Source organism: Pogona vitticeps, chromosome 2, assembly GCF_051106095.1.
Source record: "Pogona vitticeps strain Pit_001003342236 chromosome 2, PviZW2.1, whole genome shotgun sequence".
Lineage (NCBI taxonomy): Eukaryota > Metazoa > Chordata > Lepidosauria > Squamata > Agamidae > Pogona > Pogona vitticeps.
Window position 1 is genome coordinate 192,449,068 of NC_135784.1, and position 121,896 is coordinate 192,570,963.

The 121,896-nt window shown below is 43.3% G+C and overlaps 6 protein-coding genes and 1 long non-coding RNA gene across 8 annotated transcripts; 5 read left to right on the top strand and 2 right to left on the bottom strand.

Annotated features, from left to right (window-relative positions):
- Positions 1-3,021: 3,021 nt before the first annotated feature.
- On the top strand, positions 3,022-13,668 carry RBP5 (retinol binding protein 5). Its single transcript, XM_020804206.3, has 4 exons — positions 3,022-3,376; positions 4,515-4,693; positions 7,708-7,809; positions 13,466-13,668. The coding sequence occupies exons 1-4, from the start codon at positions 3,304-3,306 to the stop codon at positions 13,517-13,519; spliced, it is 408 nt and encodes a 135-aa protein (XP_020659865.1). The 5' UTR covers positions 3,022-3,303; the 3' UTR covers positions 13,520-13,668.
- A 9,053-nt stretch (positions 13,669-22,721) lies between these two features.
- On the top strand, positions 22,722-44,379 carry C1R (complement C1r). The gene is made up of 11 exons (XM_020804174.3): positions 22,722-22,893; positions 25,831-26,062; positions 27,024-27,216; positions 32,017-32,154; positions 32,720-32,916; positions 37,226-37,373; positions 37,461-37,582; positions 38,956-39,034; positions 41,339-41,479; positions 41,909-41,983; positions 43,391-44,379. Coding segments are annotated over exons 1-11 (2,148 nt in total). The 5' UTR covers positions 22,722-22,891; the 3' UTR covers positions 44,212-44,379.
- A 10,548-nt stretch (positions 44,380-54,927) lies between these two features.
- C1S (complement C1s) lies at positions 54,928-70,599 on the bottom strand. Its single transcript, XM_020804181.3, has 12 exons — positions 70,359-70,599; positions 69,897-70,053; positions 68,972-69,176; positions 67,726-67,903; positions 66,117-66,242; positions 64,541-64,743; positions 63,054-63,207; positions 62,125-62,240; positions 60,340-60,418; positions 59,556-59,693; positions 58,456-58,530; positions 54,928-57,635 (listed from the first exon to the last, which is right to left on the bottom strand). Exons 2-12 carry the CDS (start codon positions 69,914-69,916, stop codon positions 56,845-56,847), a joined length of 2,085 nt encoding a protein of 694 aa, XP_020659840.3. The 5' UTR covers positions 69,917-70,053; positions 70,359-70,599; the 3' UTR covers positions 54,928-56,844.
- Positions 70,600-74,369: 3,770 nt separating this feature from the next.
- Positions 74,370-75,013, top strand: LOC144586459 (uncharacterized). Its single transcript, XR_013541299.1, has 2 exons — positions 74,370-74,551; positions 74,605-75,013. It is a non-coding gene; the product is annotated as an uncharacterized LOC144586459 (long non-coding RNA).
- A 13,654-nt stretch (positions 75,014-88,667) lies between these two features.
- Positions 88,668-108,256, top strand: LPCAT3 (lysophosphatidylcholine acyltransferase 3). Its single transcript, XM_020804184.3, has 13 exons — positions 88,668-88,938; positions 96,724-96,831; positions 96,944-97,050; positions 97,204-97,297; positions 97,580-97,617; positions 99,002-99,180; positions 99,435-99,543; positions 102,306-102,392; positions 102,505-102,671; positions 106,063-106,210; positions 107,454-107,612; positions 107,714-107,840; positions 107,927-108,256. The coding sequence occupies exons 1-12, from the start codon at positions 88,776-88,778 to the stop codon at positions 107,828-107,830; spliced, it is 1,476 nt and encodes a 491-aa protein (XP_020659843.3). The 5' UTR covers positions 88,668-88,775; the 3' UTR covers positions 107,831-107,840; positions 107,927-108,256.
- A 1,112-nt stretch (positions 108,257-109,368) lies between these two features.
- EMG1 (EMG1 N1-specific pseudouridine methyltransferase) lies at positions 109,369-114,140 on the bottom strand. The gene is made up of 6 exons (XM_020804163.3): positions 113,907-114,140; positions 112,635-112,736; positions 112,148-112,289; positions 110,499-110,557; positions 110,266-110,415; positions 109,369-109,629 (listed from the first exon to the last, which is right to left on the bottom strand). Exons 1-6 carry the CDS (start codon positions 114,045-114,047, stop codon positions 109,516-109,518), a joined length of 708 nt encoding a protein of 235 aa, XP_020659822.2. The 5' UTR covers positions 114,048-114,140; the 3' UTR covers positions 109,369-109,515.
- Positions 114,141-114,370: 230 nt separating this feature from the next.
- PHB2 (prohibitin 2) lies at positions 114,371-120,958 on the top strand. 2 transcript variants are annotated; one of them, XM_072991758.2, is made up of 9 exons: positions 114,371-114,508; positions 115,379-115,529; positions 115,619-115,703; positions 116,207-116,286; positions 116,669-116,853; positions 117,166-117,295; positions 117,994-118,097; positions 119,537-119,614; positions 120,626-120,958. In XM_072991758.2, the coding sequence occupies exons 2-9, from the start codon at positions 115,403-115,405 to the stop codon at positions 120,704-120,706; spliced, it is 870 nt and encodes a 289-aa protein (XP_072847859.1). In that variant the 5' UTR covers positions 114,371-114,508; positions 115,379-115,402; the 3' UTR covers positions 120,707-120,958. The 2 variants fall into 2 exon arrangements, with proteins under 2 accessions (XP_072847859.1, XP_020659820.1); XM_020804161.3 differs by having other exon boundaries at positions 114,392-114,531.
- Positions 120,959-121,896: the final 938 nt, after the last annotated feature.

Consider the following 121,896-nt stretch of genomic DNA (forward strand, 5'->3'; position numbering starts at 1 on the left):
CTACAGATGGTACATGACACCAGATAAGTTGTCAAAAATGTATAAAAGTACAAATACATGCTGGAAATGTAAATTACAAGAGGGAACCTTGTATCATATGTGGTGGACATGTAGTGAAGCAAAAAATGATTGGATACTAATACATGAATGTGTACAGAAAATTCTGCTACGTAATATACTATTTAAACCAAAATTATTCTTAGTAAATATGTTACCAGAAAGTTTAGATAGGAGAGAGACCCATTTGGTGATACATATAATAACTGCAGCTAAAATACTATATGCATGGAAACGGAAGAAAACCAAAATAACAAATTGTGAAGAACTTGTGGAAAAGATTATGGAAGTGTCGGAGATGGGCATATAAACAGAAGCTTCGAACGACAATTCAGTCCAAGAAGCAACTGAAAAATGGGACCCTATATACTGTGACTGTATCCGTTCTATAACCTGAAAGACAAACGTGATAATTTTAATACAAAATAGTCAAATAACTCTAGTTGGAATTATACAGGCAACTAACAGACACAAAAGTCTTTAATGTCATGATATGTTTAAGTACAGAAAATATGTGATAATGTATAACATGATATATTCCCTGTTATCCTGAGTTATTTCCCTTTACCCTTGAAATATTTTTTTTAAAAAGAGAGAGAGATTAAAACCAGCACTATTGTGCCCAGAAATAGATCGGCAGCCAGTGGAACTGCTGCAACCGGGGGGGGGGGGGCGGCGGGGGTTGTACGTGATTCCTGTAACCAGTCCTGGTTAGCAATTTGGCTGCCACGTTTTGGACCCAATGAAGTTTCCAAACACTTTTCAAAGGCAGCCTCAATTAGAGTGTGTTACAGTAACCCAGCAGCGATGTAACTAAGGCATGTGTCACCATGGCCAGATCAGAATTCTCCAGCAGCAGGACCCGTTTTCATTGTGCAAATGCACTCCTGGTCACCAATTAATCCTGGGCATCCAGACTCAGAGGCAAATCCAGGATCAACCTGAAGCTGTGCACCTGAGTTTTCAGAGGAAGTGGAACCCCATCCAACACAGGCTGTATCTCTATTCCTTGATCTGCCTTTTGACGGATAAGGAACACCCCCATCTCTTCTGGATTAAGTTTCAATTTATTCACCCTCATCCCGTCCATTACTGATACCTGACATTGACAGAGCCAAAACAGCTTCCTTGGATTTAGGTGGCAAGGAGAGATAGAGTTGGGTGTCATCTGCATAGTGGTGACACTGAACCCCCAAACTCCAGAAAATCTCTCCCAGAAGTTTCATATCGATGTCAAATAACATAGGAGACAAAACAGAAACCCTTTAGGACCCTGCAGGCCAGCAGCCAGGGTGTCAAACAGGAATCCCCCCCCCCCTTGCACCACCTTCTGAGTCCTCTCCTCCAGGAAGGAACAGAGCTACTGTATAACAATGGCCTCCAAGTCCCATCCCAGAGAGATGGGCCAGAAAGATCCTATGGCTGATGGTATCGAAAGCTGCTGAGACATCCAGCAGAACCAACAGAGACACAGACCGTCTCTCCAGTTCCTGGCATAGGCCATCAAACAAGATGACCAAAGCAGTCTCCATCCCATAACCAGATCTACGGATCTAGATAATCCATCTGATCCAGGAACCCCAGACTCTGAGAACCCATAACCTGCTCCAGTACCTTGCCCATGAATGAGATACTAGAGATTGGTCTGTAATTATTCAGTATCGTGTGATCCAAGGAGAGCCTTTTCAGCAATGATTTTATTATTACCTCCTTTAAGCACGCTGCAGTCCTGCTCTGTTGCAAGGAGGCATTCACCAGTCCTCCTGCTCACTCCACCAGTCTTTTTTGAGCAGTTTTTGTAAGTCAGAAAGGGTAAGGATCCAGCAGGCACGTGGTAGCCCTCCCTAAGGGCCCCACCCACATCATCAGGCTGAAACCTCTCCCCCAACACAGGGTGAGCAGGGGCTATAGTCACATTCCCAGGACCTGTGCCAATTACAACATCCCAGTCAAAGCAGATCTGAGCAATTTTGCCAGCACATGTTGTGCAAATTCTTCACAGTGAACTACACTGTGGCCTGTATGTTCTTCTTTTGGGCCCGGATGTAATAGGTCCTGGAACTTCAAGGGCCAACTCTGTGCAGATGCCATGGTGGCAGAAAAGAATGACTTCCTTGCCATCACCAGGGCCCTGGTATAGGCCTTTCCAGGGGCCCCAGCCGCTGTACGGTCAGGTTCCTTCTGAGTTTTCCATCATCCTCGCTCAAGGCTACACCCGCTCTTCCTCACCACCAGCTGCCGGGTGAACCAGGCAGTCAATCTGGTTGTACTATTTGGGAGGAGCAATTATGTCAACGGTTTCTACCATGTCCCTTTCCAGAAATGCGTCAGGAGGTCTTCAACAGCATTACCTGCCAAGGGGACAGGAAACGACTCGATGTAACTTTGAACCCATTTTGTGTCTTGAGATATTTCTTCCAGAAACAGGACCAAATGTATTACACAACAGAACGTCTGAATAGGAGCAGAGTGGAGTTTACTCTCTCGCTCGGTCGGACCTGCCCCCACGCAGTGAGGATTAGGAGAAAGGGCCTTCAGGTAACACACACAAAAGCATTGCGCCCGCCTGGTCTCTTTTTCACATTTAAAAATATTGGGCAATCCAGCTCGCTCTCTTTCCCCGTCGACTCAGGCTAAGCCAAGCGGGTGGGGAAAGAAAGCAGCCCAGCGGGTCACCAGGGGCGCGATCCTCTTGAACTCCGCGGAGTTTCCTTCCGAGCAAACCTTGCCGGACCGTCAGCGGCCAGGTCTTGTGTTCCTCTTAAGACCGGCAGCGCCGCGAAGAAGGCAGGCCGGCTCTTCCTTTTGCTCTCTCTCTCTCTCTCTCTCTCTCTCTCTCTCTCTCTCTCCGTGTGTGTGTGTGTGTGTGTGTGTGTCGCCCAACCCGGTGCCGAGCGGGAGGCCAGAGCGCCGCGCCCCCTTTCCGCTCCCTCCGGGGGCCGGGCCGGCGCGACTCTTACGGCGGCGGGGCGCGGTGCCGCGGCGGAGCTATATAAACCCCCGAGCGAGGGGCCGTCGCGAAATCACTGTAGGCTCGGCTCTTGGGGAGCCCTCGGCAGGAGAGCTGGGAGCGGCAGGAGCGGCGCCTTTTTCTTTGAGCCGATCCTGCTTTTTTATTCTTTTTCTTTGTCAAGGGATTTACAGCGGCTCCTGGAACGGCTTTCGAGCCTCCTCCCTCCGGTCCTCGAGTCTTTCAGCTTCACGTGGCTTCTCCTCTGGTCTTCTCCCTCTTTTCTTTCTTCTGAGATGCCTCCCAACCTCACTGGCTACTACCGATTCGTCTCCCAAGACAACATGGAGAACTACCTCCGTGCCTTAGGTAAGCCCACTTTCCGGATCCCGGGAATCAGCCGCTCCCCTCTCCTCCACCCCCTCCCAGCAAGCTGCCACAAAAGGCATCGCTTAAACCCTCGGGAATGATAGTACATGGCAGCATCCGCTGTGAGGACATGTAAGGGTCGGGGTTTTAAAACAGGGATGCAGAGCATGTGCAGAGTGCTTTCCAAGATGTCAGCGAGGTAATGCAGCTGGGCCCACAGTTGCCTTTTGGGATTCAGGAGGCAAAATAATCCAGACAGAGTTAAATTCTGGCACCTTCTGGTTGTTGTGGGTTTTCCGGGCTCTTTGGCCGTGTTCCGAAGGTTGTTCGTCCAAACGTTTCGCCAGTCTCCGTGGCCGGCATCTTCAGAGGACAGCCAGAGATGCCAGCCACAGAGATTGGCGAAACATTAGGAAAAACAACCTTCAGAACACGGACAGAGAGCCCAGAAAACCCACAACAACCATTAGATCCCGGCCGTGAAAGCCTTCACGAATACATCTGGCACCGTCCTTTTCTCTTCTTTTTTTAAATTATGATACTCCCACTACGCTTTTATCTAGAACAAGCTGCTGGCCCATGTGAAAAGCCTCACAAAGTCATAACAATTTAGCCCTTATAGAACACCTCTATGCAGCAGCACTTTCAAGTGTTTGAAAGTGTACACTGAAACCCCATCATAGACTTGTCAAGCGAGCCTGTATTATTGTCCCTACTTTGTGCATATGATTACATGGTTTGCTTTTTTGAGGTAGATTCAAATGCAGAGCCCCTGATTTGTACCTCTTGTCTCTTAAGCTTAGTAGTGTTTCCTAGAGTAAATTGGTCAGGAGAGTGCATATTCAGATAACCACTTGTATTTAAGTACTGTATCTAAGGCTACTTAGAGAGAGAGAGAGAGATGGAGTTCAGAATGGTAGGAGCTGAGTGTAAATACCTGAGGCACTTGCTGAGACTTGTTTCTGTCTTCCTTGCTTATCAACACAGACTGACAAAGATGAGATAAAAATTGGGATAACTGTGAGGGATGAGTTACTTGATGTATATTGATTGCTACTGAGCCCTCTGGACTCGGATCCCTACGCTCTTCCGGCGTCCTCACCTGTCCTCTTGATGTTCTTTCCCTGTTGTGGTTTAGACATCAATGTGGCTCTGAGGAAACTGGTTTGCCTCCTGAAGCCAGACAAGGAGATTATCCACACCGGAGACCACATGACTATCCGCACATTAACTTCACTTCGAAACTACATCATGGACTTTGACCTGGGAGTTGAGTTTGAAGAGGACTTGGGGCCAGTGGATGGGCGAAAGTGCCAGGTAAGAGGCTGAGGCCCCGCTGGCTGGCCTGTGAGGAAAAAAGTTGGCTTTCTGTCGAGTGACGTCCATCTGAGGTAGAACTGAGTTTGCCTACATGGTTTCAGATGCACACATTCTTGGCCTTCGTTTGTGCTGGCTCAGCAGTTCTTAAAGGCTGACTTTCTGTCTACCTGAAGGACACAAAGGAAGCCATTTGCATGCAGTGAAAAAAAACACACACCACCATTTCATTAAGAAAGAATGAGTCCTTCAGCGCTCCTCTGTGCCACTTTGCCTTGAGTAGGGGTTTTAGAAAATACACTTGGGAGGCAGAGTGGTAGCTTTGAGATGGCTAGGGTGCAGAAATGGCTCCTCGCATGAAACCTTCCATGTTACCCTTATTTCACTTCTCACACAGTGAGATAACTGGCATGCCAACTGGGCCTTCTGCATTAAGCAAACAAGGCTCCATGTTTGGCCTGCGCAGCATGTGGCTGGTGGGTTACATAGGGTGCATTGTTAGATGCCTTGCAGTCCCCTCAGCCTTCCTTTGTGGGCCCCAGCCCAGCAGAAAACAGGTCACTTATGGATCTTCTTGGTGGGCAGCCACTGATAGATCTGGGCTGCATTCAGCTGATTGGGTCTGATGACAACAGTAACCTGATCCCAACTCTATGCCTCTCCTTTTAGGGAGTCCACGAATGCTTATGCCCAATAAGACTTGTTAATTTTTACGATACAGCAAGACTTTCCTTTGTGTGTTTTCTGCAGTAGACCAATGTAACTGTCTCGTGGATGCCCCTCCCCACCAAATTTTCAAAGTGCTTTGCATTATTATGTTAGTTCATAACTACCCTAAAGGGCAGCACCTTCATATCACTGCTTTCTGTTGCAAAATAACGATCCATTACGATTTTGGCCTTCTGGTTGAGTTGCAGCTTCCATTATCCCTTGCTATTAGCTGAACTGGCTATAGCTGATGAGTGGACCCCAAATTGTGAGTCCCTGACTTGAAGCATGGATGGGCTACCTGATGCCCTCTTTCAAATGTTTTTTTCCCTAATACAGCTCCAAAGCTTTAACTCTGCTGGCTGGGACTGAGTTATCAGTTAAAACATCTGTAAAGCGCCAGGTTTCCTATACCCTGCTTTTTAAAGGATCAAAAATTTTGCAAGCGGTGCTGTGGGCCCCACTTACATCAAGAGGGAAGGGAAAATTAAAAAGCTCACCTACCACTCATACGAGAGTTTTGAGTTGCTCTGCATTTACTATAGAGCAAGAGATGGAAAAGACGGAGCTTCTCACAAAGAAATGTCTGCTTTATCCCACAGCGAGGGGCCCATGATAGCCTGGGAGTTTCATCACTGAGTAGGTATTTGAACTTTCCTAACATCCCAGCCTGGCTTTGGCCATTGCGCAGCCCTGTTCCGACTGGACATTAGAAAAGCTGGAGAAGTGAAACAGTTGAAGTATTCAGCAACAACCGAATCCAGAGATGCCTCCATGGGAATCTTGGCTTATCAGCTATGAGCAACGTGCAGCTCAGTGCTCTTAGCAAGGGTCGCTTTGGCATGCAAAGGCAGGCTTAATTAGCTGGCCTGTTTATTTCTGTTCCAATAAATGAGAGAAACCAGCCCGGAACCAAACTGGGCATACCTCTTCTGGTCTGTTGGGAAAAGAAACAAACTAGAGGGTCAGTTTGGTCCATTTTTAGATGAAAACACAGGAAGAGTTAGGCGGTATGTACCAGGATCCTTGTTGCAAACAATATATTTGTTTGTTTTATTTCTGCCCTGCCTTTCTCCCTGCAGAGGGCCTCCATATGGCTTCCAACCCAAGGCTGCTTACAATAAGCCAGCATTTCTGCAGATCCTTGGCTTGTCCCCATTTCTCTCAGACAAAGCAGGTGGCCCTCTTTCTGAAAATGTAACTGTCCATGAAGTCAAAGACCCTAGAAACCTATATTTTCTGATTTGTACTCATTATGTGCTGCCAAATCACTACCAGTGACCCTAATGTGGGGTTTAAGGTATGTGATATAGTCAAGGATGGAGTCGTTTACTCATTGCCCCACATACCAGTGAGTTTGCCTGGCCAGAGCAGGGATTTGAACCCACGTCTCCAGAGTCCTCATCTGACACTCTATCCACAATACCACACTGGCTCTGTCTGCCATTTACACAGATATTGATCAATCATTAGAAAGAGACGGGGCATTTATGGCTTTTGTTTATCCTTCTTGTAGCCCAAATAGTTCCCAGGATGGTTGACAAACAAAAGGTAACGTCTTATCTCCACTGGATTCTCACATTTCATTTCCGCTCATAATAAAACCAAAAGCACCCTTGGGGGCACTTAGAATAGCATTTAGAATATTATTCTGAAACGATTCCAGGTCTGGCCATAAAAAACAGAGACTTCAGAGCCATGTAGAAGCCATGGGTGCAATTTTGTTTCCAAGGTATTAAAAACTTTTATTGTATCCTGTGAGATTTACACAGTCTTGGGACCACTAAAACATTTTCTCATTTTAGTCGTAGCTGATCCGAACTGCCTTTCGAGAAAGCAAAGTCCTCGGATAGCAGCAAGATTTGGTCTGAATGCAACTGTGGTTACGTTGTGTTTGGGTGTTCAAAGTCTGCCCCATACATACATGCCAAAATCCTGTAAATGTTTCAACCACCATATAGCAAAAAGTGTTATGCTCTCCCCATTGCAGAGTGAGGAAGGGGCTGGGAGAACGTGAGTAGCTTCCTTACTTCCTGAGTGCCTTGAAGAAGTGCTTCAGTTCTGTTTTGTAGCTCATGGTCTTACACTTCAACCCTCTAAGCTCAAGGCTCTCAAAAACCTCATTTTGTTCAGTGGGATTTACCTCCAGGTAAGTGGGTGCCTGTTGGTTTGCCAGCTCTGCTTTGGTGCAACCGATTTGTCGTAACACTTCGGTGACTGGAGGTTCGTTTCCCTTTAAATTAATGCTATTTTTCTTCTCTCCATTCCCAACCCCCTGCCTTCTCCCCCCCCCCACCTGCCTTCAGACAACTGTCTACTGGGATGGAGATCAGCTGGTGTGTGAACAGCGAGGAGAGAAACGGAATCGGGGCTGGAAGCACTGGCTAGAAGGGGATCAGCTGCATTTGGTGAGGACAGAGTCCCTAACCAGCTTCCCCTGACCACAGAGGAAGCAATATTCGTGAGAGAGCTTCCAGAAGCCTGGAATGTCTGCTCTTCTCTTTCCTCTTGCCTTGATAAGTCCCAGCCAGGCCCCATGAGTTATGTGTCTTGTGCCTCCTCTGAAGGCAACGGCCCCTTGACGAAAACATCCTTCCCAAGAGTTCAAAAGTTGACAGCTCTGAGCTCAGCGGGGAGCCACCCTTTGTCTTGTCTTTTCCTTGAAATATGACCACATGATTGCTCCTGGGGGCACAGAGGAAGAAAGCAAGAGATGGTTAAATCAAAAGTGGGTGGGGAGCCTCCTGGCAGATCTCCCCATTAGTATTTCAAACACTCTCCCCCTAAGTTTCTCACCCGTTTAACAACGCCAGTAAGCAGTTTCTTTGGGGTGGGGTGGGGAGATTAGTGCCATAATAGGGGAGGGGTGTTGCATTTGAGCTTTGTACTGTCAGTCCAATCCGTGTTATTTTCAACTCCAGACCCAGCGACAGCCCCTCCATTCTTTGTCAGATAGATGCAGAGCAGCTGTGTTGAAGAATAAGGCAGCCTTAACTAGCCCTGAAGGGCCAGCTGAGCTCGGACTAAGCCAGTTAAGACAGTGTCGAATCCAAATCCCTCTTAGGGTAAAGTGATGTTGGTAATCACAGAGGACTAGCCTCACCTTTACCTAACCTTGTACCTGCATAGTGGCTGTGAGGGACTGGGCCACGGAACAATTCTAGGTCAAAAGATCTCTGAGATCAGAGATTAGGGCATTTGGCCAACATTAGAGCCTTTCTCCTGGCAGAAGAGGGTTGTTTCCATTCGTAACCTCCTACATCTGGTGTATTTTTGAGTCAGGCTTGCACTATAAGTGGACTAGAATTCTGAGTGGCGAAGCTCCCTTCCAGAGAGGAAAGGAGGGATGGTCCATCTATAAAGCGGAAGGTTTGTCACAGTGGAAAACATGGCGTATTTCGCCAGCTTGTACAAAGGGTCTGGCAAGCTTATAGCACATGAATGCAATCGATGCCATCGTATAATGGGAATAAAATAAGAATCAGGCTAAAGTTTAGGTTTATTCAATGTCAGTATCCAATATCATATATTAATGTATCAAGGAAATTAACTTTGATTTTGGATTACAAAATCACACTTTTGATATCAGAAGAGTGTCGAAGTACCTTGTCCATTAATTAACTTCCAAAAAGTTCTAATAGAACTGACTATGAGCTTGTCCAGATGGGTGTTTGTATCACTTTTGGTGCATTTGGATTCAAATCAAATTGTGGTGTCCACACTTGCTTTGACTTAGAATACTCCATCCCACCCCTTTTTAGATCTGTCCCACTCCCTTCTGGCATAGACCATCTTCTTTTACTACTGCTACTTCTTCTTCTTGGCACAATTCAGCACTCTCCTAATTATCCCATTGTGTAGCCTGTGTGGATGGTTATTTTGCACCCAGAGTTGTGGGCAGTGTTATCTGAGGTGATAACCCTGTGACATATTTGGTGGCTTGTGACATTTTGATGGACAACAAGAACCCCCTTCCTTTGTTTTCATTTTCTCTGTCACAGTTTTTTTAAAATTGCCTATTGATGCAGCGCTATTCCAGATAAATGAAATACATGGCAGTATTATGTGTACCAGAATAGGTAGACACATTGCTGTTTCACTATGTCACTTTATTTACCCCCCCCCAAAAGGAAAGTCATTGTGGCCTGTTTAATGACAGCCATGGAAAAGGTGGGGAAGGGAGCTATATGGGCCTCCACAACCCAAATTCATCAATAGATGACAGCATCTCTCTCTCTTCCCCCCCCCCCAATTATTTTTGGCTTAGTGATTGCTGTGGGGGGGGAGGAAATGTGGGGAAAGTATACAAAAGCAACTGCTAGGGAAACCAGGTAGAGTGGAGACTGGCTTTCCTTGGATGCCCACATGCATTCACACATGCACAATCACACATGTGCATGCATGCACGCACGCACACACACACACACACACACACGTGTGCACACACACGCGTGCGCGCGCGCGCGCGCGCGCACACACACACACACACACACACACACACACACACACACACACACACACACACACACACACACACACACACACCCATCTGAAAAAATAAAGAATAAAGTACCTGTCTTTGGGTCACCAGCTCAAGCTTTTACAGCTTGCTAGCGGAGCTAATGTTGTGTCCTCACTGCTGCCTGACAGAAGGAGAGAGAGAAGGGGGGAGGGTGAGTGACCAACTCTATGGGCCCTGTCCCCCAAAAGGCAGCACAGCCCCACCAGAGCCTCAGCTGAGAAGAAAGGTGGGGAAAGGAAGGGCTGCCTTCCTTCCATCTCCCCAACCCTCACCCCAGTATTTCCCCCTCACTCCAGTACCACCACCACCGCAAGCTAAAACATGTTTTCCAAAATGTCCTGATTGCCAGATTGGCTTGGGCTTATTCGTCTTTCACAGCAGCATTTCATTGTAAAATATATATGAAATAAATGCAAACACAGCAAGTTGCCCATCTTCCAGGTGCAAAGGGAAGGCAGAAATTTGCCTTCACTGCTAAAATACATGGGAATCATTGGCCCATTTAGGTTCTTTTGCACTGAGATGAAATTGTTCACATCCCACCATCCAACAGAGAGCAATTATTTCAAAAATGAAGCAAGCCTGCTGTGCTATGTTTGGGGACCTTTCTGCCCACCCTGACCTTATATCCATTAATATTTCTTGTTAAAAGCCAGTGGATTTGGAGGTGCCATTAAAGGGGAAGAGGTGGATCTAAATTGGGGCAGGTTTAAACCGCTGGGAAGTTCCCAACACATGCGGCTGAAGGGAATATAAGTGGTTGGCTTTTTAGGCCCTTCAGGAATTTTCCTTCTATTTATCCAGTATTCTGGCGGACTGTCTGTCAGGCTGCAGGAGTGGATGTTGTGCCCAAAGCAACACAATAATGGCATCCAGCTGTGGTTTTACACAAGTTTCTTTCTTCCCAAAGAGGAAGCCAAGGCTCAGCAATGGATGAGCACAAGTCACTCAAAACTGTACCACCATTTGGATAACCATCTTCCACTCCAACTCCCATCCCTTTTCAGGACAGATGAGATTATTCTTTCAGGCTAAAAAACATCTAATAACCCAACAAAAGTCTGGATAGACCAGTGGTTTAGGACACTGGTTCTTAACCTTCGGTTACTCGGGAGTTTTGGACTGCAACTCCCAGAAGCCTTCACCACCAGCTGTCCTGACTGGGGTTTCTGGGAGTTGCAGTTCAAAAGCATCTGAGTAACAAAGGTTAAGAACCACCAGTTTAGGAGATTGGGACTTTGATTCCCCACTGTGTCTCTTTGACAAGGGGCTGGGGCAGAACTAGCTCTGCAGTTCTAGGATGATTATGATGATTATGATGATTAGTGAGGAACCACAAAAAAGGGCAGTAAAACAGTGGACCTCTTCCTTCTCAGAATCTGCCAGGAGCTAAAACTTTAATCACTAGGTATGCTACTTGTTGGGCCTTGATTGACCTTTTCTGTCTCCTGCAATCCCCTTAAAGTGCTTTCCAGATGTACTAATATGGGGATCTGTCTACTGTGACAAAGAGCCATGAGCTTCAAGCAGAGAAGAGATCAGCTTGAATTCACAGCTGGACCATGGGGGTGGGATCAACAATGAGGGATCAAAACTTCCTTTACTTTCCCCCCCCCCCTTTTTAGACTAGACCACTGGTTCCAAAACATTTTAGACCCGCAGCTCCCTTGACTTCCTGGCACTGGCTATAGCTCCCCAGTATCTTGTGGACTGCCATATCCACAAGATCACTGCCTGCAGTTTCACTTACTCACTACCTGAAAAAAAAATAACCCCAAGGTGTATTACTAGGACTGGCCACTAGATGGAGCCGGAGACTAAATTACAGTGATGCTTCTACTTAATTCATTCCAGAAGATGTTCGCAAATTGAAATGTTCATAAGTCGAATCAGCATTTCCCATTGAAATGCACTGAAACCCAATTAATCCGTTCCACCTGTTTTTTGTTTGTATGTAGAGGCGCTGGTTGTAAATCGAAGCATTAGTTCCCATAGGAACTAATGCAAAACCAGTTAATCCGCCCTCTACCACCACTAGGGGGAGATTTTTTTTTTAAATTTAAGATGACTTAGGTTAAAAAAAGGGCAGGAAAAGAGGGAGGGAACAATGGGGAAAAGAGGAAAGAAAGAAAGTCATCACTGGGGCACACAGAAGCCTCACACAAAGGTTTGTGCTTTGAAGCACAAAAAGAGAGAAGACACAGAGAGAAGACAATGGGTGGGGGAGAGAGTTTGGAGTCTAAAACACATTTTAAACCCACACATTTTACACCAACACATTTTACACCAAACCAAGCAACATTTTAGAGCCCATCAGCGAGCACAGACCATTGCAAAAAGATTTCTGAATTTAAAATCAAAAGACTAAACTCCATTTTAGAGCAAACCAGCCAGCACAGACCCTTATAGAAAGGGTCTGCAAGTCCCATCAGAGCACAGAAACATAACACCCCCACCTATCCCAAACCCAAGCTGCAAAAACCCTGTAGAGAAAACAAACGGAGCAGATCAGAAATGCACAGAGAACAAAGCAAAAAGCAAGGAAAACATGCAAGAATCATTGCAAAAGCACAGAAAACAAATGGAGCAGATTAGAAATGCACAGAGAGCAAAGGGACAAGGTCAAAAACACACAGAAATCAAAGGAAAAAGCAAGGGAAGCATGCAGGAACCATTGCAAAAGCACAGAAAACAGATGGAGCAGATCAGAAATGCAAAGAGAACAAATCAAAAAGCAAGGGAAGCATGCAGGGCACATTGAAAATGGGGAAAAAACCCAAAAAGCAACCAAACCCCCAAGACCCATTGAAAATGGGGAAAAACACTCCAAAAAGCAACCAACCCCCCCATCGGAAATGGGAGGTCAAACAAAATAAACAAACAACCTCCTCTCTGTCTTCTCTCTCTCTGTCTTCTCTCTTTTTGTGCTTAAAAGCACAAACCTTTGTGTGAGGTGTCTGTTTGCCCCAGTGATGACCTTCTTTCTCTCCTCTTTTCCACATTTTCCCTCCCTCCCTCCTTCCCTGCCCTTTTTTTAACCTAAGTCATCTTAGGTTAAAAAAATCTCCCCCTAGTGGTGGTAGAGGGCAGATTAACTGGTTTTGCATTAGTTCCTATGGGAACTAATACTTTGACTTACAACCGGTGCCTCTACATACAAACGAAAAACAGGCAGAACATATTAACTGGGTTTCAGTGCATTTCAATGGGAAATGCTGATTCGACTTAAGAACATTTCTACTTGCGAACATCTTCTGGGACAGGTTAAGTACGTAAATCAAAGCAGCACTGTAGTAGTGCTAGTTGTGGTGGTTATAACTGTCACCCTAATACTGATTTTAGACTTTGTTGATCAGGACGGCTGCCTCTCCCACCACGGGACAAACACAAGGAAATAAATTGAACATAATGAGTACTGGTAATAGTTTTTCTCCCATTAGTGTTGTGACATACATTAGTTTGTAAGGGGTGCTTCCCAAGCTGCAGATGGTCCCCTCTCTCACTCTTTCTTCTTCCCCTTCCTCTTATTCCTCTTTTTTTAGCGTATGACCGCAGAGGATGAAGTTTGTGTCCAGGTCTTCCAGAAAGTGAAGTGATCCCAAACACAACGCATGCCTAGTTCCAAGTACTAACTTCTGGACACAGCAGACATCATACCCTCAAACTAGGACCAGAATTAACCAGTCAATTTCTCACACTTTGTATTAATTTTTTTTCTATTAAAAGTATTACAGATGACCAACAACTCTGAATAATTGTTTTCTTGTTTTTCTCTGCCATCTTTTTGTCCTTGAGTAGCGAGATGGGTAATCCATTTACTACAGATAAGCAGTAGAGCCAGAGTGGAGGCAAATTTAAGCAGGCAGGATCATTTTTATTCACTTGATTTCAGTATCACCTTTCTAATGAAAACTGGGACTTAATTTATGGGCAGCAGCGACGGGCTGGCATAGAGAAAGAGGATGCAGAAAGAAAGGCAAATGTTCAGAAGAAGGAAAAGCCGGGCAGGGGAAAGAAGCTTCAAGTTGCCGTGAAATCCTTTCAGAATAAAAGTTCCAGCCTCTCAGGCAGGAAGGAGGGAGGAGCGATGAAGCTGTTGGTAGGCAGCGTTTGAGTAAAAGGGAATCTCTGTCATTCAACAATGAATGTTGGTGAAATGAATCGAGTGGTGTAATCCTTTCATTTTAATAAAAAGAGGCTGGCGGTAAGGGCGTGATCACAGAGTGATTCAGGGACAGGAAGCATGATGGACGCTCTGGGAACGTCTCAAAACTTCTGCTGAGGCAGAGAGAGCAGAAATCTTGGTCATAAACAATATAAGAGAAAGGGGGTTCAGTAGCTCTCATCCTGCTGAAAGTGGAAGAGCAGCGATGCAGCTTTCTTCTTTCTGGGAGAAATTTGCTGAAAATTTATGTTCTTTGGATGAATGATTCTAGCATAGCTATAGCTGTGCAAGTTGATCTTTGTAAAAACAACAACGAGAAGAACAACAACCCTGCCCTGGTGTTTAATTGGAGTAGACCGTGAACCCCACTCTTTACCCAATCTGGATGCCTTGTCCAGCTTTTCAGTGGGAAACACTGCGCAGCCACACTTCTGGTTTGGTCGAATGGTTGTTTGGAAGGAGAGGACAGAATAAAATCGTTGTCCCAAAGTTCCTCCCCTTACCACGTTAGTCTAAATATGCAAAATATGCCTTTATTTAGCAGACCCACTATATTTGTCATCACTCTCCGATCTTGTAAACACTCGCCATCATATATATCCTAATATTTTAGCATTACACACATGAGGAAAGTCAGGGATGTCCACAGACATCTCGCTATCTGTAGATGGATCACTTTATTCCCTAGCTAGAGATGGGCATGAACCAGAAAGCTGGTGGTTCATGGATCAGCACAAACCTCTGGAAAACTGGACCCGTTTGTGGTCCAGTATTCTGGTTCATGCTGGGGTGGGGGGCCTCCCTATTCCTGCAGCCTTTGCCTGATTCTCTGCCACCTTTGCCTCTGCCACCATATTCATAGAATGTGGGCTCAGCTTCCCTGCCAGTCGCTGGGCCTCTGTGCATGGCATCCACCTATCATCTGAGTCATGGGCCCATGGAGGCAGTGGGGCCGGCTCCTTGCAAGGGAGGTGGGGGAGGCGGTAGAAATGGGGATGGAAGAAACAGTGGTCGTGGGAAGGGGATGGATGAGCATCCCCTTTTGCTGGGAAAAAATGAAATTCCAACGGGGGTAGGGAAATGTTTTCTTGAAGGCTTTCATGGCCGAGATCTGATGGCTATTGTGAGTTTTCTAGGCTGTTTGGCCATGTTCTTAAGGTTTTGCTTCCTAACATTTCGCCAGTCTCTGTGGCCAGCATCTTCAGAGGAAAGGAGTCACAACTCTGTGTTCTGGTGCAGTTTTGTGGGATAGTTGAGTATTTATAGCTGTGGGATGAGCTTTTTGTCCTTTTCAGGAGATTGGGTGATCAGCGTGTTTTTTGTTGTGGGTGTATTGGTGCGATAAGGGGTATTGTTCTGATGTGGCTTGTTGTGATGTGGCCAGGAATATATTGGACACACAAAATGCAGCATTCACACCAGAATCAAGGAACATGAGAGTCACTGCAGACTAAAGCAACCGGAAAAATCGGCAGTAGCTGAACATGACCTAAAACAAGCTGGACATGAAATTCTATTTCAAAACACAGAAGTACTGGACAACATCAAAAGTCATTATGTTAGACTGCACAGGGAAGCCACTGAAATCCACAAACACCAGCAGAGCTTCAACAAAATAAGTAAAAAGTCTAAAACTGAACAAAGCCTGGCTCCCAGCAATGAAAAACACAGCCTGCAAAAGGTCAATGAATTCTACCCAGCCACAAGGACCAGTAATCACTGCACACAAAAGACCAGCTAACGACACCCATCAATCACAGTGACAGATCATCTCTCCTACTTATCACAACAATACACCCACAATAAAAAACACGCTGATAACCATAATCACCCAATCTCCTGAAAAGGACAAAAAGCTGACCCTACAGCTATAAATACTCAACTATCCCACAAAACTGCACCAGAGCACAGACAGAGTTCTGACTCCTTTTCCTCTGAAGATGCCAGCCACAGAGACTGGCAAAACGTTAGGAACAAAAACCTCAAGAACACAGCCAGACAGCCTGAAAAACATACAACAACCATTGGGGTGGGGTGGGGAGTTTGCCATTTTGTTTTGCTTCAGCAAAATGGGATCCCCAAACTGGTCACAAAACAAACCCGCCTGGTTTGTCAGGTTTTGTGGCTCAGTTTGTGCCCATTTCTACCCACAGCACTGGAAAATTCACAGAAAATCCTAATGCAAACTATTTGTACAGGAACAAAGTAAAAGGAAAAGAAATATTTAGCATGGAAGGCCAGTGTTCAGAGCAAGCTTTATTTATAATATTGCTCTCATGGATGTTTTGGAATGCTGTTGTTGCTCCTTTTAAGTACATGATATAATAATTGATCACCTTTGTGACTTTGAAATGCACCCAAAGACTTGAACAAGGCTGTGAGGGTGTGAGAATTCTGCAACAGCACAGAAAAGGGGCAGATTGGCATGGTGCAGAATTGGCCTTCACAGAGTCTCCATTTATTCGGTTTTTTCCTTTTCTTTTAAAAAGCCAGTTTTAAGGTTTAATATTTGCTCTAAAATCTTCAGCGATGCCTAATGAAATTTTAGAAACTAGGAACTGAAAGATACATATATTATCAGAATTTAGAGTGTGGGTGTGCAGATTTGTGTTTCTGGTTTAAAACTCCCAGAATTCCCCAGGAAGCCATTTTGAAAGTAGTAATACAAAACCACAAATCGGTATCGCTCTGATTCAGAGTCTGATATATTTGTTTTAAACAAATTATATTATATTTGTTTAATTGTGGAGTGTTCAGAGCTCTGATAAATATTTTATACTGCTGACAAACCTTTTATTGGAGAATTTGGTTAATTTCTTTTACAGTTAGCAGAGTGTCAGGTACAAAAATGGAAGCAGTGTGAAAGAATAGCTTCAGTGGCCCACCCCTTTTCACAGTGACTAGTACTTTAGATGTTAAAAATAACTCTGGAAGCATTTAAAGTGAAATAAGGTATCTTTACTTACAATTGCTGTCTAGAGTCACAGTCAGTAGGAAAAATGGAGTCGCCACACAAGGGAGAGATCCTTCCATGCTTACTGTATACTTGGAAGTTAGGAAAGGTGAGACAGAGAAACTAACAAACAAAGGAAGCAAAGCAAACAAACAAACAAGATGAGGGTCGGGGCGGCCTACAGAAACACACCTAGCTTTCACTCACCTGGACTAGGCTGTCCTTTTCAGGACAGAAAAGGAAGCTGCTGTCGTGCTTTCTTTCTTGTGCATTATCAACAGGAAGCAAGGCCCAAGATAGACCCTAGTCCGGGCGAGTGAAAACTTGGTGTCTGCAGCTAAAATCTGTGGGCTAGAACTCCCAGAATTCTGCCTGGGAAATTCTTAGAGAATTCTGAGAGTTGGAAAAAAACAAACAGAACAAAAGATAAATGGCATATCCCTAGCTGTCATGTGATTTAATGTAATTGAGATAAGGGGAGCCATCATTATTAACAAGGAGGACTAAACAAGTTGCAGCTTCCTGAAGAATCCTGTAGAGTGGGAGTCCAAAAAAAAACCCTAAATGGCACATGCTAATGACACCAACGAAACCACAGGCAAGCAGAGGAGGAAGGAATCTATAGTCAGGTGTATTCTCAATCCTGCATTTCCACACCACAGTCCCTTGTTAAACTACAAGAAATCCAGTGGGGAAAAGCTCCCTCTACAGTCTGCTTCTGGAAATACTGCTCTCATTTGCCATTTTGGATTAGGATTTTATTTTGCCATCTATTTGCTTTGTTTTCTGGTGATTGATGGGCATTTTCTATGGCACTGAGAAAAGTTTCTCAGCTGCCTGAGATAAATCAGTTCTGATGTTTACTTTATTGACTGCAAATCTCTCAATCTTCTTTTACAAAGGTGTGTTATTCTGCCCGTGTGTAGAACAGAAGCCTCTATGACCCGGCTTTAAATAAATTGGGGGTTGTGAAGAGGTTATTTGGGGCATTTGAATCTATCCATCTTCCATCAGTTCTGTATCAACTGTATTTATATGAAAACATGTGATTTCTCCCACCCGCATATGTTGCATCAATGTGGAAATATCCTAATCATAATCACACAACTAGATACAAGAGGAACAAATACTCTTGTGCAAACTTCAAAGTTAACACATTTATTTCACATGATTTTCCTTGGAATGTACTTCACAATCCAGGAAAAAAAATTCCAAGGAAAGGATGATAATATTTAAGGTACCATAAGAGTACACTTTCAAGAAGAGGACAGTCTTTAGTAAAATAGGCCTTATAGCCATCCTATTTCCTTCCCCCTTTGAAGGAAAGCAGATGCTTGGGTATGGTTAATAAATCTTTACAGGAAATGAGTTTACCGGCTCAGCTAACAACCTGTCCCTAGGCTCTGCTCTTGAGGCCACACACAAATGGCTTACTACCTTCACAACAGGAAATAAACATGACTCTGATGCCTAAGAAGACTTCCAGGATCCATATTGGGTAATGTCTTTGTTAGGTCAACAAAAGAAAATGGGGGTACCTTCAAACTCACTGGATCTCTTCCTTATGCAAAGTGTTACCAAAAGCAAGTCAATAGTGTATATTACATAAGGCTGATGTTGCAATCTTGCATAGTCAGAATCTTAAGGTAAAACACAAGAGGAGGGATTTGTAAACATTAACATTTTGCTCTACCAAGCAATGTGACTCTTGCACATGGGACAACCCCAGGACTGCTGGGATGAAAAAAGCAGTGCTTGATGCCACATGTCTGAACACATATAATCCATGGGCAAAATGCACAGGTTCCTTGGTAGGGAGAAGACGGCAATACAAGACAGGTTCTTTATCACTACAATGTTTGAGATATTTGCTTACTTCGGACTAAATCTATTAAAGAGAAAGTTACTTCCTCCCCATCCAATCCCAGTACAGATTGACTGGGCCAGACTAGTAAAGCCTGTGTAAATATAGGCAAGACTGTGATGTGATGCAAATCTTCTGTTCGTAGGTGCTGATGGTCAGTTGAAAAGAAAAAAAATTTCACTGCCATCCATATAAATTGATTTCACCCATGCATTTATAAATTGATTTAAATTATGCATAACTAATTTTAACTGTGGTTCTTATAGCAAGTGGGCCCACACATTGAATTAAAGCTCAAAGAATACAGAACTGCTGGTGTGCACAGTACCAAAAGGGAGGTTTGGTGCTGTGGGCTGCATATAATTGGAACAGAGAATGTGAGAAGTGTGTATCCTGGCAAGCTTGAATGTGTACAACAGAAAATGAAACATTCAATCATTATTTAAACATTGTATACATGGCACAAGAAAACAAAAGTAACCTTTGGTTATGTGCTTGGAAATGTCCTAGCCCAAAGGTAATCTGGGCTAGGACATTTCCAATCACATAACTAAAGGTGTTTGATTTTGGAAATTACAGCCTCAGAAGTAACAGCACGGCTTTAATAGAAAGGCAAGACATAGCATTTGGGAGCTATAATGTAAAGTCTGACTGAATAATATAAAATGCTATAAAAAGTGACTGGAACGCAAAAGTAAGAAATGACTTCTGATAAAGGTTAGAGACAAAAGCACCAAAGCAAGGTTACAGTTGAACATTAAGAAGGATGTGTTACTGGAGACGAAGGGCAAAATTATCCATATTATAGTATACTACAACCCTTACTTTGGAGGACCCCAGTAGGGCTGTTAACGACTGGATGTTTTAGAGGTCATTAATTCATTGTGTCATGATAAGTTCAAAATGATTTGACAACACCTAACAACAAAGTGACAAGCTTTTATGTCTAAGGATAAATCACTAAAAACAGTATGATTTTACACACTGAAGCAGATGGAGCAAGAGTTGACAAGCAGGGTAGATCCTGGAGCAAGCTACACCCAAGGGTTTGGCATTTCCAAACGACTGGGTTTTTGTTACTTTATTTGGTAAGTTCATAAATGGGAGGCAGGGTTTCACTAAAACTGGAGACAATGCATCTAGGGAAAGTTAGGATTTCATGCAGGCGGCTCTGATTTTCTTCTTAAAATTGAAGCACTGTGATTGGTATATCTGTTGAATATGCTCTATCACTATTTAATCACTATTTAATTTAAACTCATTAATCGTTTTAGCAAGGCCTGCCAAGACTTTGGATTAACAATCAGCCTGAAGAAAACACCAGTCATGGGCCAGGGCGTGGACTCACCCCCCTCTATTACCATCTCCACACAAGAATTGGAGGTTGTTCATGACTTTGTGTACCTTGGCTCAACGATCTCTGACACTCTCTCCCTAGGTGTTGAGCTGGATAAACACATTGGCAAAGCAGCTACCATGTTCTCTAGACTCACAAAAAGAGTATGGCTTAATAAGAAGCTGACGGCATATATCAAGATCCAGGTCTATAGAGCCTGTGTCCTGAGCACACTCCTGTACTGCAGTGAGTCCTGGCCCCTTTGTGCACAGCAGGAGAGGAAGCTGAACACGTTACATATGTGTTGTCTTTGACGCATTTTTGGTATCACCTGGCAGGACAAAGTTCCCAATAGAGTAGCCCTAGAACGAGCTGGAATCTTTAGCATGTATACATTACTGAAACAGCAACGTCTATGTTGGCTTGGGCATGTCGTGAGAATGGCTGATGGTCGGATTCCAAAAGATCTCCTATATGGAGAATTAGTGCAGGGAAATCGCCCCAGAGGGAGACCACAGCTGCAATACAAGGATATCTGCAAGCGGGATCTGAAGGCCTTAGGAATGGACCTCAACAGATGGGAAACCTTGACATCTGAGTGTTCAGCCTGGAGGCAGGTGGTGCGTCACGGCCTCTCGACAATTTGAAGAGACCCTTGTCCAGCAGGCCGAGGCAAAGAGGCAGTTCCGAAAGCAGCAAAATCAGGGAGCTGGGCAGAGGACAGATTGTATTTGTCTTCAGTGTGGAAGGGATTGTCACTCTCAAATTGGCCTTCTCAGCCACACTAGGTGCTGTTCCAAATCCTCTATTCAGAGCAGTTTACCATAGTCTCTCGAGACTGAAAGATGCCTAATCTAAAAAAAATCTAAATTTAATTTTACTATGTAAATATTTTCCTAAATCAATCTCACATAGCGGCAATCATTTTGATGAAAATAAAGACAAGCCTCTTTAAGAAACCTCATCTGTGGATCTGTGCAGCACATTGGCCACTGTAAGGAGGTAAGAAACAAGGTCTCTCATTATTCTTCCTTTAAAGATATCTATGATTTTTTTCTTTATTGGACCTATTAATTACTCACTAAATTTCATTAAAACAAAAATATAAAATTGACTTTCAGAGTGTGTAGTATATAAAGTGCTGTGTATTCTCAGTTCTAGTGTATAATCTGGAATCAGATTTGTAGCACAACTGTAACAAGGAGAAGCATTTGAAATGTATTGCGTGATATGAGGAATTTTTTGGACTGAGAGAGTGACCAAGGAAGAAGCACTAAAGTGAATGAGAAAAGACCAAGAAATTATTAAAAACTTGAAAGTGTAGAAAATTAAAATATTTTGGTGATATAAAGAGAAAGGGAAAGATTAAATTTGAACATTCATTTAGGGTAAAATAAATGGGACAGAAGGTACAGGATGAGGAAGAACATATAGGCAGAAAAACTCTGGAGGCTGATTTTGGTGCAATATTTATTAAATAGAGCGGCAGCATCCAAAGCCAAGAGAAATATTATATGACATCTGCTCCTCTCCTACTGGAGAGGATCAACAGCAAGAAGAAGACTTGATGAAGGAACAAGTGATTTAGCTTCTGTTTTAATCTGCAGTGAGGGAGTAGGATCAACACAAGGAACTTGAGTGTCCCTGCTCTTCTCTAAGAAGGATGTTCCACTGGAATTACCCTCCGCTCCTCCTGCTCACCTTTCAGGGGTTCCTCTGCCTTCACCACCACTGGAACTATATCCAGTCTCTTCAGCCTAAAGTGACCATTTAACTCCCGGAAGAGGATGGGCATTAACTTTAGGAGACCAAGCCACCAAGCAAGCAAGCAAGCAACAAGCAAGCAAGCAAGCAAGCAAATAAACAAACAACCCTCCACCCATGTACTGTAATCTGTCCAGTATTCGGCAACCCTGTATAAACTATAAAGGGTAACCACCAAGCCTAGGCTGTTCATAGATAAAATTATATTTGATCAGCTGCGTCTCCCCCTTTTCCACCAAGGGGTAGCAACAGACCAGGTCAATGCAGACTCATATCTCCCTTTGTGCCTCTTGTGCAGCCGGTTTAAGCCAAGGAAAGCTGTAATGATGTGAATGGCATTCGTTTTTAAGACACCGCAGAATTTCATACCCGCACAATGTACTCCTCCAGACCTCGGTTCTGATCACACTACTGTGAGACATTTGTCCAGCAGGCCGAGGCAAAGAGGCAGTCACGAAAGCAGCAACATCAGGGAGCTGGACGGGGTACAGATTGCATTTGTCTTCAGTGTGGACGGGATTGTCACTCTCGAATTGGCCTCCTCAGCCACACTAGACACTGCTCCAAGTCCTCGATACAGAGCATGATACCTTAGTCTCTCGAGACTGAAGGACGCATCTCCCGCGCCAAATATATCATACGGCCAGCAGAGGGCAGCCGGATACAAGGCAAGAGCTGCCGGCTTCGGTTGCCCAATTGACTTGGGAACCGCGGGCTCTCCCTCTCCCCTCCCCTCTTCGGAGGGGCTGCCCCCCCCCCCAAGCCTCGTTCAAGCACAGCTAACAGGGTTAAGAGTTTATTGAAATCTGGGTTTTGCCGCTCCCCACCGCAGACGGCAAGAGCTGCAGGCAGGCAGAAAGAAAGAGATTAAGTAAAGGCTGCGAACATGTAAGTGCTGTTTTGTATGGGAAGAGGGAGAGGGTGGCAGAGACACCTACTTGGCGAAGATAAGGGAAGGATTAGTTTTCCTCTGACAAAAGCTGGGATTAAATCTATATCCCATAACTACGTTACACCGCCTCTGTTATTAAACGACACTGGCTGTAGGAACAAATGCAGCTTGGGACGAAGGCTGCCTCTGAGAACGGCAACGAGGGAAGTGTGTGGATGGAAACCTGAAGGAAGCGCTGTGGGTCCTCTGAAGATGGCAGATTTTTTGTCTTGGTCTGATCCTGCACTGAAACGGGTCGGCCTCCACAGAACTGCTTGACAGAACAGCTGGATAGCTCAGTGGTTTAGAGCCAGATGCCCTTGATACAGATGGTCAGGACTGGATGATGATCCAGAAGGTCCTTTCTAAGTGCGTTGCACTAAAACCAGTAATATCTCTGTTAGGCATAACTGCAAAGTTATAATAAAGGGATGCAACTTTTATGTTCTCAAGAACACTTCATTAGATTTGACATTTTTTTTAAAAAAAAATTGAAATGCACAGAAAAGAAGCATGAAGGGGGGTCCCCTCCTGCTGGCCTGCTGCCAAAAATAAAAATAAATGACTGTTTTAAGTCGGGGGGGGGGAGAGTCTGCACTGAAATTCAGAGCCAAGACGAACAGTATGGGCTTGACGACTCAGAGAAGGTTAGGCCAGATCTCACTAAGATACCTGGAACTGAAAACACCTCTCCTTTCAGAGAGTAGTGCTGCTCCAAGACCTTTCATCACAGCCAGAGCAGCAAAGACTGGACCCTTCCCAGGGAAATTGCGATCTATAGGTTCTAATGAGCTTGGAATAGGAGGTCTGACAATCAATTAATGAAAGTTGTACATGAGAAATCAGGATATAAATTTGCTGTTATTGTCATTTAAAACAGAATGTTTAGTGCATCCATTTAACATGATTAGGATCTTAGTTTCTGTGCTCTACACAGGGGACACGGTGTTGTTGGTCCACACACTCTCTCCCTGAAAGAAACTTCACTCTAACTTCCCTCATTTCACCGTTCGGACTCTCATACCCAAGTCCCTTAGGCCTGGGCTAGGTGGCTCAATGGGAGTAGGCTGCGTTGGCTAAAGAGAGGTCCTGAAGGTCAGGGAGAAATCTGTTGTGATCCTTGCATCCAAATAAGGTATGCATTTCAAGCTACCTTATTTGACCTACCTCCGGTAAGAAAACAAAACTGAAAGCATATCTCTTTGCCTCCTCCTGTCCTCTCCTTTTTCCGGGAGCAAGCATTAAGGGGTTTTCTTTTTATTTTCTTAAAAGGTAGAGCACATCCGCATTACCTTTGAAGAAACAGGCCTTTGTTTCCTTCCTCTGCCTCTCCATGGAAGGTCCGGAGGGGATTTTTGTTGTTGTTTGTTTTCTGCTTTTTGGGTCCCCGAGTGGAGACACACCTCTCAGAACGAGCAGTGCTGGAGAAAGAGGAGGCTGGATGGGTGCTGAGATGGTCCTGGGTGCCCATGCCCAGATAGGGCACACTGGCTCAGAGGAAACATGTTTCTCTGTTCACCTGGTGAACACGGACACAGCCAAAAAGCCAGAAGTGTAAGAAGGGAAATAGGGAGCAGGGCATATGCTTGGCCCTTTTCAGAGCAAACAATTTGGGCTGCAACGAGTGTGTCATCTTGGTGCAAAAGGAGAAGTACAAGGCCTGGAGAGAGAAAAGTCCCTCAGATGAGCAGGAAGCCTTCCACAAGCTCCAGCAGCAGGACAGAGCAGGGGTGGGACATAGGCAGACTTCCAGTTGTTTGATTACAGTATCATAATCCTCCACCATCAGTGATGCTGGTTGGGGCAGAGGGCAGTTACAGTCTGGGGATATCTCTATTGTGAGTATTCACAGGGTCAGAGAGAAGGAGATAGGTAAGGCTCCTCCCGGGAGCTGATTTAAAGTGCTGCATAGGCACGTGAGCTGGTAGTCCCACAGTAAGGCAGCCAAAAATAGTTAAGTCAAACCACTGACCTTTATTAGGTAAGAATGGAACACCCTCAACCCTAATGCTAACTAGCTAGACACATTCCTCTGGAACAAGCACAGAGGAGAAAAGCAACAACATCTTAGAGAGTTTGGGTAAAGAGGGGAAAAGAGACGCATGAGAGGCAGACTCTGAAAATATCACTCTCTGTAAATTCAGGAGAAAGCAGAGGGTAGAGAGTCAAAGGGGCAGACAGGGTCCCTGGCTTCTCTATTCCCAAATGTCCCTGGGCTGGAGGATGCCAAGCCAATGGTCTGGAGGGCTGGCAGTGAGATTTCCACAGCCCGAAGTGTGTCATAGAATGTAGGCTACAAGCAAGACCGTGACAGATCTAAGTTCAATAGGAGTGGCAGCAACCTCAGCACCTGTTGGTGCTATTTTTCTAGCCGCCGAACCTCAGGAAAAAATGATATCCCCACCCTCGTGCAGTTAGGGGTTGCCATATTAATGGTTAGCTGGTTTTACTCGGATTCTGGGCTCCTTTATCCAGATTATTTCCCCCCCCTTTCCACAAACAATTGGCAAGGAGTCCCAAGTCTGCCCACCTCTGTGACATCACAAGGGTCCATTCCCTGCCCTCTGGTTTTGCCCCAGAATCTAGGGCATGAGGCTGGCCTGGCAACCCAATAAACCTACAGGGTTCAAATGTGTATTGACAATATCTACCCTAGTCTTAAAATTAGACTAGTAGACCATTAAGGTGTCCCATTATGTGATTCAAACATCACAGCCTAGCTCTTTCCCCCTTCCTACTAGGACCAGCACAAGAAAACAAAATGTTCTGGAGAGGATACCTGTTAAAAGTTGACTAATTCAGCTTTTTTTTTTTTTTTTTTTGTGGAGCAGAATGAGGATGTCTTTCTCTGGAAAAGCTTTTCGTTCTCATCTGCACATGTTGGGTCTTTGCAGGTTCCGCCCGTTCCTCTTCCTGCAGGGAGCCTTCCTCTTTGGTGCCGTTAGTTCTGTACCGACTGCAAGGAAGCTTTATGGAGAGGTCACGTCTCCCAATTACCCTAAACCGTATCCAGACAACAACATCAGCACCTGGGACATAACGGTGCCGAAGGGTTTCCGGGTGAAGCTGAACTTCTGGCAGTTTGATTTGGAGCCGTCTGAAGCCTGCCAATATGATTTTGTCAAGGTGTGTAAACAGAAGCCAGGGTGCAGGGTGGGTGAGGAGGGAGTCTCTGGAGTTCTAATACCTACCAGGTACATAGCTACCAAAGAGGGTCAAAGAAGAAGTTGATGCTTCATTTTCCAAAGCGTCATATCACGGAGCCCATTTTTCCAGCATAATGTCCTCCAGATGGTTTAGACCAGTGGTTCTTAATGTTGGACAACCCAGGTGTTCTTGGACTGCAATTCCCAGAAGCCTTCACCACCACCTCTGCTGGCCAGGATTTCTGGGAGTTGAAGTCCAGGAACAGCTGGGTTACCCAAGGTTAAGAACCACTGCTTTAGACAGCCCCCAGATTGGTTATGCCAGCTAGAGCTGGTGGAAGTTAAATTACAAAACAGCTGGAGGGTACCAGGTTAGGAAAGGGCTGGTATGGCCTCACCCAGACTCTGAACCACAAGCTTTGTAATGATCTTTGTCTCTTTTTGGAGACAGAAGCTCTGCTTTAGATGTAACTCAAACAGGTCTCCCCCCCCCCCCCCAGCCTGCAGCTGCACGCAAAAGGCACAGCTATGGAAAATACACAATTGAAAATCAATAGAGAAGAAATGGGGTGGCTGTAATATAAAAACATTGGGGTTTGTACGTATATGGATTTCCTACCGCAAACCTTTGTTTCCAACTTAGCATTTTGTGTCCCATGACATCCTTTTAAAAAAACCCTCTGCAATCAAGGTCTTGCCTAGTGAGAATGTTACTTCTTTTCCCCTCTAATCAGTAGGCCAAACGTGCTATTTCATGTATCGTTTAAAAAAAAACTACACACACCCTTTCCCCCAAGTTGCCGTGAAGCACACAGTGGCTGTAGATTGTTGCTTAAAGGAACCCTGCTGTGGGTGTGGAACTTGATTGAAATGATTTAGGTCTTGGCTGATGCCCTACGCAACGCTGAAGGTTCCTCACCCTTCTCCCTCGGCTCTGACAGATCACGGCAGACAAAAAAGACCTGGGCCGATACTGTGGCCAAATGGACTCCAGCACTGGCAACCACCCCAGGCAGAGGGAATTCTTGTCCAATGGGAACCGAATGCAGCTGTTGTTCCACTCAGACTTCTCCAACGAGGAAAATGGTGTCGTTATCTTCTACAAGGGATTCCTTGCGTATTATCAAGCTGTGGGTGAGTACAGAACCTCTGTAATCAACATGCGTGGCTGGTCACAAAGGCCAGAGGCAGAGGCCCAAGGGAGCCCGAGAACTGCCCTGAGTAGGCCGAGGCCTCTCATTGAGAACCAAGGAAAGGGTCACCTTGAGTGCCAGACACTCAGCTCGAGGGACCTGAAGGGAGGGAGCTGGGAAAATGGCAGGGAGGTGTACAAGAAGAGTTTCTCTTAGCGGTAGACTGTGTGAGCTGGCAGAGCACAGCTGGCATGGGACCTCTGGCGTGTGCAAATACACAAGCCTGATTCTCTTTAAACTCTGTAAGTCAAGCGTGGGGCTGAGGGCACAAGCTCCGCTTCTGGGGCCAGATCCCTGTTCAAAGTGCTTGTGGGCTTCTACCACTGAGCACCAGCAGCAGCAGCAGCAGCCCTGGCATCACAGGAGGGAGCAATAGCAGGCGTCTTGTCCAAACCTTGAAGACCACTAGTGCCATTTGCCTCTAACCGCAATATTAAGGTCTCCTTGCCCAGCCGGAGGAGGTTCTAGAAACAGTGAGTAAAAGGATCCTAGCAGTATTTCCCATTGAGCCGAGGCTTCATGTCAGCAAATGACAGGACTGGAGCTGAGTCACGGCAACTGGACTTCGTTCTTGTGAGGTTGAAACGTTTCGCTACTCATCCAAGCGGCTTCTTCAGTCTGAGGAGAGCTGGTAGGAGAACCCTGATATATCCTTCACGTTGGTTTCACTTCACTATTGAGACCAGGGGGAAGTGACACCAACATGGAGGATATATCAGGGGTCTCCTACCAACTCTCCTCAGACTGAAGAAATTACTTGGATGAGTAGCAAAACGTTTCAACCTAATAAGAAAGAAGTTCAGTTGCCATGACTCAGCTTTCAGATAACCTCTCCTGGATGACTGAGAATCTTCACAGATATATTGGAACTACTTTGAGAGCCAAAGGCTGAGATCAGGGATAGACCTTTTTGTGATATCACAGAAGCAAGGCAGGCAAAAATAGAATGTGCCGATTATAGACATTGGCATGAGGGCACACAGATAAATGTGCCCAGAATCTGGGGATGATGCCAGTGAACAGGAAATATGGCAATCTCGAGCCAGGTGGCCAAATACCCTCAAACTCTGCAAGGGCCGTGGTTATTTCTTCTAGGATTCTCTTCCTATGCTGTTCACCTAAAACACAAACAACATAGCCAGAGTCTTTCCAACCTGTGTGCCTGCTGTTGGGGCCGGCAGAAATCTTATTGCTGGCCATGGGGACTTTCCCCCATGGTTTCCAGTCCTTCTGCCAGTGGTTCTACAACAGGGCTCACAAGCTGTGACACCAACATTTCACTGTCTAAATATCATGATGGGCACAAGTGCACACACCAGCCAGCTCTCTCTCTCCCCAGTCCCCTCCTTTCACTCCTGGGATCTGGGTATGTCAATGTTCCAGATGTGCAGCGTGCAGAAAATCAACTCCATCATTAGCAGATAAACCCCATTTGTAAGTGTTTTGATTCAGACTCCTAGTATTGTCTTTGTTCTGTTCAGTGCCTTCACGATACTTTGCAAAACAATGTTATGGCCTGTAAATAGAAACTGACTCATAGAATAGGGCTTTTAACTTTTCTGATTAATTAGTAGTTCACAAGTCTCAGATCTAAAACTGTTCTAGAACTTACATTTCAGTCATTTAGTGACTCAGATATAGAATAGCTCTTTTGCCAATATTTCTGTATCAATATGTGCAGGCAGAGCAGAATACTGTAGTTTGCTTTTCAGCCTCAAAGACTAGTGTTATGAAACACTGGCCAGAATTTTGTGGGTTATATACACAGAGGCAAACTGCAGTAGCAAATTGCTGCTAGCTAACAAGTTGCTGCTTCCTTCCCTGGTCACACACCCATTCATGTGATTGGTGAATAATGAGAGGTAAAAACAATGACTTGTTAAGTAGCAGCAATTGGCTGATTTACGCTGTTGCACTTACATTGGCACAAATAACCAATAGGATTCTGGCCACATAGAACATTGCTTCTTCTACACATTTAACAATAAGGTTTCAATTAATGCAAACGTTTAAAAGTACCCTCTTTGTGTTATTTAATTTCTTTATTTAAGGCATTTATATGCCACCCATCACCCATTTTGTATTTCAGGAAGGTCAAAGTGAAATAAACACCACAAAATGACACTTTAAAAAGTAACAGCAAAAATAAGATATATCTTACGCAGTTAAAAGGACTGAATGTCACCGAAGGATTCTTAAGTCCTTGTAAGTTTTTGGGGCTGTTTGGCCGTGTTCTGGAGGTTTTTCTTCTTAACATTTTGCCAGTTTCTGTGGCCGGCATCTTCAGAGGACAGGAGTTAGAACTCTGTCTGTGTTCTGGTGTATCCCACACACTACACCAGGACACAGAGTTCTAATTCCTGTCCTCCCTCTGAAGATGCCAGGCACAGACACTGGTGAAACGTTAGGAAGAAAAACATCTGGAACACAATCAAACACCCCAAAAAACCTACAACAACCATCAGATCCCAGCAGTGAAAGCCCTTGAGAATACATTAATTCTTAAGTCATTCCCAAGTGTGAAATACATTGATTCACACAGCTTACCACTTCTGGCAACTATGCTATTGTTACCTTTGTAGAGTGATGATTGACATTATTCACAGCTTGATAGCCTATTTATTTACTAATGAATCATTATCATTTTGTCCCTTATCTGCAACCTCACCTAGTCATGGAGCCATGTACAAATATGACCATCATATAAACTCCCTCTAATGTCTGAGGAAGCGGACCTAATCCATGAAAACTCACATGAAGGAGTAGTTGTTGTTTAGTCGTGTCCGACTTTCGTGACCCTATGGACCAGAGCACGCCAGGCCCTCCTGTCTTCCACTGCTTCCTGAAATTCATATTGGTAACTTCAATGACACTGTCCAACCATCTTGTCCTCTGTCATCTCCATCTCCTCTTGCCTTCACACTTTTCCAACATCAGAGGCTTTTCCAGGGTGTCTTTTCATGAGATGGCCAAAGTATTAGAGCCTCAGCTTCAGGATCTGTCCTTCCAGTGAGCACTCAGGGTTGATTTCCTTCAAAATGGATAGGTTTGTTCTCTTTGCAGTCCAGGGGACTCTCAAGAGCCTCCTCCAGCACCACAGTTCAAAGGCATCAATTCTTCGGCGGTCGGCCTTCTTTATGTTCCAGCTCTCACTTCCATACATCACTATTGGAAAAACCATACCTTTGACTATGCAGACCTTTGTTGGCAAGGTGATGTCTCTGCTTTTTAAGATGCTGTCTAGGTTTGTCATCGCTTTCCTCCCAAGAAGCAGGAATCTTTTAGTTCTTTGGGTGTTGTCACCGTCTGCAGTGATCATGGAGCCCAAGAAGGTAAAATCTGTCACTGCCTCCATATCTTCCCCTTCTATTTGTCATAAGAAATAGTAGTTAGTCTTTAAGGTGCCACCACGTTTTTGTCCTTTTTGTTCTGGTTTGTTTTGTTTTTTGTTGTTGTTGCCTGATGTGCTTGCAGAGAAGGCTACTCCTTTGAAAACTATGAGTCCAAAGAGTGATTCTTAAGGAGTGACTCCTTACCTCAAGGTGGAATCTTTATCTTTTGCAAAGTATAAAGATATTGGTGGTTGTTGTAGGTTTTTCAGGCTGTCTGGCCATGGTTTTGAGGTTTTTCTTCCTAATGTTTTGGCAGTATCTGTGGCTGGCATCTTCAGAGGACAGGACTCAGAACTCTTGTGCTCTGGTGCAGTTTTCTGGGATAATTGAGTATTTATGGCTTTTTGTCCTTTTCAGGAGATTGGGTGATCATGGTAATCAGAGTGTTTTTTTAAAAATATATAAAGATATTCATAATTATCTCCTGGATCCACTCTTGACTAGGTGGAGATGCCGATAACAGACAAAATGATAATGATTTGTTAATCTCCTCTAGGCTAGAAGTAGTTAACCAAAATGAATCTGGTCAGATAAGCTGGTAGTTGGTTGAAATCGTATGTCCTAACTATCATCACACTTAAAAATATACAGTGAATAATACTGCAAAGTCTAAAAGTCTGAAATTTTGATAGCTGAGGCACATTTTTTTTCTGAATTAAAGCTGCACTTTATTCTTACGACAGTGCAGATTTCCCTTTCAGAGTGTGCACGAGGAACTTCCGCAGCTTAAAGGAGCTTTCTGTGTCTGCATGAGTCACTGAGGTCACTTTGTTGCTTTGTTAGAAGGTCTTCTGGGGCAGCACAGATTTCTGTTTTGCCTTTGTATTAACTGCACAATCAATTACCTCTAAAGGCAGGACCAGACTGAAAGTAGAACCAGACCAGAGTGATAAAACATATAAGGATGCAACTGAATGGCTTCTCTGTGAAGCCATGTTTGGGGCACACAAGAAACCTTCATACTTTAAACGGATTTCTTCAATTATGCTGGCAGCTCTTCCATAAGACACGCAAACTGCTGGTTTTATAATATGCACAAAAAATCATCAAATATTGATCCCTCATGGATCAATGAAGGTCTGAGGTCTCACCTCCAACTTTTGTAAATTTAGATACTAGCAATTAAGAGAAGATGGCACATGAACTGATAGGGTCAGCATTTCTTCTTCTGTGGAAGAAAAAGTCTGGTAATAGACCTCAGGTTACAAATTACATTGTGCTTGCCATGGCATGAGAGTAGTTGATTTCCCCCTGCTGAAGGGCGGGGCACAAATTTTCCTCATAAAATAAGGAAAGCAAAATCTTCAAGCCCAATTTGACTGTGTCATGTCCTGCATTTGGTCACCTAGATTTGGACGAGTGTGCACATAGGAATGATTTGGAAGATGGCCCTCGATGCCAGCACATCTGCCACAACTATATAGGGGGTTACTTCTGCTCCTGCCAGTCTGGCTATGTCCTCCAGAGCGATGGGCACTCCTGTCAAGGTGAGCAAGCACATTTCTAGCTAAGGAGGTAAAGAACAAAGAACTGGCGTAGCACTGCACTCCCGTGGAGGAGCCACGATCCAAGAGGCGACCACTTCCGTTCTAAAAAGTCAAGGTAACCTTATTTAACCCACAATCTTATAGCTACAGGTCTATATATCTGCAGAGATTAGACATCGAGGAGCTGATGTAAAAACTAATGTGATAGCTCATGCAAAGCAGTTTGAAGACCCCATGCTACATAAGTGCTGTATATTACTATTGCATCCCAAAAACCCATAGTGAAGATACTCAGTATAGATTTGGTAAGCCTACAGCCCCCTTTGATTTGCTTTATGCACAAACTGCAGTCAAGTGGTCATTTTTCCATGCACTTTCTCTCCATACTTAAGGGCAAAGTGGGGTTGGTCACCAAACCACGTTAGAAATATTGACTAGAGAAAGCATCAGAGGTGATGGTTGATGAGTTAATGGATGCTGTGGTTGAAGGCTTCTGAAGACAAGATGCCAACTCCACAGTGTATCCCACTGCCACTAAACCTTCCTTTGGTCCTTTGTCTTGCAGTGGATTGCAGCAACGAAGTCTTCACTGAAGCTTCGGGGTATCTGTCCAGCCCTGGATATCCTCAGCCCTACCCAGCTCAGTTGCAGTGTAACTACAGCATACGCGTGGAGCCAGGGTTGACCATCATTCTCAAGTTCCTGGAGCCCTTTGAAATTGATGATCATCCCCAAGTCCGCTGTCCTTATGACCTGCTCAAGGTATTTCAGATCTCAAGATCATTGCAGTTTTATCATTCAAGTGTTTAGCTCTCAGTGTGAAGAATAAAGAAGCTCTCACTTCCTTAAGGAAGACCTGTACATAGTACCCCGGAGGTTTTCTCCCATGCTTCTAGTCCCCTTCTCCCATCCATATATTTTGAGATGCTGTTCCACTTTCCAAATGGTGAGAAGATCAGTGGGGCAATGCTCAGCTGATCTTGGCTTCCTTTGGAAAGAAAAGTCCCCAGAGACTGACTTTGTATGTATACTGCTCCAGAATTGCACAGCCCTATTCCGGGCAGTGTGCACATAAAAACGAACAAAATTATAATCAAGCGTAGTAAAAAACCAAATGACATAATAGCATTCTTGCAGTATTTCATTTATTTAAAAGACAGCCATAAGTATTCATTTTGAAAGCTGGAGCTTTGTGCTGTACTAGTCAGTCTTGGGCGATGTCATCCAAGAGATGCACAAGCATAGAGAGAGGAGAAAGAAATGAGAAGCAGTGCCTGAATCTGAGTCTACAAGCAGTCGGGTGTTGGTTCTGTGCTGTGTTGTTTTTCCTTTTGCCCAGGGAAGAGTAGTTGGAGGTGACATAGGCACTCACAGTTGCACCCTTCCATAAGGGAATTCTTGCACCCTCTGAGTTTTGATGCTCTGGTTCAAAACCCTGGTTGCGGTGGTTATAGCTCTGACTTACAAGTAGCGCAAAGTTGGAGGCAAACCACTTCCACATTGGTGTAAGCAATGGATTCTCTGCCCCACAGGAGATCTCAAAGGTGCCTTTTGGCCTTCAGCTCATAGCTGGGCTGTCTTCATCTCTGTCTCAAATTCTACTTTCATTCTCACTGTCCTCCAAATGGCTTCATTTCCCCCTCACACAGAATGTTTTGGAGGGTGGGGGGAGTAGAGTATGTGTGAGACAGAGAGCAGGTGTGTGTGTGTGTGTGTGTGTGTGTGTGTGTGTGTGTGTGTGTGTGTGTGTGTGTGTGTGTGTGTGTGTGTGTGTGTGTGTGTGTGTGTGTGTGTGTGTATATATATATATATATATATATGGGAGTGAGGGAATGAGAAGGGGAGAGAATGAGCTTAGGTTGATGCCTCTTCCATGCACAACATTACTGAGCAATTTCCTAGCCATTTCTTCCACTATGGAGCCATCAGCTGGGCACAGCGTTGCTTTCAAACAAAGCCGCCACCATATCAACATCTTCCTGGTTGTGGAATAAACTCTTTGGCAGCTCTGAGGAAGTAAGTCACCCTAGAAGTGTTAACCTTCTGCGCAATGAACATTGATGTGTAAGACACCTGAGCTGTCATTTCAAAATCAGAAAATTAGGGTCACTAAACAGGGAAAAACTCACTGATCTTATGTATAATTAATACAAAACAGAAGAGTACACTAGTGTGAATGGGTGCTTCTCAGATGGGGAGTACAGTGTCGTCCAGCACTTGGGAAATAGCTGTTAACTCAATGAGGGAACATTTATTCAGAATGAATCTCATTTGTCCTTCCCTCCACCATCAGACTCAGTAGAATCTCAAGGGAAATCAGTTCCAGCTCTACAGCTTAGTGTCATTCAAGGTTTATAGGCCTTTCGGTTGCCCTCCCTGATATCTTTAGACATCTCTCGCAGACTCTTCCAGTGGTTCCTGGTGATGGCAGGAATATGGAAGCGACCTGGGGGAATTCTATGTACCAGCCTTAGAGTTGTGGCTGGACAACCATAAGAGGCAGTGAACCCTCTTATGGAAGGGAGGACGTGCCCTCCCTTAAGAACGACGTGAAATGGACATTCAGGCTAGCGAAACCGTTGGAGGTAATCTAGACATTGGGAATAGAGAAATGACAGCTTGAATTAACCTTGGAGAAACAGAAAAAACAAGGACTGGGCTGCTGATACTATGTGTTTCATGCCTATTTGTGCTCACACAGACACCCCTACCTATATATATACCCTTGACTTACAGACGGCTTGACTTACAGACTTTTTGAGTTACAGACTTCTCTGGCCGCAAAATTTAGGTTTGACTTGCAGACTGAGAATTGACTTACAGACCAGAAAAAAACAAAAATGGAACAAAAACGGCCTGTTACAGGATTAATCGGTTTTCAATGCACTGTAGGTCAATGGAGACTTTTTGACTTGAGAACCGCCTTCCAATAAGGATTAAGTTCTCAAGTCAAGACCCCACTGTATAGTGCATCCATTCATGGTAGTTATTACTGCTAGGCACCATGGATCCTTGGTTTGGTATGTATCCTTGGGCATCCAGTGGGAGGCACAGTGTGATTAGGTTCTTCTGAAACTAATGGCAGTCCCTCACATTTGGTGGGAAGAAGAGGCTGAGACTGAATTAAAGGATTCTCACTTTCTACTTTATTAAGGCACAGAGTATCAACTATAACGCCAACAGGGTCAAAACAAGACAAATCTGGTAAATATCCATAACTAGTCAATGCGGACCTTTCTTCCAACAATAGTCCATTCACTGTGGGGCTGGATCAAACCGTTTGCAATTGGTAATCTTGCGCAGGGGAGTACTCCTCATCACGCACACCATCCCACAGTATGGGTGACGTGCCCAATCTCCCTCCTTCGGTGGGATATTGTATACTGGATTGGGGCGTATCACCTTTCTCCCACATCCTTGCCCACGCAAAAACACTATCATGGTTCATTCCTGGGTTTCGTAGACCATTTCTCCTTCCCTTGGAACTTCTGGATTTGGAAGTAAACCCCCTACTTTCAGATTGGGGAAGTCTTTAAGTAGGTCGCGAGCTTTCTCATACTTCTGATTACCTTTCTCTGATTCTACTTCTGTCTTGCTCTCTCAACTCTCTTTCTCCACTACTCTGCTCCCGAACCTCCTTTCTCCCCCGTCTTTTATGTCCTCCTCCCAAAGAGGGAGTTTTAACTCCTCCCCTTTTCTTCCTTCTCCCTCCTCCCATAAGCAGACTTCTATGTTCTTCTTCCCTTCCCCTAATACTCCTGTCATTCCTCCTATGTCACCCTCTTTGATATCTTTTTCCTCTTTTGCTGGTTTCGCTGATGAGGATGGCGCACTTGTCTTCTGTTCTCCTTCACACGCAGGGAGATCTGTCTCATGGGACAAAGCTCATCTGGTCATATCCCAGTATGTAACTAAATGAAACAGAAATAACACAGGTATTGTGGTCCTTTAAAGACAAGACAACTTATTTCAGTGTGAGCTTTTGTAGATTACAGCCCACTTCCTGAGAGACATGGCACTTCATCATTAGGCCACAAGTTAATAAGCTCTGTGGCAACAGAGTTCACAGAGTTCATGATAACAGAGTGGACATCACCATCCTGAAATTCACTAAAATTTGTGAATATAACCCATTTCATTAGTCTGTCTCTCCCAAATCTCTGTCTGTGATTTTTTTTCTCGCTGTAATGAAATGTCTTGCAAATTGATGTATTCTGAAATGAGTTTTTGTGTGTTACTATTTATGATCCCAAATTGGTTTGCATTTATTCTTTTGCATAGAGACTATTCCATTTGCCCCAGGGAGAGTACAGAGGGGCATTGCTGGCAAAGGATGGCATAGATCCCGTTAGCAGATGTAGGAGTCCATGAGTGCCTGGTATTGTGGGTGGCAGCATCCTTTGAAGCAACTACGGACAGCAAGATATGACGTCTTTCTCAGACATAAGGAGCATTGCATTTAGGCCAAAGATTTATGTGCACAGTGTATTGATGGGGTGATCTTAATGGGTCACTTACTAGAATAAGAGCTACATTTCATAATTTATCCACACTGATACCAATTTGTAGGTAAATCCTTTGTTTAGATGCTAGCAAATATTTAGCAATAAGCGCAGCACGTGAGCTTTGTAGGAGCTCGCTGATGCCTAAGCTTCTGGAATATAGCCAAAATTCATGAGTTTCGGTTAACAAGAGAACTTTGTGTCTAAATTAGCTGAATAAGAACCATTCCAGATAGAAACTGCACAGAACTGCTAGATAGATAGATAGATAGATAGATAGATAGATAGATAGATAGATAGATAGATAGATAGATAGATAGATAGATAGATAGATAGATAGATAGATAGATAGATAGATAGATAGATAGATAGATAGATAGATAGATAGATAGATAGATAGATAGATAGATAGATAGATGGATGGATGGATGGATGGATGGATGGATGGATGGATGGATGGATGGATGGATGGATGGATGGATGGAAACAGGTAAACCTGCTAGAGAAGCCAAAGAGACCGAGGTGTGAATTCTGAATTTAACATTCCTAACCCTTCCATTACTTGCTAGATCCAAGCTGGGAGAAAAAAGATTTGGGAGTTCTGTGGCACAGCTTCTCCAGGGAGCATTGAAACCAACAGCTCTTCGGTTGACATCCTTTTCTCCACAGATGAGTCAGGATTCAGCCGTGGGTGGAAGATCCGGTACATCACAGAAAGTAATGTATCCTATCCAGCAGGCTTTCAATAAATGCTGCTTAGCCATCTGCCAGGGCTTCCTTCATTTTTGCTGTCGTTTCCAACAGGAATCCGTTGTCCACATCCTGTGCCAAAGGATGAGTTCACTGTAATAAAAAACCGACAGCCCCTGTACCGATTTCAAGACTACTTCATCGTAAACTGTAAGGTTGGATATAAGCTGATGGAGGTGAGGCATACTTTATTTCTCATCTGGATACCTTTTTCTCACTTTCTACCTTCTACCTTCAAGTGTCTTCTTGATCCTAAATGCTGAACACTCTCTTTACTTCTTCCAATCTTTTTCTTAGGAACAGTTATTTTTTTAAAATGTCAGTAACAATTTTTTCCAGAAAAATTTCCCTCCAGCTTGAGAACAAAGACACACAATACAGTGATGCCCCGCATAGCGACAATAATCTGTTCCGAAAAAATCGTCGCTATACGGATTCGTCGTTATGCATTCCTATGGGCAAAAAACTCACAGTTCTGCGAAAATCCTCCATGTGGCTGCCATTTTCACTGCCCGGTAAGTGAGGAAAGGGCGCGAAAACACTGCAGGCGGCCATTTACTTTACCTGGTGGCCATTTTGGAACCACCAATCAGCTGTTTTAAAAACATCACTATGCGAAAATCGGTAAGCGAAACGCTTACCTATCATCGCAAAGCGATGTTTTGCCATCTAAAACATCATTATGCGATCGCTTTTGCGATCACAAAAACTCAATCGCTATGCAGATTCGTCATTAAACGAATCGCTCGTTATGCGGGGCACCACTGTATTTGAGAATCTGAATAAAGGCAGAAAGAGAAGAGAATTTGTGATTACACAATTTTGGCCTGTTAGGTAAAGGCAAAGGTTCTCCTTTACATTTAGTCCAGTCATGTTCTACTCTAGGGGCTGGTGCTCATCCCCGTTTCCAAGCAATAGAGCCAGCGTTTGTCCGAAGACAATCTTCCGTGGTCACATGGCCAGTGCAACTAGACACGGAACACCATGACCTTCCCACTGTGGTGGTACCTATTTATTTACTTGCATTTAGATGCTTTCGAACTTCTAGGTTGGCAGGAGCTGGGACAAGTGATGGGAGCTCACTCCGTCATGTGGATTCGAACTGCTGGTCTTTCGACCTTGCAGCCCAGAGGCTTTGTGGTTTAACCTGCAGCGTCACCCAATTTTGGCCTGTTACTGCAAACCGAATGAAGAAATGGGTGGGCTGTGGGGAAACGAATATAACAGAATTTAAATTAGTACAGAGCTCAACCCTGGAACTTATTATATATTTTAAGGTTTGCCTGTGTTTGCATCTAATGTTAAGCACAGCGAAGTCTTATGAATATGTACAAGGTGACTTTTCCGCACTGCTGTATCTATAGCTTTAATCACAAAAAAAGTACAAAGGAAGAATGGCATGGCATTCAAGGCCAAAAGCAGTTTGAAGAAGAAAGCGGATCCATGGGAATAAAAGAAAATCTATGATGGCACAGATGCATATCTTTCTAGATATTTTAAACAGAATTTTGTTATCCAGGCTAATTCTCAGCTGCTTTCTATTGAACAGGGCAATGAAGAATTGACATCCTTCACTTCAGTTTGTCAGCATGATGGGACTTGGCACCGTCCAATGCCACGGTGTGAAAGTGAGTAACTAGCCATTCCCTATGACTGGCTACAGAGGGCCATAAGCAAGACTGATTGTTCCATTAAGCAGAATAAGAAAAGATTTTTGAGTACCAGGAAGGAGCAGAAAATTGCTGAATTACCGTATTTTTCTGTGCATAAAACACCCCCCCCCACTTTTCTAATCCAAAATTAAGAAATCTAAGTAGAGCTTAGCAAGTGTAGGGGGAAAGGGATCAAAGCGCTGCAGGATTGCTTTGATCCCTGCTTTCCCTTCCATTTGTTTTTGTTCTCAGCTTACTTCCGTGTATAAGACAACCCTCAATTTTTAGTCTAAAGATTTTAGACAAAAGTATAGTCTTATACAGGGAAATATACGGTATTTAGTTTATTTTTGTTTGGATATTTTGTTGATTTACGTACCACAGAGAGCTGCTTGGCAAAGGAACCGGTGCTTTTTCAGCTTCGGCTTCTGAAATTGCTTGCCCAAGCCTTAGCTGCCAGGTCTGGTACCATTCAATTTCACCTCCTGTTTGTGCTCAGCTGTACCTTGATATCTGCCTTGGATATTGAGTAACACACATGAGACTATATGGTGGTGAGAAGGTTCCTTGGGTTATCATGTGCTCTGTGTCCAGCCAAACAACCTATGGCCTTCAGTCTGGCAGTACTGCAAACATTCAGGCCAGACTTGGACTTTAGCTAGGCAACATGCAGTCTGTATGAATGTCTGTCTTCACATCTTCACACCTTGGTTCCAGAAAAAAAAAATGACTTTGGCTTTCCACTTGATTTTTCTCTAGAGGCTGTGCATGGCTTCCCATCTGACATGCTGCCAGGTTGCATAAAACCCTATAGGTCAGGGGTCTCAAACATGCAGCCCGGGGGCCCCTTCCTTGCCTGCCCCCCCTGAAGCACCCATGCGTCCTCTGCTGTCAAAGTAAAAAAAAAGAAGCCTCGCCTCACTTGACGGCTCTCTCCCAAGACGGTGCCTCTTGCAATCTCCATCCAGAACTGAGCCTGCCAGCCACCCCGCCTGTCTGCTGGCTGGCAGGCTGCAGTTCCAGATGGAGGGTGCAAGAGGCACTGTCTTGGGGGCGAGCCGGCGAGCGAGGTGCGCTGCCAGCCCTTTTCCCCAAGCACCTGAGCCGCCGCCGAGTGATGCCTGAGAGCGGAGCTTGCTCCCAGCCTGTCCTCAAAGAGCGCCTCCAACAGTGCCACCAACAGCAGCCGCCACCACCACCTCTTCCAAGGAAGCGGCTCTTTGGCTCTCTTAGCACCCCCAGCACCCAGCAGTGCTTCCTCCTCCTCCTCGGAGCCCCAGCTGGGCTAAGGAAACTCCTGGGTGTCTTCCTTGGGCTCTGGCTCCATCTGATGTGGAAAATCTGATGCGGCCCAGCCTCACCCAGCTTCTGCCTCCAGTGGCCCCCAGATAAATTGAGTTTGAGACCCCTGCTATAGGTGATGCACTTGAGAATGATTTAGAAGCAAACTGTGCAATTTGAAATTTGTTGCCTTGCTCCTCTTTATTTGTTCAAAATCTACCTCCTGAACTACTTGTCCCCGTGTAAGAGAGAAGACATAGGGGTACTATAAGCTTTCCCCAGTAGGGGAAAGTAAGGTGTAATTATTTTGCATAGATAACTAAGACTTCATCTGGAAGTTGTTCCTTGCTATGTTGTCACATAATTTATCTTGACTTTGGCTGACCAAGGGCCTCATGATAACCTGATTGGCAAGCCTACTAGGTGTGGGCTGAATAGAACAAGTGTCAGGTAGAGATACAGCTGGTTACAGAATCGTACTCAGAGAGTGCTTAGCAATGACTCCTTCTTAAATCGGGAAGGGGTAACAAAGAGGGTACCCCAAGGCTCAGTCCTGGGCCTGGTGCTCTTCCACATTTTTATTATTGATTTAGATAACGGAGTTCAGGAAATGCTTATCAGATTTACTGATGACACAAAATTGGGTGGAATATCTAATGCCCTGGAAGACAGAAACAAAATTCAAAAAGATTTTGATAGGCAGGAGCATTGGGATGAAAACATCAGAATGAAATTTAACAGGGATAAGTGCAAAGTTCAACTAGAGGGGAAAAAACAAACTCACAATTACAAGATGGAAGATACCTGGCTCAGTAATACTATGAGTGAGAAGGATCTTGGAATTGTTGTAGATTACAAGTTGAATATGAGCCAACAGTGTGAGGTGGCTGCAAAAAAGGCCAATGCTATTTTAGACTGCATTAACAGAAGTATAGTCTCCAAATCCTGTGAAGTACTAGTTCCTCCTGTCCCTAACCTGCAGCTTGTTTTGTCTTATAGTTGTGAATTGCGGTGAACCTAAAATTCTGACGAATGGGCACTTTGATTACGTATCTCAGGCAAGAAATAACAACTACCAATCAGTTGTCAGGTATCACTGCAATGAACCCTATTACCGCATGGTTGCTGATAGCAGGGGAGGTAAGTCCTAGCACAATAGGAATAATGCCCTTTCCATTCCCTCTAGCTCTGCCCTGTAGTTTGGTCGCCGACTTTTTCTGTGTATGTCTTCCTGGTTGAGGACCAAGAAAACACCATCCTTGGCTTCCCCCTTCTCTCTGCTCACTCCTTTCCATCTCCCTGGCCCAAACTCACCCTTTGCTGTTATTGCCTCCTTGTCTTCACCTCGCATTCCCTTCCCTGTCTTCCTTCCATTCAGCCACCTTTCTAAAAAAGGGTCTGCATGTCAGCAAAGAGCTGTAGCAACACAAACGAGACAGCTCCCCTCTCTGCACAAATCAAATGTTATGGCCAAGAAAGGATGTTCTTATGACCCATCCTACCTCCATCGCCAGGAAGCTTCCCCAGAGCTTCTGCTTCAAGATTAAAGCTTTTATTTCCTTCTTTCAGATGCCTACACCTGCACTCCGGAGGGTTCCTGGAAGGGTGAAGATGACCACGAGGAAATCCCAGTGTGCCTGCCAGGTAACTAGAGACCAAGGGCCTCACTTCCACCTCTTCTGCCCTGATACTGTTTTGGAACTGGGAGTAACCCGTTGTCTTCTGAAAACAAGCAGAAAAGAGGAACAAACTAGAATGTGAGAATGAGAGAGTGGGAAGAGAAAAGAAAGAGCAAAAGCCAGCAAGTGGGTCACATAAGTCTTATGCAGATGATGGAACATCTGTTCACATAGAAGTACCAGATTTTGCAGTGACATTATTAGCACTTGTCCCCACCATCCAAACAGTGTGAGGTTTATCTTGCTTCTTTTGATGCCCTTGTTGGTGACTTACCATGACTTTTTGTCTCTCCTAAGAGTGGGTGTTATTTTAAGTTTGTTCCAAAGGGCATTGTTTAGTGCCATGGTCCTTCTCATTTGAAGTTTTTGTGTATGGGACAGGCTCCTGGATGAAAACTTTTAATGGATACTCATGTTAATAATTTTTTTAAAAAAAATTGAAAAGGAGAGAGACATAGCGGCAAACAAATCCAGCACCGAAGCTCTAACAGGGACATTGAATTCTTTAAATTTTCTTGAAAGATTTCTTAAGATGTCTTTAAAAGAAGCATCTTCTTAGAGGAGAGGAGTGGGGCAGGAGAGGAGAAGGCAGAATGTACTGGGTTTGGATACAAAGCCTCATAAATGGTTTACTCCTCCAGCACTAAATGATAAAAAAAGCAGGAAGGGAACAAATGCTCTGCCTGGAAGAGCCCACATATGTTTTACAGATATGAGTTCCGGAATTGAAGCAATCCAGATTTTCTGCTTAGACACAATTTTCCAGCATGACAAAAGCCTTGGCCTGAGAATTTCAAGGTACTTAGTTTCAAGCCCCATTAGCTGAGCAGACTGGGGCAGAATGGACAGGATCAGAGGGTGGCACCCACAGCCTACATGATAAACCCAAACGAAAGCCACAGCTTGCAATAGAGGGGAACCATGGAGGAAGGACAGGCAAGCCAGAAAAGCAGTCAATAAGTGTGTAGGGAGGGCAGCAGATATGAGGGAGAATAGAAAACTACCAGAGGAAAGTTTCTGGTGGCCAATTATTTGCCCAGACTGAGAGATCACATGGAATTTTGGAGTTACACTGCTGACAGTGTGTCTGGGGAGGGACCTGGCTGTCCTGGATTTCCAAGCACACTAAAATTCTAGGATTCAGTGAAATGCCTCCTGGTAGTTTAATGAGTAGGTAGGCAGCCACCTCTTGACAACCCCATGTGTGGTTTGTCCTAACCTAAGAGCACCAATAGGAAAGAGAGGGAAGAATGTAACATTGTTCTGTTTAAAAAATCATAGAAAATAGTCCAAAGCAAGATTTAGCCAGGTGTTAAAGGAGAGCTTAGAGATTCGATGCAACAGCCTTTCTTATCTTTGTCTCCTTTTGCAGTATGTGGAAGTCCAGACAATCCCATCTTAGAAACCCAGCGGATTATTGGTGGCAGAAATGCTCCACCCGCCAGTTTCCCATGGCAAGCAATGACTGTCATTGGTGGACGTGCTGGCGGGGCCTTGTTGGGTGACCGCTGGATCCTGACAGCTGCTCACATTGTGTACCCGAAGGGACAAAGTGACTCCGCGGAGATTCAGAGCCTTGAACAGATAGTTGAGAAGACCGAAGTCTTTCTGGGCCACACGGAAGTAACAGAAATCTACAAGCTGGGCAATCGACCCGTCCGCAGGTTGTTTGTCCATCCAAATTATACTCAAAACGATGACAGCAACTATGATGCGGATATTGCACTGATTGAGTTGCGAGACCCAGTGACCCTTGGCCCTCACATGCTGCCTATCTGTCTTCCAGATCCAGGGAACAGTTCTTACTACCTTCCAGGGTGGATGGGTTACGCTAGTGGGTTTGGAGTGGAAAAGAATATCCTTGCTCACAGGCTGAAGTACGCACCCCTCCCAGTAGGCGACCGGGCGCACTGTCAGGAGTGGTTGAAAGCAAAGGACAAACAGGGCCTACGCTTCACGCTCAACATGTTTTGTGCAGGGTCTCCTTGGGAAGCAACAGATACCTGTCAAGGGGACAGTGGGGGAGCCTTGACTGTGCGGGATCCAGGGACTCAGCGTTGGGTGGTCACAGGCATTGTGTCGTGGGGCATCGGGTGTGGTAAAAGCTATGGTTTTTACACCAAGGTCATCAACTATCTGGACTGGATCAAGAGCATAGTTGGGCAGGATTGGGTCTCAATGCAAGCCCCATAGGGACCTCTTAAAGGAACGATGAACAAAATGATGGTTCAATAAGTGGAAGCGGCAGTTAGTTTTGGAAAGAAATGGCATCTTGAATGTGTTTTTCTTTTCTTCTTCTCATTATTGTCAGAGACAAGATATCATTCCGTACTTAATAAATAAATATGGCCTTAACGTACAGCCCCTTCCTGTTAAACTCTCTCTTGATCTAGGAATGCTTTAGCTAGTTGGTAAAGCAGATACTGTACAGTTTATCTGAACCCGTATTTATGTAATAGTTGCTAAAAGAGGGTTAGAGGGTGCAAAGGCTGTTCTGTTTTTGTGCTTTTAATAAGAGATTTTCCCACAGAAACCGGCACCCGAAGCTTCCATAGCGTTTAAAAAAATCTCATGTTAATGTCTTCATATTGAGAGGTTACTAGAAGCAAAGCAGACATCGCTATTCAAAACTTGCTCCTCTTCATTTTTTCAGAACAAATCTAGTTTGCTTGACCTGTTACATTCAAATCCCTCAAAATAAATTTCCAACATTTTTCTGCACCTTAATTGGTAGGACTTCTGAGAACTAGATAAAATGGCTTTGTGGTGGGCCACTTTTTTGCCACATTTGATACCCAATAAGTAAAGAGTGGTTCATACATACTCGTTTATCATCTTGGTTCACTGGAACATCCGGACCTGAATTACTGGATGGTGTCATCAAGGATGCAACATGACTATAGAACGTTCATATAATGATGTTTTTTTCAGTAGAGGCTGATCAGATCAATGGGATATTCACATGCTGCACTGAATGTGTGTGTTCACACTCTGTATGTCTTCTTTCTTGGGTGGTTATGAGAATCTGTCTCCATGCATTTATACCTGATTGGTACCTACATATCAGAATCCTAAGTAATCCTGGGTACATACCTTGGTTACTTTGTTTGAATGAATAGCTACAGGTTCTCCAGATAATCCACCCCTTACTCCTTAACTGGCACTTAAGGTCTCAATAACTCACAGTGACACATACGTATAAAAAATAATAAAAACATTTCATTACTCACAGTTGTCAACAGATCCACCACAAACAAAACAATTGACTCCTTCCAACAGGCTAAAAAAAAAAAAGGAAAGAAACACTCAAACAGAGGTGGGACTCTCTTTGAATTCAGAGGTGGGAGGGAATAATTGATTAATGCTGGATAGGTTGATACCCGAGCCCAGAAAAATCACTCCCAATCATCCAAACCACATGCAACATATGACACGCCCAACAAAATTCAGGGTTTGAAGTTTCTCCTCACTTCCCTCTTCTATATAAAGCCACCATCCCTACCCCAATTTTCAGCCACATTCGAGAAAAACTATATGAATTGAAAAGGTATTTTGTTTTTGGCTTATTTAATAGATTAATCTTCCATTGAACCCATCTCAATTACAATTTTTCTGTACCACTCATGAAATATTAATGCATAAGCCTGAAGAAGTGGGATTTTGTCTATGGAAGCTTGCTGTTCTTTTAGTAGTAGTAGTAGGCATCCTTCAGTCTCGAAAGACTATGGTATCGTGCTCTGTATGGAGGACTTGGAACAGCGTCTAGTGTGGCTGAGGAGGCCAATTCGAGAGTGACAATCCCTTCCACACTGGAGACAAATCCAATCTGTCCCCTGTCCAGCTCCCTGGTTTTGCTTCCTTTGTGACTTCCTCTTTGCCTCAGCCTGCTGGACAAGGGTCTCTTCAAATTGGGAGAGGCCGTGATGTACTGCCTGCCTCCAGGCTGAACGATCAGATGTCAGAATTTCCCATCTGTTGAGGTCTATTCCTAAGGCCTTCAGATCCCGCTTGCAGATGTCCTTGTATCGCAGCTGTGGTCTCCCTCTGGGGCGATTTCCCTGCACTAATTCTCCATATAGGAGATCCTTTGGAATCCGACCATCAGCCATTCTCACAACGTGCCCAAGCCAGCGTAGACGTCGCTGTTTCAGTAATGTATGCATGCTGAAAATTCCAGCTCGTTCTAGGACTACGGTATCACCTGCTCTTGCATTGATAGTGACATTTATGATACGTGCATATATTGAATTTGTTTCAGTAGATCAAGATCAGATAATAAAGTACAAAATACCATAATGATTATCCTCATTTGTTAAAACATTTAAAAACAGAAAATGCAAACCTTGACAATGAACAAAGTGGGCAGTAAAACCCGTCAGGGAGAGCCTGCATTTAAGCGATAGCCAATAACGTAAGAGTTACAACAGTCTGCCTCATACTGAAATTGTTGAATGCACAGCCATTATTCGTTCGTTCGTTCGTTCGTTTGTTTGTTCGTTCGTTCGGCTTTTAGCCCGTCTATCTATATTCTAAATGAATCTACTTTGGGCATCTTGCAGTCTAAGCAAAATAAAACCAAGAATTAAAACAGACAGTACCAGAACAAAAGAGAGATGAGCAGAGTCAAAGATGGGAGAACACAAAACTAAGTGATGGAAGGGGGAAAGGCCTGCTGAAGAACCAAGTCTTCAGCTTGTTCTTAAAAACTCCCAGCAAGGGTGCCAGGTGAATCTCAGGGGACAAGATGTTCCAGAGGTGAGGGGCCACCACCAAGAAGACCCAGTTTCTAGTTCTCTCCTTCTGGGCCTCTAGGGGTCAATCCCCTCAGCCACCTAGCCTGGCTATCAAGTGACATGAGTAGAGCTAGGTGGAAGCAGGCTCTGCTAGGTATCGGGCCCTAAACCATTTAGGGCTTTATATATAAGCATTAATACCTTGAAGTCAATGTGGAAACGAATGGGCAACCAGTGTAAGGCCACCAGAGTGGGGGAAATATGATATTTTTTCACCCTGGTTAATAGTCTGGTGGCCGTGTTTTGGACTATTTGTAGTTTCCGCATCAATCTCAAGGGCAGCCCCATGTAGAAGGCATTACAGTAGTTTAATCTCGAGACTATGAGTGCATGGACCAGAGTGGTGAGCACCTCTACATCAAGATAGGAGCGCAGCTGGGCAATCTGCCAAAGATGTAGATCAGTGGTGCAGACCACAGACGCTACCTGGGGTTCCATGATAAGTGCTGGGACAATATGGACCCCTAAGCTGTGGACCACACTCTTTGTGGTGAGAGTCACCCCCGCCAAAAGAGAAGGAGCTTCCCCAATCACTGATAGGAGGGGTGCCCCCCTCAAGACCTCCATCTTGTCCAGGTTTAGCCTCAGTCCATTCTCCTGCATCCATTGCCGTACAGCCCCCAGGCAGCACTCAAGGGAGGCAACAGCATCCACTGCTGTTGGAAAAAAGGAGATGTAGAGCTGAGTGTCATCAGCATACTGATGACATGAAGCACCACTCCCCCAGAGGACCCCTCCCAGCAGCCTCATATCAATGTTAAACAGCATTGGGGAGATGACTGAACCCTGCGGAATCCCACAATTGAGGAGCCATGGGGCTGATACATTATCTCCAAGCTGAACTCTGGGAACGGTCCTCCAAGAAGGAACGGAGCCAGGCCACTGATCCCCAACTTGGAAAGCCGTCCCAGGAGGATACCGTGGTCTATGGTATCAAACTCGGCTGAGATATCAAGGAGAACGAACAAGGACATTTTGCCCCATCAACCTCCCTCGGTAGTAATCAAGGAGGATGACCAATGATGTTTCTGTACCGTGACGCGGCCTGAAGCCCGGCTGGAACAGATCCAGGGCATTGGTTTCATCCAAAAGAGCCTGAATTTCACTGGCCACTACCCTGTCTACAACCTTGCTAAGGAAAGAAACATTGGCAACGGGCCTATAATTGTCAATATTGTCCATCGTCAAGCTTGGTTTCTTCCTAATGGGTCTAAGGAGTGTCTCCTTGAGGGCAAGGGGAACCCTGCCCTCCTGGAGAGACCCATTAATTATTGCAGTGGCCCATTCAGTTGTCACAGGCCTGGCCGCTTTGATTAGCCAGGCCGGGCAAGGGTCAAGGGAGGATTTGGTGGCACGGCAGCAATCAAGTGCCTTGTCAACCTCAAGTGACGTCACTGGCTGAAAGTAAGTAACTCTCATCGGACAAGACAGTGCACTGAATGTCTCAGCTCGATCTACTGGTTTCAAATAGGGGGCAGACGTAACCCCCTATTTGAAATTCCACTTTAGCTTTAAAAAATGCTGCAAATTGGTCCGGTGAGATACTAGGGGGAGGCCAATCACTGTGACCAATTCCGGATAGATTGCATACTATGCGGAATAATTCCGCCTGCTGGTTGGAAGCTTCGCTTATCTGGACAACGAAGTAAGCTTTCTTTCCCGCCTTTATTTTAGAAAGGTAAAGGTTGGACGCAATCCTAACAGCTTTTAGGTTATTTTCCATCGGGTTCCACTTCCAAATGCTCTCCAGTCTTCTCTTGTTCTGCTTCATAGCTCTCAGCTGCTGGTTAAACCAGAGCGCTGGTTGAGCTCTGCAATGGAGAGGATATTTAGGAGTGATCATGTCTATAGCCCTGGTGGTGACGGTGAATTAGCCATCAAGCCTCAATGGGACTGCCAGCCAGATCAATCTGAATCCCTTGCATGGAGTCCTGGAATCCTATTGGATCCAGTAGCCTGCGAGGGCAGATCATTAAATTAGGTCCCTGCTCCCCGTGGGGGCAGGGAGAGAGCCACTGTAAAGTTGCATTTTATTAAGTGGTGATCCGACCATGACAAGAGGACAGAGACAAGGTAAGTCACCATCAGACCACACTCCCTCTGCTCAGAAGAGAACACCAGGTCTAGCATATGACCACCCACGTGGGTGGAGCCGTTAACTTGTTGGGACGTGTCCAAGGAAGCCACAGTTTCCAAGAACTTAAGAGCTGGACGCATAGACGTTGAAATTACCCAAGACGAGTAGCCTCGGGGATCCCAACAGAGCTGCAGAGACAAAGTCCGCCAGCTCCGGTAAGGAAATGGCTGGGTCACGGGGAGCACGTTATGCCAGCAAGATCCCAATACCATTCCTGGCCCCAAATGACATGTGGAGGGCCTCCAGACCAGGTGTCACCACAACAGAGAGCCTAACAACCTCCAGAGTGTTTCTAGAAACAATGGCCACACACAGAGACATGACCCTCCAGTCTGCCTTGGTATTGGACAGCACAACCAGGAAGGCAGGCAAGGGACAGAGGAACGCCCCCATTGCTGCCCATTCAAGTTTCGGTTATGCAGGCCAGATCTGCATCCTCTTGCAGAATTATTACCATTTCCCCAACCTCCTGGACGATGCCTGGTTGAAGAAATTTTTCTGCACGCATCTCAAACTCTGGCCTCTTCTGCTCAGAATACTCTGATTGATACATTAATAAGATTTTGATTTTGCCTACGTTTCATGTGTGTCTGTGATTCTGAATGGTGCAATGCCCTGATACAAAGAAAGACAGACAGACAAACTGTGGGCTTCGCCCCATGTGAGTTTAAAACCTACTGCAATGTATTCATTTATGGAATTACTGAATTATTGAATGATTTGTAGAAATTCCATCCCATTTGTCAGCTCAGTCTACAACCCACAACGTCAACCTATGATATAGAACACATAAGCAATGTTTTATTCTTCTTCGTAAGCCACCCCAAGTAGACTCTGTCTAGAAGGGCAGGGTAGAAATCAAATAATAAATAAAAAAATAAAATAAAAGTTATCCCAGAATGAAACACTTTGTTTTCAAGGTAGAAATCAAGTTACAGGCTTTTGTGACCCCTCAGAAAAGCCAAAGAATAGAAGGAAGTTTGGGAGTTTGTTACACTGCATGCCTCCCTAATTCTCCTCATGACCTTCTCCTCTATTCTCATCGTCTTCTGAATCAATCTCATGGCACTCTTTATAACCCCAGTTTTTTCCTGACTCCTGGGTGAAAACATGTGGGGAAACCTTTGATTTTGCAATCAGTAGTTTTGAAATTCAGTAGACTTGATGAATTTGCTATGCTTCCTTTCAACCCAGAATATTATAATTCCAGTTGTAATCCACGGAAAACACAGCTGTAAAAATACTTGGGAGAGGGGAAGAACTTTAAAGAAAAATAACAAAAAAGGGACACAGCATAAGAAACATGTCTCTTTTTTTGTTGTAACATGACACTCAGAGGCTTCGAAATGGATAAGGAGCACTAGTTTTATAAAACTCCTGTCAGAATAGGCCTGACACAATACAAGACAACTCCCTAAAATCAGTGCTTTGAGACTGATCTGTAGCAATCCCCCAAAGACAGAAATCTGGGGATTTTGTAAACAAAATCAACTTTCCTTTTTGCCTGCAAATTGTTGTAGTTTATGTTTCAGAGAAATTGATTGAGCTCAGATGGGGAAAACCCAACGTGCTTAGTCATTCTTTCTGAGAATGCAGGCCCAGAACACAGCAACTGCTCCCTGTCTATGTTCCATAGATATATACTGTGTCATTTGGAATCCCCTTTTTGGGTGGATTTTTTGTTGTTGTTGTTGTTTAAAACAACATTTCCATCCACTTTATCATGCTACGGAGAATTACTTGGTGGCTTGATGGCAATCATTAAGTGATTCTCATATTGATAGTTCCTTGCTTTCATTCACAATTTACTATCCATCTCATTACACTTCATTCCATCCCTAAACCATTCCTCAATATTTTTCAGGTGTACGATAACCAGTGTTTTTTTTGTGATGGTCTGAGTTCTAGTCCTCATGGAACTGTTAGTCATTGGTGTCCTTGGATCAATTACTTCATTTCAACCTGACCTACCTCACAGCATGGTTGCAAGGATAAAGTCAGAGGTGGGATTCAGCAGGTTCGCACCTATTCTATAGAACCGATTCCTAAATGTACTATTGGTTCATAGAACCGTTTGCTGGCCTGAGATGAATGAAGGAGAAGGGGCCAGGTGACCAGCAACGAGCGGGGGGGAGGGGGGCACAATTAACTGCCTCCCTTCCCGCACCACACTGAGCTGTCTGAGGTGGGGTGTGGGTGAGAGAGATAAAGCCCTGGAAAGAGCAGAGGCATCACTGGGGGAAAGGGGGGGAGGATGAGTCCTTGACGTCAGTGGAGGAAAGCCCATGGCCTCGAGGCAGAGAGGGGGGGTGATTGACAAGGCATGAGGGCAGGACACAGAGGGAAAAAGTTTTGGGGTGAGACCGCTTCAGTCAAACACCCAACCGTCCTCGTTTTACTATGATTTTTTTCAAGTTAAAGATACCACATAAGACTGTTGCTCTGCCTAGAAACAGTTTTTTTTAAATCTCAGAGAATATCCAATGCATGAACTGGTGACGGTCTCACTGATCCATGCAAGCAAGGTATGCAATAGAAAAGCCACTCACACCACAAAGAGATCAAACCTCCAAGCCTCATTTAGAATAACAAAGAACTCTTCCTCCTGCCCCCAAACTGACAATTTCGGGAGACAAATGGCGCACAGATGACCCACTCTGTTAGAAGGAGGAAGACAGCTATCAGTATTTTAACACTAGTAAGATTTACTATTCTTGAAGGCCATATATCCAGGGCCAAGAAAGGAAAACACATAAACATATCAATAGATAAGGGGAATTGAAACTCTTCTCTCCAGACATTCAGGTGCATCTTGACCACAGGTCAACATGGGGTGTGTGTGGAGGGACTCCGAGGGGGAGGGACTATCATGAGAAGGCAGCATTCTCCAGAAAAGACATACATGAGAGCATTTGTTGATATTGGTTGTTGTGGGTTTTTCGGGCTCTTTGGCCGTGTTCTGAAGGTTGTTCTTCCTGACGTTTCGCCAGTCTCTGTGGTCAGCATCTTCAGAGGACTAGAGCGTTGAGACTGACTTTCAAGCTTTCATTTCTGACTTTCAAGTAAGTATGCTTCTTTTTGTTCATTGGATTTTTTAAAAATATAAGAGACATGTAATTTCCCATATGATGAAATACAGATATGTAGAATGGTACACAACCTTACCAAGGTTCTATATTGACCAAAATGAGTACAGGCCATACCATTTCTGTGGGGAAAAAAATCCCGGGTGTGAAAGGAGAAAGGAAGGCCATCCCCCGAACATCATCAGGATTGATTCCATTCTTTGCAGGAGGGGAAAAGGGACGATCCACGCATGGCTGTTTGTGTGTATGCACGTGTGAATTGAAACAGGTGTATTCTCTATGCTTAAACCATCTTGATCTCAAGGGGAATTCTCCTGTGTAAATACGGAGAGATCCGGGTTGTGCATAGATCAAATATCATTTATAGACCGGAAGATTACGGGGGGTGGGGGGGTGGAAAGAGTTTTTGGAGTGAGTCAAAGCGACTTTAACTTCCATATGATGAATCCGGAGTTCTTTCCGGGGGAACACCCCGAGTTCTATTGAAATTCTGTAAACCGCCTGGCAGGCACAGGGCAGGAGAAATAGTTATCTTCTTGACTTCCCCAGGAAAGCAGCTCCAACGGATCTTCTCCAACCCAAAGCAACACCCCCTGTTTGTTTCCTGAATTTAGCTGCAATCCTCACAGTAGCTGGTGGTGGCGAAATCCATATTTCTAACAACGACATATTGTTGCGAGTGATTCCCTCCTGTAATAATAATAATATGAAGCATTTGGAGATGGGCTGGTCTGGAATTGACAGTTAAGACCCATAAACTTGACAAAATACCTGTCCCTGGTGGAAACGAAAATTGCTAGCCCCTGTTTGTTGGCATGGTTCAATACAGCTGTGGGCACTGTGGGACTCGCTTTGGGACCCAGCTTAGGAAGATTGCCATGTTGAGTATCTGCACGTTCGGATTTACCCCTGCATCCTGGGTGTATGCTGGAGGCTGAAGTAAACCAGAGCTGCCCTCTCCAATGAATAGGAAACAGTTATTTTGATCCATACTATCTGTGCGTTTGGTGGTGGGAAGGGAGATGAACTTTTGTGCTCTTTATTAGCTCTTCCCATCCTGACCCTGTGCAAAGGCGGCCTCCAGGTAACAACAAACAGGGCTATCGGTCATTTCAGGAGCAGGAAAGGGGAGGGAAGCAATTTTTGCTGGTGAGCTATAGGGCGAAATAGGAGGTAAAGGGAAGGAGAGATGTGTCAGTTCTCTGTCAAATTTGGTCATAAGCACCTACTGTGAGGTGTGTGTGTGTCTGTGTGTATGTGTGTGTGTGTTTGGCACATGCCCACGGTGAGGGTAACAGCAGCGGTATGCCCAAACAGATACACTTATCCAGATGTCTTAATCATGTGAGAAGTACTTCTGATGATAGGCAGTAGGGAGACCACTGTGGAAGAAACCCTCATCGGATCCCACTGTCCTGGGCATTTATTTATTTATTTATTTATTTATTTATTTATTTATTTATTTATTTATTTATTTACTTACTTACTTACTTACTTACTTACTTACTTACTTACTTACTTACTTACTTACTTACTTACTTACTTACTTACTTACTTACTTATTTGTCATTAGGACATAGAACCTGTTGTTAATTTATTTGAATCCCCCCACTGGATAAAGTAAGGATGATGAAAAGGATACAGTCCAGCTTGAGCTCATGTGAAGAAACTTGGGAGGTATATATGAAGCTAATAAATAATATCTATCATGAGGGATCAAGGACTATGCTTTAAAAATATATATCAGTGGCCAGAATCCTATTGGAATTTGTGCAAGGTTCATGTAGCTTGCTGTGGCTAATTGAAGCTAATTAGGACGATTGGGTGGGGGTATCTTGATTGTACGACTCGATGCATCACCAGGCATGACACCAAGATGTGCTCCTGTGCTTTCTTAATTAGCTCCCATTAGCCATGGCAGGTTGCTCAAACATTATGCTAAAACCAATAGGATTCCAGCCAATGAAATTTTTAAATCTAAAGACTTCAGATTCCAGACTGGGCTTCAGATTTCACACCGTGCTGTGGCAAAATATCTGTGAACCAAAGGTGTAGGAACAAGCGAAAACAAATCTGTTGGGGGTTTTCCTTTTTGGTCAATGCTTGAAAAAAAAAAGAAAAGGGTAAGAAAGCGAGACTGAGGATGATGCTGGAGGAGGAAAATAAGAATTGCTTGGTCCATCACAGTCAAGTCCCTCCATTTCCAAAAATGTCCATCAGGAAGCCTCTGAAGAGCTTACAAATAGGACATGTAGATATTAATCACGCCACTTAATCACGACTCTGCATCACCAGGTATCCAGAGGTACGTTGCTCTGTACTGTACCTTGATGTATCTCTGTAGTTATCACCAATGAGCCTCATCTCCAAGCATTTGTCTAGTCCCCCACTAAAGCTACAAGTGGTTTCAAGTTTAAATGCAAGAAAAAGGGAAACCATTATTCTGGGCAGGGCCATGTAAACAGAATGAGATGGGCAGGACTGAGTGTCCTTGCCTAATTTGGACTGTGAGACTTTGGAACAAGGAATATACCTTATCAAAGAATATTGCAATCCTTTTACAGAACAAGCTTTCAGTCTAAAATAGATAAACAAGGACAAGTTACTGAGTGGGGATCAGTCCAAAGTACACCAAGTTCTGCTTTAGGAAGCAAACGGTGAGTAGATTGTAGGATCTGAAATAGGAGTAGGGCAACTAACTAGTTCGCTTGTACACCTCTAGCATGAACACCCACTTTTATTCAATTATCACTTCTGGACATGAAGTGATAGTTGCATAAAATGTCTAAAGCATACGTGGGAGTATCCTTCCTTCCCCTTTCTCAGGCGGACAAAAATATGAAATAGTAAAGGCTCCTTCGAGTCAAGTCTAACATATGAGAAGAAGAAAGCATTTAAGATTCTGCAGTTGGTGCTCTTTTTAATATAATCAAGCAGAATTATGTATTGTGGGGAATACTGGTTGATCATTTCAAGTAATTCATCTTCTACATTTCTTTACACAACCAGCACAGCTTCCAATACACAAAGAAAGCTAGGGATATTCTCTGGTGGCAACGAGGGCTTGTTCCAAGGGCATGTTATCATTACTTGTGACATTAGCTTCTTACCTTGTTTTCCACTGTTCATAATGGGTTTTTTTTCTTTCTGTTGCACTTCAGTGGTAGCAAACTGAGGTTTAAGGTTTCTGTGGCACCCATCCATACCCAAGACATCCCTCCAGAAAACCAGCAACAATACTGTCTAATGCAACAATACAGATGTGCATGTTATGTGTGCCTCTGCTGTAGAATACTTGAATTATCAGTACTGACAAGAAAATTTTCTTCCATCTTATGTGTACAATCTTTAGAATTATTTTTAATGGGTGTTAATTCTGTTTTTATTTTTGTTTTCCTCCCTTTTACCGCACGGATGTTTGTGTAGCTTTTTTAAACACACTGTGGTCAAAATCACTTCTCTTTTTGGCTTAGATCAAATGTAGTATCTTACCAGAATCCTACAGGTAGTTATACCAGCGTAAGTGTAATGACATAAATGCGGTCGCAAATTATTAGTAGTTAACGAATTTCCACTTATATCCCTCACTGTGCACCATTTATGTGATCTGATGTTTAATGAGAGATTCAATCAGCAGCTGTTAAAACTAGCGGCAATTCGCCTTTGCAGTTTATGCCCTTGCCCTTGTCTAACCTGCCAATAGTATCCTGGCTAGTTCCTTGCTACTCCTTCCTTTCCACTAGTGCTTTGCCATTTCAGAAGCCTTGTTTTATTTGTCTCCACATTTCTAAAGGTTGGCCAGTCTGTGCCATCACTGCCACAAGTTGCCCAGAATTCTGTGGCATGAAAATATCTGGAACAGGAAAGGCAAAGGTCTGTCTTCAAGTCAAGAGTAGATGCTACCACATACTTGGTCTGCGCTTGGGACCCAATCGCCAGAGTGGTGAGCCACGGCTGCCTTGCGTTCCGGCCTTCCTAGAGGGCACAGCTCCTAGAGTCTTTCCAGTTTGTAAGGGTAAACACACTGGCTGAGTGCCTCTCCCCATGACAGTACCCCTTGGTCCTTCCTTCAGATTCAGTTGCTCAGTTACTACACTATCGTTGCAAGGCCGAGGCTAATGCCACTGTCACAACAAAAAGGAAGTCATCCTCTGAATTTTAAATGAATGATATGCAGAAAGAAAGAGAGGAAAGCAGCTGAAAAAACTCAAACATTGGGTTTGAGTTAATGATTACATCATTAAACCCTATTCACAAGAATTGGATTTTGTCCCGATGGGGCAGGCAAGAGCAGTTCAATGCTTTTTAGTGTGTGAGGGAGAAGCAAAGGGCATAGCTACCCACAGTCCTCCTGCTAATTAATACAGAGCACAACTGGACAGAAAGACTTTCTGTTACAAGGACCATTGTAATGAACAACAGCTGCAGACAACAACCATCCATCATTTCAATGAGAGTGTGAGTGTGCTAGTTCTTAATCTGTGCTCTTCTGGTAACATGTCATTTGGCCAGCTTGTCCTGCCTCGTGATCCGGCAAGGTTGAAATTTATGGGATTTCTCCAACTGGTTATAATCACAGGGAGCTAGATATTTAGTATATCCAAGAATTGGCATGCCCACCAATCATACAGGTAGCAAGAAATCAGTTGGCGGCTGCTGTTTTGCTTTTCATGAAGATAGAAGAAAAGGAAGTAATGGAAAGCAGGCTGCAAGAATATGGACCTGAGCGGCAAACATCTCTTTTGTGGGTTAGGACCGATGGAACAGAATATCAAAATAGTGCTTGAGGAGACCCTGGGATAGGATGTGACTATTCTTCTGGTTCTTGAGAGTCATGCTGGCTCATGACCCCTACAATCCAATCCACGTAGTTTGCCACTTTAGTGTAAAGACCATAAGTACCACATTTGGGGCCCCAAGAAACCAGCCCAGCCACATAGTATCGTGTGTCGTTATGAGGATCAAGGATGGCATATGCCCCCCCACTGTCCCCATGACAGCTGTCTTTCCCACCACCCCCAGCACAAATCATATTGTCTGTGAAGACATAGGACGAAGAGTCTGATGGGAGATCCGGCTTCTGACTTCGACACATGTCCATGTCCTGCACGGCGACACTGGCTGCCATGAGTCTATGTGACGAGTCCCTTTTTTCTGTCTGGCCCCAGCCAGCTATGAAGCCTAGGGTTCCAGTCTTTGGCTTATATTCTGAAGATCTACCGGGCAGGCAGATCAACGAAATGTTGGGGCCCATTGTCACACGGTCCTTCAGTTTCAACAAAGCAATGTCATTATCAAAATTTGTCCGGAGTTCTGTTCCACTTCTAATCCAGTCGGGATGAATGATTGTCTTTTCCACAACTAGTGGCTTCGCTTTGCTCCGGGCGTTTGAGCCGGCAAAGAGTAACCCAGCGTAGACTGTCGGGTTTGGATTCTCATCCACCACATGAGCTGCAGTCAGTATCCAGCGGTCGGAAATAAGAGCTCCACCACCTCGTGGGTGGTGAAAATAAATCTGCCAAGGAAAATTCCCTGCCTTAGCATGCCACCCTCCGAAAATCCGCCCTGTTCCTTCGATGGGTGTATGAGGAACTCCACAGACTAGAACACACAGAAAAAAAAGAACAGCAACAAGAAGACAATTGTGAAATATGGGAAGAAAACATTCTTGCAAGATCACATAATTTGAAGAATTTAGATTTACTTAAACAGAAAACAAATGGAAATAGTGTTCTCTCAAAGGGCTTTAGGGCTGGAGATGACTTTGAACCAGTTTCCTATCAGAGGCAAGACTGTCTCTAAAGTGCAGGTGTAGTTTTTTTTTGTGTGTGTTGTTCTGTAAAATGGACTGAGTGTCGTTTTTGCATTCCTGTCCTGGGATTCTGCCTCTTTAATGCAGAAGAATAGCCCAACCCTGACCTGGTGCCCTCCAGATTTATGGGGCTTCTCATCCCAGCATGGCCAGTGCTGTAGTCCAGCATATTTGGAGGATGCGGTCTGATGGAGCAGCATTCTCTCCCTTTACCCCCTCAAGGCCTCCCTGGCCCCTTCCTGCATCCCATTGCCCCAGTCCCTCAAGATGGACTAGATCAAGATGAAAACAGCAGCCAACAAGGACCACTGAAACATGGCACCCTCATCCTCTTGGCAGTTTGGGGGCTCTGGTAAAGCCTCTCTAAAATGGTGTGGATATAAGATGGTTTAAACAAACGGGGAGGGGGGGGGCAGAGTTCTGTAAAGCAGTGGTTTCAAACTGCATGAAATTTACTGAGATACTTAAGAAGCCTTCCTGGCAGAAGAAATGCTGGCTTTAGAATACAGGTAGGCCCACCTGTTGAGAAGCCATGACAAATAATCATGACTGTATAGTATAAAGAAAACAAAACAATTACAGTTAAGAAGCAAAAGACAGGCATTATACCTGGGGTGCAAACCGGAAGCTCTGTTTTCTTTTCTTCGTTCACCCATTCTCCACTGGCTGAACACTGATAAACCCCTTTGGAAATAAAGAACATAGTAAGGAATACAAGTCTCTGTTCACTTTCATTCCATATTTGCATAAATAAGGACAGAGCTGACAGCATGGCAGATTACGGCCCCATCATGTCCCCATAATGACTATTTTCCTAAATACTCCATGTCTCTGGTCTGACCAGCAAAGGACTTCCTGTTTTCTTATGTAACATATATGTAGGCAATGCCACAGGTGTGAATGGATGCCGAGCAGGCAACTTCACCAGTGCATCTCTTGGTGTGTACATGCGCATTAATATGTGTAAATTGAATTTCCTGTCCCCATGCTCTGGGAGCTCTAGAGACTTCCAGAAATGCTTTAAAACACCAACAATGAAACTGGAATTCACTCTGGACCCATTTCTAGTTCTGAAAAAAAAATGGTAATTAAGGGTGATAAATTGTGTAGAGAATCCTTGTAGCTCCCTGCACTTATTTAACTGGTGAATCACCATCCCAGGAGCTGAAATTCATGGAAGGTTCTTTTGCACGAACTTTAGGAGAAGGGTGTAGAGGATTGCTGGGATCTGGAAGAAAAACACCATGCAGTCCCAGGGAAAATCCCTGGAGAGACATAGACACTACAACTAACTACATATGCACACATTTATATCTATACAGCACACCATGTCTGTTACTGTGTAGTATGGACAAAGTATAGATATCCAAATAGCAGGATATTCTTGTACGCATGCAAACACACAGAGAGAGACACACAGACACACACACAAAACATTCCGCAATGAATCTGCCAACCACAAAAAAAAAAAATGATGACAGTACAGTATTATTCCTATGGATGTCATGTGAGTGAAAATGAATGCATAAAGGTCACTTAAATGCACTGGGATGATATACAAATAAAGCCCTTTTAATAATAAACACAGCGCATGCATGCAGGACCTCTCCCTCACTCTGTCCTTAAAAGACACCATAATCTGAGCAGAATGGTGCCTTTTTAAGACCCTGAATCAGATGCTACTTGGAGTTGCGAAGGGTGGCACACACCGTTTCCACTGTCCTTTTCCGCGTAATAGGGCTTATGGCATTCATAGTGGATAAGAGCTTGATAGCGAGTTTCCTCAGCTCCTGACAGGTAAGTGACATTCCCATTTTCAAGGGGATCAGGCATGCCACAATCCACAGCTGCAAAGACAAAGAGAAAATGGAATTTAGCATAACCCCCTCAGCCTGCGAGTGCTACCTATTGAACTTGTATCCCACAACGACTGAACAAAGATTTCCATTTTGGCTCCCTATATGTTTCATCCCTTATCATTTTCCAGTCCATATTTTATTTTCAAGACCCTTTAGGGACCATCTGTTCAGACCTAGAACAGCATTAACCCCTCCCCTGAACTAACCCCTCCCCCATATAATCTCACAATAAGTCCCACGGATAATACTTTTTAAGCTTTATTGTAGCAAAGGGCAGCGTTCCAGCTAGCTCCATCTTTAGAGGACATCACATTTTCGTGCCTTACAGCTATCACACAAAAATAAGCATTCTTGCTCTGTCATTGCAAGCCAATAACTTGTGAGGAGTTCTAAATGCACAACTGGAAGTTTCCATTGTATCTACTTGCACTGCTAAAGAGGCCAGTTGCCTCTCAATTGACAAATGGGAGCCAAGGGGAATTTGCCTCTTCAGTGTGCCGGTGCAACTTCAAGGAACTCTCCTGCCTCTCCAGTATTAAGCTCTATTATTTTCATTGTCTTCTTAGGCCCGCCCACTTGAAAATGGGCTAGGGAACCACGATTCCCTAGCCCAACACAGGAGGTCAGCACTTACGGACGCATCTGTAGTCAGAGTTGCTCCACTTGCCATCGCTTTGACATCTTGAGTAGAACGATGTGAGACTGCCTTGGGGCTAAAGGACAAAAAATTCAGAGACACTCAAATTAATTAACTGCTTGGCAAATGAATATTGCACTAGAGCAGCACCTCCCAGCCTTGGACTACAACTCCCAGAAGCCTTCACCACTAGCTGGACTGGCCAAGAACATCTGGGTTATCCAAGGTTAAGAACCATTGCATTAGAGGGCTGTCAAATGTTATTTAACATTTGTAGGTGGTAGATGGGGAAATAAATAACTATTTATTTATTAATAAAGAATTTAAGGAACTGGAGCAATGTGCTAAGGCTCATTTCATCCCCCACCGCAAGGAACTCCCTTGTGTGGCTGCCTTTCCTCTTGCTCTCCTTGGCTTCTCTCTTGCTTGTCCCCTTGGTTTTCCCTTGCCTTCATTCACTTCCTCTACTTCACTCCTGACGAGTGGCTCCTTGCAGGCTGGAGCCCGTCATTCATGCTCCTTGACCAAGCACCATGCATAAAGCTGCCACAGACAATATACTGCTGTAGAAACTGGGAAAGCAAGCACCAGAAGAGGCAAAACAATCCTCAGGCTCTGACGAGATGGCCATCATGGGGATGTATCATCTCCAGGCTTAGAAGGAAGGTACTTCAAAACGCCAGATGCAGGGGAGGGGGTATCAGGAGACAGGTATCTGGTTGTCTCGTGTGCTCCCAGAGGCATCTGGTGGGGTCACTGTGAGATACAGGAAGCAGGACTAGATGGGCCCTTGGCCTGATCCAGCAGATGGCTCTTCTTCTTATGTTCTTATGACAACTTCAGCGGTAGAAATGTGCTGCAGAGAGTGAGGAGACACTCAGAGCAGAAGGCTCTGTGAAGTAGGTGCTAGCCAGCCTATTATCTCTGCCTATGGGACTGTTAGCCAGAGACAAGAACTAGAGATAGTCCAGGATGGGAAAACCTGATAGAGAGCATCCTATAATCCTTCCAGCTTGGGACATTGGGTTGAAACGAGAAGGTGAGTTTTGTGCTACCATAATGGATGAAGATTCTCAACCTGGATGACTTGTCACAGAGGAAGGCCTGCTAGGCCCTCACTCTGAGAAAGAAGTCCCTCACGGTCTCAAGCTAGCTGGTCAGCCAGTCTGCCTTCTGCCAGTCAGGTCCCCCACTTGTTGTCCTCCAAATGCAGAAATGTTGCTTTCTCAGTACTTAGAACAGGGGTGGGCAATTAATTTCTATAGGGGGCCATATGAAAAATCTGAACTGTGTTCGGGGGCCGAACCAACTTTACTTAGAAATAAAATGAAACAGTGATGTTATGATTGTTTTTATTTTAAACTTGTTAATCTTCACAAATACTAAAGAGGTTTTTTGCAGTATGTTAAAGATACGCAACTGATCGACTTTAGACAAAAAGCTATAAATGGTTTTGATGTTCAAAACTGTTCGCGGGACGGACAGGAGCGGCTCGCGGGCCGTATGTGGCCCTCAGGCCGCACTTTGCCCAGGTCTGACTTAGAATATCCAATGTTGCTGAGCTAAGAAGGCTGTTTAAAGTAAAGCCCTCTAGACGTTGCAGGATTGCAACTCTCGTTCGCTTTCACCAGTATAGCCAATATGAGAAACACCGGGATTTGCAGTCCAAGAACAACTGGAGGACCACATTTCAAACTCCTCTCAGCATAACATAGTGCCAAGAGGATTCCCGTAATAGTTTAAGAATGGCTTTAATTAGTGTGTGTGTAGGGGGGAACTTACCAGTACAACCTCATAGCCTTCTATACAAGTGACCGTCACAGAATCCTTAAAGACATAATGGTCTCTTGTGGGATCCAGCACAGCATTGGGAATGACGGTCCTTGGGCAGGGCATGGCTTGTAAAAAAGAGGAGGATTTCAGCAAACAATGACTTAATCCCCACAACACACACACACACACACACACACACACACACACACACACACACACACACACACACACACACACACACACACACTTACTTCCCATTTCTATCCACAGAGGTCACAATTAAGTCCAGTAATCATGTACTTACAAAATGCTTCACCCTTCTTTCTGTGAAGGTAACTGAACCCTTCTGGGGGTTCCTGCCTCCTCAGAGCTAGTAGGCCACAGTCTGCAAGATGTTCAGATAAGAGTCCTATCTCCTCTGTAACCACCTTTGACCTCCCTCCCCATCCTCTCTCTCTTTCTCTCCATCACGTATTTATATATAATGTACATGGTGGTGGACAGGGATATTGTCCCAGTCCCCAAGAGATCAGGAGGTTGCTCCACTTCTGATTAAGGATCTAGTTGCTCTCTGTTCTAGTAGGATTGGTGCCAATCAAGCAGCCAGCTGTCCATTACTCCGTCCACACCTATGATCTACTCAAAACCACTTGCCAGCCGCAGGCTTCATTTCCTAGCTCCTGACTCCACAATGGCCATTCACAATTCATCCATGTGCCCAACAGAAGTAACTGCTCTCTGTAACACTTCATGCCAGCAAGAGGTTCTGTTGACTCGACTCTGCCTCTCTGCTTGCAAGGTTCTGCTTCTGTACCTGACGTCTAACACAAGTTCCACCTTGCAAGCACATGTCAGGTTTTCTAGTGACCCACTTCCCTCCTGCAGAGTTCTCCCTTGAGTACCCTATATGCTTCCTCCTCTGTGGGACATCTACTCACGGTCCCCAAAATAGCGGAGTTTCCAGCCTCGGCCTTGTGTTACTTCATTTGTTTGGAAGAAAATGTCCACAATATTGCTTTTCGTCTTGATTTCTGGAGGACCAGAGAATATACTGCCACAGTAAGGACCTAAGTGCTGGTCTCCTGCCAAGATCTATAAGAACAACCAATAAAAGAATTAGCCAAATATAGAAAAAAAAGGGGGGGCATACAATACTCCAAAAAATGGGGAATATATTCATGACTTGGACTGGATGTGGAAGAGAACAAGCCCGGTGTGAATTTGGCAATTAAGTGGTAGAGAGATTTAAGGACACACTTAAAGGGCCAGACTATAGAATCACTGCTCAGAAAAAAGCCCCCAATACAAATACATTGTTGAAGTTATTTCAAAAGGCTATTGAAATGAAGTTTAACCATGTACTAGGTGCATGTCAATTATTTCAGACATTGGCACTTGTCAGAAAGGGCAAAGCTGTATAAAGTTGACCAGACTGACAGTTGAACACCTCACTCCTGCCCCCTCACCTATCGCAGTCATTTTTTCCTCTAATCTTACTAAGGGCTTGTCCACATTTTGGTGTTGTCCCCAGTCACTCTGGGATGTTCTGAAAATTTTTAGTTGCAGATTTGAAAAGATCACCCCATGTGGGCATCCACACAAGGGGAAGGGATTTGTTGCTGAATGTACTGGGCTGCACTGAGTGGTACATGTATGTGCTTGTCCACATAACATCTGGAATGGCTTCCCGAGGTCTCACTCTTAACACAGGTTGCCTCCCTCTTCTGCTTATCTTCTCTTCCCTCTCCCCACCTTTTTCACTTCTTCTTCCTTACCCTCTTCCTTTTATCCGCCCATCCTTCTCAAACCTTCACATTTTAATTTTAGTTTTCACTTTCATGCTATGTATGTTTTTTTTAAAAAAATAAAAAGCAGAACAGAGGGACAACTGTTATCTCTTCTGCCATGATCCCCCAAGAAAATTAAATGGCAGCAACACTAAGGGGCTGAGGGGTGAAGAATGACCAGATTAAACACACCCATAAGGAAACATCCTCAAATGGCCACACGTCCACAAAATGCACAGATCGGCACACACCAACATGGTGCTGGAGTTTACACAAACACATCCTGCGCTGGCACAAAATGGAGCAAAGCAGAACCAAAATATCCCCCCCCCCGAAAAAAAATAAGGTTTTTGTCCTGCTTTCAGTTGACTGACACTTGTTTCAGCTAAGTGCGATGTGGAGACAGGGATATAACACTGGAATTATGCCTGCAAGGAGCAGACAAGCAGGAGAATGAGGCTGATACTTCCCCCTGTGCTCCTACACTACACAGAGATGCCACAGTCATCGTTGCTGCCTGTTCTGCCTGTGGGCCTTTCAGCCAATTTATTATGGCTTATGGCTAAAATGCATTCTTAACAAGGGGGAAAGAAGAGACCCAAACTTCCAGGAGCCCTCCTGCCTCTGCAGCCCCTTACTCTCAAGGCATCCTGACAGTTTCCTTCTGAGTCCGCTGGCTCTATGTCGAAGTCCTTCTTCCCATCGATGGTCAGAACCACGCGGTACCCTGGCTCCAAGATCACACGGTAATCACAGTGTGAGTTCTCAGGGTATAGGCTGGGGTAGTTGGGGCTGCTGATCTCACCAGACAGTTCAGTAAAGACATTTCCAGAGCAGTTCACTAGAGTTCAAGGAAGAGAGAAGATCAAGAAATCCATAACAATGCTAGCAGATAATCTTCTGTCAGAGACAGTGCTTCCCACCTACCTTCATTTTTTGCCCCTTCTTTAAGGCCCTCTTCTTAGAAAGGTTTAGGTAAGTAACATTAATATTTTGAGATAACATGAAAATCAATGAAATTGTCTAGTACATTTTTACCACTGCATGGGAGTGTACATTATTGCTATTATAAGGTGTTCCTACAAAAATGTCATAGTGTTACATTCCAAATTTAAAACTTTTATTGCTACTGGGTTGAGTTTAATCCTATATTCTGAGAAGTTTAAATGACACCATCAAGTTCCTTTTCCTCTGTATTTGGTTTGTGGTGTCTAAGAATAAATTGATTTGTTGTGCTCTATGAATAATAATTTTTAGAAAAATTAAATAAGAACAGGAAAGAAATATGCAGTGTTAAGATTAAGAACACGTCTATCTGAATCATAGCTTAATTCAGCATGGCAGAATCACTACCAAAATTCCATGCCCAGATGAGCATTCTGTGTGCCTGTGACTTAATTTTGCCCCAATTTTATCATCATTTTCTTAAAATTCAAGGACTTGAATCTAAGTTCCAAATCGCCAGTGTTGTTTCCCCCAGGGCTGCATATCACATTGGGCTAATCTGGACACAACTTCTTTAGGAATGAGCAATAGTGCTTGTGGATGCTGCTTGATCGCTTCGGCTTCCTCCTGTCCCTGTGGGAGTGGCTAAACAAACCAAGAAGCCTCCATCTGTGGTTTGTTTATCATGAACTCTGAACAGAGATTTCCCACTAAGCGGGAATTATAAACCAAGATTAGAATCTGATTTATGATTCTCATCTGAGAGGATAACAAACTAGGGGTCCAAGTTTAGATATAGTGAGAGTGAAACAAAGCAGCACATATCAGCCACTCTGAGTGTCTGCAGTAACTTTCGCAAGGCAGCAGGCAAAGCTGCATGGTGCATGCCTGTACAGTACATTGCATTTGTCTATTAGAATAAATAAGAAATGTAGGATGCCAAGGAGGGCCCTCATGATTACAGGGGTAACATCTGCACACCTATGGCTACTTTCTGCAGAAAGTGAATGTTTGCTCAGATCCCCAGTCATTAATGGCTTAGCCGGTCTTCCATTCCTAATGTATAGGGTTGAATTACATTTCTTAATTGTGCAGTTTTGGTTTATTTTTCCAGATACTTGGAGGTCAAGTGTACTTTTTTCCCATTCATCTGTTTCTAGGGGTTTACACATTTGTAATGGAGACTACTGAAGGTTCTTCCCTGCTCAGCAATTTCAAGTGTAGGTGAAGATTCTTATTCCTGGGGTCACACCGGCCAGGCCCTCTTACCTCCGCATGTCCTCTGATCCTCATGCAAGAAATATTCAGAAGGGCAGGAGCAAAAATAGCCACCGATGTAGTTGTTGCAGTAATGACTGCAGACCGCTTCCACAAAATCTGTGCACTCATTCACGTCTGCAAGCAATGAAGAAAGACGTCAGTAAGGATTCCTATGGAAGACTAAGGAGAAAAAGAAAAGGACAAAATGGGGAAGGGGGGCACTCAAGTAATGAAAGAGGAGGTGCTTCATTTTTGGTAGAATCCTAGCTAGCCTTCTTTGTTGCTGCAGTCATGAAACTCTTCGGCACCTGGCTACAAGTAAGTCCAGCCACATCCTATAACCTTCTGCTTGTTTTCTTTTAGGGGGCAGAGCCTTGCACCCAGGCACTTAAAGATACCATAGTCCCTTACGAGATCCAGAACAAAGAAGTCTGTGGCCAGGACATCAGCAAGCCATCACTCAATTCCCCTTCAGCCCATCCTATGTTCAGTTCAAGACCCTGACTCCACTCCAGAGGACAAGCAAACTCCTCGTAGGCAAGGAGAGCCAAACTGTAGCACTTTTGGGTGTCTCAGAAGGAATAAATGGTATTTATGTAGGAGAGATGGGCATAGTTCCGCAATACAGCACTGATCAAATCACTACCACTGCTCATCTGCTAATGAAAACACGCTTTAAAATCAAATGTATTAAATGAAACACATGTTTCTTACACAGGAACAGATCAATGGGGTGGGAGAGGGAGAGGAAGAAGGGCAGGACCTGCACCTACAGCTAGTGTGCCCTGTGTACCAAATTGAAGGTGCATAGAAACTTCTTGGCATGTGAACCTGGGGTTTCTTTCATCAGTTTGTGATATCGATCATGCAGTACTTTATTAAGATGAAAGACATGAGGTCGCTTCCAGAATGTATGTTCTGTATAATCTGAAATATTTGGCTACTTCAACCTCCCGTGTCATTTGTTCTTTGGGAAATTTCAGTTATGATATTTCCCTCACTTGGGAGAGACTTTCCCTTCTTCCAGAGTCAAGACACACATATCAATCTATTCTCCAAGCAGAAACAGGAGAATGGCTGCATCACTCCCTTCCATGTGCTGAATTTGTGTGCAGTTGGGTCATTAGAAGAAGAAGAAGTACCGTAGTAGGAGAGGAGACAGATGAGAGTAACTCAACTCTTTGCAGCTGGAATAATATCTGAGACCCATTGAGTCAGGGATGAGGTGAGGCTCTAACATAATCAATTTGAGTAATAAGTCATGAGCTGTCTTCCCCCTGTTTTTCTGGGCAATTCCTGACTCAGTGGACTACACCAATTTTGGGAGAGAATGTGTGTGCATTTTTGGGACCAAAAGTATATGCTCATAGACTTGACCTGCGATGATGGCCTGGCTATTCAATGTATTAAAAATTAATTGTAACAATAGCTCTCTATAGACTGTCCTCATTTGCAAGTCAGTCTTAAATGTATCCAAAAGTGGAGCATACAGAGAATCTTTCCTTCTTGCTGACTAAAGTCAGATATGAAAGGGAGGGAGCGTAGCTGTCCATTTCTGAGGCACATCTGGAAGGAATCACATCTCTACAAGTACAACGTAAAGAAAAGGTGGCCTTACCCACTGCAGCGTAGTAAGCCGCAAACCCGGTGAATCTTTCTTCATTGGAAAAGTCAGACTGAAATGTGACAGTCAAAGTGTTGTATGGGACATAGAATTCCTCCACAATGTGAGATCCAGGCTTGCGGCTTTTCTTCCGTCCACAGAGCTGACCCTCAATGTTGTCACCAGAGTGGACCTGAAAGGGGCAGACACACAATACTGTAGTATGCTTGGTCCCTGTTGCTGAAATGTGTTGATTTTGAGTGCCTGACAATTTTACACCTGGATGATTCAACACAGAGACAGAGAAAATGAATTTCTTAATCGTTTATTGTTAGCTGCCCAGAGTGGTAGAATATACCAGATGGGCAGGAAATAAAGCAAATTAATTAACTAATTAATCAATCAATCTGGATCCAGCTAGCACCACTCCTGCACACTCAGGTGACATGGCCATGCCTCAATGGAGCATGCAGTAAGAACTGCCAACCTAGCAGTCCGAAAGCATGTAAATGTCAGTAGAGAAATAGGTACTACCTCGGTGGGAAGGTAATGGCGTTCTGTGTCTATTCGCGCTGGCCACGTGACCACGGAAACTGTCTACAGACAAACACTGGCTCTACTGCTTGGAAATGGGGATGAGCACCGCCCCCTAGAGTCAGACACAACTGGACTAAATGTCAAGGGGAACCTTTACCTAAGAAAGGGAACTTCATTAATAAAGAGCAGGCAGAGTCAGCTTTACTACTGTAAGGCCGTGCTAATAACTACACCTTGACACCTTTGAGGTGCTAGTGGAGTCTCAGCAGCCTGGGGCTTTCCACCCTTGGACCCTGTCTCCTACCCATTCTTGTAACTTTAAAAGGAAATCATCACCTCCTCCTCACAGCGCCAACCACAGATCCTTCCACACTTGAGGTTGCTTCTCACCCTTTACCTGGGCTTTATTTTAAACTGCTGGTTACACAGCAGCTGCAGCTCAACATCTTGACTTCCAGCCACCAGTATGACACATTGTGGGGAAATTAAGATGATGGGTACAACAAGGACAGTAATGTTAAACTCTTTTAGAGAGTCAGACATCTCTAGACTTTTGGATGCAACAAGAAGAATAGCAGTCATAACCTGCAAACACACCACTTCCCTGTTGCTTTCCTGTGCACATTGTTGTGGTGATGAAACTTTAGCCCAGCCAACTGGGCTAATGCCCAGATAACCTCCTTCTAGCCCCTGCCCTGACCCAGGGGATGTGGTGGCTTTGTACCTTCACAAAGTCATACTCGCAGCCTTGAGATGGTTCTATATCCAGGTGGGTGAAATAGAGGCGGATTCCATAGCCAGGAGGAACACTTATTTCCCAGGATTCCAGAGCATCGTTGGGATATGGCTGGGGGTAGTTGGGAGACAGGATCTCTCCGTACATGGAGGCTGCTTCAGTATAGGCCAGGAGGAAGCAAGCGATGAAGCTCCTAGAGAGGAAGGACAAATTGGAGTTGGCTGCTGGTTCCATATTCAAAAACCATTTTGCCTTTGCCGAAACGGCTAGAAGAGTTGTGTCAGCTTCCTGCCTCACCCTTAAAGAAGAGACCGTGCAGACCACCCTATGGGGACAGTTTTTGTTCATAAACAATCCATGACCGGGAAAACGTAGCATACCTCCAGTGTTCGAGCACAGCAAGTGAGGGACTTGACCGGATGCAGACCTTTGGTAGGCCCTAGCTACCCTCACATCCCTGTACTGTCAAGTCAGTTCTGACTTATGGTGACCCTTTTCCAGAGTTTTTGAGGTAGGACGTACTCAGCAGTGGTTTTACCCTTCCCTTCTTCTGGGGGCACCCTGGGACTGTGCGGCTTGCCCAAGGCCACACAGAGTTAGCTCTGCTCACAGGAGGCATCGTGGGGAATTGAACTCCCAGCCTTGGGCTCCACAGTCAAATACCTGAACCGCAGAGCTTTCCAGCCAACCACCTTCACCGTTACCCAGAGACAAAAGAGGAGCTACAAGTGAGCCAAATTACTTGGGTAAAGAGAAAGACACGGCAGCAAGCCATTGGCAGCAGAGGGGTGGTATGTGCCTTTGCCTGCCACGCGCACTTCCCTCTTGGAGTGGGACCATCCCCAGCAGAAGTGTTTAGTTGCTGAAACCCATGTTATGAGCTCCACTTTCCTCCCTGTGGCAAATAACTTACCACGTCTGCAAGAGCTTCATCTCAGCTTCTCCCTCAAAACAACAGCTCCCTCAAAACAGACAGGTGGTTTGTTTCTTCCTCTGAAGGAGGCCTGGTTTGGGTGAGCAGGACAATGGCATGAAAACCCAGCTCACAGTAGGCAAAGTAAAATCAGCCCCTGCAAGACAAGAGCATTACACTAGGTGACACAGATCTCCACATGTCCACAAAGTAGCAGAGAACTCCTTAGCGTCACAAAGATCATCAAGAAAGGAACTGAGGCAAGAAAATTTAAGCACGGTAGAATTACCTGCCACTGTCTACAAGACAAGCACCCTGCTGCCCAAAAGCAGTGTTGTGAACTCTTAGGTTGAGGGAAGTCATAAGGTTTCATGCCAGTGGAAGCAACCTTGCATCAGGAAACATTTAAACCAAAATCTGACACCCAGACAGCCCTCTTTCAGATTCTGGGAGACGTTTTACCTTTTACTGCTGGTTTCGGCAACTGCTTCTCTCTTCCTCTCTCTCTCTCTTCTGTCTCCCTCTTCATATCTTTCAAGAGTACATACACATATTGTACCTACATTTCCACAGTGAGAATACCATCTAATTAAGAACTCTGTCGCCCTCTGCTGTTTGAAAAGTTGCATCCTGTCCTCTGCTAAGCCCCTAAAAATATATCCAAAAGAGAAACTCTAATGTTCAAGTCATCTAGTAATTGTGCAATCTCAATTTTTTGGCCAGGCCCTAATTTGTAAGATGAGGAAGGATGGGCTCCTCTCAAAACTGGGTGGTGGTTTTTTTTTTCTTCAGAGAAATCAGCTGACTTCTGGGAAAAGAACTGGTGAGGGAAATTCCAAATTCCGCTTTGAAAACACGGTAACAGCGTTAGGCAATCTGAGTGGAAGACTGCCCACAAAAATCACTGACCTTCTCATTTGTTGACTATTCATTTAGGTCAGCCCATTAATACATACATGCACAGGCACAATGCTACACGCACGAACATATTCCTTTCTCAGACAACTTTCCATAGCGGAAGCAAGTAAGGGTGCCCGAAAAAAATAATTCGGAGAGGGAGAAGGGCAAAGTCTATCAATGATGTACTGCTGACCCAACTTTTTGCTTGTGTACATATAAAGAAACAACAAGCTCAGGATCGGGAAGTGAGGGAGGTGGGTGGGCAAACAAATGTACCAAAATACTAGGAAAGGTTTACTGGAGCACATGTGTTTGTCTGCTATATTGCATGATCTGTAAAAAACAAAAAACAAAAGGATCGTACAGAGTAAAGAGAAATACGTAGAAACTACAATTTTTTTCCCTTCTTTACAAAAGGAGATCAGAGGTTCAAGCATAGGGTAGCGGAAAGAGTGCCACTATAATCTTCGGGCAGAGGTGAGGAACTTCTGGCCTTGGGCCAAATGCAAGCCATCTTAGGGTCCCAATCCAGCCTCCACATGGCCACGCTCCCCTTCTACATGGCAGGACCACTTGCTGGTTTCCCAGTTCTGAAAAGCGGAAGCACCTCTTCCTAGGCTTAACTGTGAGCAGTAACTATTAGCTTTTCTTACACAATGACCTCCCACCCCACCAAGAAATCTTATTTTAAGAATGAGAGAGGGCTGATTAAAGACACTTACCCGTTGAAGTCTCTACTACATACAAAGATCTAACTTCATAAATTCAGAACATCGCAGCAGCAACAACAATAAGAGCATTGTGGCATCTTCAAGGCTTACTACATACAGTGTTTTACTGTAGCCTTCATGGATCAAGTTCACTTCCTCGGACACGAGAGTGAGATTATATGGCTGTCATATTTATGCATGCCTTCATGACCAGGTGAGGATACAAAGTGACAGCAGTTTGTTAGAAAAGAATAGGACTACAGTGGACCCTCTACTTACGGAATTAATCTGTATTGGAACGATGGCTGCAAGTCGAAAAGTCTGTAGGTCGAATCTCCATTGACCTACAATGCATTGAAAACCGATTAATCCCATAACTGGCAGTTTTTATTCTATTTTTGTTCCATTTTGGTTCTTTTCTGGTCTGTAAGTCGATTCTCCAGCTGCAAGTCAAATCTAAATTTTGCGGCCAGAGAAGTCTGCAACTCGAAAAGTCTGTAAGTCGAGCCGTCTGTAAGTCGAGGGTCCACTGTATCGACTAGAACAAATTTTGCTCCTTATTTGTATCCCCACCTCTTCATGGGATCATACATAAATATGATAGCCATATATATATTCTCAGTCATATGTCTGAGGAAGTAGACTTGATCGATGGAAGCTCATTTTAAAATATAGTCGTTAATCTATAAGGTGCCACAAATGTTTGTCTCTCGGAATGTTTTGTTTTTCTTTTTGTTTTGTCGTTGTCTCATATGGTTCCACAGACTAACATGGTTACCTCTTCAAAGCTATATTCATAAATTTATTAGTTGCAAAAACTTCACCTCAACTTTTGAGCAAGATGATTTGTGGGATTTCCAGCCCCCTCCACCACTCCGAAGTAACAGCAGCCTGATGAAGGGTTCTGTAGGACCCCATGTGTAACCTGTTTTATTGGTCAAGCGAGGGTATTACTAGATAGACGGTACATATCATGTAGCGCACTAAGTATCAGACACAGAGTCTTGGGTTCAAATCCCTGATCAGCCAGGAAAATTCACTGGGGTGGTGGTGGTAAGGTTATCACGTCACCAAAAAGGAATATGCTCACCTCCCAATGGAAGGGCAGCTCTTCAAACAGAGAACAGTCCTCCCTAAATGAGGATGTACGGCTACTCTAAAGTAGCCACCCAAAGCTTCAATGAAACTGAATTCAGCCCACTAGGCTAAAAGAACTCCTCCCACCTTTCTCTACCAAAAGTTAGACTTCTCGAGAAAATAAAACTCAGAGAATATATTTAAAAGAGCGAGTCCCAGTGGTTGGATAAAAATATTGGTAGGAGACCAATTTGTAGAAATGTGATGTTTAATTACTTCAAAACAGTTCATCACTGGTGTTTCTTACTTGGAATAAGGTATTTTGTTTCATTGTCTGATATTCAGCATAGCTGTTATGATGGTGTATTGAGAACACTTTGAATGGATCCATCCAGAATTTGTAAGGGAAAAATTTTTTAATCAATTGTTAACTGAAGTTGGTGCAGCTAAAATTTCAATAGCTGTGTTCGGGAGGGTGTGTGTGTGTCCCTCTCCAACTATTTCACTGGCTTGCTAGGATATGGAACCTAACTATCATTATGAAATTAATGTAATGCAATCAATGAAGAATTTGATGATCACTTCATGAAGAGTGAGAGTGACTGAGAGAGAGAGGTAGACAGAGAGAGAGAGAGAGAGAGAGCGCTTTGGTAATGATAAAGTTTCCGTGTACCTAAATCTGTGCACTTTAACATAGTTATTTCACTGAGTATGATACAATTATCACCACTGAATTTATATGTATTTTTATTCGTTGTGCGATGCAAAGATATTATGATAGAACTGAAGTTGAAGGAAGGAAGGAAGGAAGGAAGGAAGGAAGGAAGGAAGGAAGGAAGGAAGGAAGGAAGGAAGGAAGGAAGGAAGGAAGGAAGGAAGGAAGAAAGAAAGAAAGAAAGAAAGAAAGAAAGAAAGAAAGAAAGAAAGAAAGAAAGAAAGAAAGAAAGAAAGAAAGAAAGAAAGAAAGAAAGAAAGAAATTGCAGCCTTTTCCAGATGAAAAAAGAGGAAACTGCATTATTAAAGGAGTGGGGGGAGACAACAAAGAATATAGATTTGTGTGTATTTTTACATTCTTAGCGGCGGTGGTGTAATGTGCCATCAAGCGGCTTCTCACTTATTATTTATTTATTATTTATTTATTAGATTTATACCCCATCCATCTAGACCAATGGTCTACTCTGGGCGGCAGCAACCCTATGAATCAGTGACCCTAGTAAGCCGTGTCACCAATAGTCCTAGCCAGCTCTTGTACACTCCAGGCTGTGGCTTCCTTTACTGAGCTAATCCACCTCTCATCTGGCCCTTCTCATTTACTGCTGCATGATTAAATAAAGAGATGCAAATCTAGAAAGAATTGCCCTAAGTTAAATAAAAGTACAATGTATTTCAGCACGACAGGGAAGATCTAATCCAATGACCTTGTTACATATCCATGGGTAACTCCATGGTCTCTGGTCTCCCTTCCTTTGAAGGTTCCTTCCATTAAGCCAGACAAACTTTGGGTGAGAAGACTCCTGGAAATCAATAACTTGCCTCAGAGAGGCCTTCCCAGAGACACAGGAGGGCCCTAAAGTTCCTTGCAGATGAACACAAGATCCAACTCAAGGAGTGAAGTTTGTGTCAGCAAGAATCCAAGAAAATGTCCTTCTGATCACATCTTAAGGGATGGCAAAAGTGTGTGTGTGTGTGTGTGTGTGTGTGTGTGTGTGTGTGTGTGTGTGTGTGTGTGTGTGTGTGTGTGTGTGTGTGTGTGTGTGTGTGTGTGTGTGTGTGTGTGTGTGTGTGTGTGTGTGTGTGTGTGTGTGTGTGTGTGTGTAAGTATGAGAAATGGCATTTGAGTGATAATGTTAGGAGCCGTCAATTTGGGAGCCTTCCAGCCGAGGGTGAAAGAACTTGTGCCGTGGAATAAACGTTATGTGAATGATATTAAAGGTCAAAGGTTGGTTGTAGAACAGTGGAGATCAAAGGTAATCCTTTTTGTTATCCCTTATAAAAAATAAAAAATACAAAAAAAAAAAAGGTAATCCTGATCAGTCTTTTTTTTTTTTTTAGACACAGATGACTGTAAAAGGCACAAGCCTTGCTGTCAAGTTCTGGTAGTTCTGGTAGCATGATCTGATTAAAGGAGTGTTTCTTCCTATATTTATCCTTTACTGGAAAAACCAAAGTGGAAAAGCACCGCAGACTGCTTGAGACAGCATGATCAAAAAGTAAAAAGGTAAATGTGGGTTTAAATCCATAAATGCAAAGGCCTGGACAAGACTGTGTGTTATATTGTCATGTGCTGTCAAGTTGGAACCGTAACAGGGATTTCAAGGTAATTTAGGTACATTTAAGGAGTGGTTTTACGAGTTCAGCACTCCCAGGGAGTTTCCATGACATAAGTAGAGATTCAAACCCAGGCCTCTTGAGTCCCAGTCCATTACTCTACCTTCACTAGTCCAGACTAGTCATTGTGCACGGTATTGTTGTTGTTATGTGACATCAAGTCACCTCCAACTTATGTTGACCCTATGAATTTCCAAAATGCCCAGTCCTCAACTGTCCTGCTCAGGTCCTGCACACTCAGGCCTGTGGTGCTCAAGCCAAATCTTATATTTGGCCTTCCTCTTTTCCTGCTGCCTTCCGCCTTTCCCAGCATTATTATCTTCCAGAAAATCTTGCCTTCTCAGGATGTGCCCAAAGTAGGACAGCTTCAGTTTCAACATTTTTGCCTCTAGAGATAGTTCAGGCTTGAATTCATCTAAGACCCACTGGCCTGTCTTTCTTTGCAGTTTCTGCAAAGCATTCCTCCAGCACCACATTTCAGATGAATCAGTGTTTGTCCTCTCAGCTTTTTTACTGTCCAGCTTTCACACCCATAAATGGTGATCAGAAATACAAGAGTGTGTATGATCTTGGTCTTGGTCTCCAGTGACACATCCTTACACTTTTCTAATTCCTCCATTGCTGCCCTTCCAAGTCTCAGTCTTCTTTTGATTTCTTGGATGCAGTCTCCATTTGGCTTGGTGACTGGACTGAAGTATCCAAAAATCTCTATTTCAATGATACATTATTATTATTATTATTATTATTATTATTATTATTATTATTATTATTATTATTATTAGTAGTAGTAGTAGTAGTAGTAGTAGTAGTAGTAGTAGTAGTAGTAGTAGTAATTTTATTTATTTATTTATTTATTTATTTATTTATTTATTTATTTATTTATTTATTTATTTATTTATTTATTTATTTATTTATTTATTTTCAATATTTTTACCCTGCCTTTCTCCTTAAAAGGTACCAAGGTGGCTTACATAAGATAGTATTTAAAACTAAAAACAGTAAGTATACAAATACAGTATTTTTAAAGCATTACACAAATATTATATTAAAGATGGTAAATAAAGTCAATAGTAAAAACACATTTTAAAACAACAGAGCACAACAATCCATTTACATGTCTATTAAAAGTCAGAAGATGCATCACTACAGGCATCTAATTGAGCACTTCACAGCAGGAAAATTTTACCCACTTCTAATGATACTTTCCATACCTTCGTTGTAATCATTGTGGTCATATAGTATATATACATGTATGCATATCGCAATGTTTTTTACCATTAGCAGTTCATTTCCTTCCATTTGAATTATGGCCAGCTGCACCATGTTACCGGTTTATTTTCTCTCTTGTTTTATGGGGCACTGCAGCCCTTAACTTTAATTAATGGCACATCAATATGTCATGTAGTGTTTCCTGATGGGCAGAATTTCCTGCATTGTGCTGGCACTTCTGGAAGCAATGCGTTGCTCTCAATGGACCCAGCACCCCAACTCAGGGCTGTGTCGCTTGCCAGACAGTAGGTTGAGCGATGCAATACCTACCAATGCCTTTAAAGCCATCAACACAAGTTTACCATTGTATCAACACTCCAGCTGCAGAATTAAACAAACAGTAATGGCGCCTGCCTTCCCCGGTGAATTTGTTTCAAAAAACTATCGATAGGATTGTACACACACACTAAGGAATATCTCAAAATGCCACTGGAACAACAACAACAACAACAACAACAACAACAACAACAACAACAACAAAAACAACAACAACAACAACAACAACAACAACAACAGCAGCAGCAGCAGCAGCAGCAGCAGCAGCAGCAGCAGCAGCAGCAATGACAAAACAGAAGCCTCCCAGCGAATGGGAACTGAGTGGCAGTTACACCACTGGCCAGTAAAATGAATCACTAATGGTTGTGCGTTGTGTGGCTGCAAAAAAAAATTATGCTACAGTCTAACTTGGGCATAAGTAGGGAACAATTCCATCAGGAGATCACGCCCAAAGAATCAGAAGAAACTGTACTATTCCATTCCAGTCCTCTTCTTAGCAGCTTTTCCACAGCAAGAAAAGAGACAGAATGAGTGGTGGAAAAACAAGGAAGAATTAGGATGATATTTTCTGATGCTCGCATAAAATTCAGTGAACAGGGCCAATGATGGTGCGATAAAGGGAACCATCTGGAACCAGCCTATATACTACACCCACTGTTTGATACCGCTTCTGATGTCATGACTCCGTCCTATAAAACCCTGGGATCTGTAGCTGGAGTTAGGGGGTACTTTGAATTCTCCGCTGTCGTTCAAAGGAGGGCGCTAGAATTCTATCACAGAGAATCGTCTCAGTGAGAATGTTGTTAGAATGTCACCGAGCTCTAATAGCACAATAAAAGAGACATTTGGAAGTGGCACTGAGAGTAATAAACATGAATCTCACTTCATACATGTGTGGACAGTAGAGGGCAGCAGGATACAAGATAAAACCAAATGAAGACTGAAGAAGCTGCTTGGATGAGTAGCCAAGCGTTTCAACCTAACAAGAAAGAAGTCCAGTTGCCATGACTCAACTTCCAGATAAAACCAAATATGTTGTTGTTCCCCCCCCCGCCCGCACCAGCTCTTTCTCTCTCTCTCCTCTCATTCTCAGAAACGAGGTGAAAAGCAAGCCATGGGCAAGACGTGATGGGTTCATCTCGCCCCTTGGCTCTCTTCTGAAGCCTTCCATGTACTTCTGAGACATTCAGAAATTATCTGCTAGAGAATGAGTTCACGTCCTCCTCTGGCCTCTGTGATGGCAGGATCATTAATCGTGAGCGGAGCTGTCCTAGAGAGGTTTGCCACCTTTGGGCTATTATACATTTGGCCACATTGACTTTTTGCTGTCCAGGGCTGGCCATCTCATGACACCACTAGGGCTAAGTATAGGGAGGAGGGCCGATCTGGTCTAGCCTTGGTGACCTATGGGATAAGAGGACACACCCAAGGCACAATGGTTTTTTTTTACTCATCAGCCAAACATTTGGGGTGTCCCCCTAACACCCTGGGCTAGAAGGTAGAGGTGAAACAGGACCCCTGGAACATCAGAGCCACTCCAGGAGCTACAGGGCTAATCTACAGTTCATTCTGCAACCGTGCCTCCAGCCCTTTTCAAGTGCAGAGCATCTTGCTGGCCAGAATCCTCTTGGTGTTCACATATTATTTGTACAATTTGCCATGGCTGATTGGTAAAGTGTCCAGGGCCCCCATGAATGGAGCGATACAATTGCACAATAAAGGACTGTACACACTAAGTATTTGGCCAGCTCTCCTTGCACCCATGGTATAATTATTGTATCCTGGTGTCCACACAATGGAGTGTTGAAACTACTCAAAGTAAGACAAAAAATCCTTGCTTTGCAGGGTTTTCTGCTTTAGTTCTGTGCAGGATTTGCTTGTGTGGACGTCAGTATGATGTTGTTCCATGCTGATTCATGCACCTTGTCAATGAGTACCATTTCATGGAGTTTCCTTATGGGCATTTTTCTGTTGGTCAGTCTCCACCCTCCATGCCTCACTGATGGGTAAAACAAGGACAGAAGGGAGTAGAAAGTCAAGTAGGCAGGGAGAGGGCAGAGAAGATAGGCAACAGAGGAGGGGAATTTATTTTGCGACTGAGATATCAATGATCAATTCCATATGTGTGTATGCAGGCAGTAGCAGACTGACCCAAATGCATCGAGCAACAAATGCTTTATTTATTGAACAGTACATGCATGCACATAGTGGTACAGGAGGAAAATTAACTTGTGTATGTATCCCTTTGAAATTCATAATTATTGCCAAGCACACCTCCCCTTTTCTCAAAGAATCAAGTCCATGCTTCTTTCCAAGAAAAATAAGAAAGCTGGTGCTTATTAGGCAAATACGTTTGGGGTGGGAGTGCTAGAACCCCAGTTATATCAATTATTTTCATACCTCTGTTGTTCTGATACACTTTTTTTCATGGTATATATATTGGCAGAAGTGTTCACATTGTTTTTAACTGTATTGATTCATTTATTTCTATTTGAATCAGGCTACACTGTTCTTTTCTAAAGGAAATCAACCCTGAGTATTCACTGGAAGGACAGATCCTGAAGTTGAGGCTCCAGTACTTTGGCCATCTCATGAGAAGAGAAGACTCCCTGGAAAAGACCTGGATGTTAGGAAAGTGTAATGGCAAGAGGAGAAGGGGACGACAGAGGATGAGATGGCTGGACAGTGTCTGCGAAGCAACCAACATGAATTTGACACAACTATGGGAGGCAGTGGAAGATAGGAGGGCCTGGCATGCTCTGGTCCATGGGGTCACGAAGAGTCGGACACGACTGAACGACTAAACAACAATGACACTGTTCTTTAATTTTGTATCCGTTCATTTTCTATATTGTTTCTTGGGATAATCAACACCTCCCTTGTCTTTTTTCCCCAAATTACCAAAAGTGATATATCAACAAAGCAATACGAGACTTCTCTCCCTCCCCTTTTCCCTTCCCTCCTTGACTCACATTCCTTGCCGATCTCTCCCTCTCTGTTCTTGGCTTTTATTTTCCTTTGCCCTTTTGAACAGCATCAGGAGGAGGAAGTGGGGTGTAAAAGATCTGTAAAGTATTATGAAGAGCAAGGTTTAAAAAACCTCAACACTCCTTTCTTTACAATTCAAAGCAGGAAATCTCAAGCTCTCTTTCACCTGCAAGGGAGAGAGGAAGGCTGCCTCCTTCTGAGCAATATATTCATGCTGTTTTGTGTCAGAAGCAGTGGCAGTGGTACTGGCTACTATCGAGGTATTGATATCTCTTTTTAAAGAAAATTAAAGAGTACAAGCTCTGTGGCCATGAAGTGGCCATGGTGCCTAAAAACCTGACACCCCCTGCAAAGGAAATAAATCAACAGCAACATTCACACACACTGAAACAATAAGGAATGAAATGAAACATTATTACCTGTAGTACAATTTTAAACAAACCTCCTGTCAATGGAGAAATAAATTGATTGCTGGGGCAAATGAGTCAAAGTTGGTTGTGCCTCATGTGAACAGAAAATTATGAAACAATCTAAATAATGGCCAGATCGGTTCAACTAAGATTCTTTCGGCAGGTGTGCTCAAGCCTAAGGGGGCAACTACACTAGTAAATAATACAAGAACTGCTCTGAGATTGGCAGGGTCAGATTTGTATTATTTTCCATGAGCTACACAACATACAATTCAATGTGAATCAGCCCAGAGTCCCCCTCCCACTTCCAAATTGTTTTCTTCCATCTTTGGGGCTTTTTATTATTTATTAATTTTTTTGCAGCAGATGTATTCACCTCAGCTCAGGCAGTATGATCACTTGTGCTAATGCACACACCTTCTGATGCTTCTATGAAGGGATTTGTATTTTAGGCTATTTCACCTGGCTAAAGCAGCAGTAAGGCAGGGCAATGGGCCCATTCAAATAGAGACCTGGCTGCTATTTGAATTCTCTGTTCCCCAGACCTGGCCCCTGGATCTGCTGGTTTTCCTCTTCCCTCCTCTTCCTTTCCTTTTCCATTTTTAAAGGCTTGGTGCCACTCATGCTATGGCACTTAGAAGACCAAAAAAAAAAAAGGGGGGGGGAGAATTAGCAAAGCATGAGAAGGAAATTTGTAATCAGCACTTCTTTGCAGCTTGTTAAATCCTGCAATTTAAAAACACTCAAGGAGTTAAAGGTAGCTCTGCTGTAGCCACATCCTGGGCAAATCTAGATGGCCACAACAAAGGTACCTTAAAAGCCGCAAACAAGGCTGATTGCCAATTTACTTATCTCCTTTTCTGACTCCTGGATGGTTCTCTAAAGCAAATTCAACCGGGGAAACCCATTTTCCTGGGTTCAGCTTCACAATGGATCCATTTGCATTTTCCCTGCTGTATAGTTGCACCCTAAACTGAGTTGTGCCCAGTCACTCGTAACACTGTTTACAATCCTTCCTCCAAATATGGGAATCCTTGGCTGTGGACCATTTATGGCCCAAGGAGGTTTTACATCAGGCCCGTAGAACATAAGGGAATTTTATAAAGCCATTTAAATGTGAAAGAATTGTGTAGCTCTTACTCTCAAGGAGGTATTGCACAGGGAACAGGAGAGAGACAGGAACTCCTCAGGTTTCCTGGAATGTCCTTTATTGCTTGGGCCTGTGCTGACCTTCCTTCGATTTAGATTGCTAATCTTACAACGGCTCTTGTCCCTTCCTTCCTTCTCACGCCTCTCTCTTGTCCCTCCAAGGAGGAGACATCTTGACTTTGTTCTCTTGAGATGAAAGGAGCAACCATGATTCCTGATATGTCCAACTGAGAGGAAGGACTGGATTCCTGGGTAGGTAGGGTTGCCAGATGTCAGGCAAAAGGAGGACATGTCCTCCTTTTTAGCCTAATGTCCTCCGTCAGGCAGGCAAAGATAAAATGTCAGGCTTTTATATATTTTATGTTATAATTTTGGATGGGAGGGGGAGAGGTGGAAGGACCCCCTTCCCCCTTGTTTTCCCCACCCCCACCTGCCTGCCCACTTCCGGTATTTTGAAAAAAAGCCTCCATTGAATTTATTTTTATTTTTTAACATGACTGTTTCTTGGTCGGTTCACTAAAAGACATTTATTGGCAGCTATTGTAATAAAATTGTATTGATTGTGGGTTTAATCTGGAATGATTCAAATGAAACATTCAATATGTCCTCCTTTGTCCTCCTTTTTGTCTTTCTATGTCCTCCTTTTAGTACCCGTGTATCTGGCAACCCTATGGGTAGGGTGGCATAAAACAGAGCTGATCTTTATATGATGGGAAAACATCCAAATTGATACATCTGGTCCTCTGCACCATCATGTTACAGCCTTACCTACACTTGTCTTTTGCTCTGCCCTATGCCCTTTATTTTGAACCAGGGCTGAAGTCTGAGCCCTGTGGTCCTTCCCATGTTGGAAGGACTGATCAAAGCAAAACAAAGCAAAAAAAATATCCTGCTTTAATTTCATTTAGGCAAGGGGTACTGTATTTCTACTTGTTGTCGTGGTTATTTATAAATTTGGATTTGTGGAAATAAATTGCAGTGAACTACGACTTATTTTTGTCCTCCTTTTGGAGACGGTTTATATATAGATATAGTTTGCTCAAATGTAACAAGGGAGTGGTGAGCAAGGAAAGACACGAGAAGCAGTTGTACAGTTCAAGCACGGACTGTGCTTTCGTTATTTTTGTGGGAGACCTTCCCCAGGCGAGTTTAGGTATTTGGAGTTGTAAGGATGCCAACAATGTGCTCAGTTCAGCTGAGAGGTTGCTTTGGAAAAAATGGTCCCTTCTCTGTTGTGCAAATTGCCCCTTTCCTGTATTTCCCGTTCCCCAAGTCCTCCCTTGTGTGTACTCCATGCCATTGATAAAATGCAATGATACACACCCTGTCATCTGAGCTGGAGGTGCCTTATCAAGGAATTATATAGAGGTGTTGATGTGATGTGGCTGGATGCAAAGTACAACCATCTTGTGCATATCTTTGTGATGATCTGAGCAAGGGAATTTAGTAGTGATTTTTTCATGCCTTCCATTTAGTTCAAAACCATATGCTACCAGAGTTCCTCTCTTCTCAGCATAAAGTCTGTGCTCAGCTATTGTCTTATTTTACATAGAATGTCTGTTTTCTAAGCATGTTGTATACTCAGCTGGCTGGATAGCTCAGTGAGTTAGCTATCTGGCTGTAGAACCTGACATTGGGAGTTTGATTCCCCACTGTGCCTCCCAAGAGGCAGCCTGTGTAGCCTTGAGCAAGCTGCACAGTCCCAGGGCACCCCCAGAAGAGGGAAGGGCAAACCACTTCTATGTATTGTTTACCTAGAAGACTTTGGAAAAGGTCGCCATAACTCAGAATTGACTTGATGGTACACAGTGCTATACTATACCCCTGATCATCCATGTCTTCATGTTTCCACCTAGTTTGTTTGTTCAGGGATGTAGCTGTGCCAACGGAAAGGATGTGTCGAAATACTGTAGTTGCATCACAATATCTTCCACAATCATGATGCATCTTATGCTCCCATTCATTCTTTTGCTTCTTAGATGACACATAGCAAAGGCAGGATTGGATCCATAGACACAGAGTTGAAAAAAAAATATTGATTTTTATTACACTTTATTCTACTAAATAATTTATCATTGGTAACAAATTATTTTGTCTTAAAATAATTTAAAATAGTTGTATTAAATTATCATCTGTTTGAATAAGGACAGAAATAAATGGTTTACTAAAAATGTCTCTTGCTTCGTATTATTGTTTCCGATACTTGGCATGAAGGGTTAACCCACAGTGGGGAACGAGAACACTAAAATCTATTTGAAGATAACGGATGGAAAGAATTTATTGTACAATATGTTAGTATGGAACCAGAAAAGCAGAAATCCAAAATGCCCTGCGGCTAACCAAACCAGCAAAGCTCCTGGACTTGATTATGTTTTTGCAGAAGTATTTAATTTAATAGAGGAAGGTAATGCAGATGTTTTTGTTTTCAAAGTAGTAGCCATGTCAGTCTGTGTAAGCATAATGAGACAAAATCAAAGCAATTTTTTTTTAAAAAGCACAAGGATGTGGTAGCACTTTAAAAGCTAACTTATATTACAGTGTACACTTTTGTAGATTAATCCACTTTGTCAGACACATTAGAGTGGAGAATAACCGGCTAAGATGCTGAGGTGGTCGGAGGTACTCTGTGTGGCTCTTACTTTTCTGGTTTGTAATTCCTTGATTTGGATCTTTGCCACTTGATTTCCACTCTCCTGGGATAGGCTGGATAGGCTGCTGTTATTTCAAGGTGCAGAAAAAGCATCTTTGACAAAGTATACATACAGTTTATGTTTCCGGTACCTCCTAAATTTGGTCTTCCTCCTGAATTTTTGAAATGGATTCAGGTCTTTTACTCATTTCCAAGATACAGAATATTAACTAGTGGCTGCCCTCTTTCACCTCTTCTATTCAGTACAGTATGTGTTTGTAACCATTTGCCTGTGCCATTAGACAAAATCCTGATATTCATGGCCTTGTTCATAATTCTCATGAATTTAAAACTACTCTTTTATGCAAAAATATTTGTTTATCTCTGAAGCTCAGTCATCCATTCCAGAATTATAAAAGGAATTAATATGCTTAGAAATGTGTATCATCAGTGGTCCCCAACCTTTACTGCACCGCAGACTGGTGGGGGGGACCCCCCACCCTCACGGATGGGTAGGACACACTTGTGTGCATGGGTGGGTAGGTGGGGCACCCATGCATGTGCGTGGGCAGGGCATGCATGCGGGTGGAGTGCATGGGGGGAGTGCGTGGGGGGGCAGGAGATCTGTCTCCGCAGCCCGGTCCTGCCATGGCCATGGACTGGCACCGGGCTGTGAACCAAGGGTTTGGGACCCCTGTATTTGGTTATGCAATTAACGAGACAAAATCTAAGTTATTAGTAGTTTATTGATTTCCGCCGTATCCAGGATTTTTGCTATTAACTCAGAATGGCTATATTCAACAAGAAGGACGAATCATGAAGATTGTTGGCATAAATGTTATGACTGGCTTAGAAACAGAAAGCAAATTAATATTTGATAATTGAAAGTCTAAAATCAATTTAGAAATATATTCTGCATTATAAATTATTTACACCGGAAACATACCGTATGTATCTTTGAAATGTCATATATAAGAATTAATATTATAAAATGTTCATGTTGATTTACAACCTCTGCTCAATCCCATGTCCCCTGTCCCCTATCCCTACACCTAACCTATAAAATATTTTTTTAAAAAATCTGAGCTATTCAGAGACAACCCAGCACAGAGTGTTTTTTTTTCTGATTAGCATTTGTGGTGGCGCCCAGATGTTACGGCCTATCTTAGAATACAGATTCATTAAATCCAACTGAATTGGCTTCTTGGATTTAAATAGATGCGCATCTTTGAACTTGCAGCTTTAGAGCAGGATAAATACCCTCAAAATGAATATTATACTTCAAATTATGTATGTTCTTTGAGCAACTCCTTTTCACTTACTTGGCAGATACTTCCATAAAATTAATACTCTGTTTTAGGAATATATGTTTGCAGAAGGTGGTTTTCCTGATCTTTGTTTATATCATTGGGCATATCTGCTAAGATGTACTAATTACTGGAACTGTATTCCAGAGTCAGCTTACCTATCTTGGGCTGTTTTGGAAACCTCATATCTGGAACCTTTCTCCAAGTGGATGGTTTGGGGTTCTAAATACGCCATCGGCCTGTGGCATTTCCCACGGTTTTTGCCCCACATGCTTTTTAACATACAGTGGACCCTCGACTTACAGACAGCTCGACTTATGGACATTTCGAGTTACAGACTTCTCTGGCTGCAATATTTAGGTTCGACTTGGAGCCAGAGAATCGACCTACAGACCAGAAAAAAACCAAAATGGAACAAAAACGGAACAAAAACAGCTGGTTACGGATTAATTGGTTTTCAATGCATTGTAGGTCAATGGAGACTCGACCTACAGACTTTTCGACCTGCAGTCACCGTTCCAATACGGATTAATTCCGTAAGTAGAGGGTCCACTGTATACATTAAACTTCTGGGAGAGGTTGTGTTTTTGATTCTACTTCTTTTAATGTTGTGAGCTGCCTTGAATCCTCTCATTGGGAGAAACGTGGCCTACAAATGATACTAAATGAATGAATAAATAAATAAATACATTTATCACAACAATTCCAGTTTGACCCATTTTCACATGATAAATTAGCTTTATGTGGTAATCTGGATATAAAAACTGGAAAGAAGTCCTTTTTAGGAAGGGTGTGGATACACAGAGGAATTCTTACCTTAGACCAATTAATTGGACAGGATGATGATTTTTTGCCATTTGCCTTCTTGAAAAGTAATATGAACTGCCAGCTTCAGCCATATGATAGTACGTATCTATTACAGCATCTTGATAGCTAAATATGGTCCAGAAGCATTAAGTCCTTCAGAGTCTCCTGCACTTACTGCATTAGTTCAAGAAAAGAAACCCACACTATTTCTTTATAACTGTTCACTGTCAGTCAATAAATATGATACACAAGGGTTCAGAGATGAATGGACCATGGAAATGGATTGTGCTATTTTAACAAATGGCAGACCACGCCCGACAGTATACCGAAAATATCTATAGACTTAATGTATGCCTCGTTCAACAAAAGATAATGTTTAAAATGTGCTGGAGACTGCAATATCTGTTTTAGGAAAGGGCTAAGCAAATCATCTAAATGTTGGCACTGTGATTCTCTTGATGCATCTCTTAGTCATATGATATGGTCATGTCTAGTCATGAGCTCATTTGCTCATTTGAGAAAGGAATTATTACTCACATTAATTTTGTACTGGATAAATCTTTGGTCTTTATTCATGCTTATGTATTTTAAATTATATACCTGCTTCTTGGAAATAATCCATTGGCCAGTGTAGCTGGACCCTCCATGCCCTTACAACTGAAAAAATATTACTTTTTCAGCATTCGAAAGATAGATGCCCACCACCAGTAATCCAGAGAAGACCTTACAACATTATTGATGTATGAACATATGGTGTATAGACAGTTACTATGAGTGGATAGATATTTTTTGATCTTTGGAAAACTTCCATAGAAGCCTATGTATGCATACTCCTGTGTTTTTTCCCCCTCTGCTTCCCCCCTTTTTTCTATTTTTCATTGCTTTTGCAATATTATAATGTGCTTCTTTGTTTTAATGGGATATTTATATAGTGTTTGAAAGCTGTTGTTTTATCTCCCGTGAGTCACCTCCAATCCCCTGTGGGGAGAAATACGGCGTATAAATAATTTGAATAAAATAAAATAAAATTTGTGTTTAGACTTATTGTATCTCTATTTCAGCTACTATTTCTTAAGAAAATATTAAAGAAAAAAGACATGTTAGAGTGGAGTGAAATGAAGGTACAATGTGCATACAGGCAGGGTAAGAAGCTAAAAATTCCATTCTTGACATGAGTCATTAACTTTAGGAATACTGAGTGCATGTCCCAGATAGTTTAGCATTTGCTGAGAAGTGTGAAGGCAGCAGATCTTCCTATAGGGCCAATTCATGCAGGAGTGGTTGCTTGTTTTAGTGGCCTAAAACAATAGTAATCCTCTTATCAGACCATATTCTACTTCTTGTTTTGTGGGTTGAAGCTTGCTTTTAATGTAACTTTCGGTGCTCTTTTTGCTTTTGTGCACACCCCTTTGGCTCTAATCCTCTTGCTTCATTAGCAACCACGTTATTTATAAATATTATTTGCCTTTTCCATTATCTGGTGAAGTGTCTTCTGACCCGAGTCTCCTCTTCCAGCACATTCCCTTGTTCCATTTTGGACTGTCCCATCATAGGGTTTTCAAGGTATAAAATATCGAGAAGTAGTTTACTATTGACTTTTTCTGCGTAGTATTAAAAGGAGTTAGCCTGCCACTGCCAATGGAAGGCCCTCTGCCAGTATCACCTCCAGCTACTGCCCCATAGTTTCCTTTCAAGGATTTCTCTGCCTCCATGACTACTGACATGATCAATGCTCTTTTGCTGATGCATCCAATGGTTCCTGAAGAGGATGGGTGCATCTCAGTGCAGTGCAGTGCCTCTGCTTGGACCATTCTGATTTTGATAACTCTGCAAGGATTATCTAGCCTCCTGACAGATAACTGTGCTCTCTCGCTCTCTCCCTGACATACCAAAGCCCCTCAACATGTTTAAAAGTGGGCACAGTGTAGTCTTTATGGAGTCCTGCCTCTTTTCAGAGAGGAACAGCAAGCTTTGCATTCCTGTATTTTCAAGCATTTCATTTGGCAATATTGCAACTATTGCTAGAGAACCGTGGGAAAGAAATAATGGAAAGATATAAATATTTTGAAATAAATATTAGTTCAGAATCATCTGTATCATCTCAAAAGCCTGCACAGATTCTTAACGCATTTTTGGCTAGATAAATGATAGGCAACTCAAAATGGACGACCTTGCTTTTAATAATATATGAGTGAATACATTTATTCTCCAGTTCTTTTAAGAAAACAGCATGAAAACATTTGAATCATTAAAAGGGGCCACGAAGGGAAAAAAAGAGGACAAAGGGCTATCATATATGCCTATTTCAATGGCACACCGTTGCAATTTTAAGGAGCTGCCTGGATCACATCACGCCACTCTTTTTCCAAGTATTAATGCAGGTGGCCAGAACAGAAGGAACAATAAAAGGAGAGATTCATTCACCGAGATGGTCAAGTACCTTACGTGTACTGTATTCTGGGTGTTTAATATTCATAAAGTAGGCGTGGCCTTGATGCAATACTGACAGGTCCTACGACCTCGTCGGGGAGATCGTTGGTCCGCGGCTCCGCCAGGGCCACGCCCACTCCTTCCTTGCCTTCTGTGCCCGATAGTAACCCCAGCGACGCCTCCTACTCTCGCCCCCCTCCCTGCCTGGCTCTCTCCTGTCTTAGGAAAGCCAATGAGAAGCCGGGATACGCCTCGCGCTCTAGGCGCCTCCCTTCCTTCCCAATAGGAAGTCGCTCCCCCTTTTCTTCCACCAAGCCTGACACCGCCCCCACGTGTTTGCGTGAGTAGAGGGGGGGGAGAAGAGGGCGTGGATAACCTTTGCCTCAGTTAAGCGTCGCGGTCTTTGCTCCACCCACTGGCCACCTGCTGGCCAATGGGAGCCGGGAGCTGGGAGCTTCGGGACCAATCGGTCTGAGCCGAAAGCCGAGGAAGGCGTGGTTTCGATGTAGGGGCCGTGGCGGCGGTTGTGCTGCCGCTGCCTTTTGCCGGGTGCGAGGGGGGTGGCGGAGTGCGTCCGGTTGGGCAGCCGGCGAAGAAGATGGCAGGCACCGAAGGCGGCGTCGCCGCCTCTGCTGCTGCTGCTGCTGCTGGTGGTGGAGGCGCGGACACCACGTTCCGGATAGGCTTCAGCCTGGCGGAGATCGCGGAGTCGTTGGGCTCCTCGGAACAGGCGCTCCGCCTCATCCTGTCCATCTTTCTCGGTGGGTAGCAGCCCGTGCTGGGTGCCTGAGGACAGGACAGGACGGCGCTAAGAAGCGGGAGTGGGGGGGGGGTTTGCGGCGAAGTCTGGTCTCCTTTGGCAGCCTCTGCACGCCGTCGAAGTGGGGTGGGGTGGGGGTCGGTCAGTCTCCCACGCAGGATGCTGAAAAGGAGTGCCGCCGCCCCTGCCGCCGTGATGCCCGGTTCGAAAGAGACCGCTTCTGCCCCGGGAGCTGCTCAGCCCGTGGCACGAGATTGAAAGAGCCGCACCTGCAGAGGCATGCCTCCCTGCCTGCCCCCCTCCTCCCGGGTTGTTCATTGCAGATCAGGGACCCCCGGATTGAGGGAACGGCGCCCCCTTTTGAAACAGGCGGGGGGGTCTGGTCGTTGGTAGCTGGAGCCGAGGCTCGACCGGCCAAGGGTCAAGGCAGGGAAAGCCCGTGGGGTGACAGGTGCTGCGGAAGTGCCCTTGCTTGCACCGGGTGGGCGATGGAATGTCTCCGGCGGCGGCGTGGAATTTCCCCGGGATGATGGAGGGGGGAGGGGCGGGGGGGGAACACCCCAGGGAAGGGATCGGGCCTCGCGCCTCCTGGAAAGGGGGGGGGACCCTGGGCTACGTGGCCCTTCACTGTGGTCCAGCAACTTGGCTCTTAGGAGCGGGTCTCCTTTGCGTTGGCCCACTCCACGCCTGGGCTTTAGCAGCAGGTGTTGTGGTTAGTCAGCTCTAAAGATTTCGAGCCTCCAACTCTGGGGTTGCCTCTCTGTCTCAAAGGAAGGTGCAGGACATGGTCCTGGGCACCGCGGACGATTTTATGGGTGAGGGAAGTTGAGCAAGCCTCGTTTTACAGCTCTCCACGACCATTTGTCCCCAGGATGTTCCCACCACCACCACCACTTCTAGAGAAGTCTATAAAAAGTTGTGTCATGGTAAAGTCGTTAAGCGGGACCCTGCCACTTCCCCTTTTCATGGGCGTCCAGAGTGAAGTAGCTGAGGGCCCTCTGTTTACCACTCAAGTTTAGAGCGGAAAGTTGTACGTGACAAGCTGCAAAGGGGAGAGTAGCTGGGCTCTTGTGTCGGTCCATGATTGTGTTGAAGAGGGAAGCCGCAGGTGCAGCAGCTTTCCCAGCCCTGCCAGTTACCGCTTCTGTGCAGTTTTTAAACATGAATGGGAACCCTGTTAACTGCTTTGTGCATTACTGTTTATTCCCTAGTTACACCTGCTTATACTGGCAAAGTTCTCTGTACAGGTGGCTGTATGCAAAAGAGAACGTTAGGATTGTCCCTGGAAGCATAGGTGTGCATATTATGTGAAGGTAGTATACTTCCATGGAAGCAGGATTCATTTCTAAGGCTTAGGGCTGGAGTGTTTCCAGTTCTGTCAGCCATTAACCCAGCTTCGGCTCACAACAGGAAAAGATAAGAGTAGATGTCTTCTGTGGTTCATTTCTTATGGAAGCAAGGCTTGTGCTGTCCAAACATCAGAGTTGTGGTGCCTCTTGGGAAACCCCTCACATTGCCAGGTTACCGCACCGCAAAATGAATGGCAAATATTTGAAGTCGGCAGAAAGGTATGGCTTTCCAATGATGCTGCAAAGAAGAAAGGTTGCTTTAGTGTGGTAGCTCTAAATCCTGCCCCCTTCTTAATTTAATGTACTTTTCACACATATCGTATTTGTATGCGTGTGTTTTGTGCCATCAAGTTGGAACTGACTTACCATGACTCTAATAGGGTTTTCATGGTAAGTGAGGCATTTAAAGAGTGGTTTTGCCAGTTCCACTCTCTGGGAAGCTGTGAACTGGGGGCCTACTCCAACCTGGCATTAGATGGGAACTAGTGGCAGGCATCTTGGACTCCTAAAGTCAGCTAGCCAGGAAAGAAAGGAATATGTGGGGAAAATGTGTTCCCTGTTTCTCTGCAGCCTTGATGCCATATAGCTGCACTTCTGGTGGTGGGAGGAAAGTGTCTGTAAATACTAAAGGATCCTTTTTTCCTTTGGAACATCGCTTTCCCCAGGCATGGGAGGGATCCTGCCATTTGAGAAGCAGTGCTTCGCAGTGTTCTTTCTTTGTATCCTTAATGTGTATGCATTCTGGAAAAAAAAGTGTTGGAGTGCTTCTCCCCATGGCAGTTCAGCTAGAGATGTGACAGGGGAGGGGGCAGGGAATATAATTCTGAAATGTTGCAATTTTCAGGTGTCTGAGTGGCACAAGATGAAGAAAAATGCAAGATGATTGGCTGTATTCAGTTTTTGTGAATAATTGTCTAAATTATAAAAAAGAACATTAGGTCGAGGTATATGAAAATATTCAAGTGCTGAAAGTGATCACACTTTCACATGGAATGGCTACGGCATGGTGAGCTTCGAAAGGTGACAAAAGATTCTATGTGAGGCAGTTGTATTTGCAAGGAAAATATTTCTAAGAACGAAAACAAAGGTTTCTCTTGCTCAGCTGTACTGTTTCTTTAACAATCTATAATATTAGTATTTTTACTTCTACAAAGGGTGCTTCCAGATAGAAAGTTCCCACTCTTTACAGTTTTAAAAGCATCCTGGAGTTATGATATTTTGCTTTTTCCCTTAATGGGTTTTCTTTTTATTCTGGTAGGAAAAGGACAAAAGAAACAAAGGGCAAAAAAATTGGAAGTCTGTAAGTTGAAGACATGGAGCAGAGTCCTGTTGGTATAAGTTACATTGCGGATCTTCGAATATGTCATCAGCCATGGTCATGCCACAGCCGTTTGGGGGACTTAAAAGCTTCTCATCCCCCAGCAAGGTTTGGAGATCCCTAGGGATCCTCTTTGTGCTAGGAAACATTTGGGAGGTAGGAAGTGATTTAAAGGTGGAAAGTTGCTGCCATTGGTCCTGAGCCCCCCCACTGGAACCAGTGGAGGTAATTTCCCAGCTTTAAATCATTCCCTGTCCCATTCCATGGCTCCCAAAGGTTTCTTAGGATGAAAGAGATCCCTAGTGATCCCAAGAGCCTGGCAGTTTTTAATTTCCCCAAATGGCTGCAACATGCCTGTGGCTGGTGGCATCACCAGAGATCCATGGCAAAACTTATGCCAGCAGGATTCTGGCCATTGGCATCTGGCACAGTGAATGAATATGCATGTGCTATAGCTCTTGCCGATCCACAGCATAACTGCAAAGCAGCAAGAAGCATCAAAGTCTGATGGAAATCTGTTTTAAGGTGTGTCTGTTTCTTTAACAGAACAGTGTGGGATTGCTGGGTAATAGTTAATTACTGAATGGCATGAAGCAAGTCTGATGTTTTTGCTTGTGTCATCTGATAAGTATTATATGGATGAACTGCACTCTGGGGATTAGCAGCACATCTTACAACATTTGAACCACATAATTTCTTCATCTTCCTAGTACGGATGATCAAGATCATTATTACTGACTTCAGGGTTTTCTACTCTTCATAAGTAACAGGTGCTCAAGAACCCCTTTAATTATTAAATCTCTATTTCTACAGAAATCTATTTCTCTGAAATAGCTCCATATCACCTGCTATCCCTAAGCCACAAATCTTCGCAGTTTCTTCTCCTACAGTTTCAGTGAAGGGAATGGTCGTCTTTAGCTCTCTCACATTTCTACAAGCTTCTCCCCACATATTGCCCAACAACCTTATTTGTTTCTTTCCTGTACATTGGATTGCCAAGCTGTCCTGTGTCCTGCTGTATGTGCTTAATTTCTTGGGACTACAGCTGGATGAAAATGATTTCATTTTCCTAATATCTTGTACCATATTTAATCAGGTTTTGTATGTCTAATGCAAATGTGTGATAAAGGGGGAAAGAAGTGGAATAAATTTTCAAAGGAGAGCGTGGTTAGGCCTGTTTTAGACCCGAAGTTATCTTTTAGTCATGTCTAGTTTCTATTTTATTCATTCTGTAGTAGAAATACCATAGTGACATTTATCTTGCACAGATAAAATAGGATGACAGAATGCTTCTGAAGCACGGCTGCGTCATCCTTAAATATATGTTTTGTGCATTGAGGTGATGGTTGCCTTTTCCCTCCTTCACTTGATTGACCTCCATGGGTATTGGTTTGGGAATGTGCTATATTCACTGCATCCATATTGTCTTGGTAGCAAAGCCACACCTGATTGGCTGAAAACAGATTAACTCCTTGGAGATGACTGCTTTATTAGTGCCTTTACAATCAAGGGTTGCCCAAGACCTCCCAGATCATAGTACTTGGAACAAGTAACCAACATTGTGTCTCATCTTGATTCATATATTTTTGCAGAGTGCGTTTGTAGAGGCAAAACTTTTGAGGTTTCCTCGTCAGTTATCTAACTTAAACTATCCAGATCTTTTATGTGCCAGCTTTGAGCACTGGTATTCAAGAAGCATTTTTGGTCCATTGTCATTCACTATTTAAAGAGAAAAGTTTACATTTTGAGTACTAGCGGAAACTGGCCAATATCTTAGCAATTGTGTGTTGATCTTAGGATTCAGGCCTTGATAACTTGCCTTTTGTTCACTTGGTATTCATGTTGCTGAATTCATTGATATAGATGCATGTTGATTCTGTTTACGATGCATAACGTTTGTTTTCCCCCCCAACAATCTTCACTTGTGGCTGTGTACTTGCTCAACTGATCTCTGAGCAGGACAATTTACTCCCACATCTTACTTTGAATAATCACCCAAGCGCTATCCACTCCAATTGTCAGCCGCTCTTCAAAGTGTTGAGAAATATTTCCCAATGATAATAATATTCCTTTGCCATACCTTTTAGTGTTACATTGCATAGCTATAGCTAAAATAGGACACTAGATCTTTAGGATATTAATTGAGGACTAGGCTGCCTTCATTGTGAGACAGAACTTTTGCAGGTAGACTTCCTGATAGATTAAACTCTATGTTTGTTTGAAGTTTTTGTTTCCTTTTATTACAGAAATAACATTGAAGACAATGAAAATGTAAAACTTCTAAAAGGAATCTAAAAGAATCACAGTCTATAAAAGCAGTGCAAAATCATTATCAGGGATAAGACAGCCTTCAATTAAAAGGTTGATTACAAAAAGATATTGGATGCTGTAATGATTCCTAGATAGATAGGAGGACCATTCCCAACCACAGACTGCCCCAGCCCAGAAGGTCTTTTCATGAGCTTGTCATATCTCTGATTATGGGGGGGGGGGAATCCTCAGTGGAGAAAGATACTTTATAATCTTGTGTATGATGGGGCTGTGTGTTGGTTTTTCCACTGGTCCAGAGTATAGAATACTTGGATGAAGCCTACCTACTTTCTACACTAAGCAGATTGGTATGATCTGATATTATCAGTATTCCAAAGGCTTGGGTTTCTGATCATGGTATGCGGAGGCTGCAAATCTAGGGCTACTCCACAAGAGCAAGTTTGCCAAGAACTACATGTGCCTCCTGCAATCTGCAAAATTTGACATTATCAGGATCAGTGTTTTAATTTTGAAATTTGTTGCCTGCATGCTGTGAAGATAAGTATGGGAATGTTACAGCCTGTAACCATGCTACCACTGTAAAAGAAGAGTACTGTATCATAAAATGTAGCAAGGCATATAACAGCACCAGAACAGCTGTGTGATCTTGGCCCTTAAAATGAGCTGTCTGGTTTGAACCTAGATCAGTAGCGTCCCTTCATAGTTTGAGAGAGGAACATAAGCTGTCTGACACTGGACAGACGGATTAGTTGCCTTTCAGAAAAGTTAAAGTAATAAGACAGAAGCATTACTGCCCCCATGATGCACAGTACCGTATGTACATAGTTCTTTTGCCCTACTGTCATCTTGTCCCATTGCCTGGCAAATGGGTTTAGGTTTTTCAGCAATGCATTAAAAATTGTCCAGGGCATGAGTGGGGTCAAGAAAAATGAATGTCAATGATAGGCATCTGCTGCTGTGTCACATATTCTTCAGTTCGCTCTGTTAAAATCAAAATGTTCTCAGGATCCGCATACGGTCAGGATAATGGGCTATTGCTCAAAGTGTTCTAATATAGAAAAATACATAGGACAGAGTAACACTGATGGATTTACAAGTATTGGTTCCATCCAGAAATCAGTAAATTTGGTATACATAAAGGTTAATTGTATGGATTTGAATCTTTTTAGCTATGTTGAAATATTTAGGCTGTGAAATCAGGGACTGGTCAAGGGCATTCAGCTTTCAAATTTAACTGACTGTCTCCACGTTATAGGGTTGAGAGGATGAATAAAACTTGGAGAAACTGTTGCTTTGCTATAAATGCAATTTAAAAACCTTGGAAGTGTTATGGGAGACAGAGGCATGTAGACTCAGAAATAGACCACTTGAAGAGAGAAGAGTGTGAGATTAAATTACAATGTCACTGCTACACATATGGGCAGTCATATTTATAGTACCAGCTCTACTGATTGTGTTTGCAGAGGAATAGCTATAGTTAAAATGAGTCTTGTGCCGTGGTGTAGCTCATACCCCTTGGGAACTCTAAATGCACTGAACTAAAACCAGCCCTGAGCAGGGAAAGGTGTCAGAGAGAAGGGGGTTGAAGTACTTTTTTCAGTTTTAAGACTCACACTGCAGGTCAGAGTTTAGAAATGTATAAAAAGAGCCATGAATGAAAGAGCAGAAAATGTGTAAACAAAGCAACAGTCAAAACAGGGGATTGTATCTGGTACAGTTCAGGAAGTTGGTTGGAGTGGGCTTAGTAGTAACTTCATTGTGGGTGTTTTGGAGTGAGATGTGTGTGAAATAAAAGGATTGTTATATTGCCAGGGTTCTTTAGCATTACTGTGCCCTCTGCATACTGAGACAGGTTGGCTCCCCCTCCACCCTGCCCCCACTCCACCCCACCCCCGCATCAGCAGAGCCCAAGCTACTCAAGATCAGGGAAGAGGAGATGTTTTGATAGTTTTACAGCAATGCCGCAAGCACATCTCTGTACCTTCTTGCAAGAGTGAACTGAAAGGGTTCACTTATATTGGAAGGGGGGAAGGTTTTGGCCCATCCCAGGGGACAACAGCCAAAGCTTTCACCAGCTTTGACATCCGATGGATTTTGGCAAAGAGTTAGTGGTCATCAGAGCATGAGATGAAGTCACATTGGAGTAGCTGCAGACCCTTCTTTCTTCGTTATACCTCAACAATGTACAATGTAGGCAGAAAAACAAGCCCAGCCCACCTCCTTTTTGTAGCCTTGCCTGATAAGATCTCAAAAGCTTGTACACATATTTTACCTACCACTTCAGTTAGCCTAATAAGGTATTGCCCTAATTCAGGTTTTGGAATTTGGCTCATGGCCAATACAGCTCAATCTGTTTTTAGTGAGACTTGGTCTGATTGTTGTCAACCATTACACAAGGATATGCTGTGGATTTTATCAAGAGAGTGGTGTTGCAGATGTCTGACTATGCTATTTATCCCATGTATTAAGGACTGTAGCCCCTGGAGACAGTTCTTGTATGTTGTTCAAAACATGCCAGGAGTTATCATGTTTTAAAATTAATAAAACTGTTCCCTACATATGCTGGTTGCCCCCTTACTTTTTTGTATAATATATCGTAAACATATGTTGTAGTAGTTTAACTATTAACAATGGTACAGTATTATTTTTCTCAAGAGAAATCCTGGCACCTGAGTGAAGTATGATAGTGTTAATACCAATCCTCCGGATAAATGAGGCTGAGGCTAGGAGATAAATCCAGTGAGTTGATGACTTGCAAAAGATCTGAACAGACTGCCTGCATTCTGGCTTTATAAGAGCCTTTTGTCCAGTTCCTAGACTGATCTGCATTCCCTTTCTCTCCCTTTAGGATACCCTTTTGCCTTGTTCCAGCGTCATTTCCTTTTCCAGAAAGAGCTCTACCTCATACATCTCTACAACATATTAATGGGGCTCTTGCTAGCCTACTTCAACTTTGGTAAGGGGGCTGAGAAGATGGCTGCCCAACTAGTGAGTACCAGCGTGTGGGAGGGCGAGTGGGTGCTGCTGTTTGGGGTGGTTTCTAATCCTGCCCTTGTTTGCCTTTTCAGGGACACAGTTCTGCCACTCGCTCATATGTGTCTTGGTTCAGTTTCTCATACTGAGGCTTATGGGTCGCACCATCACTGCCGTTGCCACTACTTTCTGCTTCCAGATGGTAAGTGTGTTCTCTTCCTCTCTGGCTTTCTGTGGGATTTTGCTTTTGCTTACTTCACTTCTGTTCAGCAAGCACTATGCAGGAGCATTTGGGGCAGACAGTAGACCATAGAATCTGGATAGTAATGTATCATTATGGCTAATGGTTTTTCAGGCATATCTGATGGCTGGCTATTACTATACTGCCACAGAGAGCTATGACATCAAATGGACCATGCCACACTGTGTCTTGACTCTCAAACTGATTGGTAAGCATTTCTGTTCCACCCAATTTCTCACCCACAGATTTCCTCCTATACTCAAACTATCTCGCTACCTTGGTGTCTTACCCCAGAGAGCCTAGTGTACCTTTCTTAGTTGGTTCTCATTTACATGTCATCATCTCACTAGAGGAATCTCAGAACAGTTCACATGGGGCTCATACTCTTCTCCCAAAGAGGCAAAGATCCAGTTGTGCAAACCATCTGTCGTTTTTATTCCCCTGCTGAACTTGTTCGTTTTTACTCAGCATTTTCCTTTCCCCTCTCTAGGCCTGGTCATCGATTACTACGATGGTAGGAAGAAGGCGGTGAGTGAAATAATTATTTTCTTTCCTATTCCTCTTTACTCGGGAACTGAATAAGCAGAATACATTCTTTGCAATTGCTGGGTCACCTTAAATGTATGGATTCCCACAGAATGCTCTGTGTAGGGTAGAAACTATCCCATTTTTAAAACAAAGGTTAGGAGGTTTTCTCAGTGTGAACTCTAAATACTTGTATTTATAGAGAAGAAGAAAGCATCCCCAAAGGGGAAGGATTGCCAGAATCCTAGTAACTAGATATAACAAGATGCATTTATTAAAAGAAAACTGAAAGGCTAAAGGGATATTATTCTGTCTTTCTAAAGGTTCAGTAAGCAAGCAGCAATATTCATGCCATCCCCAGCTTGATATCCCAGTTGACAGAAATAGACTTTGTGTTTGTTTGGTTTTAAACCAGCATCTTTAATACGTATCTTGAAAACATGTTACAGTATTTTTTTACCACATAAAAGTGGGCTTCCCACAAAAGGAATGATCCCTGCTTCAATACTCCCCTAGGATTGAAAATGCATTTTTTCCATTGGCATTTTACTGGCAAATTATGCCAATGGAGATAGGAGTTTAAACTTCAAATCCATAACAGTATTAGAGTCTATGTTGGCACATTGTCCTACATTAAATCAGTTCACATACTCAGGCACATTATCTTACCCTCTGCTACTGACCTTTGAGTCCCAGCAAAGTGGTAAGGGAAGATGAAAAACTGAATTCTGAAGTAAATTTATTCTGGGTATGAGACAGAGATTGCCTGCAGGCTTATCTCCCATGATCGGGCACATACGAGACAGGATAGATCAAGGAAACATCCTGGTATACATTTTCTATCTTCTGGATGTATACTGTCTTCACAAAAATTTCAGCTGTTTCCAGGTCTTCATATAATGAGACCAGGTCTGTGTTCATATGTAGATAAGGAATCTTCTTAGCCCCTCGAGGTGTGCAGTTTCGTACATTGATAACACAACATCTGGGGGACAGTGAAAACTGAGGAAGCATGATGTTCTGTGCTACTTTGCTCTTGAGGTTGTCATGGCATCTTGTGCCAGTCCCAGGCCTGTATCTGTTGCTACAGTGCCAGGAAACAAAATGGAGGAGTTCTGTAGCTAGCAGTCACTCAAGTAACATCCAATTGCATCAGGAAAAATAGGAAGCATATATCTTCACACAGTTAGGATTGTGGATGTGCTTATACAGCATGCCAAAGGTCACAAGCTGTCTGTGTCAGGAGGGCCTTCTTTGAAGTATTCTTGCATGTGGATGTTCTTCAGGGGCTCTAGAACAAGTGAACTGGAGAGTTTAAAGACCCCAATCTTCCTGGAAAACTACAGCCATAGGCCAACTAATGTGGGTTTTTTTTATTGTAATACAGGAGGACCTCACCCCTGAACAACAAAAATACGGTGTTAAAGGAATTCCTACTTTACTAGAGGTTGCTGGGTTCTCCTATTTCTATGGTGCCTTCATGGTGGGGCCTCAGTTCTCCATGACACAGTATCAGAAGCTGGTAAAAGGCGAGTTGACGGATGTCCCAGGCCAAAGACCCAACAGGTAATCCTCCATAAGTTTCTTAAGCACTAACTCTCAAAGTACCCCTATGTGAGGATGCATCTGAGCTATTTTCAGTGTCTCCTGCTAATAAGACTTAACGCACACCGTGAGACATTTGGATATTGCAAATTCTTCATTGAGAATATTCACAGTAGTGGGCTTTGTGTCAATTTTCTATTTAAACCCATAACCCCTCCCTGAACCTGTTCTGAAACTCTCTATGATGTCTTCTTTTCCCCTGAAACTCATTTCAGTTTTGTGCCTGCTCTGAAGCGAATGATGCTAGGCTTCTTGTTCATGGTTATCTACACAATGGCAGCCCCATACCTTTCTGAGGAATACCTTGTTTCTGATGCTTATTTGGTAAGTAGTCCTAGAAAGGTGGAATCCTAACTAGAGTGGGAAGAATAACAATTAGAAATAAGGGCCTAAATCCAACTGTTAGCACCACAGAGCAAAACTGTTGTATCTGTGGGTTTTAATGTGTTGAGTTGACCAGTCAGGAATTGATTTCATGCATCTTCTTTACTTGGGAGTGACAATTGCATTTAGGTCAAGAAATGTTATAATCTGAATTGAAAATGATGATAATGGAAGGATAAAGGAATGACAAGTTTGTTTTTAATTACAAATTACTGTACTGAGGAAGGATGTCAGCTATAAGTGCACTTGACTGCACTGATGTGACATAAACTAATAGCCAGCTAACTCTGTAGCCCAAAACTTATGGATGTTAACACTGCAGTCAGGAAGATGTCATGGCAGAGCCACAGGGCCCTTTTTTTTTCTTGTATGTATTCTTTTGCTCAAGTTCTACTTAGTACTTTCTGGCTACCTTACATCTCCACACAGTCTTCTTAAGAGGCATCAGAAAAGCTTGCCTGAGAACCTATAATACAGACAGAAGCCTCTACCTTGCAGGAAAGGCTACACAAGAACACACTTTAAAAAAAAAGACACTGCTCATTTCTAAATGATTCTGGTCTGGTTCTCTTCTCAAGAAGCATCAGAAAAGCTTTCCGGAGAACCTATAATACAGACAGAAGCTTCTGCCTTGCAGGAAAGGCTACACAAGAAGCCACTTTAAAAAAAGAAAAGACACTACTCATTTCTTAATAATTCCGGTCTGGTTCACATTTATATACAGTACAGTGGTGCCTTGGCTTACAAATTTAATTGTTCCGGAACTCGAGTCGTAACTCAAAATGGTCGTAAGTTGAAGCACCATTTCCCATAGGAATGCACTGAAATGCAATTAATCCATTCTGGCCAAAGGAAAAATACCACCACAAAAACCACAGCAAGACCCATTGGAAATGCAATTAATCCGTTTGGGCCGAAGGGAAAAAAGAAAAGCAAACAAACCATGCAAGGCCCTTCAGAAATAAAAAAAAGCAAAGCAAAAACCAAGCAAACCCCACAGGACCCATCGGAAATGGGGGGGCAAAAAAGCAAACAAACCCGCAATACCCATCACAGCACAGAAACATAATACCACCACCCAGCCCCAAACCACGCTGCAAACCCCATCCAGAACAGTTTTTAAAAAGCAGAAAGCAGCACCTTATCTCACCTGGCAGTCCAAAGCCGCCTCCAGTTGCACTCACTCTAACTGTTGGGATGAAAGAGCTACAAAGCAACTGCCTCTTCGCCTACCAACAGTTAGCAATTTGAATTTCCCGCCCTTTTCCCCTGCCTTTTTGTGTTCGTAACTGGAAGCTCCGGCCACAGGGTGAAGCAAAATTTTGCGGCCGGAGCTGGTCGTAACTTGAAATGGTCCTATGTCGGGATGTTTGTAAGTCGAGGCACCACTGTAATGCCCTCCCATAAAGTCAAGCTCCTTATGCAGCATACCTCATGGATTTCTCATCCTCTCACTGAGGTGAGCGTGTATTTATTTTACAAAGGCCTGCTGCTGTCTAGAGAAAATACAACTTATGAGTTACCTCATATGCTCAGATCCTATGGGCCCAGATGCAAATATATACACTGGTCAAATATACATACACACATACAAGTTTTTTAATAATATCTTGCCTCAGCGTGGCCTTTTTTCTGTATCTCTGCATATTAACTTCAAGTCTAATTAGAGCTTTTTTGTAAAATGCAATACCTGATACACTGTCAGATTCTGAAACTCGAATTATATATGACACTACTTGTGAATGAAAGGGTGTTTAATTCTGCTGTTTTTATTTTGTAAAAAAAAAAAAAAAGAGAGAGGGAGGTTAATGGGGTTGGGAGAAACTATGGGAAAAAAGCAAGTGGATGTGATGATTATAGCAGAGGCCTGGGGTTGCACATACTAACCCCTGAGCCTTGGAGGGCCATATCTGCTCTCATGGTGCCACTCCTAAAAATATCAGTATGATTTTTTAAATGCAACACTGGGGGACAGAGGTGCTATTGGCTGTAAAGATGGCAGAGTTATCCCCCATGCTAGAGGGGACAAGAATGAGTTGAGACCCAGATAGCCTTGATACCACTGGAGGAAATCTGAGGTATGAAGGGCAATAAATATATAAAGCAAATAGCAATCCTGCTCTCTTGCCAGGAAAGAACTAGGGAAAAGGTTATGTACTTCTCCCAAGGGCACCACCTCAGAGTTTTACCGCTTCCTGAGGAGGGGAGGGGACAAGCAAGAGAAGGCAGTGGCTTGCCTTTTCCTCAACATATATCCCTCTCCAACAGCGGAAATATGTTGTTCCAGACGGCCCTCAGAATCAGACCAGCACGTCTTTTAATGTCACCATGATTTACCTACCGCATGTTCACTTTTTCTTTACGAATAAAGGCAAGGTGTGCAAAAAAAGGAAATTCTCCTGTTCTCTCTGATTGGGGATAATTGGGAGGGGGAGGTTCCCTATACCACTTCGGAATTCTCCTCACGCAATGTATGTTAAGGCACTTGTTACAATATTTGGAATTGTATTAATAAAGCTGGTTTAAATGGTTAAAGAGTCATGTTTAAAGTTGATAGGGAAATGGATTATTTTTATATTGTGAGCAGCTCCTGAAAGACTAAGGTATTGAAGATCAGCTAAGAAAGACCTGGACCTGGCCATTATTAATATGCTGTCTATGACTTCTAATGCAATTCTTACAAATTTACTCTCTTCCAACAGGAACAACCCTTCTGGTTCCGCTGCCTTTATATATTGATGTGGGGCAAGATAATGCTCTACAAGTATGTTACCTGCTGGCTGGTCACGGTAAGTCTGAAAGTAAACATGCTCTGCGGATTCACATCCACCATTTGAATAAGGCAGGGTGATATCAAGGTAAACTCATGTATGTGGTCTGTCTGCCTGGTTTTCATTGCAGGAAGGCGTCTGCATCCTCACTGGTCTAGGATACAATGGAACTGATGACAAGGGGAGGCCAAAGTGGAACGCTTGTGCCAACATGAAAGTCTGGTTGTTTGAAACAACTCCTTATTTTACAGGGACCATTGCCTCTTTCAACACCAACACCAATGACTGGGTGGCCCGGTAAGCAGTACTGACAGACTTCTGCAGACAGTTTTAGAAAGGAAATCTTGCTACAGGAAGGGCTGTGGGGTTTTTGTAAAGAAAGATGCAGAGAAAGTATGGTGTCCAGAAAATAACCTGCTGTCTTTTAAAGCAAGCGTTCACATATGAATGTTTTGGAAGTTAGAATAATGTCTAGTATAACCACCTGAGCCAAAGAAATTTAGTAGGCGTACCAATGGCCAAAAATAGTGCTTCTGTACTCTGAATAGCTCCTTGCTCTTCCAGATTAGCCAAACCCAAAGTTATTATAGTAAGTCCCAAACATGTTCTAAACAAACATTATTTCAGCTAGATTTTACACCTGTCTTTCTCCTATCACAGAACTAAAAATAGGACATTTCTAGAGGGTATCTCACATGGCCACCAACCACCATTAGCAGAGTAGCTGTCATATGACCTGACAAGGCACACAATATAAAATAATCTCAGTTGTGTCAATTCAGCCAGTCTATATTACATTTGCTTGATCACTTCTCAGCTGCAATTCTATCCAACTTGAAAGCAGTGATTGGTGAATCATTTTTGAAACTGATAGGAGTGGAATTTCACACCACCTTTCTTTTCTATCCCACAATTTGTTCAGCACCTAACAAGAAAAATGCCTTCACACCCTGGCATTTCTGTGGCCTTTTTCTTCTGAAATCTCCACAATTCTTTCTATACCTATGGATAGTGAATAGCTTCCACGTGATAGGATATCAACATAACTTCTAGACAAAAAGTCTGGGTTTTGTTTTGCTATTCTGTGAAGAATGCGATGTTTAGAAACTCAACACTGCATATGTTCTTAAAATTTGCTTAGGAGAATGCAAGCACATCTACAGCACATTCACCCTGTTATCTGGAAATCAAGGAATGTCTGAACCTATCAGGCGGCCACTGCAAAAAAAAAGAGGGGGGAGAAAAAGTACTGTACAGCAAAATAAAACTGAAGTGAAGCCTAGCACAACACATCTTATACAAGTTTGAATTAATATATAAAGGTGGGGAATACAAATGTCAAAATATTGAAAATTGAAATAAATGTGCCAGTATGCTTTTGTTGATTAAAATCCACTTCAGACTCAAGGAATACAAATACACATCCTCTATACATCTCCCCACAGCTAAGAGAGAGAATACAGGTACATAATAGTGATTTTTTAATCCTGTCACTTTGTTTATCATTTGTATCCTTTTCTGGGCAGGAGTTCAAGTGTAAACACATAGTAGGACATATATTTGCACTCCTTGTGTCTGCAGAATTGAGTCGATCCACAGAAGTTTATGCTGAGATAAATTTGTCAGTCCGTCAAGTATCACATTATTTTGCCCTTTCCCCCTACCCTTTTCTTTTTCCTCTTGAATTTTGCCAGAATGTTGAGACAGATTAGCAAAGCTACTTCTTCAAAAACATTTTATATACAATCTACACTTTTACTCTTTTTTTGTTCATCTAAGCATCATTTGAAAAAGTTATAGGCTTCACAATAACCTTAACAGAGTGTAAAATGTGATTTTACATACAGTACAGTACTTCTAATTCTCAGAGCTACTGACATTTTGAAAAGCTTATTGCTAGGGATGGGCCTTTCATTGTATGAAAGACCAAAAACATAAAAAAGGCTCTCTTGTGTGTATTTCATGTTCTTTCAATGTTTGTCAAAAGGCACCCTTTTGGGGGCGTGTGAAAGTTTTGTGTAAACCCTGGTGCCCTTTTGTCAGTTAAACTGCCTGAGATTTTATTTTCCACTTAATAGTGTGTTGCAAGAGCTTTCAACAGCAAACAGAATGTGCAAAGGAATGGGAATCTTGACATTGTTAAAGGACCTAAAACCCAGTAATAAGTGGTCTTTGCTTCAGTTGCTTTGAGAGATCACTTTGTGCTGCTGAGCTCCTTGTGCCCTCCAGCTTGAATTCTTGCCAGCTTTCCTCTGCCTTGCATCTTTCCCTTTTTTTTTTCTTGGCTTTAGAAGAGAATTTCCCAAACACATATTTCTTTGGATATTTTTTGCTGGCCTGCTTGTGCTAGCATGTCTCCTGGGATTATTTTTACTCCCATTTTTCTCATGGGGAGTGTTTTTCCTTTTTTGATTATTTTTGCTGCTCGCTGCTGGACTAAAAGAAAAGAAATTAAGTAGTGGCAGGGAGAGAAAATGTATCATATTTTAGTAGATTTGGTTGGGGAGCTTTAATTATATTTTGCTTTTATTTGCTTGCTCACCTTGGTTGGTTTTTGGGAGATGGGGCAGTGTGTGTGGTTTTTATTTTCCTAATTTTTTTCCCTCTATGTGGCAATGCTTTCTGTTTTATTTTTAAAAAACTGGGGAGGGGGCGGTTGGTTAACTTATTGTGCACTTTATTCAAGGTATATATTTAGGGGTGGGGAAATTTGTTTTTGTAAGTGTGGCAGGACCAAGAGTTAGACTTTGTGATTGTGCTGGTATGCCAGTGTTCCACTGTGTTGCATATATTGTAGTTGCTGTTGGCCCAGCTTGGGGCATTTTTCTCTTGTTGTTGGTATCTTCGGTGGGGGTCTCTGTGTGCCTGGCAGTCAGAAAAAAGGCAAGGAGCCAGCTAGATACTGTTGTACTGCGCAGGCCGGTGGTACTGAATTCATACTGTTTTTTATTTTTTTGAATTTGTGGGTGCTCTGTTTTTTAATTGGTTGGTAGGTAAGGTATTTTTTGTTTTGTGCATATGACGATGATGAATGTGATAATATAAACTAATGCCTACATATGTTGGATGTTGTATTTTTTTCCATGTACTGTTCCTTACTTTTGGAGCAAACTGATGTTCTGTTGCCTTCCCTTTGCTTTTTTTTTTTTTGATTAGTTTTTAAGTGTTCTTCAGGAGTTTTGGGGTGCTAGAAAACACAAGTGGGAAAATACAAAAACAGAAGCCCCAAAGAGGCTTTCCATTTCAACAAACAAAATTCACCCTCCCGCCCCTATAAAAACTGGAAGTGAAAGACACACACACATAAAGAATTTACCATACAAAACTCGTAGAAAGCACTTGCAAGCATAATGCTTCATGCTTGGTTCCTAGCATCTCTGGGTTCATCTCATGACACCGATTTTTCAGAAATCCACCCCCAGATTTGAAATAGGTTTTTTAACTGTATGGATTAAAGGTGAGAGTTTAATTGGAGTCAGATCTCATTAGAATTTTTTTTTCATTAGAATTTTAAGTGAATAATACTGTCCTTCCTCGTTGGAACCTCCAAAAGCAAATCAGAAGCAAACAACACTCAGATTTCACTCATTTTTTCTTGAACATTCCAATAGACCTATTTTTCAGGAGTAAATAAAAACTAACTCAGTTGTCAACCTTAACAGAGTTACATATTGTTCTTTATATACAGTTATATATATAAAAGACTGAAATTCCTGGGAAACAAGCTACTATCACAAGCCATCTCCTTGCTTTTCCTCGCCATCTGGCATGGGCTGCACTGTGGCTACTTGGTGTGCTTCCAAATGGAGTTCCTTATCGTCATTATTGAAAGACAGGTAAGGAGCATTTAAAAGACTGGTGCTAGGAGGAGTATTCTAGTCAGTTTAGCATCCATATAATTTTGGAGCAAGTAATGCCACTCCTTAAACATTTCACTTGCCTTGGAAGTGCTACTAGATTTACTGTCAGTTCTGACTTGACGGCGCATAACACATCATTTTAATAGCAAACCCTCTTATCAGATTTTGTGGGTTGCAAATGTTTCTCAGATAATCACTGGAAAGCAGTTATTGGTACTGTATCCTCTTTAGTGATATTAATCAGCATCAGTTTAAGGCTGTTTCATTATGAATTATTTAAGCTACTGATGATTAATAAAGAATGAGCTACTATGACCTGGTCTTCCATATCAATCTGTCGGAGGGTCTTGCTACAGGAACTGAATACCTGGGGCAAAATTCCAATTTATTAAGGTCTCAAAGTTGTGTTCCAGTGCTAGACAGAACTCCTATCAATCTTGATATTTTCCTGCCAAGTATACAAAATACAGATCAATTCTGTGCATGTTTGAGAAGTAAACTTCCAGTAGGTTTAAATAAAAATATTGATAAATGGAAATGTAATTAATTAAATCAATGCAGATAATCTGAAATAGAAACACAATTTTTCTGTATAATAGAGCACAACAACAGTAGTAATACTTGCATGTTGTCAAGTTGATTCCAATTCATGGTGACCCTTTCCAGGGTTTCTAGATATACAATACTCGGAAATTATTCACCTTTTCCCGGTTTGCCCTGGATCGTGCAGCTGGTCCAAGTTTGCACAGGCTGGCTTTTCTGAGAAGCCCACTGTGGAATCAAACTCAACTCAAGCTTTGTAACCAGCTGCCCAACTCACCAAGCTATCTTGCCAGCTTAGAATTTAGCACTGTTAAAACTTGAAAGCAAAGCCATTTCAAATGGTGCTTGGTATAAATGTTGGGTTTAAACATAAAAGCATAGTTTGTTTCAGGACGTGAACTCAAGCTTACTCACAAACCTGAGTCAACAAGCTGGTCTGGTATTCATGATAAATTGCAGCATGAGCTGTTGCATCATAAAAACTGAAATAAACTCACCAAGTAATTCCTGACCAGATGGGAGACAAAAGCACATGATCAGCTCATCATAACCCGTGTCTTCTTTTTATGTTACCTAAAAGCTCAAACGCTAGGTGGGTTGTTAACACCAGTTAGAATAAAATGTGGTTTTGTGTCAAATCTGAACTCCTCTTCAAAGCAATTTTTCCTCCTTTCAGGCCATTAGCCTGGTACGAGACAGCCCACTTCTGAGTACCTTAGCATCAATCACCATTTTGCGGCCCATCTTCTATGTGCTTCAACAAACTATCCACTGGATGTTCATGGGATATTCTCTGGTGCCATTTTGCCTCTTCAGTTGGGAAAAGTGGATCAAGGTACAGAAAGTCTTGAGGGCATACCAAGACGATGACTCCCCCCTCCTTACAGAAAAGACATAGCAAGACATCTAATACTAATATTGCATTTTCTTTCACAGGTATACATGTCTATTTATTTTGTAGGGCATATCTTGTTTTTCTCATTATTATTTGCAATGCCTTACATGAGAAAAGTATTTGTGCCACAAAAAGAGAAGTTAAAGAAAGCTGAGTAGCAACCAAAAGGTGAGAAATCCCCTTGATCTTTTTCTACTTAAAGAGAGCAACCTCAGAAAGTAGCCAGCTAAATGATGTTATTTTTCTTCTTTCAGATTGTACCATGTGTGCATTTATTATGGGGATGGTTGAAACATCACCTGCCAAACTTGCTGCCGTCACACCCTTCCAGAGTGACTGGGGGAAGAGAGCACAGGGACGAAGGTCCCAGAATACGGGGAGCAGAGAAACTACTGCAAACTCCTCCACCCCTTTGACAGGTTGCCTTATCTTTCAACTTTTCTCCATGGACACTCCTATCTCTGGAAACTTCAGATGATTGTAAAGCACTAGACGCAGCTGCCATCTGGGAATGGAGCCACCGCCTGACTTTTTCTACTACTTTCTGATTCTGCTAGATAAAATTGGTCCCAGTTGGTTTTTCATTCCTGCTTGAGATGCTTTTTTCCTTACCGGTTATTGCAGCTAAAACTTTTGTCTGCTACAGAAGTTCCCAAACTTCTTGGACCCATGGGCATATTTGGAATTGTGAGAGGGTGTTGTGGGCATTACAGAATTATCATAAGGGATACAGGTATTTACAAAATATTTAATAGAAAGCAAATGTGTGAGGCTGAGCGACCTTGCTTGAGAATCTGATTGCAACAAAGATGAGGGTCCACATGCCTAGAACAATCACTTGAACTTGAACTCAATTTTTATTATAACAGAATGTCATTTACTAAAGTCAACCTCTGTTCCAGGACTCATTTAGGCTAGGTCCAAAAAAAGAGATGTGGTGACACTGTGGGTTAAACCGCAGAAGCCTCTGTGCTGTAGGGTTGGAAGACCAGTAGTCCTAAGATCGAATCCACGCGACAGAGTGAGCTCCCGTCACTTGTCCGAGCTCTTGCCAACCTAGCAGTTCGAAAGCATGTAAAAATGCGAGTAGATAAATAGGTACCACCTTGGTGGGAAGGTAACGGCGTTCCATGTCTAGTCACGCTGGCCACGTGACCACAGAAACTGTCTTTGGACAATCTATGGCTTGGAAATGGGGATGAGCACTGCGCCCTAGATTCAGACACGACTGGACTAAATGTCAAGGGGAACCTTTACCTACAAAAAAAAAAAAATCCAAAGGTAGAAAAAACACATGGGAAGAAACAGTTGTACTTTTTTTTTCACCAGCATAGTACTCTACTCTGTTTAGTGGCAGCACAGTACATGGAATCCCTTAATGTGCTGCTGTCACCAACTGGAACAAAGATGGATGCGTGTACAATAAAAGCCCAGCAAACAGAGATGGGCAGCACAGGAGAGGGAGCCTGTCAGTTTGGCAGGGGAGAATTTTATGCAGAGAAGTAAATAATACTGCAGACACTTAATTCCACTCAGGATCTCAGCTTGTAGGCAATTCCACAGTGATCATGGTGTCATATGTTGTTTTGTTTTTTTAAAGATTCATTTTCAAAAGGCTTTCTGCAGCTCTAGTCAGGCTACTTGAAGTCACGAGCCTACTTATACACACACTCCTATATGTAGAGACAAGCCCATATCACCTTAAAAAATTTATTTGCCATAAAACAGAACAAAGGAATCTTAAGATTCCACTCCCCCCCCCAAGTAGGTAAAACCCTACAATATTACTCCAGAATATGGAGCTAAGAAATTGTCCAACTACACAAAATCAGTATTAATAATCTCACACTACTCCCCACATCTCTTCAAATGCTGTGGTGATCTTGGCACAGGTTAAAGCAGCAGAAAGTGGGTAGTTGCTGATAGAGATAGTCGTTTCTGTGTAGTCAACATTTACCTAAGAAGAAAAACACCAATTAGTATTTCAACCAGCGTCCATCCAGCACAATGGATTTACTAATGACGAGAAGCCCGCCCCCCACGGAAACACTATCAGTCAGCGTAGACAGTATAAAGCTACATAAACCTAATTATATACCTTAGTGAAATACAGCTTCCACATCCTAGCTAAATCCTGTATCATTACTGCAAACTCTGTGTCATGAGCCAGAATCCTGCTGATTTTGAAAAACATCCCTTCTCAATGGTCAAAATGCTGCAACCTTGTACCTCAACAAAGACTGGTGGTATTGACATAAACATTCCACTTTACTTCTATAACATTAACTTTCTGTATAATTGCATGTATTTAAGTCAATTCTGACTTACAGTGACACTTTCTAGAGTTTTCTAGATAAAGGATACTTCAAAGTGGTTTACTATTCCCATCTTCTGGGGGCCATGTTGGGACTGTGCAGCTTATCTAAAGCCATACAGACTAGCTCCTCTCCCCAGAGGCAGTGGGAAATACAAACTTTTAGCTCTGCAGCAAGATATCTAATTTGTTGAGCTACCTTTTGTATAAGATTCTTTAATTCTTAAAAGCCTTCCACAAACACTGAACTGCTCACAACTTATAAGAAGCAGCCCTTACCGAGCCATGAGCAAAAGCTCCCACAACAATAGCTATAGGATCTGCAGTAGGGACCATATCATGTATATCTGTCACAGTAGGACTTGAGAAGGATGTGCCAATCTTCGTGCAGCCCACAGGGAGATGATCAGTCACTGGATTTTTAATTACCTACAAAAGGCAGGAAAGGGTTCAGAATGAAAGTAGAAACAAGAATCATCTTTAGTGAATCACAGTACATATTGGCAGATTACCTTTAGCAATTTCTGAGGCCCATCAGCAGCTCTGACACTGAATTTATGCAGCAACTGAACTAATGAGACAGACACAACAAATGTTAATAACAAATAGAAACACATCTCTAAGGCAGAGGCAATGGCACTAGTCTCATGATCTACTGAATTCCCAACTGTGCAAACCTTGTGAGACATCAAGTGCACCAGCCACCTTATGCATCCAGCTAGGTACTCAGCAAATGGCCATTTTACAGTGCAAGGGAAACAGTGAAATATGAGTCCAATTTGATAGAGTGCATAGGTTTCAGTGTTTTTGAACAAGCTGGGCCTTTGGTGTCTTAGATGTGTTTGACTTCTATAAGTATCAGATCTCCAATTCCTGCTTTACAGGGAGAGCTAATGGATTCAAAGAAACACGCACAATATGGTAACTGCAAGGCACTCCTTACAGACAGTAATAAGAGTATGTTCGGCTGCACAGTATTTGCTAGTGGAACGAAGGGGTTGGATGTGAAAGCCGTATTGTTCTTTGTATGGTTAGAATTACATTTTAATCATCACTTTGCTACAAATGTTCATTCAGCTCTCTTGAGCTACGTTAGGATTTCATTAATTGATCACAGGTTCAGTAAAACTCAAAATATTGTTTGCCGTTCAGACACGGTATATACACTCTTGGTTCTTAGGACTCAGTATACTCTCTCTCACTGCTTAACACCCAGTTTCCCCAGGATCCTGGTTACTACAGGAGGGTCCATCCACCCTTGTTTTCAGTTGTCTCGGTGCTCCAGGCAGCCGCACCCCTCCTTAGGTGGCTATATCTCAGCAAACTGCCTAAGCCCCAACAGTTCTCAGCTGTCTAGCCTTACACTCTGCATAAGCCCCTTTGCTAACTAAATTTGGTTCTTACTTTAGTTTGAAACAGCTCCATTTCCCAGCTATTGGCATTCTGCTTTTCAAAAATTAAGACCATTCACTTTCTCTGTGATATCACAACAGTAAAAAAAAAACTGGGTGGTCATTAGCAGGCAGAAACACAGGACCCAGGGCTTTCAGCACTTTCGTAGCATCACCACTTTCTCTCATGCTTGTTTTGCTATATGTGCTTGAATGTAAGATGACACCCAAATGCAATCGGGAGAAAAGGCTTCAACATGTGTATCATATAAAAAAATAATGAGGGCAAAGCTACGGCATACTACTGCAAATCTGTACCTACTGCATGAGGTATTACCTACAATGTCAACTATGGGAAAACTGCTGCCACTTTTAGTTTAATGTGCACATAAACATTTCAAAGTGAGGTGCAGCTGTACTAAGTATCACTAAAAAAGCTTATTAACGTAGATATGTTCTACTGGTCTTCTGCTATAAATAATAACATACTGTCAAGTCTGATTTATAGCCCTTTTCAGGGTCTTCTAGGTAGAGAATACTCAGAAATGATTTACAAGTCCCTTCTTCTGGGGATGCCCTGGAACTGTGCAGATTACCCAAGGCCACACAGGCTGGTTCTAATCACAGGAGGTACTGTGGGGAACTGAACTCCCAGACTCTGGTTCTGTGGCCAGATACCTAAACCACTAAGCTCTTCAGCCTGGTACATAACTTCTTAGCCAGGATGTTATATTTTGTGAGATGGGAACAATCCTAGATTTTACTCTTACCCATGAGGCCACAGAAACGATCAAAGGTACGAGGAATTCTTGTCTGAGGGTTCACTTCAATCAGAACGTTCTTTTCTGTATGAATATAAACCTGAAGAAGGCCTGCTCGGTTCAAAGGACTGTCCATGAGCATCAGGAGGCTCTGGGTTGGGAAAGGGGGGGGGAGGAGATGCACTTAGTTATTTTTGCATATTTTAAAAGGAATATACTCGTGACAGTTATACTAGTGTCTGTCAGGAGATTCTCAGTAGTGTATCAGAGAAGGACAACACCTGAAAGAAACACTTGTAGGTTCATAAGCAAAACATAAAAGTACGGTAGCAATCAAAGATAGCATCACTCATATTGTTCTGATGACTTTTTCAGAAGAATGGAAGGAATCTCCCAAACAACATTTTTATGAAAGCAAACAAGCCACAGGCTAGACTTGCAGCCTACAACCATCCATGCACCTTTTTTTTAATACACTATAGACATATGGACATACCTGGTGGGCGATGTCAGGTCGAGCTGCTCCTGGGTCCCGGCCACTCCGTAGAAGCAACGATTTATGTTTGTCACAATTCAACAACTCGTATGTTTTCCCAACCTAGAACCATATTTTATTTGTTATCTTCTACACTGCCTTTCCACACTGGTGTATTCAAAAGGAACACAACAGAACAGATCATAAAATATAAAGCTGCTAATGCAAGAGATAGCAGTATATTGCACCGAGTAAAAACAAATGTCAAATTCAAAAAGCTTCAATGAAATTTATAATAGGACAGCAGAGGAGTCTTGTTCTTGTACTCCTCTGCCATACCTGTTTTATGTAATTATGATTCACAAACGTTATGGGGTGTAACGAAACTATATAATTGAAACCCAGTACTAAGCTGCAACTACAGTAACCCCCATTGAATTAGTAGGGATTAGGTGAGTTAACTCCCTAAATTCGATTGATTCAATGGATCTATTCTACCTGGGACTTGATACTGGATTTGAACCACTAATGGATACTGCTGTGCAATATTTTGCCAGGAAAAAAAATCTAAAATAGAACCCAGTAAGATCTACAATAAAACAAACCTATGACGAAGAGCGGGCAGATCCTATCAACTGCCTCGGGCCAACGTCTGGCTGGCCACGCTCCTTCCAGTGGACCAAGGATGATGCCTTGGTGATTCCACAAAGGCAACTCCTGGGACCCCCCTTCTCTTCCCTCTCCATTTATTCAGAAAAACGCAGTTCGCGGCGACTAGGACTTGTTCCACCGTCACTGAGGGAATTTCCCAAAGTCAAGGACAGGTTGCTCGACACGCCGGGCAGCCGAATGAGGAGGAGGCGGCGGCGGCCGATTCCCCACGGCTGCTCTTCTATACAGAACACAACAACTTTTAAAACTCTGGTTCGTTTGCTTAACGTAGGGCGATCAGGAAAGCCGCGGTGGTGGGAATGTGAGGGGCCACTGGGCACCCCCCGAAGCCCGGTCCGGTCCCACCTCCTCATGGCTGCACGGACGGGGCCAAGCAGAGCTCCCATGCCGGGGGTGTGCAGGCAGGGAACATGCGGAGCTGGAAGGGACCTTATGGGTCATCCCTGAGTCCAGCACCCCTCAAGGAGGCCCGGGACGGGAATCGAACTCCCCACCTCTGGCTCCGCAGCCAGAGATCGAAGCCGCTGAGCTCTCCAGCCCGTCAGGCGCCGCGACGCACGTGCCTAAAGCTCCGCGCGCCCAACCGCTCGGCGCCCCCCCCCCGGCTGCTCCTTCCCGAACCTTCACGGTCTCCAGCGACGCCCCCTCCAGGATCACCACCAGCCGCCTCCTCCCCGCGCGGTGGGGCCCCGAGCCCCCGCCATCCACGACGGTGCCTCCCTCCGCACTCGGACGCTTCCTCGTTGAAGCTGCCGCCGCCATTTTAGGAACGGGTGGAACACAAACCACTAGTGTATACAATTAATTCCGGGTCAAGATTCAACGTCAATCTATTTCCGGGTCGCTTTTTCTAAAAAAAACCCCACACACAAAATGTTCCGGTACAAGGCTCCCGAAGGAACGCCTTTAAGTTCGGGTTTAAAGTCCACCTAGTGCGGCGACGTTTTAGACCGGACCCACTAGGCGCGAAACGCAGCTCTAAAAGGAGACGAGGGCGCGGCATTTCGGCTTCTTCCGGAGTTCCCTGGCGAACGACAAAGCCTGGTTCTTGCTCTTGGACTTCCGGCGTCCAGCGCTCCGGAAGCACTCCTAATTCCGCCGCGGTTGTGTCCGGGCGCCCTCGTGCGAGGGGGAAAAAAGTCCTTCCGGGGCGCCTGACTCTGGGAGAAGCATTTCGAAGGCTCCCATTTCCGGTGTCCTTCTCTCTTAGGAGTGGCGGCGTGGTGAGGGGAGAAAGGGACTCGGGGTGAGGCGCCGCGGCTGGTGTTGTTGGGCTGTGCAGTGTTTTAGGGTTGGCACCTGAGGGTGGCGGAGGTTCCTGTGGAGCCCCTTAGCCTGCAACCTGGGAAGCCAACCCCGTTGAATTTGGCGGTGCTGCTTTCCAGGGGCGCCTCGGAGGGGAGTGGTTGAGAGCCCAGGCGAGGAGGTGTCGCAGCGGCCACAGACCCGCTTCGGGGTTTCTTTCCAAAAGGCTGGCATTCTAGACTTGGCGATATTCTAGAAGCTGCCTTGGACCTGAGAGAAATGAAGTTTAAGTGTCGTCACTGACCTAACGTTCGGGGCACTTTTCCACTATGAAAGCAGCTTTTAAAGTCTTGTGTCATGCTGCTGCTATGGGTGTGCCTAATTCTTTGGAGTAGGTCCCTTATCCTGATGGGCCTTTGAAAGCCTGTGATGTGTTTGTTTCTAAACAGTGCAGAGAGGGATTGCATTTTTGGAAGAAGAAAAAATGAACCTTTTGTTCTTTCGGTATTTTTATAGATGTTATTTTAAATGTATCCCAGATAAGAAAAAGTAATCTTATACTTTTATTTGAGAAATAAGTGGTAATTATCTTATTCAATTTAGTGTTGATTCTCAACGCTCCCCATGGTACATCCCTTAAAAATGTAAGATTTCTCCCCTTGAGGGGTGTCTCAGAGGGAGGACTTCCCCCATACTTGGATTAATAGCAAAATGACACATTTATTATCTTTTTTGGGTGGTGTTATGTGCTTATTTGGTAGCAGTTAGCATAGACAGGATTTAAGAGCTTGAGCTGGGAATTTTGCAGCACTGTATTGAATACAGGATTTTAATCTTTCATCTTGCAGACCCGTGTTTGTTTGAAGGTTGCTATGGCTCAGAGCCTGAAAGACTTTGCTGGGCGCCTGCCCACTGGCCCACGTGGAATGGGCACAGCCTTAAAGTTGCTTTTGGGTGCAGGTGCTGCAGCCTATGGAATCCGGGAGTCTGTCTTTACTGGTAAAGTGATTTGTATTTTGAATCTATATTCTAAATTTTTCTTCTCAATGTTGGTTGATAAACACTAATTGGTATCCTTACTTCAACAGTGGAGGGTGGCCAAAGAGCAATATTCTTCAACCGCATTGGTGGAGTTCAGCAGGACACCATTCTTGCTGAAGGACTTCATTTCAGGTATGTAGTTAACAGCTGCTTTGCATAGGCAGGATAGAAAAAATTGTATCATCTCCATGCCCATTTTGAAAGAGAACGCCACCTCCACAAATTTCCCATGAAGTCTATTAATTTATTTTGAAATCAATTCTAAATGCTAGGATCCCCCACCTTGCCGCCTTCTTTTTTTTTCCTTTGCAGCCTTTTACTTGGTAAGGAGAAAAGGTTTTGTGTTGCAATGATATACATTTCTTTCTTTTTTAAAAATCATATTTTGGAGACATGCTTATTCTTGAGAAAGTGTGCCCTAAAACTTTAGAGCATGAAGATTTGCTTCTTTAACGAATCAACTAAAGCTTTCTTGTAATAAGTTGTTATAAGTAGAAAGTTTTCTGTATAGGTAGGCAGTAAGGCTTCATTTTTCCCCTGTACCAAGTCATACAGTTTGCTCTACATGTCCATGGCTTTAGGTTTCTTGTATCATAATTTTATAATTGTTTTTACTGATTTATTTTTTTCTTCAGAATTCCTTGGTTCCAGTATCCCATCATTTATGATATTCGAGCTCGGCCCCGTAAGATCTCCTCGCCAACTGGCTCCAAAGGTGAGAGCTTAGAAGTGCACTGGCCTTTGTGTTGTATCTCACCACTTCACAAAATAACAAACATTATTCTCTTTCCCTTCTTTACCTTTACAATAGTTCTGTGATGTTAGGGTGAAAAAGGAGTAATTGGCTTAGCAGGCTTAACATTTTTGTTTACAGAATCGAAATATGCATTTGAGTCACCCATCTTAAGTTCAATGTACTCCCTGCAGTATAGATTTCTACATCCTTCTGTTGTCATTTCCTGAAAGAGCATTTGGTTCTCAAGGATTTTAGAACGACTTAAGTAGAAGAGTGTGACTAGTTAAAATTTGTGTTATAAGAATTGGAAAAAGAAATAAAACTGATTTCTGAGACAAGATTTGTTTGTCTCTTATGTTAGACTTACAGATGGTGAACATCTCCTTGCGTGTTCTGTCACGCCCCAATGCTGCAGAATTGCCCAGCTTATACCAGCGCCTTGGTCTAGACTATGAAGAACGGGTCCTGCCTTCCATTGTTAACGAAGTGCTCAAAAGTGTAGTGGCAAAGTTCAACGCTTCACAGCTCATTACCCAACGAGCTCAGGTCTGTTCCCTTTCTGTATAAACAGATGTAACTGAGTCAATCCACTTGTCCCAGGAAGCTGGGTAAAAAGGGAGGGAGCCATTCAGTTGTAAATAAACAAATAAATATATCCTATAAACCTTGCATCCTATTAGAAGTTTTGTAGTTGTGTACCTTTGAAACTCAAGGAATTCTCCAGGGGATTGACAGGATGGCTAGCAGTTCTTGAAACTCATTTGTGGCATGCATCCAGATTGCCAGTTGGATTTGGACCTCCCTGGAAATGCTCATTGGAATAGATACTGAACAAAAGCTTTGAAATGATCACTTTAGGTCTCTCTACTTATCCGGCGGGAGCTGACAGAGCGAGCTAAGGATTTTAGCCTTATTCTGGATGACGTTGCCATCACAGAACTGAGCTTCAGTCGGGAGTACACAGCTGCAGTTGAGGCCAAGCAAGTGGGTGAGTTGGAACTCAGCTTCAGGATACGGGGGACCTTTGTAGTTCACTCTTCTAAAAAATATCAAAGTGCTGGTGATTTTTCACCCAAGTAATGGTAAAATTGAGGGACTAAGGAAGTGTTTAGTCATTTTTTTTAAAAAGGTGTAGCTATTTTAACATGCTTTGTTTTCACACAGGAGTATGTCTCAGAAAGATATTGCACCATAATTGGTTCAGTTTGCAGATGGGATCTGCTATGATGAAAAACGTCTCTATAGTGTTTTTTTTTAAAAAAAAAAACCTGAACATAGGAAGCATACAATTTTGCAACCTTAGAGAGAGCCAGGGCAATTTTCCGTGCCCTTCCTAGAGTTGGTTTCTAGGATACTGTTATACTACGTATAAATAGGTGAAGGAGCTACCTCTGAGCTTAGTAGCAACTATGTCATTAGGTAAATCACATGCTTTGCACATGGTCCAAGGTTCAAATCTGGTATCTCCTGGTGGGCCTAGGAAGGCCCCAGTGTAAGGCCCCAGAGAGTCACTGCTAGATAGTGTTGACAGTACTGAGCAGGATGGATCAAGGGTCTGTCTCAGAACAGAGCAGCTTCATATATTCTTATATTCAAGTAAATGTGGGGGCAAAAATTGTAAATCTTTAGAGAACCAAGAACACTTCATTCCCAAATGCACAGTTTCTTTTTGCTTTCTTTCTGTAGCCCAGCAAGAGGCACAGCGAGCTCAGTTCCTAGTGGAGAAGGCTAAACAGGAGCAGAGGCAGAAGATTGTTCAAGCAGAGGGAGAAGCCACCGCTGCCCAGATGATATCCTTGCTTTCCTGTAGTGAGAGACAGTCCCCCAGAACTGCCAGATGTTTGAGGTTGGACTTCCTAAGGAGGAGAGATCGCCATGTCAACATGGGTTTCTTGCTGCTGGGAGATGTTGATGGCCGTTAGGAAAGGGGGTGTTTGGAGGTAGCTGTGCATTCCAGGTGTAGCTTGGTAGACTGCAAGCAGTGAGCCTGATGAAGTTTGTATAGTTGTTAGAAGGAGAGTAGAGGTTCTTCCCCTGAGAATGCTTTCTGCTTTCATTCTCCTATCCAAAAACTGCAAAGTTTTGCTGAGCAGATGAACGACTAAGAGTGGAAGTAACAATAATTTACATGAATCAGTAAGATACATATGGTTACAAGGTGATATACAGTGGTGCCTCGCTTAACGAGTGCCTCGTTTAGCGATGAATTCGCATAACGATGGGTGTTTTAGAAAATAATATGCACCGTTTAACAATGTATCCTATGGGCGATTTTCGCTTAGCGAAGTTTGGGATCATGCTTCGCATAGCGAATGCGTTTTTAGGTCCCCTGCTTCACTTAGCGATGTTTGTTTTTTCATTTTAAAAAGTGTCTTAAAATGGTCAAAAACGGTTCTAAATGCTTGGATTCCTTAGAGCACCTTCTAAAACGGGTGCAAACTTAATTTGGCTTTGATCTGACTTTTCGTTAATTTTTGCTGAATTTTTTTCTCCCCCATAGGAAACAATGGAGCTGTCAAAATTTGACAGCTCCATTGTTTCCTATGGGGGAGAAAAAAATTCAAAAACAATTAACGAAAAGTCAGCAACTGTTTTAAATGCTTGGGTTCATTAGAAGACCTTCTAAATCGTGTGCAAACTAAGTTTGGCTTTGTTCTGAGTCTTCGTTGATTTTTTGTGAATTTATTCCTCCCCCATAGGAAACAATGGAGCTGTCAACTTTTGACAGCTGTCAAAAGTTAGTCGGGGAAAAATAAATTCAGCAAAAATTAACGAAAAGTCAGATCAAAGCCAAATTAAGTTTGCACCCATTTTAGAAGGTGCAGAAACTATTCCAAGCATTTAAAACCGTTTTTGACCCTTTTATGACACACTTAAATTTGCAAAAATTGACTTCGCTAAACCATTGAAATGCATTGAATAGGCTTCCAATGGAGGAAACATTGTATCGCTTAATGATGTTTCCTATGGGTTTTTTCGCTTAAGGACGGCAATCCGTTCGTATTGGAACGGATTAACCGGTTTTCAATGCATTCCTATGGGAAATGGCGTTTCGCATAACGATGTTTTCACATAGCGATTTTTTTTTTTTGGAACGAATTAACATTGTTAAGCGAGCCACCTCTGTAACTTAAAGCAAGGTGCTTTGTTTCCAAGAAGGAGATAAAGTGTAGAAGGTGAGGGTTAAATTCCTAAACTCTGGAAAATGTTGTCTTAACTCATCTCTCACATTGGTGAAGCCCTCAGCAAGAATCCAGGTTATATCAAGCTACGCAAGATCCGTGCTGCCCAGAACATTTCTAAGACGGTGAGTTTTGAGACTTTTGAAAGAGTACAGTATTTGATGCATACATGGATGTGCTTATCCTGCCCTCAAAAGTTACTCCTTCACTGGACCAGGCCAAGTGATGAATCCTAAGGCGAATATGATAATGCTTCTCCTGATGTCTCTACACATCTCTTGTCTCTTTTTATTTATGTTAATCTTTGCATCTTAACAGGGGCCTGGAAGCCAATGGCTCTTGTTGTAAGGAGAAACTCAGATTATGTTCATTGTGCCATCTCTCAGGCATGGCCACTCATAGACTATAGTGTGCCACTGGCCAGGGAAAGGCTCACAGCAAAATTAGACAGGTGGAGAAGCAGAGTGAACTCAAGAGATTTCAAGACTGATGGACCTGGATTGAAAGAAGTGACTTTGCAGGGAGCTATAATTCTATTTTGAGTAAAAACAAGAAGTCTAGATTGTAATTTAATATTTAGTGGCCAAAATCCTGTTCCGTAGCTATGCCTGCATAACTTGAAGTTGCCCAAACTGTTTCAAAATTTATATGAAGGCAGAAGTCTTGTCCAGAAAACAGTTCTGAAGGCAGAATGGCACAGTTACTGAATGGTCTGTTGTGCAATCAGATCTGCAGACTGCCTGGAGTGTAATGCCTCATTTACACAGGAGTAACTTTATAAGTCCAACAGAGTTTCAGCTACAGTATCAAAAACATGCTGCCACTCATTTTCTAATTTCTGGGATGTAATAAAACTGTGTTTGTAAACAACGCTCTCTAGACTCTTTGGAACATCACAGAATATATTTGAAGATTAATTCTTCATGAGTTTATTTATAGCTGTTCTTCATCTCTTTCTCATTTTTAAGCATGCTTGGCAGCCGTGAAGTTTTTTTCTTCAGTTCGGCAGTGGGTTCTAATTAAACAATAGTTGATTCCCTAACTATCATGTTGATGGAAACTTGTATGTTGCTACACTTCTTCGTAGTTCACTGTACTGTTAAGATTGTTTTGAATTCCCTTCTTGTCCTCTACAGATTGCTTCATCTCAGAACCGTGTGTATCTTACAGCTGATAACTTAGTGCTGAATCTACAAGATGAAGCTTTTACTAGGTGAGGTGAATTGCAGAGATGATGATGATTAATTAATTAATTGTTAATTATTAATTGTTATTATTTTGTTTTGCAATGGAGCTTACAAGGGAGGGAGTTGTCTGTCATATGTCAAAGATGGATGTGAGAGATGCCTGGATGAAAATCTAAATTTGACTTAGGTGCTTTGAGTTTTGGCAAGGAAGGAGCAGTGTAAGAAATGTTCTTTTTGAGTGTTGCATGAACATATACATTTTAATCCTTCAAGACTCCCCCAATTCCTAGCCATCTTTGGGGCAGGTGTGTGTGTGTTATATCTGGAAAATTGCTGCTGCTAATCCCTATTAGGAGAGGAAATTTTAACAACAAAATACAGCTTCAATTGGTAGTGTCATCAGGCTTATCTAGTGTAATTTTATGCTACTGGGTTTCAGCCACTTATGTTATTTCCAGATATATAACATTCTCTAGATTTTTCTAATAAATATTTTCCTCTTTCCTATTCTTTTTCTTTTTGTTTTTCTCTGGATCCAGAGGAAGGTAAGATGTATTAATCTAATTATTTCAAGCTTTTGGGAGGTGGCCGTACAACTTATAGCTGTAGCCTGTACTTGAGTATAGACTTCTGTAATTGGCTGAAATGACATCCTGATTTATGGGACAGCATATGTTTAATAGTCACTTGTAACTATTTCTAACACTCTGTATATAGCATATACTGCACTTTAAAAAGGGGGTTTCAGATGGGAAAGAAAAGGATGACTACCTTTTCTGAAGTGACATCTGATGCATTATACATAAACTGTCTAAAAACACTGGCTATGATTTTACCACACACGTAAGGACAATCACTCAAGCATTTATTTTTTTGCTGTTTGTTCGTCGGCTGTCCTGCAGCCAGATATGAAGTGGGTTGTTCACTCAAACCACAGCCAAGCAAGTGGTGGACAGCCCACAAAACAGCAAAGGTTGCTTTTATGTGCCTTGTGATTCCAACAGGATTCTGCTGGTTGTGTACTTTTTTCTTCTTAAAAGTCCATGCTTTAATCATACATAGACTTAATCAGTTTAGCTAGTTATCTAAAGAAATTCTAAATTATAGGTTTAAGCTTTAGCATGACAAAAGAAGAATTATTGTAGAATACTTAGAGGTTGGAATATTGTTGGTGTGAAGGGAGGGCTGGTGAAAGCGACTTGCTGGAGGTTGGCTTCTGG

Bases quoted from the DNA above. Each gene is read 5' to 3' on its own strand.
- C1S (XM_020804181.3), bottom strand. From the start codon at position 69,916: ATGAAGCTCTTGCAGACGTG. The intron at 67,904-68,971 runs GTACAAAGCCAC...TGCCCCTTTCAG, and splicing joins GCGAGTATGACTTTGTGAAG to GTCCACTCTGGTGACAACAT. The intron at 58,531-59,555 runs GTGTGTGCCACC...TTATTTCCAAAG, and splicing joins GGAAAAGGACAGTGGAAACG to GGGTTTATCAGTGTTCAGCC.
- EMG1 (XM_020804163.3), bottom strand. From the start codon at position 114,047: ATGGCGGCGGCAGCTTCAACGAGGAAGCGTCCGAGTGCGGAGGGAGGC. The intron at 110,558-112,147 runs GTAAGAGTAAAA...CTGTCTCATTAG, and splicing joins TCGTTTCTGTGGCCTCATGG to TTCAGTTGCTGCATAAATTC. The intron at 109,630-110,265 runs GTAAGGGCTGCT...TTTTCTTCTTAG, and splicing joins GAGCTTTTGCTCATGGCTCG to GTAAATGTTGACTACACAGA.
- PHB2 (XM_072991758.2), top strand. From the start codon at position 115,403: ATGGCTCAGAGCCTGAAAGACTTTGCTGGGCGCCTGCCCACTGGCCCA. The intron at 115,704-116,206 runs GTATGTAGTTAA...TTTTTTCTTCAG, and splicing joins GCTGAAGGACTTCATTTCAG to AATTCCTTGGTTCCAGTATC. The intron at 118,098-119,536 runs ATATCCTTGCTT...CTCATCTCTCAC, and splicing joins AAGCCACCGCTGCCCAGATG to ATTGGTGAAGCCCTCAGCAA.
- C1R (XM_020804174.3), top strand. The intron at 32,155-32,719 runs GTGAGCAAGCAC...TTTGTCTTGCAG, and splicing joins CGATGGGCACTCCTGTCAAG to TGGATTGCAGCAACGAAGTC. The intron at 41,984-43,390 runs GTAACTAGAGAC...CTCCTTTTGCAG, and splicing joins AATCCCAGTGTGCCTGCCAG to TATGTGGAAGTCCAGACAAT.
- RBP5 (XM_020804206.3), top strand. From the start codon at position 3,304: ATGCCTCCCAACCTCACTGGCTACTACCGATTCGTCTCCCAAGACAAC. The intron at 3,377-4,514 runs GTAAGCCCACTT...GTTGTGGTTTAG, and splicing joins GAACTACCTCCGTGCCTTAG to ACATCAATGTGGCTCTGAGG. The intron at 4,694-7,707 runs GTAAGAGGCTGA...ACCTGCCTTCAG, and splicing joins TGGATGGGCGAAAGTGCCAG to ACAACTGTCTACTGGGATGG.
- LPCAT3 (XM_020804184.3), top strand. From the start codon at position 88,776: ATGGCAGGCACCGAAGGCGGCGTCGCCGCCTCTGCTGCTGCTGCTGCT. The intron at 96,832-96,943 runs GTAAGGGGGCTG...TTGCCTTTTCAG, and splicing joins GCTAGCCTACTTCAACTTTG to GGACACAGTTCTGCCACTCG. The intron at 102,672-106,062 runs GTAAGCAGTACT...CTTTATATACAG, and splicing joins ACCAATGACTGGGTGGCCCG to TTATATATATAAAAGACTGA.